At 53.1% G+C, this 139,459-nt stretch overlaps 4 protein-coding genes, 2 non-coding genes and 3 pseudogenes across 11 annotated transcripts; 6 read left to right on the top strand and 3 right to left on the bottom strand.

Moving 5' to 3' along the window:
- Positions 1–14,282: 14,282 nt before the first annotated feature.
- Positions 14,283–14,401, top strand: LOC118602612. The gene has a single exon (XR_004950736.1). It is a non-coding gene; the product is annotated as a 5S ribosomal RNA (ribosomal RNA).
- A 19,728-nt stretch (positions 14,402–34,129) lies between these two features.
- On the top strand, positions 34,130–34,537 carry LOC107509052 (annotated as a pseudogene).
- Positions 34,538–36,883: 2,346 nt separating this feature from the next.
- Positions 36,884–37,000, top strand: LOC118601937 (annotated as a pseudogene).
- A 752-nt stretch (positions 37,001–37,752) lies between these two features.
- Positions 37,753–43,067, top strand: XCR1 (X-C motif chemokine receptor 1). Of its 2 annotated transcripts, none has more exons than XM_016141353.2 (2): positions 37,753–37,779; positions 39,289–43,067. In XM_016141353.2, exons 1-2 carry the CDS (start codon positions 37,770–37,772, stop codon positions 40,317–40,319), a joined length of 1,041 nt encoding a protein of 346 aa, XP_015996839.1. In that variant the 5' UTR covers positions 37,753–37,769; the 3' UTR covers positions 40,320–43,067. The 2 variants fall into 2 exon arrangements, with proteins under 2 accessions (XP_015996839.1, XP_015996838.1); XM_016141352.2 differs by having other exon boundaries at positions 37,754–37,791.
- A 4,179-nt stretch (positions 43,068–47,246) lies between these two features.
- On the top strand, positions 47,247–116,453 carry FYCO1 (FYVE and coiled-coil domain autophagy adaptor 1). Of its 2 annotated transcripts, none has more exons than XM_016141346.2 (18): positions 47,247–47,385; positions 58,184–58,316; positions 59,956–60,062; positions 61,581–61,706; positions 65,032–65,138; positions 66,551–66,694; positions 69,260–69,350; positions 69,725–72,097; positions 73,085–73,177; positions 73,858–73,976; positions 75,585–75,752; positions 78,359–78,508; positions 79,026–79,237; positions 81,861–82,005; positions 103,273–103,368; positions 105,537–105,747; positions 110,746–110,855; positions 112,787–116,453. In XM_016141346.2, the coding sequence occupies exons 2-18, from the start codon at positions 58,262–58,264 to the stop codon at positions 112,860–112,862; spliced, it is 4,383 nt and encodes a 1,460-aa protein (XP_015996832.2). In that variant the 5' UTR covers positions 47,247–47,385; positions 58,184–58,261; the 3' UTR covers positions 112,863–116,453. The 2 variants fall into 2 exon arrangements, with proteins under 2 accessions (XP_015996832.2, XP_015996833.2); XM_016141347.2 differs by lacking the exon at positions 47,247–47,385 and adding an exon at positions 57,566–57,662.
- Positions 86,385–98,500, bottom strand: CXCR6 (C-X-C motif chemokine receptor 6). 2 transcript variants are annotated; one of them, XM_016141351.2, is made up of 2 exons: positions 98,361–98,500; positions 86,385–88,507 (listed from the first exon to the last, which is right to left on the bottom strand). In XM_016141351.2, exon 2 carries the CDS (start codon positions 88,484–88,486, stop codon positions 87,458–87,460), a length of 1,029 nt encoding a protein of 342 aa, XP_015996837.2. In that variant the 5' UTR covers positions 88,487–88,507; positions 98,361–98,500; the 3' UTR covers positions 86,385–87,457. The 2 variants fall into 2 exon arrangements, with proteins under 2 accessions (XP_015996837.2, XP_015996835.2); XM_016141349.2 differs by lacking the exon at positions 98,361–98,500 and adding an exon at positions 91,453–91,895.
- On the bottom strand, positions 90,814–90,932 carry LOC118602113 (annotated as a pseudogene).
- Positions 116,454–125,312: 8,859 nt separating the features above from the next.
- Positions 125,313–125,431, top strand: LOC118602247. Its single transcript, XR_004950640.1, has one exon. It is a non-coding gene; the product is annotated as a 5S ribosomal RNA (ribosomal RNA).
- Positions 125,432–125,448: 17 nt separating this feature from the next.
- Positions 125,449–138,687, bottom strand: CCR9 (C-C motif chemokine receptor 9). 3 transcript variants are annotated; one of them, XM_016141344.2, is made up of 3 exons: positions 137,820–138,687; positions 132,053–132,097; positions 125,449–127,060 (listed from the first exon to the last, which is right to left on the bottom strand). In XM_016141344.2, the coding sequence occupies exons 2-3, from the start codon at positions 132,071–132,073 to the stop codon at positions 125,972–125,974; spliced, it is 1,110 nt and encodes a 369-aa protein (XP_015996830.1). In that variant the 5' UTR covers positions 132,074–132,097; positions 137,820–138,687; the 3' UTR covers positions 125,449–125,971. The 3 variants fall into 3 exon arrangements, with proteins under 3 accessions (XP_015996830.1, XP_015996829.1, XP_015996828.1); XM_016141343.2 differs by having other exon boundaries at positions 137,980–138,687; XM_016141342.2 differs by lacking the exon at positions 137,820–138,687 and having other exon boundaries at positions 132,053–132,173.
- Between the last annotated feature and the right edge of the window lie 772 nt (positions 138,688–139,459).

Raw genomic sequence — 139,459 nt, 5'->3', positions numbered from 1 at the left:
TTATAACGTGAATCACACCCCCTTGCTACCTGCTGGCTCAGCTCTCTGAGCGGGGTAGGTAGGAAGATAAACCAGCTCTGGGGAAGGGACTTGCCAAAGCGAGGGCCCCATGGTCCTGCTCACTTGGGGCCGGGACTTCGGGACCCAGAGCTGGCCCCGGGAGAGGAGACAGAGAAAGGAAACAGTGTGGAGAGGACTTAGGGGTTCGGAAGCATGAAGCACGGCGTGCTGGGGAATGACCCACGAGGCTGTGCTGTTAGTACCGGGTCACGGTCAGCCTTTGCAGCCAGAGACAAAGCCAGTGCTCCTGGATGTTGGGGGCAGTGAAAAATGCTGCCAACCCAGAGAATCTTCCCCCACCATAGGTAGAAAAGAAAGAAAACAGTTTTGTGATCGAAGAAGCATTAAAGCAAATTACGACATGCGTCACGGGCAGTCTGATAACGAGATTACAAAGGCGTAAAGAAAGTCCTCCATGTCCATGCTGTCAAGCAGACACCAGCCACCATGAACATATGCCTAAGACTAAGGGAAACTTGTCTTCCCACAGAAGGACCTGGCAGCATCATTTGCTATAAACTCTCCCAGAGTCCACCCAAGTTCACCTGCCAACTGAGAGAGCCAGCCGAGCTAGCTAATCACCTCTAACCTAATTGCCTTTGCCTCTAACGAGAAGCAGGCCAGTTTCGGTTTGGAGCGCAGTGCCCAGGCTGACTTCCCATGGTGACAGGCAGATAGAGGTGCCATCTTGCTTGACGTTTACATTTCAAAGAGGTATAAAGAACACTAAACCCTTAAAAATACTCCTGGGTTTTAACGCTGGCAAGAGATCTACGTAGCCTTTACAAACGTTTACCTACACATCGAAGGGCAGAGGAAAACACCTGGTTTCTACGAAGAGGATGGGGAGGGTCCTTTTCCCTTCTGGCTGCCAGGAAAGTTCAGTGTTTTAATTTAGCCTTACGCAGGTGAGGCACGGGCCTCCTTTCCCCTGTTCTGTGGGAGATCCCACAGCCAGGTACCTTGCAAATTTCCAGAAGGAAGCGGCTGGGGAGCAGGTAGTGACCAATGGCTGACGCCAGGGCAATTTCTTCAAGACCCAAGAGATGGCAGCCACTTTTCTGCTGGAGTGGCAGGTGCCTCTGGTTTGCTTAGAGAGGATGTTGTATCCAGGAACTCACCAGATACAGTGGGTGTCTTCTCTGAGAACAAAGCCTGAAGTTCTCCGCGGCGTCGAGTTTCTGAGGTGATCTTGGGGGACCTCGGAGCACAGGAAGTGCTTGACCAGGTATGAAACTGACTCTCATCGCAGGTCTAACCTTTAAAGGGCCACCGCCTGGGCCCCTGAGGAATCTCTCATTGTGGGTTCAGATTCCTCGTGGCGGGGCCTCTTTTTGACACCTAAGCCATTTCACCCCTGAGTGGGGTACAGTCATTTCCAGCAATAGAAAATTGCAGACGTCCCCAAAGTTGCTTCTGCAAACCACAGATGTCGCCCACGGTACCCCATCCCCCGACTTCGAAACATAGGTGTCATGGAGACAGCTGTGACCTCAGCAGAGGAAACATCCTCGAAGACCAAGGGAGCCCCCAAGGTGATTGTGGAAATTACTCTATTGCACCCCCTTCCCCAAGAGCGGTGATGCAGGCTCAGCAGCTCAGAGACTCAAAGAAAGTTTCTGGGAGGAGATTATGATTCTGAGACTCTAGGAAGGAAGACGTGTTCAGAAGCTACAGAAAACCGTCCTGACGTCCTGGGTCTTTTTCCTTGTTGATTTGGCACTGTTTCAAGGCCCAGTTCGAACACCCCTTTCGTAAAGTCTTCCGCTTTCCTTTCATCCCGACTGCCTCTGCCCTTGCCCAACCCCGCCCCCCATTCCCCAGCCCACAGCCCACATGGGAGGCTTCTGTCTTCCATGGCATCCTCGCATCGGCTGAGTAACCGAATGGCAGCAATCCTTGAAATCTTTTCCGACTCCAAAAGTAAGAAATTGTCATGATAGAGTGCCCGTAAATGCACAAAGAAGGAAATTAAAATCGTAAGTGATCCCCCTACCTGGAGTGTTTTTCCATTCTTTGTCCTACGCATTTTGTATATATTTCAAAAAAAAAAAAAGAGAGAGAGAGAGAGAATGAACCACACTGAATGTGTTGCTTTGTTAGTCGCTTTGGCCCTTTAATCTTAGTGTGCGCATGTTCCTGCACGCTTCTAGAACATCCTTTTGGTGCGCGTGGACGCTGGCTTAGGCAGCAGAGCACGGTGACCGGATGTGGGGGCTCTGGAGAAGGAGTGAGTCAAAATCCTGGCTCAGCGACCTTGAACGTCACCGAGCCTCAGTTTTCCCAAGTTCCTTTTCGTATACAATGGGGATTTTCCTCGCTGGCTTGTCGTGAATGTAAATACATTTAAAGTATTGGAAACAGTGTCTGGCACATGGAAGCGCTAATAAACATCTGCTGTTGTTCTTGATTTGTTCACAGGCCCCTAATGTCGAGCGTTTAAGGGTCAAGGTTACTACTCTAAGCATCAGTGTGGTGACTCATTCTTGATTTATTTTTTAGGATAACTGAAATTCTGGATTATAGTATTTGCACATTGTAAGGTTTTTATATGTAAGCTGATGGCTTTCTATCAACATGGAGCCAGTTTAAAAATCACGTGTGTGTGTGTGCATGTGTGTGTGTATGCGTGCGTGCGTATGAGAGAGACAGTGCCTGTTGATACAGAGTGATGGATCATCCTGAGGTAGAGGAAGACTCGCTAGGCCAACTTATCAGGTCATACCGTAGTCAAGAGAAAGACAGTTAGTGTCCTGCTCATCCATCTATTACTCCTCTAGGTAGTATTTGACTCTGACTCAAACCAAGCCGCCGTTCAAGCTAATACATTTGCGTAAAGGGCTATTAAAAACAAACAGAACCAAACGACGCCAAAACAAATAGGGTTTTCTTTTTTTCCCCCATCGAAAGTGGGAAATCGATGGGAGTTATTATCTGTGAGTTTCAATATTAATGATATGAGGTGGCAGGAAAAGACGTGGACGCGGAAACAGATCTCATACTCTCACACAGCCCGCAAACCTAATGAACACCAAAGTTTCAGTTTTTTTTTTTTTTTTAATAGGCAAAAATACTCCAGCACCTCTCAAACCAGCAAAGGAACAAATGTCACAATATATGCTACTTGCAAAGTGCTGTCGAAAGCAGAACTAGAAAGTTCTAACATCATGACTTCCCCCAGAAGCAACAGGAGGGGGAGGGGAGGGGGTATCTGGAAGCCGAGTGAACGGATTCTGAAACGCGTGCCTCAGATCCCCAGTTTTAAGAAAACAGATGGGGAAGGGCAGTTACTAGAGTGGAAGCCTTTTCTACCGACATACCAAGGATGAAGGCAAACTCACCTCAAGCACAAAGAATCGCTGATAGCATGAATTAATATAAATATACGTTTCACATCATCAAAATCATGTGATTCGTACAATTTTATGCTCTTTTTTCACTGAGTAGCCCATCGTAAAAATGATTCCACATCATTAAAAGTTGTCCACAAACATCACTTTTAAGAACTGTAGAGTATCTGTAGATGAGAGCATAATTTACACATTTTCTTATTGCTAGATATTTTCCCCCAGTTTTTCGGTATTATAAATAATACATCAATAAACCAGTGTGTATCCAGAGGTGATAACCGGCAGATTTTGAAAAAGAGTAAACATGTTGTCACGTGAGTAGAGAGCTGGTAAAATGCATTACATTCTAGTATATTATTATTAGAATATAATTTTACTCATGCACTTAGAAAGCTTGAGGATATTTGGATTATTTGATTACTTCCCAAATTATCTACAATGAATAGGTATATATATATATATATATAGCTTTGTAACCCAGAAAATACACTTCATTTAGAAAACAATTGCTTTCTTTGAAATAATAGTTAACTCACAGTTCAAGATGACAACCCATCCCGTTTATCAACCCTCCCTGTAGTCATTTGCTGAAAGAATGATAAAGACCCAGACGAATAAACCCTTAAAAGCGCCGTATACAGGGAAGACGGTGTATTAAAAAGAAGCTGTTGGGAGCACGAAAAATGACGCTGCCTTTCGTACGGATAGAAAGGGGGCGGAACACTGCCTGCCGAGCCCGAACTTCGAGGCCAAGGCTCAGAGCGCTTCGGGGGCCGCAGGGGAAGCGGAAGTTACTGGTTAGGGCAGCATGGCAGAGACGATGAGCAGGATGGGAACGAAAGGAGGTGACCGGGAGGGGGGCGGGTGACCGTGTCTAAACTCCTATGGGAACTGGCCACCCCGCCCTCATTAACCCCAACCCTGGGGCTAGGAAGTGGCAGCTTTTAACCCCAAAGGTAAATCTGGAAAAATAATTATCCAGGGCTTACAGCAAGGGGTTATCATTCCAGAGTAGGGCGGGGAGGTGAGGAGCCTGCTTATAGTGGAAGCTACCAGGCAACGCCCTCCCTTCCACAGAGAGCTTGCAGTCGGCCTTCTCACTCGGAGAAGACGAAGCTCTTCTCAGTTACCTCAATTAAATCACCCAGCCTGGCATATATAGAGAGGAATGGAGTGCCCCAAATCACCATTCACACAGGGAAATAAAAGAGAAGAACCAAGATAAACGCACAGAAAAAATGACCCTCGAGGAGGTAGAGCTAAGTAAAGAGAAGAGAACTAAATAAAAACCCTAGGCCGTATTTATACACTCATCAAAACAAAAATGTCGTGTATTAAAAAGAAGCTGTTGGAAACTAAGAGTTTGTTCTAAATCACTTTTGAAATGTATTTACTTTTTATTATAATAAATATGTACACGATAACAAAACAGAATTCAAACAATAAAAAGACTACACTCCAAAGTTAAGAAGATCTTGCAGAATAGAGTAATATAACAAAAAGTGGATAATTTGAGAAAAAAAAACCAAAGGGTCAATTCCGGTGGGCCAACACTTATGAAACAGGATTTTCAGCAAAAGAGAAGAGTGAAGATGGAGAGAAGAAAACTATCAAAGAAATAATCGAAGAAAATTTCCCAGAGCTGAAGAAAGACAAAAGTTGTAGGTTTGAAAGATCCCAAGTACCCAGCACACTGACCAAAGAATGATCAGAAGCACACTCATGGAAATTCAGAGTATCGATAATAAAAAGAGACCCTAACTACACTCAGAGACACAAGAAGCAGATAGCCATCAAGAGTAAGGAGACTGACGTCATTCTCATCAGCAACAACCTGCGAAGTCCGAAGGAGAAACTTTGTACCTAGACTCTGATATCTTGCCAAACTATCCATCCAGGGTGGAGAGAAATAAAGGCTTGTCCAGACATATAGGAACTCAGAGTCTCAAGCATTTTTTGGAAATAAAATTACAAGCAAGAAGATATGAGAGCTCAAAACAATTAAACCAACCTAGAAATGCAATTAAGAGACTCTCCAGCATAGATGTGCAGTTGGCCCAGTCAAAAGTCTGTATATTTCGGAGCACTCAATAAATGACATATTTAAGAGTTGGAAGGTGTTTGTAATATTGTAAAGAGAGCATGTGATTCTTTGTCAATCAACTAAAGATTCCAGAAAACGATAAGTTATGGGGAAAAAATTGGATAGATGCACACACACACGCATACACACACGCACGCACGCACGTACACATCATGGCCCAAATATTAACACCAACTGAAAAGTATCATGATTTGGTGCAGCTGATAGAGTCTAAGAAAAGAAGACCCACTTGGCCTTGACATTGGAACATTCCCCTCTACATATCTTAATAAAATGCCTGCTTCTGCAGAGAATAACACTTACATCATCTTTGCACCTTAAATAAAGTTCATTCGGTGGCTTACGATGATCAGAATTAACTGACTGGCAGACCAGGGTCGGGGGTAGCAGAGAGAGAAGACGTGGAGGGAAGTGAAGGGGCATTAATTTTCTGTCTTACATGGAGGGGAATCAAGAATCACTACCTACAATTAATGGGTCAACAAACAGAGATTGAATATGATGGAAAATCAAAAGGCTAACAACCATCAGAAAAAATGAAAATGCACAACTATCAATGATTTGGAGGCAAGAGAAGGTCAATAAGTAAATAAGTTATCCACCTGCGACAGCTAAAAGTCTATCAATAATACTTAAAGCCGATTAATGAAGACATAGGAATGATGTGCTATTTAGCAATGTCAGTCAAGGTAAATACCAGAAGAAATAGAAACAGAAACAATCGAATGAAGATACCTATTAGGAGGAAAACTAAGACAGGAGTAAAGAAGAAGACTTACTTTTTATGATTTTTCTATATTATTTGAATTTTTATTTCCAGGCAACTATATTTTAATAATGTAATAGGTAGGCATCAGGTCAAAAAGAGACAGAGTGGGTAATTTTTTCCCTCTGTTTTCTAATTATACTGTACATAAGGTGGTTTTTGTTATTTCCACACTGGAAAAATTCATAAAGAAAAGAGGAAAATCATTAATACATTACTTTTATCACACCATGGTTAGAAGCTGTAGGAAATGGGAATGGCTAGGTAGGCAAATTCATCTAAAGTATGTGTGGGGTGATTTCTGGAATGATCATAAAGGCCAGGCTGGCTGTGTGACCTTAGGTAAGTCACTTAACCACTCTGGACTTCAGTCATCACTCCTAAAGAATAGAGGAGTTGGCTTTAGAAATTCTCAGGCCAATTCAGCTCCGAGAGCTTATGAATCTTGGCATGTCCGGCAACGGTGGGCATTGCCACTGAGATCATGTGACCCAGGCCATCTCAACGACATAATGGCTGAGTTGCTCTTCTGTTATTGAGGAGCCGAGCAAGACTTCCCCGAAATCTGAAGCCATGCTGCGAACCTCATGTTCCCCTAACAGAATTATGATCATTCACCCCAACAGTGTCACCATAGAAAAAGGCCGAGGGCCTCAAACGTCGTACCCCAGGCTCTGCTCGAGCCCTCGAAAAAAAAAAACTGTAATCATCTATCTGAGCTGTGGTCGTCAAGAGAGGGGTGAGCTATCTCTGTTTTGCAAGAAAGGCAGGAAGTGTGTCGAAAAAAAATAACCACAACAAAAACCAACAAAAACTGGAAGTTACTCTCTAAACATGGGGAAATTGTGCAACACCAGGAATCCAGATAGGACCAAATCCTGCTGCCGGTGGGTTAAACATCTCCACATGTCCCGGCCGTGATAGGGGCGTTTTATCCAAAATGAAGTTCTACGTCCAGTACGTTGTTAACCAGAACCAAAAACAGAAACCTTATGGAGAGATCATGTAACAAACAGCAATTCATTTGCTCTTTGTAGTATTGTGTCTAAAATTGTGGGGTCGAATTTTGAACCTCGAGGGGCAGTAACGAAGGCATATCCACAAGTCATTAGTAGAGCATCTACAATCTGGCCAGAGGCGGTGTGGTCCCCAGAGCATCCCCCCCAAAACTTTCACAATCACAGAAGCTTAGCCCTCTAGCCAGACCTGCAGAATTGGGCCCTGTCTTTTACCAGCATCTCCAGGTGACACGTTGGGGCAATAAAGGTTAAGAGGCACTAATAAAAAACCTGTGATGTCCACGCAGTTACCCACACTAAAAACTGAGGATTTAACTATGCACGAGGTCAAGTACTTGAGCCCACAACAACCCTCCAAGAAAGATGTTTTCTTGTTATTCTTCCTACAAACTCAGGTTAACTTTGGCAAAACCGGGCTTTATTAAAAGGCCACTGAGCACTCGAGGAAAAGGCCGAGAAAGTGAGAAAGTTGTCCAGGGTCCAAAGGTAGTTAAGGAAAGAACTGGGGTTTGAAATAAGATCTCTTTGAATTCAGTGGCCTTGCTAGAGTTGAAGGTTTTCAAATGATTCGTTTGAACCACTGAATCCAGTAGGGAGAGTGTCAAGAACCATTTTCCGAAATGTCGTCCTTACAAGGCATCCCTGGGAGCTTCTTTCTCACCCCTCCCTCAACCATCTGGGTGGATAGAGACGTGCTGTGAGGGACCCTTCCTGGAGCATGATATCAGAGAGTATGACTCTTTTAGGCAATCAGGTATGAGTCACAGAGGCGCTGAGCCCCAGAAACGAAGCTTAGAAACGCCTGTGTTTAAAAACAGAAGGCCAAGGCTTCCGGAAGGATGATCTATTTTATAATGCCTAAGGTTTCAAAATGACTGTGGGGGCCCCTCACCTACCTCTTCTGAGCTAAATGTCATCATCTACCCTCTGACACCCTTGGGTCTGGAGACAGAAGGGTGGGGGTGCGGCGGAGGCAGTTGCAGCTGACAGGAACTTTTTAAGAACCTCAGTCCCAAGACAACCCTGGTGCAGGCTTCCCAAACCCCTCATGACATGATTCGGGCGAACAAGGCTTTTCTAGAAAGTCATGCATGCTTTTCCTGGATGCAGGGAAAGGAGAAATGGGAGGACCTGCCAGTGAGCTTCTCGGCAGTCCATTCTTCGGCCCCATTTTCTTGATGGCCTCGCATGGGCTTCATCTGCTCTAGCCACGAGAATTAGATTCAGCTGCAAACAACAGAAAAACAACAGCGACAGTAATAGTGGCTTAAACCAATGTGCCCGTGACTGGCCTGTGGGTCTCATTCAGAGTGCGGATTCAGATTCAGAAGGTCTGGGGTGGGCTCTGAAGTTGAGCATTTCTACCAAGCTCTCGGGGATGCCATCGTTGCTGGCCGGCGAAGCGCACTGAGTAGTGACAGCTTCAGCAAGACCGAAGGTCGCTCCTCTCTTAGGTACGGGACACCTGGAGGCTGGCCCTCTGGGCTCTGTGGCATCCAGGGCAGCATCGGAGGCTCTGACTCTGACCTCTGCTCCTCCGTCTTTAGCATGTGGCTTCTATCCTAAAGATCACCTTGAGATCCGAGGAGGATCTAGAGATCCAGCCCGCCCATTCATGCTCCCAGCCAGCAGCGAGAGGGAAAAATCGCCCTTCAACCAGCCCAGCCAGCTCCTCCGGAAGATTTCCTTGTAGGCCCCTACCTCTGTGTCATCACTTGGGCTACCCTTACGCTGCAGAGAGGCTAAAACTTGGGTTTCTTTTCCTAAGAAAGAAGGCGAGAATGGGCGGCTGGTGGGCAATCAGGATGTCTGCTCATCTCTCCATCCGACTTATCTCCCCACCCTGCTTGTCAGCATATTGAAACCTTAAGGTCGGGGAGTGTACTGTTGTTAACCCCTCCTTTCCAGCAATTGCTCTGGGGAGGAAGGAGCAGGGCTCCACTGCGCACTGTCTCGGTGACCCGGCGAGCCATGGTTAGGAGCCCAAGTGAGAGTAAATGAAAAAATGCTGACAGTGGGACAAGAGGGGTGAGGAATCCAGCAGAGGGGTCTGGAATCTTCTGCTAGAACCAGGCACAAAAGTGGAAAGACTACGGACTGACTATGTGCCCCACTTTTGAAAAACTGAGATATATGATATACCTTGTACCTTGCACACCAAAGGGTGGGCCTTTGCCCCTGGGCCTTACAGCCTCTTTTGGTCCCCCCAGAATAGAAGGTCTCTCTGCCATGCTCTAGCTGGACTCTTCCTATCCTCCCTTCATACTCGGAGATGGGGCACTGCCTTGCATGCTCTAGCAGAAGCCTGAAGCCTTGCTCCTGGCCAATGTCACTGGCACCTTGTCTCACCCACTCCCAGGTCCTTTCTCTTGCTTTGGATAGAAACCCCCCCACCCCCACCCCCTGTGCTAACACCTGCCAGAATCGCTAGAAGTGGCTACTGCCAATTCCTTGATACTTTTCTTTAATGCCCAATGTCCTCTTCGGCTGAAACTGGCTGGCCTAGAGCCTCCCAACCCACCTACCCACCTAGAGAAAGCAATTCTACGATAACTTTGGGGCAGGTGTAACCACCGAGGGACCAGGAGTGGATATAAGCCAAACTGCCACTGGCTTATGACCTGGCCTGATGTGAAAGGACCTGACGAAACCAAGGTGGCAGCTTTAGCTAAGCCAGTCAGAGTCCCGCGCCATTAAGCCTGGAGGTACGGGACAGAAAGAGGCAGACAGGTGGCCGCCACCGAGTCGGATTAAGGATGCCACAAATTCCCGCCGCTGATGTCCCCAGCTCCCAGCACCACTGGGCCTACATTTCCGAATATCCACCCTGCTTGTGTCACTGAGGCACTCCACAGATTTCCGGACAGGCACAATTGTCACACTTTTCTATTCATCCAGCGAAAACGGACTTGTGATTGGTAACATGCTGTGCAAGTTTCCTGTTTCGACGCCCGCCGGGTGTACCATCCACCCCTTCCTGGCTGCAACTGCGTGCTTCCCACATCCCTCCACCCAGGGAAGTGGTGACAGACTACTTTCTGTGCAGAAGTGCTCTCTGACTGGGTCACAGCTGCGCATCGACCGAGGGAGCCCTACCATCATCAGCTGTCCAGCCGAGGCGTCTGGCTCGAGGGCAATGATTTTTCCATAACGGTGGCTCAGCTGCCATCATCAGACCCCAATGACATGCTTTACGACAAGTCTATGTTTACTTTTTTTTCTCTCATGGAAGTCTAAGTGCGCACGGCAGCTCTATTCCGCAAAGCTGCCGGGGGCCCCATCTATTTTCATCTAGCTGTTCTGCCAACTATTCAGTGCCATCTTCATCTGCACTGTCCAAGGTGGCTCACCGCATAGCCACATCCCAGCAAGTGGGTCAGGAGAAAGGATGCCAGAGGACACGCCCCTTCCCTTTAAAGCACAAACTTGCACTCATATCCCATTGGCCAAAATGGGATCCAACGGCCACGCCCAGGTGCAAGGAAGGCTGGGAAATGTTGGGCCTAGTCCAGGTAGGAAACGCTTAGCTCAAATCCAGAGTTCTATTATTCTGAGACAGAATGAATAGTAGGGGGGCATCTCCAGTCTCCGCTGGTCAGACCAGCTTCCTCTGGAAGCCTGGGGCTGGAGAAATCAGAAATGATTGCCTTCCTGACACACAGGAAGAATCACAGCCTTGAGGACATAGGACAAAAGTCAAGGGCATGGGTAGGCCCCAAACTGCCTGTGACACCAAGTACCACTCCCGCTCCTGCTCTCACAGGGGGGTGTCCTCTAAGGAAGTCCCCATCTCTTCAGGGGACCGAGGCACTCAGAAGTCTTTGCCTCACAGCCAGGACATTTAGTCATGTGGGAGGCGAGGTTTCGAGCAATGTTTTGATAGTGGTCCCATGCTACAGATGGGAAAACTGAACCCTACATGCTCATCATCTGTCCCCAGTCGAGAAGAAAAAATGCATGAAAATCTATTGCATTCAGCCGCTCGATCAGTGGTGTGGAAGTAAACCTCGATACGTGATGCTATCTGACTTCCTCTGTGTGAAAAGTGCAGCTAGAGTTTGAGAGGGTCCCGTTTGCTGAGACCACAAGGTCAGGATGAGTCAGCTGTATAAATACAATCATAGATGAGATGTGGGACTGGTATGTTTAAATGGGCACAGGGCACCGACATGCAGGCCTCACTGAGGTTCCATACGTAGGAGGCCCCTCTTGGACACCACAGTCCAGTTAGCCACAGTGTATATAGTGGGGCCTGGGGACCGGAAGGGGAGGAGTGTGGGGTCAGCACCTGGGGCCTGGCTAGCACTGAGAGGACAGTATCAGGTCCTCGAGGAAGAAGTCCTTCCCAAAAAGCAAAAATGAAGAGGATGGCCAGAGTGATACCCTGCCTGGCAATATGACTTTTGGAAATAAGAAACAAAAATCGCTCAACGGGCCTTAATTGGTCTGCAATATTGCATGAGCCGGTGGTGGGCAAGCCCAGAGGTGTGGACGGCCTGCAGCCCCAAGAGTGGGAATCGGCCAGACGTGCTGGCCACAAGCCAACTGCACTGCAATCCTGAGGTCTCCTTTTCAGTCTAGATGGTCCTCAGGGTAAGCTTCGGTCATGCCAGGCAGCATCAGGAAGACAGAGTGTGTGATCGTGATGTGTGGCAGCAAGACCCAGGGGCCCCAGCAGCACAGGGCTCCAGCAGGGAAGGAAAGTTTGGTCCTATGGAATAACTACTGGCTGTCGATGGTAGACGAATTAACTAGAAACTTAATTTAAACCAGTTTGAGCAAAAAAAAAAAAAGGGCGGGGGGAAGGGGAGGGAATCTGCACAACCAAACTGCGCAGAATACAATGGTACAGCTGGACCCAGGGAGGACGAGATTTAGAGATGCGGCTGTTACCAGGACTTCCTCCCCAGCTGGGCTGCCATAACAAAACACCACAGACTGGATGGTCTGAACAGCAGGCACCGACTTCTGCCAGCTCCGGGGGCCGGGAGGTCCAAGACCGAGGCCCTGGCACGGTCGGTTCTTGCTGAAGGCCCACTCCCTGGCCTGCAGACAGCCACCCTCTCGCTGTGTCTTCCCGTGATCCCTTCTTCGCAGGAGCGCGCACGGAGAGAGAGAGCGAGCTCTCTCTTCCTCTTTCTACAGGTGCACTAACCCCTTCACAGGGGCCTCACCATCGTGACCTCATCCCAGCCTAATTACCAAAGGCCCTATCCCCTAATAGCGTCACATTGGGAGTTAGGATTTCAACATGTGAATTCCGCAGGTGGGACACAACATCCTTCCATAACGACCTATGTCTCTGATTCTCTCTGCACATTGGATTCATCCTTACAATTCAGCTTTCCCCACGAGGCCAAAGCCACACCTTCAGGCAGCTCGGGGGTGAATATCAGCGAGGAGAGAGAGCGTCTTCACCAATTGTGGGGTGCAAAACATCTCCAGGAAGTCTCCTGATTGGCCTTGCAGGCCACTCGCTCATTTCTGAACAATCGCTTTGGCCAAAAGGGCGAGGCTACTCTGATTGGCCCAGGAAGGTCACATGCTCATCTCCATGACCACACTGATGGTTGGAAGAAACAGCTTGCCCCTAAAATGGAGAGTGCCATTAAAGAAAGGCCTGCCAAACAACAAATGCCCATTGCAGAGGGATAGAGTGGGGGCTGTGCTGAGCTACCAGCAGTAGAACTGTTGGTGAATCTGTGTGAGTCACCTGAGGGTGCCTAGAAATCATTCAGGGGACTTACTATGCAAGAGGATCAAAGCATGGAGTAACAACCTCTAAGCTAAAGATATGACCACGACTCCAGGGGTGGCCATCAGAGCTTAAGCAGAAGGCCGTAGCCCAGAGGGGCTCCCACCCGAGTCAGCTACCTTTATCTCTGATCAGGATCAGTGTCTTTTAATTAGCATCATATAGGGAAAGATGGGTTTCCACTGGTGAAGCATCAAGGAACTCCCCACTAATGGGGTCTAGAATCTAGTGAGGCTTTTAGGAACGCTGCCCACCTCCTGTGTGGCCAGCTGCTGATTGCAGGGGATGTGGACTAACCCGAGCCTGACTAGATAGTGCGACCTTTGTCACATTTGCCTCGAGTGAAACTTTCTTTCATGCACAGTCTCGTCAGAGTGTTCTAAAGAACAAAGAGTTTGGACATTACCGAACTTGCAGAAGGTGATGTGGCTGATTTGTGTCTACTTGCTGATAAATGTCTGTTGGGGGGAAGAATTCAGTCTCGGACTTGCTTTTATGGTGACCTAGAGTGGAGCTGCAAGGGTGAGCTGGCCCTTGACTCTTGTAACTAATGGTGGCTGCCGATAGTAACCAAAAGGTGCCCCACTGCTGTATGTGACCAAACTGGGAAGTGATAAGTGCCTTGCAAGCCCAGAAGCTCCTCAGAAAGGTCATCCATCAGGTTTCGGGGTTCCAACCGGAGCAGGAATCCAACTCCCAAGCATAGGGGAAAGCGTGTTGGGTGCAAGGCAGGGCTCATTCAGAGTAAGATGGGGGGGGGGGTAATGAGCAGGTGCCCATGAGGGACAGAGGAGGAGACCCACGAAAGGAGGCCAAGGCCTGGCGGCCAGCGCTGAAGCATGAGCTTGGAGCCAGAGCACCCAGGGGGCCGCCATGGTGGTGAGCCTCAGGGTCCGGTGCAGCCTCCTTAGAGACCGGCCGGCAGGGAGCCCAAGGGCGATGGTGGTGTCGGCTGCAGAGACTCTAACCGGGCAGAGGCCCGCAGCCCTCCGGCCCTCCCAGAGTTACCACAGAACCACCACAAGGAAATGCAAAGACATCAGAACTCCTGATGCCTCGGTCTGTCGATAACCCTGAGTCTTCGCCCTTTCTTGTCACTGGCCAGCATTTTAAAGGTAATTATGAAAACCATGGAGAAGCATCTTTGTCGCTGCTGGCACGAAAATGTCTTTGAGCAGAGAACGTCTTTGAGAGGTTCACTTTTCAGAGGGTAGAAACGGAGTTTCCAGTCTATGGCCATACTGCCCTGAACAAGCCCGATCCCGTCCGATCTCGGAAGCCAAGCGGGGTCAGACCTGGTTAGTACCTGGATGGGAGACCACTTAGGAAGACCAGGTGCTGTAGGTGTAAAAAAATTTTACAAAGAAGGGATTGTAAGCAGATAAGTTCCTTACAATCTGTGAGGTCAACCAAGGGTTGCCTCACTTAAAAAAAAAAAAAGAAAAGAAAAAAGAAAGGGAGTTTCCAGCCTGGACTCTGGTGGGTTCCTCCCATGTTTAATGCAGAAGGAAGAGGCTTTTCTAGAACACAAAGGAGGAAGGAGGAGAAGGAGGGATGGGTACTGAGGGCAAAAACCCAAGGAAGAAGACGCCACCACCGCCCAGAGGAAGGTTTCGAGGGGCTCGCCGGACACACACGTACCTCTGAGGTTGACTTTCCCTGGCTCCCCTGCTGAAACCTTCAGCAAATCCTCCACTGTCCGTTGATGCATATGCGCCTCGTACACCAATTTGGTTGTGTACAACCAGCAGCTCCTTTTGGTGAATGCCAACGGCTGCCATTAGAAAGTCACCTACACCCCCTTAATCTCACGCTCGGGGGGGGGGGTCTTTGGGGGCCGTGAAGAGGCGGCGAGGATGAAAACACAGACCTTAAGCGAAGATGAACGAGATCTTGGCGAGAACAGGCATAAATGGATTGTCTGTATATTTCATTATGCGCACCTCGTACCTCATTCAAAACGATTGGCCTCGCTCTCCAACCAGCAGGGGAGACGTAGGATACAGCGTGCGCAGCATCCAAAGGAGCCTCGTGCAGCGTAAAACAAAAAACATGGGTGATTCTTTGTCCCGTGAAGGCGCAGACGTCGCAGGCGCAAATACGGGATCTTTCACCTCCCACGCCGACCGTTTCCCCCCAAGTTGTCCACAGGGTAGGTACGAGGAGACGCCATTGCGAAGATACAAAGGGAATCGTGGGCTGGGAGGGCCGCACCTGTCCAGCCGCAGGTGCAGGAAGGAAGTTGAGTCCAGCAGGCAGGACCGGTGTCTGGCGGGCGCACGGTACAGTGACAGACCAAAACCGGGTGAGCGTCCGGCACTGAGGTCCAGGCGGCCGTGCAGCAGAAGGGGCAGAACTCCGAATCTGACCAAGAGGACCCTGAGCGCAGGGGGCCTCACAAATCCGGGGAGCGAGCGGAAGGGGGAAGGGCGCCTGGGACGGCAGTGTGTTAGAGGGCTGTAGCCGCCCGACTGAAATTTTAGACGAGGAGAGGAATGGAGCCCAGAGCAGGAGCTGAGGATGACAGGCGTAACGAGAGTGGGTTCTGGAAGGACCGAGCCCCTGTCAGGCAGAGATCGGGTGCAGAGTGAGAGAAATCCCAGTCATCAGACACCACACTGAGGTCAGGGCACACGGGCCATCCCTGAAGCTTAGCCCTGGAGTGTGGAGCCGGATCTCCTTAAATGCCCTTTCTTAAGGTCAAGGTTAATCCCAGAAATAGAAGAAGCATTCAGCTACCAGTAACCAGAAACTGAACTTCAAATGGCTTAAACCATCAGGAGAACATCGAGTCACGAAACGGGACGGTCCGCAGAGCGAGCTGCAGCCGACCCAATCTAACTCTCTGCCTCACGGAGGTCTGCGGCTTCGTCTGCGGGCTGGAAGCAAAATGACTCCTGCCACGCTGGCCGTGGGTGTGGACAGAGCGGCCCTTCGGGGCAGATAAGCCACGTGGGCAGGCCAGGCACCTGGACAGAATCACCCTTCTGCTAGGAAGAAGGAAGGGGGGTGAGGCCAGCAAGGCCAGGGCCAGAGTTCACGGCGGATGGGTGCAGGCGAGCAGCAGGCTGGGGCGCCCAGGGCCGCCGCACCTCTGACCGGCTGCGTGAGCTGGGGGCAAAGCCACTTCAGCTCTCGAACACTAATATGTTTTCATCTTATGATAACATGATTAAACTAGAGACTCTCTGAGGTTCTATCCAGCTCTCAGTCGTCTTGGACTCTACAAAATGATATTTTCATGGTACCTCAATGCAAGCCTTCGAGTATGAGACACGATTCTAGTCCCTTGAAACGACACTTTCAAAGATGGGTCAGACGCCCACCGACAGTGCTATCAGGAAATGGGGTCTACTAATTCTCATCCCCTTGAATCTATGCTGGCCTAATGACTCGCTCGTACCCAGTGGGCCATCGTAGCTTATAACTAATAAATTATGGGAGAAGTGATACCGACGGCCTTTCCAAAAGGTCATGCACATTCTAGCCGGTTCCCTCAGGACACCAGCTGTGGGCGAGTCCAACGCCGCGTAAGAAACCCAACCACTCTGCGACTGCTGTGCCCGGGAGGCCATGTGTTCTCGTGGGCAGCTCGGCTGAGCCGCCGGCCCACAGCCAGCATCAGCTGCCTGCTGTGAGCGTGCGCCGTCTTGGACATCCAGCCCCAGCTGACCCTTCAGGTGACGGAAACCTCAGCTGACAGCATCCTGCAACCCCATGAGAAATCCCACAGGTGAACGGTCCAGCCGCGCCTTTCCAGAATCCCTAACCCAGAGAATCATGAGCGAGGTAAAAGGGTTGCTGTTCCACACGCCTGTGTGTCGGAGGGTTTGGGATTGAGCAGCGGTAACCAGCATCTCCTTAGACAGGAGAGGGCATCAATCAACCGGGAAAGAATTCAGTCAACCTTGAGACGTTGTTTCTGATAGCTGCAAAACACCGAAAACTATTTAAATTCCTTTTTGTGGCTGCTTAAGGAACCAGGTGGAGAGGTTCCTCGAGGGATGACCTGGGCCAGTCTTGCCAGGACAAACAGTGGACTGTCACGCTTATGCAGCCCTTTGGAGTTCGTGGAGGGCAAACGAACTCTCTTGAAAGCCAGAACTAAGGAAGGCACCACGCGAACTCCATCTTTGTTGAGCCCCGCTCCCAGAATTCCTGAGCCTGCGACCCACCTGCTTTTCTCAGAGAGAACATTAACAGATGAGCAAAACCTCCCTCAGTGGGCACCCCTTTGCAATGGGCACACCGCCAGCCAAGTTCCTAATTGTCTCCACATCGTACTTTCATATGGGGACAGCAAAGGTGACTGGAGGTCACTGAGCTCCCAAGTTTCCCAGCTGGCCCTCATAAACTTTGCTCTGATGGGGTCAGGGGTCAGCCCCATAGGCCTTTTTACAGCTATTTTTAGTAGCTGCCGCCTTGATCTTCAGCAGATGCATCCTCTGGTTAGTGGTTTTCCTTGAAGAAGTTATCCAAACGAACCCTCGCCGTGGCTCTGTGAGGCGGGCAGGGCGGATGTCACTCCCGCGATTGTGATGGCCAGCCTCGGGGATGGCTCCCGACAGTTTGTACCTGCTGATGTTCACACCCTTAGCCGGGTGACTTGTGTAACAAATAGGATAGTGGGACAATGGCGGAGCTTAACTTTCGGAGGCTGTTATGCAAGTTAATGAGGCTTCTGTCTTACTCTCCTAGACTGCTCACTGCGGGAGAGGCCAACTGCCATGTCTGGGACACTTAAGCAGCCCCATGGAGAGACTCGAGTGCAGGGGACGGAGGACTCCTGCCAGCAGCCACCTAAGTGAGCCGTCTTGAGAGCAGATCCTCCAGCCCTGGTTAAACCTGCAGGTGGCTGCAGCCCCAGCAGACACCTTGACTTCATCCCATAAAAGACCACGAGCCACCGTGGAAGACAGAGTGGAGGTTCCTCAGAAAACTAAGAATTAAGGTACCATATGATGCAGCAATCCCTCTACTGGGGATTTACCCCAAAGGCTTGAAAACTCGTATCTCAAAAGATACTTGCACACTGATGTTTGTAGCAGCCTTATTCACAGCGGCCAGGACATGGAAGCGACTGAAATGTCCTATGATAGATAATTGAATAAAGAAGCTATGGTACATGTATACAATGGAATATTACTCCGCCATAAGAAGAGATGAAATACTGCCATTTGCGACAACATGGGTGGACCTCGGGGTAATCGCGCAAAGCGAAATAAGCCAGACGAAGCTGAAAACCACATGATATCTCTTATATGTGGATGTAAACCTAAAAGCAACAAACAAACAGAGACTCACAGACATGGACTATAGACTCGTGGTTGCCAGTGGGTAGGGCGGAGGGAGGAGGTAGATAGGAGGAAAAGGGGTCAAATATGAGGTGACAGGAAGAAATCTAACTACGGGAGGTGAACGCGCAGCGTGACTATGCCTTACTGTTACAGTGTACAGCTGAAGCTTACTGGATTTCACTAACCAATGTCACCATAAAAAATTTTAATTAATTCATTAAATAAAAAAAGAAAGAAAGACCATGAGCCAAAACCACCCGGCTGAGTTGCCCGCAAATTCCTGAGCCATGGAAACTACGGGAATTGATAAGTGTTTCTCCTTTAGGCTTCCGACTTGAAGGAATTTTTTAAAGTGATAGATAATCGATCCGTGCATTCTACGAGTGAGAAACCGAGCCCCAGAGAGGTTCAGCCCCAAGGTGCACAGCGAGAGCGGTGGCTGGGACGGGAGCCCACATCCTGTGACTGTGACCCGCACCCCGCGGCTTCTCTGGCAGCCCCACGTTTCAGCGGTCCTGCGATCCGGCCCCAGAAGTCAGAGAGATGAGGCTGCAGGCCCTGGAGGCAGGGGCTGCCCGAAAGACCGACCGACCGCAGCCGCCCTGGGGGCCCAGACGTGGCTCCTCCACCAGGAACCCGGGGAGGGAGGGGCGCCGAGACCCTGTGCTCCCGCTTGCACGGGGCCTCCCCGGTGAGGAGAAACGAGCCGGCATCGGGGCCTTCCTCTCGGCGGGGCCTGCGCGCACAGCCTCACGCGCATGTTCTGACCGTGACCCCAGCACGTCGGCAGCCACCGTTGAGCCCCGCGCTGCGGCGAGGCGGGCGCGTGACTGGCGCTTGTGCTGACCGTCCACGGCCGCAACTCGGGGTCTGGCCTGGCCCCACCGCGTCCCCACTGCTGATTCATGCGTCAGCTTTGGAGAAGTCGCCCCACCGAGGGGCGCTTTCGGTTCCTGTGTGAATCACTGGCCATGTGGTCGCCCATCACCCCGCCGCAGGCAGGGCCTGCTGGCCACGTGAACTCTGCCAAAGGACAGCATATGGCAAGGCCAGCCGTTTATTTCCGTATCCTTCCCCGCTGGACCGGGGGGATTTAATCCAGCTAGAGCCACGACGGCCCCCTGGGCAGGGCCGGGGTTGGGCACGTCAAGACGACAGGGCGAAGAGGCTTAAGTCGTGCCCGCGGGTCCTCAGGGTCTGTAGTCGGGCTGACGGCGCCGCGGAGCGAGCGCCCGGCGAGGCGGGGACTCAGCAAGCAGAAGTGGAAAGATGCTCATGGGGGTAGGGAGAGGATGCAGCAGAGAGCAGCCCCCGGCCTCGCAGGCCTGTGGAAGGGAGCAAGGGAGAGACCTGAGATGGTGACATTTCTTGATAAAAGACCTTAACAGCCCCCCAAAGGGTTCTGCGACTATGACCTCATGTGACATTCAAGGACTTCCAGAATAAGGGAGAGGGGGGAGGAATAGGGTTTAGGACGCCTGGGTTCTCAGCTAAACTCAAGATTCCATCACTTGGATGCCCTTGGAAAAGTTGTCGGCCGATCTGGGCCTCAGTGTCTTCATGAGTAAAATCAAGTAGATGGTGTGCAAACTGGGTTCCCTGACACCCCAGGGTTCTGCGGATCTCTCTCAGAGTTTGCCATTGGGCGGGGAGGGGCTCTAAGCCAGCGCTGTCCAGTAGAAATAGAAAATTAGTCACGAATGCAATTTAAATTCTTTTAGCAGTCACATTTTTTGCAAATATAAAAGTAAATAGGTAAAATTAATTTTAATAGTCTTTTATTTAGTTTAATCTGTCTAAAAATTATCATTTCAACATGCTATCAATTTATTACATTTATTAATAAGATAGTTTACATTCTAATTTTTGTACTAAATCTTCAATATCTGCTGTGTAATTTCTACCTGAGCACATCTCACTTGGGACCAGCCACCTTCCAGCATTCATTCAATAGAGTTTACCTACCTGTGAAAAGGGCTTTAAGAGGAGAAGACCTCCCCCTGGTGGACAAAACAGGAAAGTACATGTGAGACTGAGCATTGAAATTGAGCAAAACGCTGGAAAGCACCCAGAAGCCCGACGCGTTTGAGGGTGCAGGTGGCTCGGTCCCCCAGAGCATGACGGTAGGGGACAGGGCATGAGGGAAAAGATCATGAATAATGTCGTGTGTGTGTGCGTGCATGTGTGTGTACATACAGTGAGGGCATTTGGGGACGACACCCACAAATCAGAGAAGCAAGTCACCAAAGCCAGATTTCTCAGGGGTTCGGGAGTCAAAACTGACGGCCGAGTCCCTGCTGGGAGGAAGACGAATGAGGACGGTTCTTTCAGGGCATGCGCGGGATGAGGCGCAGACGCGGAGGGGGGGGGGGCGGTTCAAGTCAGGAAAAACTATTCCGGCAACAACACAGGCCACAGACCAATCGCCACGATCAGATCGAAGGGATCAGAGACATTCAAAAGGCAGAATGGCAGAGCTGGTTAGGAATAGACTGGAGCCGGCTTCGCTGCTTCCGGCCGTGTGACTTTTTTGGGCAAGTTACTTCCTTCCTTGAGCCTCGGTTCCCACATCCATAGGATGGAGATGATCATGGTCCTTTGCCGCCTGTGTTTGCGGTGCCACGAGTTTGTTTGCACTGACGATAGAGTCTCTTTTTTCCTAATAACACGTGTCAAATGCTTAGAATAGCGACAAGAAAGCGCCATGAATTAGCTGTTATAATTATGGACATTTCTCTAGAGGGACGATATTTTCCGTGAGGGCTCACACAGCCTTTCCCCGGCGAGTTGAAATTCAAGTGCAATTATATGGCAAGTCTGACTATTCTCTACTCTAAAATGACAGTATTATTTCAGTAGAGGGCAGTGGCCGACAGCATATTTCTCTAGCATCTTCAAACTGAAATGTCCAAGAAGGCCAGCTTCCCAACTGGCTGGGGATATTCAGGACTATGGAGGTTCAGCCCCTCGTTTTCCCAATATATAAGCTTCCCGGGGGAAAAAATGTGAACTTATCGGGATTCACAATTTTATCTTTTAACTTCAACGTTGTTGTATTCAACGATCTTTCTGTTCTCCCCCAAAATAATGGCTACGGTTTGTTGAGAGCCATTGCCTACAGTCAGTTTGCGTTCACTGACCGACATCCCATCATTCATTGCAGCAAGACGAGTGTCTTCCCCATTGTACAGCTAAAGAAGCTGAGGCTCGAGTGTCATCTAAATTTGCCTAAATTATAGAATTACCTGGAACAATCCTATCGACAGAAAATCTGAGCCCCAGGGCAGTGGTCCAATCTTAGCTGTACCTGGAATTATTTGGGCGGGAAGGAGATGGGGGTGGGGTGACAATTTTTAAATCCCGGCAGTCCAGGCTGGTGCTCCAGGTCAATCACGTTGACATTTCTTGGCTGTGAGACCCAGACTTCAGCGCTTTCGAACTCCGCAAATGTTGCCGTGTGTCGCCCGGACTGAAAACCACCCATTCCGAAGCCATTAGTCTGGTCCCCAGACCTGGCGCATCCTGACGGTCGCTCCTGGAACATTCTCGCAAGCTGCGTAGGTGCATAGAATTGAATCGAGCGTTCTTGCCATGGCGTGCTGCGATCGTCGACCCACGTCAAGTCCTTCTTTCTCTTTATTTTATTTTTCTCCTTCATGACTCGTTCCCAGCCCATTCCCTTCCACATTCTTAGGCACTTCTCCCTGTGTGAACATATATTCTGGTCCACTTTCCACATGGGGTATATATTCACATTCTTGAAAACTCTCGTGTGCATGTGTTTACATAAATGACACTGTGCCATTAATATCATTCGGAATGCTTTTTTAAAATTATTATTCAACATAATGTTTTTGAGCTACAGCTGTGGAGCTGTAGTAAATGTATTTCCGATTGCTGCTTTTTCTGATGACGTGTGCATGTATGTATCCATTCCCTAGTGACAGGTGCCTAGGTTGTCTGCAGTCTTTGCCATCAAAAACAACGCTGCCGCGAGCATCTTCTCACCTGTCTCCTTATGGCCCGTGTGCCAAGGGTGGGGATGCTGAACCAGAGGGCATGTACACCCTCAGCATCCTCCGGCTGGTCCTCCAGATGCTACACCAGCTCGCACTCCCACAGCCTGGCCTCACGGGGTCTCACTTACCCCGTCCTTGTCAGCCCTTGATCTTATCTGACTTTCTAATTCTTGCCAAACTCTTGGGTTAAAAAAAAAAAAAAATGACACCTGATCACTTTAATCTGCGCATAGCTGATTGCTACTGAAATCTCCTCATGCTCACAGAGCCATTCCAGAATTGAAGTCAAAGGGCCAAGCAAAGAAAAGTGTCCATCCAAGAACCGGCAAGAATCCCCGACGGATACATAGCTCTTCACCGCGTGATTTCCCGTTTCCCCATGTGATTTCATGAACTTCAGCTGACTCGTTGCTCCCCACAGCCCTGAGAAGTACTCACAAGCACAGGAGCAAAGGGAGACTGTGAGAATTTGATGCCTGACTCTTGAGTTGTCCGGCCAGTTTTTCCTGGAACCGGTGTCCCAACCCCTTGTCAAGGCTGGTCCTACTCGGTTGTGGTGTACCTCCAGAAGAAATGGGCTTTCCTCCTCTGCACAGGGTTCAGGTGTTCGTGAGAGAGCTGGGGATTTCTTTTTGCCTTTTCGTTTCTTTAATCAGTTTTACCGAGGTAGAATGCACATACAACAAAACGGGCATTTCTCTGAGTATCACTGATATAACCATCACCGATCAAGATATGAAACATTTTTGATACCTCAAAAGTTCCCTCGCCAGGTAGTCACCCACTCAGGCAACCACTGACTCGCTTTCTGTTAGTATAAATGAGACTGGCCTTTTCAGAGTTCCTATCTCTATAGATTAGATTCGTTTTTCTCAGGTTCTTTTAAGTGTTGTTCAGATTTGTATTCTTTTTGCATTGCTCAGCATGATGCCTGTGAGATTCTTCCACAGGGTTGTTGCTGTTGTGGTATCAGTAGTTTCTTCCTTTTCATTGCTGGTTAGCATTTAGTTGGGCGTCTACACCTTCCTTTGTTGACCCATTTACTAGCTGATGGACAGTTACAGTTGTTTCCAGCCTGGGGGTGTTATGAACAATTGCCCTCAGGGGTCTTTGTGCGGATATTGAGCAGGTGCTAAATTTAAGGAGACACTCACTCTCAGGTTCAGGAAAGTGCCGACTCTGCACTTCGACCAGCCGCTGGTGACTCCTCCTTAAAAAGCACTGCCCCCCCCACCCCCCACCCCCCGTCACCACCACCACCACCTGGCCCTCCACTTGCCTTACTCTCCTCTGGAACTGAGGGGGAGCCATTTTTTGTGGTTGAACTGGCTGTAACTGTAAACGCAGCAGAGGTGGAGAGCAGAGGCAGTCTGAGTTACTGCATCGGAATTTGGGAGGTGGAACGTAGATCAGTCCATTTAATCCAACGCCAGCCATCCTTAAATACACTAAAGTTGTAAAACTCATGCTTCGAGCGATGGAGACTCATCCAGGCTGTTTGAGCTGAACAACAGCAGCATAGCTTTCTGTTTGCCTGTTTGTTTAACTTTGAAATAATCGTAGATTCCCAGGAAGTCGTAAAAATAGCATAGAGAAATCCCACCTCACCGTTATCCATTTTCCTTTAACAGTTTGTGTCTTTTATTAACTACAGCACAATACCGGAACCAGGGAATTTGACATTGGTAGAGTGTGTGCGCACGACGGTGTGTGTAGTTGTGTTATTTTATCAAGGGCGTCGATTCCGGGAACTGCCACCTCAATCGAGGTACAGAACTATTCCATCGCTTGCAAAGATCTTTCTCCCACTAACCCTGTATAGTCAGTCGATCGCACCTGCCCCCACTGTCCCTAACCCTATCAACCACTGATCTGCTTTCCACCTCTACGATTGTGTCATCTCGAGAATGTTTTGTCAATGGAATTGCACCGCATGTGACCTTTTGAAACTGCATTTTTTACTAATCGTAAAACCCCTGATCGGTAGTGGCCCACTGTATGGAATTTAGCCATTCGCTCATTTAAGGGACATTTGGGTCGTTTCCAGGTTGGAACTATTAAGATTAAATCTTCTATAAGCACCATGTGCAGATTTTTGTGAGAACATAAGCTTTCGCTTCTTTGTCAAAAACGCCCAACGCGTAATTGCCGGATCACGCACTGTGTGTTCGGTCATTTAAGGACTGCCCTACGCTTTTCCGAAGTGGCTACACCATTTTATGAATGAGAGATCTCGTTTCTCCACATCTTTCCCAGAACTCAGTATTGCTGCTATTTTTAATTTTAGCCGTTATACTAGGTATGTGGTGGTACCTACTGTGGTCTCAAATTGCATTTCCCCCATGGCTAGTGATGTTGGGTATTTTGCCACGTGTCTATTTGCCATCCATACATCCTCTTCAGCGAAGTGTTATTCCGGGCCTTTGCCCGTTTTTAATTGACACGTGGTTTGCAAACATTTCCTCCCGGTCTGTAGCTTGCTTACCTTAACAGGGTGCTTCAAAGAACAAAATTTTCTGTTCGCCGAAGTCTAATTTATCTATCTTTTACGTATTACACTGTCAGTGTTATGTCTAAGAACTCTTCACGAAGCTTTAGGTCCCAAAATGTTCTTCCCTGTTTTCTTCTAAAAGTTTTACAGTTTCACATGTACATTTATATGTAGGATGCGTCTTGAGATAATTTTTGTGTACGGCCCAAGATTTATGTTAGAGGGTTTTTTGTTTGTTTGTTTTGATTTGCTTTGTTTTTTGCTGATGAACACTCAATTGCTCCAGTAGCATTTGTTAAAAAGACTTTTCTTCCATTGAATCATTTTGCACCGTTGTCAAAAATCAGTCGGCCATATATGCATAGGACTAATCAAATTATTTATTCCATGTTGGGTAAGTTGTGATAGTCTGTAATGTCTGAGGAATTCGTCTACTTTATCTAAGTTGTAGAGTTGTTTGTAGGGATTTGATTATTTTCCTTTGATGGCTGTGGGTCTGTAGTGATATCTTTTATTTTGTTCCTGATGTCAGTAATTTGTGTCTTTGTGTGTTTTTTTTTGTCAGTCTTTCTAGATGTGTATCACTTTCATTGAGCGTTTCAAAGATCAAACTTTTTTGTTTCATTTCTCTGTTGCTTTTGTTTTCAATTTTGTTCATTCTGCTCTTATCTTTATTATTTCCTTTTTTTTCTACTGACTTTGGGTTTATTTTGCTTTGCTTTTCTTAAGTTCTTAAGATAGGTGCTTAGATACTTATGCGAGACATTGTCTCTCTTCTGACATAAGCACTTAGCGCCATAAATTTCTCTCGGCGCTGCTTTAACTGCTTCCCACAAAGCTTTATCTGTTGTATTTTCATTTTTATTCCACTCGATGTATTTTTATTTCCCCTGATACTTCCTTGATTCTCGGATTATTAAAAGTATGCTATTTATTTTCCAATAACTCACTTAGTGAAGATTGTCAGACACAGTAAGTTGGTTTACTACTTTATTATATAATTTCTTCTGTTGTTCATTTCATGGTGAGGATTGCTAGAAGGTGAACAAACATCTTTTGCTATCGAAGGAGCCTGGAGCTTCGTGAGCTAACTTTGTTCACATGGAAACATGTATGAAACCACAGACACACACATACGTGCATGCGTGCATACACACACACACACACACACACACACACACATTTATACATATACCCATACCTAGCCAGCAGAGCTCAGACTCTCATATTCGAAAACGAGGCTGATGACAGACACCATGGTAAACAAGAAACAGGAAAAGGAAGGAAAGGAGCATCAGGCCAGCACCGCATCTCTAAAGTAATTAGGCCAAACCAGAAACCTCCAGCGGAAATATCAGAGACATGTCAGAGCCTGGGCTGACAGTATGCGAGCTGTATTTCTTGTATGTAGGCAACACCTGCCCCCAAGTCTGTGTGCTCCCCACACCCCGCTACCACTGCCCCCATCGTAGCAAGATCGAGCCAACTCATTCTGCTTTGAAAAAAAAAGTGGAAAGAATAAAACACACCTCATTTAATAATGCCGCGGTGGAACGGAAATTCCGGAACTAAAGATGTATCAGAAAGAAAGAAAGGTACGTCCTGCAAAGCAATCCAGCATCTGACAAGATACTAACGCCCTTCTCAAACGGCACGTGCTGAGGATCACATGTTGTCTTCGCGTTTCTATGCAATATATACATATACCTGAGAGTATGTTGATCAAGCCTTTTCCTATCCATCTGATAGCTATTCCTGTCATCCAGATGTTCTGGTCTCATTTCTTCCATTTAAACCACATGGTTGCATCTTTACGACACATTCACGCATCTGGCGGCATGTCGGGTCTCTCGGCAGCTGAGCCACGCTACGGGACCTCTGGGCTCCGAGCTCCACATGCACAGTGACGAAGGCAACTTCACCTCCCCCGTCCAAGCTAAGGGCACTCGATCACTTTGGACCGGGGCTTCTCGACCTTGACCCTGCTGCCATTTTGGTCATTTTCTCTCCTGGGAGTTTGTCCTATTTGGCCACCTCCTCGGCCCCTACTGGCTAGATGTGTTTAGCTCCCCCTCTCCCCACCTCCCCTCCTCCCTGCTTGGAAGACCCCAAACTTCCACCGGCCTTTGCAAAGTCGCCCTCAGGAAGAGCCACTTCTTTAGACATCTGCCTCTTTATTTCCTGCTCTGGATGCTGTAAAAGCCACGATGCTCGGAGCCATAACAGCCACTTTGCGATCGTGAGGAACCATACCACAGAGGTGCTGAGGCTGGTGCAGGAGCTAGAAAGGGCCTTGGTCTTCGTGACATCACCACGTGGCCGCACCTGCCGCAGCACTCGCTCCCTGAGGGAGACGAACAGCCTCCCGCTCCTTAAGCCATTTTAGCCATGTGCCCCGGCACTGTGGCCAAGAGTGTCCTAGCGAATGTCCGTGCTCACTCTGTTCCTTAAAACCCTTCTCTCGTTCTCCATTCAGGATGAAGTGCAGATCCTTAGCTGGGCACCCGAGGGCCTTTGCTCCTCTCTGCTGCCCCATCTCTCACCGCCCCCATCCATCATTAGAGTCCTTCGAACCGGCCCTGATTTTTTCCATTTGCTGGTCCCCTCTGTACCACATCCTTCTGCCTCTTCTCGTCCTGTTCACTCCTACTCAGCTCTCGAGGCTCAGCACATGTCATCTTCCCCCTGGAAGTTTTCCCTGAACCTCCGTGCAGTGGTTTTGAAACATGGACCCCAAATTATTGAACACGCCTTCGACCGATAGGACTGTGTGTTTCTTCAGGTGGGGATTTGGGCCTCTGTGGCTCCTCCCACTCTGAGCACCCAAGGCACAGTGCTGACTGGCTAATCCGGGGGCGGGCGGGGGCGGTTTATTCGATAGCACACAAGGTGGCTTCCGTGGTAAGGACGTGCAGTACGTGAGCTGAGCCAGCCAGAACTGGAGGCCTCGGGCAACCCAACTCACCTCGAGCAGCCGATGCCGCTCATCTTTCCAGCTTCGGACCCCGACGGTCCTGCCTCTTATGCTACGCACCTCGCCGGCTCCGAATCGCTGGACAGCTCAGAATGTGCGCTGCGGCATGAGGATTCCCCGACACCCAGCACTTGGCCCCCTTTCCCTGCATAACTCCTACTCATCCTCCAGAACTTGCTTGGTCATCACCTCCTCTAGGAAGCCTTCCTCGCCTCTCCAAAGCTCGTGTGCCCAGAGCCGGCCGCTCACATCGCCCTCACCACACCACGTCCTCGTCGGCCGCTTCCACGTCTGTGAGCCTCGCGCATCCTAACGGCGGGACTATCGCTGGTTCCTTTTCGGAGCCCCCGGCACCTAGAACAACACCAGGCCCAACATAACATGGCTGCGGTTCACATTAGCAGAACTCGGGGGCCAAATTTACATGGGCACTGAGTCCTGGAGTCCGGGTTTGAACCCCTGCAACCTAATTCCAGAGCCCAGGACGTTAAACTGTACGCGGCCCGGCCTCCTTCTCCTGAGCCGCAAATGCAGAAGCCCAGGCCTCACTGGAAGAGTGTATTTCCATAGGTCTGCGTAGGACCTGGCAAACCTTGTTTGTCATGAACCCCACAGGTGCAATGTCTGCACCAACTCCCCACGAAGAAATGATGGCTGCCCCCCAAGAGCATAAGGAGCCCCCAGAGCTCTAAGAGGTCCAGCCCTGAAGCGCCTGCCTCGCTGAATCATACACATCCTGCACTTACTCTTCTCCCTCCGTTACCACCCCCGAACCCCACCCCCGAACCCCACCCACCCAAGGGTGCCCGACCAGCAGTGAAGGAAGTGCACAGATGAGCTGGCAAGTGTTCCATGCCTTGGGGGTATCCCCGTGAAGGCCCCTCCAGAGGTCCTGGAGCTGGCTAAGGAGCCTCAAGCTTCTCAGATACATCTCTTTAGTCGTTAGTGCTACAGAAACGTCCAAAAGGCTCCATCCGGAATCCTTCAGGCTGTCAAAGCTCACCTCACTGCAAACCAAAGCCGCACTCTGAAGCCCCTCACAGACAAGTCCCAGTGCTGTGCTCTGTCTGGGGCACGTGCGACCTGGGAGCAAGCTGGTGGTAGGATCGGGGGCAGCCCTGGCCAGCCACCTGCATTTCCCAGCTCCTCGCGAGAAAACCCTCTCACCAGACCCATGTGAGAGACACCGAGCTCGCTGCCACATGAAGATCTGGCAGACAGCGGTGTGGGCAGGCCAGCACTTGGGGGATTTACTGACAAAGGGAAGCTGAAGGGAGAAGGCACCCCTCTTAGAGCCTCGCCAAAGTTAGGTTTCTGGAGAGCTAGCCCGAGAGCGTGGGATGGGCGCAGGCAGGATGGAAGAACCTGGGGATTTCCCCGGGAGCGACGGTACGTGCTCTGAGTATCTGCTTGATAAAGCACCCAAATAGAGAGCCTTACGAGAAAAACCGCTTTATTATACCTCAGGGCTCGCTCAGCGGGGCGATTCTTTCACGTGTGGAATCCACAGATGTCCTCGGTGCCACCGAGCTGGCTGCTCCAAGGTAGCTTCCTTCACGTGTCTGGCCCTCAGCAGAGGAGGCCGGAGAGCTGGGCCCAGCTGACACCACCAGATGCTCCGCACCTGCGTGGTCTCCCCAGCAGGGCGGCCTCCTGTGAGTGGGCTTTGTAAGTGGCGGTTAAGGGCTCCCAACGAGAGAATGTCCCCAGGGGTCCAGCTGAAGGCTGTGGGGCTCCTTACGACCTAGAAGTCCCAGAATGTCACTTGAACTGAATTCTATTGATCAAGCAAACCATTAAAATCAGCCCACATTCAAGGAATTAGACTCCACCTCTCAATGGAAAGAGCAGTAAAAATTCGCAGCCATATTTCTCCTCCCGCCCTACAAGAGAGCTGAGAAACACTTGCTAGGCTCCTTGGGGTGGGGTAGGGGGGTCTCTCCACCCCTGTCCGTCGAGCTTCTAGTGTGTGCCAGGAACTGGAGACAGAGAGGGTGATGAATAAGACAGAACCTGGTCCCTGTCCTCACGGGGACTGCAGTGTAGACAGCATTCTAACAAATAGTGACGCGGAGCCTAGCATGCGGTGAGTGCTCAGGTGACGTTGGCCGCTGGCCTTACGATCGCTAAACCAATTATTGGATAGAATGTTTGCCGTAGGCGAAGCGATGCTTTGAGGAATGACAAGGTGCAAAAGAACACAATGGACGAGGAGCCCGACGTGCTCAGGGGGATAAAGCTGGCGCTAAGGAGGAGGAGTCACGAGCTAGGGGAGTCGGGGAGCAGGAGAGCTTTCGGGCAGAGCGGACCAGCGTGTGTGGCGAAGTTCAGCGGCCAAGGGAAGCGCGCACCGAATGGGGCTGGACCCCCCACGGCTGGGCACTGGCCCCGCCTCCTCCATCCTGCCCTGATCTCACCCGTGTGGGCTGCACCAACCTCGCCTCCTTCGCTTCCTCGCTGGTGCCAGCGGAAGGAGCCAGCAGGAGTCTGAGCAGAGTCGGGTGGAGAGGAGAAAGAGTCAGGAGCGCGCATCCCTCTGGGGTCCTCCCCACTGGGCTGGGGGTGGAAGCAGCGAGCTTCTCTGCCGAAGGCCAGTCCCACGTCAGACGGCCCTCGAATCGAATCGCGCTCCGGGCCTCGCCGGCTTCTTCAGCGGCTCTTGCTGCTGGGCCACCGGGCCTCAGACTCAGAGAGGCCACCACTGGAGCTAGGTGAGGGACAGTTCGCCTGCCTGCGCCTCTGCAAAAGTCCCTTCCGTAAATGGTCCTCGATCACCCTTTTTTGAGGGCCATCTGTCTCTTCCTGGAACCCCGAATGATAGTGCTATCCCAGCTAGGGTGGGAACTTGAGACTTTATCCCAGGAGTGATTTTAAGAAAACGATAACCTTCCATTCACGGGCGTGATGGTAAAATTTAACGGCCAGCTCTCCAGAGGGAAAAGCCCTGATTTGTGGCATTTGCCAGATTCTGAGGTATGAATATTTCCACTGTGGCTGATTTGAAGCTACCGACGTGTCAGGAAACAGCTTGCAAAATTCCTAAAAATAGATTGCAAGCTGGTACGAGCCAGCTCCAGCATACCTCTGCCCAGATCAAATACTAGCTCTGGTCTCTTTCACTGCTTGAGCTGGCCCAGTGGGGGGCAGGCTGGGCGTTCCGTTCAACCAGAGAGGTGAGCGGGCCTCCTGGCTGCTGGCAGCCTCCTCCATCCTGTTCCTTTGCCCAAGGCCCTGTTCCCCCTGGAAAAAGGGTTGGCCTCACGCCAAACTTGAGACTCCCACGTGGCCCTTGGGCTCCTGTTCTTTTTGAACTTCAAAGGCAAACACCAAGTGAGAATGAGATGTACAAGAGGGCTTTTTTTTTTTTTTTTTTTTTTTTTTGCGGGGGGTGGTGGTGCCTAAAAGGATGAAGGGAGAGGAAGCAGGAGTCAGCGGGGAGAACCCTTAGACCAGGATGCAGGTCTGACACTTGTAAAAGGAAACGGGGAAGGAAGAATCCAACTAGAAGAGCCTCAGACCACAGCGTTGTTCTGAGAAAATCTTGGCCAGGCCAGGGGGTGGAGTCCCGGAGCAAAGGCTGCCCTTAGAGGAATTCTGGTTCAGGCAGGAATGAAAGGGCTCAAATAACCTGCCAAACTCAGTCACTGGCTAAAAGAAGCAGGGGCCCTGGGGGAAAGTGGCACGTGGCCTCGGTGTGCACCGTGCAGGCAGCCGGAACCTTCAGTCAACCATGCGCCCGGCAGGCGTCTCCTGAAGGAGATCCGGGCAAGCACTTCCTTGGCTGGCACAGGAACTTATACCCACTGGCCTTGCTGCCCGGAGGCCTGCATCCCCTCTAGGAAGTGCAGGCTCTCACGCTTTCTGGCTTTAGGAAGTTTGGAGCGATCTACCCGCTCCTGAACCCTAACCTCGCACTGATTAGGCCCAAGAGTCCCAGACGTGTCCGGGGCCCAGTCCTGCTGCCTCATCGGCTTCTGTGTGCAGTGGGCACTGCCGATGTCAGTCTTGGGCTCGTTAAGCCCCCCAGAGCTTTATGCCACTCCCTCCTCAGTTCATGGCCCCCAAAAGCCCTGCCCTTGAGGGCTCCAGGAATGGACCATCCCAGAGGAGGCGACTTCTATGCCAGATTCTCCGAATCCAGCTTTACGCTGTCCTCCCACGCTAGGCCCGACTGGGCCTCTGAACTCACATCCCCGATCCAACCCTCAGATTCACCCGCCATGCTCAGGAGTCCAGGAAACCAGGCAAAGAGGCCCGGGCCCTGCGTGCCCATGACCCCTTCCGGCATCGACCACGTGACCCCCATCTGCATCTCTCACTCACCACAATCCTTCCCCCAGCAGAAGCCCAGGCTCCAACCTCCACAGGCTAAGACTGTGCCTTCCGGTTCTAAGAGGCCTACCCCAGGGGCCTTTGGAGCCCACGAAAGCGAGCATGAGAGTAGCCCTTATAGGTCAAAGCAGATACAAGACACAATGCTTCAGCCCAAAGGTTCTCAGTAAAGCTGTCGAACGACATATCGTAAGAGAGTAGGAAAGGCAGGGGAATGTTCCATCTGAATGTTCACCAATGGGTGACCTCGGCAGAGGAGGGTCTTAATAATCAAGTGCACGAGACGATCCCGTGTGAGGACACCAGTCGGCCTCTTTCTCTGACACTCTTCTCATTGCCCGATGGGCTCCCGAACAAAGTGGCCACGGCGGTAGGGACGGAGGCTGTGCGCGGGCTTGGCAACGCCGACTTCCGCTCACCAAGGCTGGTCTTGTTGCAACCACCACTGAGTGCCAGCAGCAGAGACCAATGCTGAGTCCCCCATAGGGACAACTCCCCAGAGTGACCAGCCAGCTTATATCCTGGATTGCTTCTGTCATGGAAGGAGCAGTGTTTTGTTCTTACTGGAATAAACGCTTACTCCGGATACGGATTCGCTTTCCTGGCACACTGCGTTTCTGCAAAAACTACCCTCCGTGGTTTAGAGAATGCCTTATTCACTGTCACGGCGTTCCGTACAGCATCGCTTCTCAGCATAAGAAGTGCAGCAATGGGCTCGTGTTCATAGACGTCACCGGTTTTACCGTATTCCTCATCATCCTAAGGCAGCTGACAATAAAACGATGGAAAGGCCTTTTTTATGACTCGGTTGTAGGGGCAGCCGGGTGGCAATAGCTCGTGGAGCTGGGGCGACATCTTCTGGGAGGCCGCATGTGCTGTAAATTAACATCCAGTATATGGAGCTACTTCTCTCATGGTCAGGAGCCGCCGGTCCAGCAGTCAAGGGGTAGAAGCGAGAGTAGCTCCACTCACCGTTACCCCTAGCGATTCGTTAGTAAAAATTCTACTTACTAGCCCCATAACTTATGCTCTGCTGGTCTCTAGGTTTTGGTTCCTAAGGGAAGAATGCTTCCGGCAGCAGACACAACGATGACTCCGCCGAATGAGCAGCTGCGACTGCCACCTGGCCACTTGGGGTTCCCCTCGTCTCTGAATCAACAGGCAGAGAAGGGCGTGATCGTACTGGCTGTAGTGACCGACAGTAACTACCAAAGGGAAATTGATCTGCCACTGCCCAATGGAAATAGGAAAGAATATGTCTGGAATGCAGGAGATTCCTTAAGGGCGTCTTTTAGTAGTGCCTGCAGAAATGCTATTGGTCCAGGTGTTAGGGATGAAGGTTTGGATCGCCCATCAGTCAAAAAACCATGACCAGCGAAGGCACTTACTAAGGGCAACAGGAATATGGAATGGGCAGCAGAAGAAGGTGGCTATAAATACCAGCTCTGCCCACGTGACCAGATGTAGACGCGAAGAGTGTAACTGTAACAAGTATCTCTTCCTTATTTTGTTATGAATATGTCTGTATACACATGCACGGAGAAAACAATTTTTCTTTCCTCTTTTATTTTCTAACATATGGTGTAGTCATGATAATCAACTTTACATTATGTATTCAAGTTACTGGGTATCCAGGTAAACAATGAATATCACTCTGGAGAAAGGGTCAGCTCATTTTCAGTTGTAGGCAAGATAGTTTATCATGTTAAGTAGATGTATAACTTCGTTATTGTAAATGTGTATATAAATGTTACTATAAATATATATGTATCTTATAGATGTATATATATTTATAATTCATATTAGATACAAATATAATTTTATCTTATATATAAATGCACAATTTATAAATACATGTTTATAACTATATCTAAAGATTATATACATATATGTATATATTTATATATCTCCATCCTACTGCTTCTGTTTTTCTGATAGAACTCTAATACCTCGACAACAACAATGACAAATCTTGGAGGCTACGGTGGTCACGGGTATTTGGACCTCGGTAAAGTAAAAGTGGAAAGTGACCAGGCAGACAACCATGCCGTTGCGGCATTGGCAGTGCGGACATCCCTCGGTGCGTGGGGCGTGAGGGCCATGCAAGCCCAAAGCTTCAGCTCCGACGGGTCAGCAGATCTCGACTCCAGCACAGGCTCAGTCCGGGAGGCCAGTGGGGCCTTCGTGAAAAGAGAGCAGGCTGGAGAGGAATGGTACTTCCGAGCACAAACTCGAGAATGACTGGCAGCCTGGGAGAAACCCCATGAAGAAGAGATCAGTCGTCACGTTCAGGAGATGGAGCGGCTGCAGGAAGAAATCAAACGGCACAAGCGGACTATCAAGAAACTAAAAGGGCATGGTGATGATTAAGTACACACAGTTCCCCATCGGAGGGCTGCATATCATTGCCCATTTCTATGGAGACATCGTTCCGGTCTAATATCTATCTGCTGCCAACAGACTATAATAAATTATCATCAGTGGAAAAAAAAAAAGTGACCAGGCATCCTTTCCCCTTTTTTGCTAGAAATGGGAAATGTAAGGTGCACGGTACACAGAAGTAAAAGTGAGAGTCCTTTACCTCTCCGATCCTGAAACTGGGAATCAGGGAACTAGGATTTTCCTTCTGAGATCAACTAGCAAATTTGATGTGTACGGGCTGAGATCTGCGAGACGGAACCCGGAGGCTGTCCAGAAAACGCTCATCTGAGAACTGAGGTTCCTACTTCCCTTTCTGGGCGACGTGACAACCAGGGGCCATGCTCAAAGCTCTGCCCCTTGGGAGAATTCCCCTGCACTGCTGTCCGTCAAGATGTCCCAGAAAGAAGCTGCAGCGTTTCTAACAGCTGACCACTTTCGGGTGGTGTCTGCCTGTCTGGCAAAATCATCTATAAACCAGACATGAGGTTTTTTCCTTCTTCATTCAGCTGGTCATAAGGAATTCCTTGCGAAACCATAAGTCCGTGGGCCGGGAGAGAAAAGGCGGTGTAGCCATGGGCATTCAGGCCCCTGCTCGTGGAACTTACTTGTGCTTTCAGGTCCTGCTTGGTCCATTATATGCCACTTCCATTCGATGATGGCTTGGTGGGTCAGACAAAAGTGGAAAGGCTACTTCTATTGGCAATTTAAGGGTTCTCTCTATATCCCCAGCTTCCTTGTGATCTTCCCATATGTCCCCATTCCAATGATCAGGATCCCATTTCTTCCCTGTCGGATGCAGAATACAAGACTGTGGAGAGCACATTGTAAGCTGACAAGGTCCTTGCAATCTGTGAGGCCAGCCAAGGGTAGCCTCGCCTCAACGAACCCTCCTAAGAATCAGGAGGTACGAACAACACCGTGTTTCTCCGAGACAGGGAAGGACATTTATAGCTGCGACCAGAGAGAACATCAAAAGTTCACCATAGAATGTGGGTTAGGTGATTGTGCCAAAGATGATCTGAGCCTAGCTTGCAACTGTACGCTCTTGCATGAAAGCGGCTTGCAAAAATAAAACTGCCACTGCTCCATCATCAGCGGAGAGTGGTCCTCCTGATCCCACCACGGTCTGTCCCTCTCTTTTCGGCAGCTCCCACTGTTCCCACTCAGGCATCAAGCCGGCTACGCTGGACATGACACAAGATCAATCTATAAAAATCAGCTGTATCTTTATACGATATCAATGAACAATCTAAAAATGAAAGTGAAGAAACAATTTTGTTTCCGGGGGCATAAAATTAAAATACTTAGGAATAAATTAAAGCAAGAGTGCGTGGAATCTATATGCCACAAAACACCACCAAAAAAATTAAAGAAGGCCTAAGCACATGGAATCTGAAGTTCACGGATTGAAAACTCAATATTGTTAAGATGCCAATAATCCCCAATTGATCTACAGGTCCAGTACAAAGCCTATCAAAATTCCTTTTTCATTTCTCAGTAGTGTCCTTTGACACACAAGTTTTATAGTATTAGCTCTTACAGTTGGGACTTAATCCATTTTAAGTTAAGTTTTATATCTCGCATGAGGCAGGAAGTCGAAATTTATTCTTTTGTATGTAGATATCTAGTCATCCCAGAACCATTTGCCGAGAAGGCTGCTCTTTATCCACTGAGTGGTCTTGGTGTCCTTGTGGAAAGCATTCTCAATCATATTCCATTTATCTACATTTACAGTCTTAAATAGAAGAAAGAATAAAGTTGGAGGATGCATGCTTCCTGATTTCAAAACTTATTATGAAGTTATGGTAATCAAAACGGTGTGGGGGAGGGGCCTAAGAATAGACCTAGAGAATCATCTAATGTAATTTAGAGTTCAGAGCTAAAATCAAAAATCTCTAGGAAGGAGACATAGGTACGAATCTTTGTAACCTTGAGTTGGACAATGGTTTCCTAAATATGACACGAAGATCAAAAGAAACAAAAAAAAAAGTCTTAATAAATTCATCTTTATCAAAATTAAAAACTTCTGCATGCAAAGAACATTACCAAGAAATTCAAAAGGAACCCACAGAACGGGAGAAGTTATTTGTAAATCGCATGTCTGATAAGAGTCTAGTATTCAGAATATATAAATAACTCTTACTATTTAATACTAAAAAGCCACATAATCCAAATTTTAAGAAGCCAAGGGTTCTGAATAGGTAGGTTCTTCTCCAAAAAAATAATACCCAAAATACCAAAAGCACATATAAAGATGCTCAACATTATGATTCATTAAAAAAAAGTGTCAATCTTGTCTACGGCCATGCCACCCTGAACAAGCCCGATCCTGTCATCTCAGAAGCTAAGCAGGGTTGGGCCTGGTTAGTACTTGGATGGGAGACCACCTAGGAAGGCCAAGTGCTGTAGGTGTAAGATAATAGTAATACTAAGAAGAAAGAAAGAAATCATGCTAGGTAAAAGAAGCCTTTCGCAAAAGGTCACATATTGTATGATTCCACTTACATAAAATGTCCAGAATAGATAAAACCATAGAGGCAGAAAGTAAATTATTGATTGCCAGAGGATGGAGGGAAGTAAAAGCAGGACCGACTGCTGACAAGTATGGGATTTCTTTCAGGGGTGATGGAAATGTATGTTCTGAAACTGTCCAGTTTCAGTAATAATGACTGTACTCCATTGTGAAGACGCTAAAAACTTTAGAATCCTACCATTTAAAATAGTACATTTTTACGTCACATGAATTTTATCTCAATTTCAAATAATTGCAAATATAATTTTTGATCAAATAAAAAAAAACAGCTTAAAAAAATACATTATCCTTTAGACTCCTTCTGACTTTAAAATTACCTGAATCGACCCTTGGTGGAACCCAGGACTCAGAAGACCCCCAAGCTGTCGACCCGCCTGCCTGTGGAGACAGGCCGGGTACCCAGCTCTTCTCTGTGTGACCAGTGCTGTGGCCAGGTTATAACATGAGGTCTTGGGTGGGAGCAGGGGTTGGGGGTGCATCAAATCGAGGAGCCTGACAGTGGGAGGAGGAGGGAATAGTGACAGCGCCCTCCGAGAATCCACGCGATAGTCTTCCCCTACCTTCCTCCGGCCTTCTGGAAAGGGCAGGTGTTTCACTTTCCCTAAGCGAAATATGAAACTGAGAAGCACCATTTCTGCCTCGAGACACATGAAAACAGGTGCGGATATGGGTGAGTTCCTTTTAAGCTTATGTTCGCCTCTAATCGTGATAGCCTATACCATGAGTTTTTAGAATTTGGGAGGTGGGCATCAGAGCCACCTAAAGAGCCAGTAAATATGCAGATTCCTGAGGCTCTGATTCCTTAGGTCTGGGGATTCCCCCCAATCCACATTGCTAAAAAGCTGGTCAGTGGATGGACTTTGAATGACAGTCACTGTTCCTTATGCCAAAGAAAACAGAGGGGTTTATTTGGTTCCAAGTCTTTCACCTAAGACGTTGTTCTTATTGGTAGTTGGATAATTTAGAGTGGTTTCTTAATCCAAATTATATCATGGACCAGAAAGATAAACGCACTTTCTTAGAGTCCAGTGGGCCACAGAGATGGGGAGGGAGAGCGGGCAGGACAGGCTAAAGAAAAACAGACTAGAACGTGCATCTCAGAGTTAGTTTGGGGTTTGGCAACATTTTCCCTTGTATTCCCAAAGACTTCCAGGCCCAGACCTTGAGTCCCTCTGAAATTCTGAGTAAATGAATAAATAACCAACAGAGAAGTGGAATGGTTTTTCTAGATGCCCAATATCCTCTTTACCTCTCATTCGTTGTGAGTTTCTGTCATAAACAGGTGTCGAGTTCTGTCCAATGCTTTTCCACATTTATCAAAAAGGATCATGTAGTTTTGCCACTCTTCTGTTAATAAGATGGCTTAAACTGATCAATTTTTCGAACGTTAAATCAACCTCTTGTTTTTTTAAACACCACTTGGTTATGACGTATTATACTTTTTAAATATAACACATCTATTGGATTTGATTTACTAATATTTGGTTACGGGTTTTTGTTTCTGTGCTCATGAGGGATTATTATGGTCCGTAGTTTTCTTTTGTTGTAATGTTTCTGTCTGTTTTGAATATTGGAAAAAGTTGAAAACCACATGACATTACTTATAAGTGGGATATAAACCTAAAAGCAGCAAACGAACAGGACAAACAAACAGAGACTCGTGGACATGGATGATAGACTAGTGGTTACCAGAGGGGACGGGGGAGGTAGATGGGGAAAGGGGGCGAAATTTGTGGTGACATTAAAGAATTGAGAATAAACAAGTGAATTAAAAAATGATTTGTGGCGTGTTCCCTTCCACTCTGTAGTTCAGGTAGTTTGTATACGATTAGGGATTAGCGTTGTTTCTTCTGTAAATGTTTGGCAGAGTGCACCAGCAGGCTCATCCAGTTCTAGAGTTTTCTTTGTGGGAAAGCTTTTTTTAGAGTTAACTAAATTCCTGTCATTAACGCACTGCTTCCTTTATCAAGAAGATCTTGCTAGGAAGAAATGCTAACCAAGCTGGAGGGTATGCTTAACGGCTCCGTGTTCTGGTGAAAGATCTTAACCTCATCGTGGGTAATTCACTCACCGCTGGCTGGTCCATGGACCACACGTTTTCGTAACGTGAACTCCCCTGAACTCTAGCCTAACCGCGTGGATTCAAACCATGTCGCTATCGTTTCAGATGCTCTCGATGTCCAGATGGAGCCCTCCGGCATCCCAGAGTCCAGCACCCCATTCGATTATGATCCTCAGAGCTTTCTGTGTGAGAAGGAGACCTTCGGCTTTGCCACCTTCAGCACCACCATCCTGTACTGCCTGGTGTTCTTCCTCAGCCTGGTGGGCAACAGCCTGGTGCTGTGGGTCCTGGTGAAGTACGAGAGCCTGGAGTCGCTCACCAATGTCTTCATCCTCAACCTGTGCCTCTCGGACGTGGTGTTCACCTGCCTGTTGCCTCTGTGGACCTTGGAATACCACTGGGGCTGGCTGCTGGGAGACTTCCCCTGCAAGCTCCTCAGCGTACTCTTCTCCATCAGCCTCTGCAGCAGCATCTTATTCCTGACCATCATGACCATCCACCGCTACGTGTCTGTGGTGAGCCCCCTCTCCTCCCTGCGAGGCCACACCCTTCGGTGCCGAGTGCTGGCGACCACGGCTGTGTGGGCAACCAGCGTCCTGGCCTCCATCCCCGACGCCATCTTCCACAGAGTGTTTTATCATTCGGAACATTTACGTTGTGACTATGCGGAACTCAAGTGGTTCCTAGCCTCGGTCTACCAGCACAACGTCATCTTCCTGCTCTCCATGGGCATAATCCTGTTCTGCTACGTGGAGATTCTCAAGACCCTGTTCCGCGCGCGGTCCAGACGGCACCACCGGACTGTGCGGCTCATCCTCACCATCGTGCTGGCGCACTTCATCAGCTGGGCCCCCTACAACCTGACGCTGTTCCTGCAGACGCTGCTGAAACTGGGGGTCATCCAGAGCTGCAGGTTCAGCCAGCAGCTGGACTACGCCTTGCTCATCTGCCGCAATTTCGCCTTCTCCCACTGCTGCTTCAACCCGGTGCTCTACGTCTTTGTCGGGGTCAAGTTCCGCAGACACCTCAAAACTCTGCTCCGGCACTTCTGGCTCTGCCGGTCACAGGGGTCCGTCTCTTCCCCGTTACCTCACTCCCCAGGTGCCTTCCACTACGAGGGCGCCTCCTTCTATTGAGAGGGAGCTTGGTGCTGCGGGTCGAGATGGACAGAGAAGCCGCAGGGGGAGCCAAGAGGAGTGAGGCAGGGAAAGTGGATCCCCCCGCCTGGAATTTTACGTTGCCAGCGGGGAAAACACGTCTTGCAGTCTGAGTGTATCGTTCATTCCTTCATTTATTCATTCATTTGGACATGGGTTTCTTATCATTGCTTAGTTCGGAAGTGTCTAGACCATAAAAGGATTCCCAGAAAGGAGCATCCTTCAAGACCTGATGGTGTGTGATAATCACGCAGGTCGTCCCAGTCGATTTTGGAGGGCGTTGGTTCTGTATCCCTTAGTGACAACTGGATGAGTCTCTGCGGGACAAAAACCACCACATCCTCAAATACAGTCAGAGTGAAATCTGAATTCTAAAACCCACAACTGGATTGGAGATGTATTCTGCACCGTAATTCCAGTTTCTAGCTCATGAACTGGCGCTTGAGATTTCGTTTGTAAATCTTTCATTAGCAGAATGAATACAGTATGTGCTGCCTTCTGCAGGAAGCATTTATTTGGAGGCTATAAATATGGACAAGCTACCCTCCAGGGGCCAATCCAGCTCTGGAGGCCCAGATAAGTAAACACCGACCTTGGCGACGGGTCTCAATCTGTGAACCTGATTCAGCTCTGGGATGGGGCCTTTGGAAAGCTCCCCAGGTGATTCTGACGTGACCCCTAGTTGGAAACATTCGAATGCGACTCCTTGAGACTGAGAATTCCAAGGCCTTGCCCAGCTCAGTATATGCTTTGTTGAATAAAGTAGCTACTAACAGCTCTCAGATGGAGCCTAGAGAGTATATAAGGCATTTATACACTCCCCTTCAGTTCCAGCTACAATTTCAACGATCTATTTGCCATTGGGTGGCCAGTCTTGAAGGAGTTTGACCTGGCTGGGGAAGAGTGAGGGTCTAATTTTAAGAATTAGGTCAGTAACACCTGCTGGAGAGGGCTGGGCGGTGCTCTAGGGAAGGGATAAAGCTCTCTTGGACTAGCTAACCAATAGGTGGGGCCATCAATCACCACAAATGGAAGAAACAGCAAAAGGAAGGAGGCTAATTGTTGGGCTCCCCTTCAAACTGATAGTATAAAACCTTCATTCCACTTTTATTTAGACAGCACACTGAGGCCAGGAAGCAGAAGGGTAGAGGATTCCAGCTCACACACCCACTTGGTCACGCCAAAGTGCCGTGAGTTTTGAGCCCAGTCTTCTTAGAAGGCAGGTTTGGGGGTCTTGTATCGCCACAGAGCATGTCCTTGGAGGAGCTGGTTTCATTGTCTCCTCACCCCCTCTCGCTCCTCACATCCCAAGATGCTTATCCAAGTCTGTCTTTCAACACACACAGCCACATCCCTAGAAACATGTCAATGAATACAATCATGTGTTTCTCTTTACGTTCCTAGTGACGCCTTGGCACTCCCAATAGACCAGCTCCCAGGGTGATCGTTAATCAAGGGTCTTTCCTAATCCAGCCCCTTGGGAATCCAAGAGAAGAGGCACAAAGACGGGGGTGGGAGGTGGGGGTGGGTACAGTGGGGTACAAACCAGAAGATAGAGGGGCATCCCATCAGAGAGGGAGCACGGGAGAGGCCAGAGACCGCATGCTGCATCCTCCGGCCACACCCTTCCTGGGCCGCAAGCTCCTGCTTTCCCCTCCCTCCAGCCACTGAAACCACTGTTCAACCACAAGTGGACTCTTGTAGGCCTGTCCCGCCCCCTCCAGGTGGAAAATGGTGCCCTGGACACAGGGCTGCGGCCCCGCCACATCTGGAACATAAAAAATCTGCAGCAGTTCCCAGGGAAGATGCTCTGCACAATGCTCCACACGTCCTGAGACAAAATCAAGAAGAGAGGAACCTTGCTGACGCCTGAAAAGAAATGTGCCTCCAAGCCCAGGGAAGCCTCAGACCTCAGACGAACTCAGCCAGGGTAGAACTTCCTTGAGAGTACGACCCTCTTTGCGTGTCTAGAACTTTCCTTGATGCCCGGAAATAGTGGTAGTTGGTCGAGTAACCAGATAGGAGACCATATTTTTGGCTTATTTCTGCGTCTGTAGCCTCTTCTGACGCTTGCTTATATCACGTCTTCCGGTCACCTCCAGGCACCATCCACGGGCTCCCATGAATTGTTCTCTAGACTCCTCCGGCGCAGACATCACCTAGTTCGTTGAACTCCTCGCGGCTGTCATTTGTGACAGCTTCCTGCCATGGGACAGAGACTCGCAAGTATGGAAAACCCGGTAGAACAGATTTCCACAGTCAACTGGCTGAGAAGGCTCTTGGGATTTGAGCCCTGGACACAAACCTGAAATCTAAGCCCTTTTACTTACCCACTGTGACCTCGGGCCTCTCAGAGCCTCAGTGTCTCATCTATAACATTGTGTAAATGTCAACAACACAAAGACGGGCTCTACCCACATGATGGAGGTATGTGCCTGAAGTCCTGTGTGTAAAAGTACTTGCTTTGCAAATCGCTCGCCCCCTGACTAATATGAATTATTATCATAATCATCTCATAAAAACAGTAAGCACCTTTGTATTATATGCACAAATAAAAGATTGGCATGTATTGACTTACCTCTGTCTAATTATGTCTCTCTCATTTCTACCCAAGATCATTACATGAGATTCCTAAAAGTTCTCTGCTTATGGGGGAACTGGACTAGGATTTGGGGTGAAGGGAGAAAAAAGATTGGCGATAAAGTATGGAACAACTTTGTATGGACCAGGATAGGGGGAAATTGGCTCCATTTAGGCCTTAGGTAAAATTGTTCAAGGCCAAGTCTGTCTTGAGTGCCCTATGGCTCAGTTTTCTGTGTCTCCCTTGCCTCTGGCCTGTCACTCAAGTCTTCTGTCTCCAAGTCCGAGGCTTTTTTCTATCTTATGATCCATTTGTGTCTGAACAAGGACTTTCTAGAGAACAACCCTCCAATCAGAAGCAATGGTACGGCTTCTTGCTGGGAATTTCAGGCATCCCGAAAATTTGGTTGGAGATACTTTCTAGCAGCGGTCCCCAACCTTTTTGGCACCAGGCATCAGTGCTCCTATGAGAATCTAATGCCCGATGATCTGAGGTAGAGATTAGACGGTGATGCTAGTGCTGGGGAGCGGCTGCAAATACAGATGAAGCTGTGCTTGCTTGCCCACCGCTCACTTCCTGCTGTGTGACATGGTTCCTAACAGGCCACAGACCAGTACTGGTCCGTGGCCCAGGTGTTGGGGACTCCTGCTTTACACGTTTGGGGGGAAGTTTGGGAAGTGGAGGATGTGGTTATCTTAACTCCTCACCAAGTTATCGAGTACAGGGCTCCCCTCTCTACCTTGGAGCGAGCTCAGATTTTAGGTGTGAGGTTGTTGTAGTCCCCTCCCCCACAACCTCTCCCCCGTCCCCTCCACAAAAGAAAGTGTGGCCAAACGGACCAAACGAGGACGAAGGCAGCCCAATTCCTTGACTTCAACCATTTCAGAAAATCGGCCTTGAGAGTCACTAACAGTTAGGAGATATGGGCAACAGATGGGCATGGGAAATAGGATGGTCGTAGGGATTAGCGGCAGGGGAAGAGGATGAGAGGGGGTCATGGAGACACCCAGGAGGTCCCTGGCCTCATGCGCAGAGAGCCTGACCTGTGTGAAGGCGGTGTGAGGCCAGTGCAAAGCCCGCGTGGGGGGACGTGAGATGGCCAAGGTGAATGAGGCCCACGCTCGAGTTGGCCAGCCTCGAGTCATCCCCACTGGGGGAAAGGACTGATTACTCCAGTCCGAGGGAATTCCTCTGGATGAACCCTCTGGACTAAGAGAAAAGGACCTCGCACAATTGTCTGTACGCCTGGGGATGCACACCTCGCACATGAAGCTATTCCAAGGCGCTTTGCCATGGATTGTGGGAGTTTGGAAAAGGAAGAACCCACCTGTACCTGCTCCTCCCAGGTGGTTGAACAATCTACTCCAATACTAAGGTAAATATGAACCAAAAAAAAAAAAAAAAAAAAAAAAGACGATAACACTGAAGAGTGTTAATTCTTCAAAGTAGCTTCGGTTTATTGCAAAATTAGAGCTCCCACAAATATTGGCCTCATTAGGAAATCACACCCACTTTTCTGGCTGAGTCTTTAGCCACTACTTCTCCTTTGGAGTTTTTTTTTTTTTTTCAACTTAACTATAGAGGTTTGAACTCAGTGATCTCTAAGATCCCTTTCCATGATTAAAACACAAAGTTTATAGGCCTATATGTAATTTCGCAGGTTGCATTTCTATGAGATTCTTCAGTGGCCACAAATGGCCATTGCCTGTGGGAAAGAGGTTTTGAAGTTTCACTACTGCCCAGCCTCACTGCAGTCTAAGTCAATGTTGTGAGGCACCAGAGGTGTGACATCACTGTGCTCATCCGAAAACATCTCGGGAGGAAGGCTTTGACGAGCATTATGATCGGAACTTATCCCCAATAGCTCCCCTTGCTCAGGCCTCCGGAGCTACCTGATGAGAAAGTGACACTCCTGGAAAATGGCAGGCTCAGTTATTCTATAATAGTATTATTGAGAATTTCCTTCCCATTAGCCATTTACTCAAAGTTTATCCCTTGGTAGCAAAGATAAGAGTTTTCCTCAGGAGCCCTTTTCAATCTCTTCCCGTGTCTATGTGTAGTTGATTTCCTTTATTCTGAGTGTCAGGAGTCCATTGCGGGTGGAGGGATGGGGAGAGGAGAATTTTATTTTTCTAATTAGAAAAAAGAAAATGTTCTTGCACAGTCTTAGGCAATGAAATACTTAAAGCCTCTTCAGGTTTGCCTTGAGAATTTGGAGCCATAAGTAGTGGAAAAGGCACTGATTTAAGAGTGTGAAGACCAAAATTTATTCCCAGTTGTGTTGCTAGCTGGTTGGGTATGGTTCTGCAAATAGCGACAATGATGATGATGATCGTAATGGTGATGACGGTGATAGTGACTGTGGTGATGATGCTGATGATGGCAAGAGGGATGGCAGCGATGATGATGGTGATGGTAATGATGGTGGTGATGATAATGAGAATGGTGACGATGGTGGTGGTGATGATTGTGGCAATGATAATGATTACGATGGCAAAAGTGGCGATTTTGGTAATGGTCATGATGACAAAGTAGCCAGAAATTGTTCAGTACTAACTTTAGATCAGGTACCATGCTAAAGAACTTGTTTTGTCCTAGCTCATTTAAGAGTCATAAATGTTTTTCGAAATTGCTGTTACCGCCCCCTTTATACATGAAGAAAGTGAATCATAAAGGAGTTAAGCAATTTACCGGAAGTCACACAGTGAGGATTCAAACTTAAGTCTGTATTGTACCTCCTTCTACAAACCTATTAACATTTCTAGGCTTTTGTTTCTTCATCTATAATACAATGAATTAGATCAGAAGTTTTTGACTAGGAACATCTGACAGAATCACCTAGGAAGATATGCTCACTCTCGTTGGAGGTTGTGTTTTAATAGGTCTGGATGGGATCCAGGCCTCTGGATCTTGAAGTACCTTCTCAGGAGATTCTGATGGGCCCAGGTGAGAACCAGTGAACCAATATACCCTCAGAAGGCTCTTCCATCTCCTCTGGTTCCATCTGCATGTGCTAGAGTGTGCTTCCTGGAACACTAAATCCTTGACATGCCTCATGACCAGAGGTTCCCAGGGTAAGTCAGTTGGGGAAATGCTGCTGCTCTATCTCCATCTCAGAGACTCCTGATGCTGCCCTGGACTGCCTTGGCCCGAGGCTACTTTCCTCTGGTAGGAGGCATAGACTCCTGCTTTTGGTAACCTGCACTTTGAACTCTTTACCTTCGGTGAAGAGGAAAATCTGGCAAAAACTAAACTCGCTATTTGGCGGCTTTGCTTATTACATCCTGGTTTGAGTTAATAGAATTATACTATAACAATCATTGTTATTGTTATCATCAAGTGCATACAACGTGCCAGGAATTTGGGAAGTGTTTCACGCACATATTTCATTCAGTCCTGAGAAAACTCTTCTTCATTTTCTTGATGAGGAAGCAGACACCGAGAGGAAAAGTAATCTTGCTAGAATTACACTGCTTGGGGGTGGTCAAATGGAACCCCCACTCTGCCTACCTGATGGCAAAGACAGCCGGCTAACCACACACAAGCAGGCCGTACTGTGCTATGCAGCATACACAGGGACTCGAGTCTTTGCATCAAGAAAATAAAGTGATGATTTTGTCATTACCCTCCCTACGTGTGCACTGTAGCAGATATTATTGCATATAGAAATTAATAATAAATGCATTTTGTTCTATTAAGTCCAGCCTCAAAGTGTTTTGCAACTGATAAAAAGAAAATATAATTTATAAATAGGAATTGGGCTGAGAGTGGGGCAGCAGTTAGGGGTGGTAGTTCATGCATTAAGTTTTTGAGCACTCATTTTAAGTAGATCCCTGTTAAGAAGAGAGGAAGAGCAAAAGATGGGCCATTAAGCCCAGCAATATAAAACGTTTCTTAGTTAGCTCAACATATCAAAAATATTATTTCAACATGTAATCAAAATAAAAATATTAATGAGCTTATTTTTTATTTTTTTTGTACTAAGTCTTTGAAATTCAGGTGTATTTTGCACTTACAACACATGCACAATTCAACTGGCCATATTTCAAGTTCTCAAAAATCAGACATGGACAGCGTGATTTTCAAGACCCCAGACCCATTGTTTGCAAGCACACTTGCCGACGGGATTGCAAGGGTTAACCTCCGTCCCACCGCCGGAGAGGACCAGTAGGAGTTGCAAAACTCAGCTCTGCGGAGCATGCCGGGAGTTGTAGTCTGCGCCCATCCCCCACAGGTCTGACGGGTGTAGTGGGCCTCGGCCCCGGGGAGCATGCCGGGAGTTGTAGTCTGCGTCCATCCGCCCGCAGGTCTAATGGGCGTCGCGGGCCTCGGCATGCCGGGAATTGTAGTCCGCGCCCGCCTGTGGCGGGGTCTGCGTATCATGGCCGTCCACTCCGTGCTCCCGCACTGTTCCGCTTGGCCCCAGAAAGTTTCAGTTCTGCCCAGCGGTGGACCCACAAGCGCGTAAGTGCCACCGGGAAACCGGCTGGACTCTGGGGACGCACAGGCTGCTCTTGGCCCCGAGCGGAGAACTTCCCTCCGGACGCAGTTTATCACCTGTTGCCCTTTTCGTCCCCGCCCATCGCGGGTCTCCCACAGATCCCGGCCGAGCTTTCCCCTTTTCCCAGCGCGCGTGGGGAACACCTCGGGCCGGTGAAACGGACCCTGGAACCCAAGCTGCCTCTGGTGATCAGTTAGACCCCCAAACACCAGTTTTAAGACCCCTGACTGCCGTGGGGCAGCAAAGGAACCCACCCGTGGGGGTCTCAGCAAGGCTGGCATGTTTTAGGCACAAGAGGACAGGTCCCCAGTTTATGTTTGCCTTGTCCAATAGGCCGCTGACCTAAGAAGCGTAGTTCCTGGCTCAGCTGTGCCAGGACAGCCAGACCTTCACTTTGCGAGACTCCATTGATGTCCTGGGCTCTCCGCACCTCCGGGAAAGGGACGGTTGGTTCGTCCTGGAACGTTGTCAGGTCACGGCCCATGCTCTTTACCCACTGCCTTTGTGCCCAGGTGCCTGGTCTCGAGATCGCCCCCAAGTGATCTTTCCGGAAACCCCTGTGGGTTTGTGGATTCTCTGGTGTGGCTGCTCCGGACTTGGGCTGGAGTCAGTGCTACCTGAGAACCTAGGCTGGGGGAATGTTCAGGGAGGGCTGAATTTTATTATTTTCTTAAGAGCATGTGTGGTTGACACATTAACCACGTGGCTCTCTGTTAATGCACACGTACCCTTCGATGCCCCTTATCACCCTTCACAGTTCCTAGTGGCTGCCCCCTCCGGAAAAAAAAAAATAGAGCACTTAGTGAAACTGCTTAGGTTGGCCACAGCCTCTCTGCCCCTCTGCTTGTCTTACCACAGCAGTTTCCTTTGACGGCAGAAATGGGTCAGGGGCTCTGAGTGCAGAGGATCAGTCCTTAATCAGCTCACTGCCGTCCTGCCATCTCCAGCCTGTGGTCTGTGTAGCAAGCTTAACTTCCCGCGCCATCTGCCTAATGCGCTGCTGGGTGTTGCAGGGGGAAGAGCCGTCCGCTTTCAGTGGCCCCCACCTTCCGAAGTGGGCCCGACCCCCCGTTCTGTGATAAGCCTTGTTTCTAAATTATTGAACGCTCTGTTCCAGTTGTGGGCCATTATTATTATCACCCTGGAAAGCAGAAGTAGTTGTCTCAGTGAAGGGCCGTCACCTTTTTTGATTAAAAGGATCTGAAGAGGCTCTTGCTTTAGGAAATGGGTTTTCTGTTTCGTTTAGTTTTTAAGTTGTTTTGAGTCTTTTATTAGGAAAATAGTTAAACATACAGGATCATGGAAAGAATTGTATAGCGAACATACACCCACCTGTCAGATTCTAGTTACTACTTTACTCTGATGATTTTTGTAGTTGCCTTAGAGTCGATCCTCTAGCCGCTCCTTGGATGAGCTGTGCTACTTGTGGCTCGTTCTGGGGCACCAGCACGGGTTCAGGAGCCACGCTTTTAGCCTGGTCCTTTTGGGGCAGGATGACTCCTGCAGATGTCTGTAGTGAGAGGAACCATTTAAAACATGTCAGGGAGGAAAAATTATCCTCTACCCTTCAAGGTTCTTCTGGCTGGACTGATAATCAAATTAACATGAGACCGATTAGCAGGAGAAAAACAAAGTTCAATAGTATTTATGTATACCTCCTGTATACACAGGAGAGACCCGGGAATACTGAGTCACTCACCAAAATGGTGGAAGCCATCACCTTAGGTATGGCCTTCAGCTAAAGCAAAAAGATGTTGGGGCAAAGGGCGAGTCTTGGGAAGTGACCAGGAAAAGCACAGTAAACAAGAGCAAAGTTGTTATGCAGATTAAGTCCCAGCCTTCTCCATTGAATGTAAAGGCAGGCCTGGTTCCAAGAGGGAGAAACTCTCTTGCAAATGGAGATTTCCCTTACAAATGTAAATGTCCCTTTACTGACAGCGACTTCTAGGTTTTCAAAACTTTCCCCACCTCTGCTGTTTTTTTTAAAATTTAGTAGCCTAAAGTAATCAGTATCCCGAAGAGGCGTATTTTGGAGTGAAAACTCGGCTTCCTTTTAAGAGCAAGACCAGAGCAGCTAGTGACTTTGATCCATGTTGGTCACCAAGGTCGCGGGGTCGCTGCCTCCAGAGCACACAGTCCTCCCTAACAGGGACAGGTTTGGCTGATGGGTAAACTGTTTTCTAGTGAGTCCAAGGATAACTTTGGTGACTCAAGACTAGAATGCCTTTACACTTGAGGCAGAGGAAGCGTGTGTTGTTTAGCTGTGGTCTCAAGGTGAAAATCACTGGTAGGAACTGAGTTTGGAGCCACATTCACTGGAGCAGCCCCAGGCAGCAGAGCAGGTAAGGTTCATTAACTGGTAACTGGCCAGAAGCCACCCACAACAAGAGGTGACTGGCGTCTGGCCTTGTCAACACCCGCTCACTGAGTGGCTGGATGCCATTGTCTTGCTCAAAAGATAAACAGCATTTTCTGCTTGTAAGCTCAGTGCCAGTTTTGGGTTTTAAAGGTCTCGGGGTTAAGAGCCCTTGTTTAAACAACTAAGTAAACCTGTAGGGCGGGTATTGAAATGTTGCCACGGGTCTGTGTTTATTGCCGTTTTTAGATGTGTCACTGTACTGTCCCTGTATTAAGAGCTTCGGCTTCGGAGCACGTGGGCCCCGCAGCTTTTAGAAGGAGAAGATGGCAGAGCTGTGCTTAGTTGTGCAGGATGGTGTTAGTGACCAGCATTGGTTTTTTAAGTTCATGCCGGTCTCTGTAGCATTTGAAAGACATCAAGTGCCTGTTTCTAGTTGGGCCAGATCCTGTTTTCAGGGACGAGGATGTGTACATCAGTGTGGTTCTCAGGACAGATTTAAGGAGAACTCGTGGTCTGGTTATGATGCTGTGGTGCGGGCCCCGTGGCCGATTCAGGGGCCCAGGGCCAGGTCTGGCCAACCACCTCAGGAGCCCAGGGTACTGCACCCCCGGCCTGGGGCAGAAAACTATTAGAGAAACCCTTGCAATTTAGAAGAAAAGCCTGAAGTGGAAAAAAGTTCCAAGCCAGTCACTGGCATGCAGGTGGCTAGGCCCAGAGAATCCCTGTACGAGGTCCAGGGTGGGCTCAGCCGCAGCGAAGGTGGTGGTGTAACGTGGAGCTGGGAGGGGACACTTTTCCCAGCTTCGGTCAGGAGCTGGGACGGGACACTTCAGAGCCTCAGCCAAAGTTAGCCACTGAGTAGTCAGTTCTTCTCTTTCCCCACCTCCTCCATGAAGGGAGGTAAAGGGCAACCTCCCTACGTTGCGCCAAAACAAAAACAAACAGCAGAAACCCACACGAGGTAGGAAGAGGGCAAATAACGTCCCCGCGCCAGAGTTGGTAACACTGCCTGAAAACAGTGTGGTGAGCCGAACACGCCAGGGTTCTCACCCAGTCCTGGCGTGAGCTTTCTTGCATTATTCACTGCATAGGTCACGCAGTAGGTAATGTAAGTTTCCCATGACTAGTCTGATTCCAAATCTGAATAGGGTCCAGATCTGCAGTACTCGGCTACGGTTGACAAAAGAGAAGACCATTTTCTTGCCTCTCGCCACAATTCCTACTTCAGAGCCATCCTGGGCCTCGCTTGCCCCTCCTGAATGCCGACAGAGCCCCACCCCCCCGCCCGTCACACCCCAGCCGCTGTTTCTGTCCCCCAAGGAGCACAGCAGAAATCAAATCCAGCGATGCCCCCCCAACCTTTGCATTGTTCCTGTTTGATGGTTCTAGATCCAGACTCCCAGGAATGAAGGAAGGAAAGGGCCTTGGGGAGGCCCACGTGAGACGGGGGGTTGGTGGTAGTGGCTGTGGTCATCCTTGTCCTGGGGTAAAGGAGGCTTCTGGGAAAGGCCGCCTTGGGGTCAGAGCTGTGGCGCACACTCCTGTAGACACACTTAATGCTTCCAGTCCCTAAATTACACTATTCCATTCCTTCTTGGAGTAAGAGCTGTAATCTTTCTACAATAATGATGATATAATGTCTGCAATTACAACTTGATTTTTAAAATGCATTATTTTAGTTGACATAAAAGTAACTTATGCTCAATAAAGGAAAATTGAGAAATCAGAGAAATAGAATTTTTTCAACGTTTACACGTTTCCCATCATTGAAGGATAATTATTATTATTTACACGTTGGTACATTTCTAGAACATTTCTGTGCCTAAAGTTTAATTTGATTTGTGGAGCAGTAGTGTGTTTGGTTTTGTCTCGTTCGTTCGCTCATTCATTCATTCAACAAGTAATTTATTGAGAGCCCTCCATATGTCAGAACTGTGCTAGGTGCCAGGAAATAATGAATAAATAACGAATAGCAGTGGAGCTTAAAGACAAGTCAAAAGACAGATTAAACAAGAAATTACCACATGGGCGAATGGCCACAAAAGATAGGAGAGCCTCCTGCAGTGGGGGCTTCGAGTCTTGGGCAGAGTACAGTTTGGCACCTCGAGTTTTCATCAAAGTGCTTGTCAGGCCTCAAGTGATCCCTTATTTCTCTAGAAGCTCGTTGGGGTGTATGCCGCCTGCTTCTCCCCGCTGGCTGTGGGTCCCTCGGAAGCCGGGGCTCTGCCGCCCCTGTCTGCAGCGGTAGCCCCAGCTCCTGGGTCGGGCCTGCGTCTTGATAGGGGTGCCCAACAAGTAAACCCCTCTTGCTGGCAAGCGGTTTGTGAACACGTGCAGAGTACACGTTCCTTCGCGAGGCTGCGTTCGGTGGTGCCGCACAGTCTGTCAGATTCAGCTCGTGATTCATCATTATCTGGAGGGAGCCCCGGAGCCGCGGGCTGTGAGCGCTGCCCGTCTCCCCACTTGTGTGGGGTTGGTTCTGTTCGGGGGGCGGGAGTGACGGATGCACCAGCTGAGTGCTCGCTTGTTTGCGCAGCTGCTGCGGAAGCTGCCCAGATTTTCACACGTGCCGCCGTCACCTCCTGGATGTGTTCTCAGGGCCTTGCAATGGCACTGCAGCAGCCCCCAGTACAGGTGTATAGCTCCTCCCAGAGTCAACTGCCCCCTTCCTTAAAACAAAACAGAAACAAAAACGAGCAACAGCTCCCCCAGGCCCAGAAGCAACAGCTCACCTTCGCAGGTCCCTCTTGGCCCTGCTCTCCTGGCTCAGTGGGCTTGGAGTGGAGCCGGTTTCGTGTGTGTTCCAGGGCGAGTGACTGAGAAACCCCAAATTTTTTGGTGAGAAGGAGGGGGCCAAGAAAAGATTCAAAGAAGTGATGTCAAAGGCTCAAGTCTTCATTGTCTTTAAGAAAGACGATTGCAAGCAAGCAGGAGTGTTTGGGACGGATGCCCCACGCACGCATTTGGTCAACATTTTAATGACAGGTCTGAGGGATTGGGTCACCTAACGAGCCTTTGCGCACGCGTGCCAACTCGTTTGCCTCTGAGCTGGCCTCTGACAGACTCCTGACCCTCTCCCGGGCACCCTCCTGAAGCTCTGCTGAGGGCAGCCCGCCTGCCCACCACCCATTCCGGCGCCGAGCCAGCAGGACCGCAGGCTTTCAGAGATGCGGGTACCAGCCTGGCGCCCCCTCCCACAACCCCCTTCTGTAGGTGGTAAGTAGATAGACGCCGTCCGGTGTGTTGAACCAGGCCAAGGCAGCGACCTCTTCTGCCATTGACCGATCAGAACTGTCCTTAACATCCTTTCTTGGTCTGGGTGAAATTTACAACTGGGATCCTCCGTCTGGTTTGAGAGCGGGCAGGGCCCAGCTGTCCAGTGCCCTCTCTGGTCTGTTCTTAGCTGCTGTGTCGGGAGTAGGTGTGACATTTTGTTGAAGGCAGGCAGGGTTGTTTTCCATACCCAAACCTCCTCCTCCCTTCTGACCTGTCCTTCCTTATGCAGCTTACTCAGAGGCTGTATTGCTCCTGCAGAGCCAGTTATATTAGTCATTTACACCATAGTGTAAATAAGCTTACATGCGTTGATCTTTGCGTCTCAATTTGGGACTAAACTTTTGTGTCTTGTTTAAGGTTTAAGGCATGTGGGGCTTCTGGGCAGGGATGGGAGGGATGTGGAGGTTGGGGGAGATTCTTTACCTCTAATGTAGTACCTAGGCCGCTCCTGGGTATTCAGGCGGTAGTCCCAGGAAAGTAATAAGAATTTTTTTAAAATGCATTTAGTTCCTGTTCCTCTTTCAGAAGATGGGATGTTTTCAGACATCCTGGATAAGTTTAAACATAATTTTAGCGTTCCCCCAAATTTTATAAAAAATTTGTGGTAATTGTAAGAGCTTGCTGGAGACCGTGATGATGGTTTTTACTCGTTATGCAACAGGGACCCTGGGTTCATGGCGGTAACTTGTGCTTCGGGGGCCTTGGGAGGTGCGGGTGACCTGCAGTCCTTCACCCCATGCTGCAGCCGCCATGGCGGGGTGGACAGAAGCTCCCTGAGTACCTCCCGAGTTGGGAGACCCGTTGGCTGATGGGGCAGAGGTCAGCTTAGGGTGGTCCACGCTAGCAGTCGGTGATCCCTGTAGGACAGCAGGAAATACTTTTGGTCCTTGTCCCTGGTTGCTGGCACGGAGCTAAAACCCTTGGAATTTCCCGATAGGAGCGTCTTTTGTCATTCCTCACAAACCCCTTTGAACCAGACCAGAGTTTATGCTAATGAGTGACTCTCGGCAGAGGTCCCCTGAATACCTTCAAGGTGGGGGCTGGTTGCCAGAGGAACCAGCTGGAGATTAGAGAGTAGGAACTTGAAAAGGCCACACCCCCAGACCTCCCGGGAGTGGGGAGGGCGGGGATGGGGCAGAGGTACAGTTAATCTTCTTGGCCAGTGATGTCATCAGCCATGCCTGTGAACTGAGACCTCCTGAAGCCCTTAAACTAGGGGGGGTCGGAGGAACTTCTGGTTTGGTGAACACATTGGGGTGCTGGGCGGTGGGGAACCCCAAGGGCTCGGCAGCTTTATTCACCTCCCAACTGGCTTCTCACTCTTTCATTTGACTGTTCCTGAATGGTATCCTTTAAAATAAACAATAATAAAAATCTAAAACAAACCAAACCATTAATGGCATAATATTTCCTAAGTTTTGTGAGGCATTCTAGCAAATTATCAGATGTAAGGAGGGGCTCATGGCAACCCCAGGTTTATAGCCAGTTGGTCAAAGTGCAGGCAGCAGCCCGGGTCTTGCCACTAGTGTCTGAAGCCCGGCAGTCTGTGGACTGAGCCCTTAACCAGTGGCATCTGCATTAACCCCAGGAGGTGAGTGTCAGAACTGAATCGAACAGTAGGACACCCAGTCGGTGTCAGAACTAGTTACTGGTGTGGGAAAAAGCCACACATTTGGTTCAGAAGTGTTTAAAATATATATATTTTTTTGCCCCTCAACCAGAGGGCAAGGTCATTTGAAGACACAAGAAGTTGACCACGGCGTGGCAAGAGACAGCGCCCCCATCTGTGTCTTTATTTGGTTAGTACTGACTTTAGACGAGGGGAACGGGAAGGCACGATGCTAGGAGTCACCCTTTCCTAGTCCGTGAGCGCGGCATCCCTGTGGCGACCATGCGCTTCCAAGGAAGCCGATTCGCTTCCTGCAACCCCGCGAGGTGGCGACCACAGCCGTGGTGGGAAGCCCGGTGTGACCCACAGGCCCCGTGGCCAGTTTCCTTGGGCTCATTCCCTTGGTGGTGACGCAGGCTCTCTGGAAAAGCAACTCATGCAGTCAGCAGCTGGCACAGCTCACCCCGTGACCCGGGAACTTGGCGTCGGCTGCGCGCACTCCCGGGGTCAGGTGGAGAAGGCCTCGTGGGCTCAGGCCGACGCGGGGCAGCTTCACCCAAGTGCCAGGAGGCTCGAGGGGCGAGCTTCTGCGTGCGTGCAGGCTCGTCATGCCGAGGTGCTGGTTTGGCCTGCAAATGTTGTTTCTCCCATGCCAGGCTCCAAAGAGCGCTGGTTTCTAGGAAATCCAGCTGGTTGTATATTTTCATGCATTGTCCTGGCCAGAGCCTGGATAACTTAACTCAGAGTCTGCTGTCTTCACTTCCAAGCTCCGCCCCCTCCCACGTGTGCAAGTCTCACCTAGTGCGGGCAAACACGCAGACCCAGTAGGCCTCCCTGGAGGACTCATGGGGTATGAGTCTTCTTCCTCTAAGATCAGTGCTCTCAGAAGCTACAACCCTCAATAAACTCTGGTCTGGTTCAAAGGGGTTTGTTAGGAATGACAAAAGACGTTCCTGTCAGGAAATTCCAGAGGTTGAGGATATTCAGAAAAGAGGAACACAAGAAACTGGCCTTGCCAGCCTGCGCCCACGCCCTTCCTCCTCGGGCCTCGGAAGACCTGTTCGGATTCAGGCTGTTGCCATCACAGAGTGTCTGCCACCCTGTCCCTTCCCCGGGCAGAATTAATTTTCCCTCCCCCAGAGTTCATCACAGTACTGCTGTTTTTGTTGAGATATAATTTATAGGATGTGAGTTTTGACAAATATACGTTCATCAGATATATACAGTCGTGTAACCACCACCACAATCAAGACAGAAAAGAATTGCCCCCCCTCAAATTTCTGCATACTCTTTTGTATTCAAAGCCTCCCTTCACCCCGGTCCCTGACAACCGCTGATCTGATTTCTCCTTAGTGCTTTGCCTTTGCAAGAATATGAGGTGGAATCATAAAGTATGTAGCCTCTTCAGTCTGGCTTCGTTCACGCAACATGAAGCGCTTGGGCGTATCTGTGGTTCATGCCTTTTCATTGCTGAGTACCCAGAACTTTTGATCCGCATCTCTGCGTGGGTCTCATCCACCGTCTCCTGGTATCTGGATACTTCTCTGTCTTTCTCCTTGGTGCACAGCCGAGCTCCTCCAGGACTCTGCATCCCCCCCAGTCCACACACAGTAGGCACTTGACAGAGTGTGGGGCCAGGGCAGCTGCGCACTGACGGTGCCGATCCGTGACCCTCTGCCTCTCCAAGAGGCAGCAGGGCCCCTGCAGAAGTCCGCCACGCCTGGGCCCCAGCTCTCTAGGGCCCTGGCTGGTCCCGGCCCAGGCTCCGTGTTCAGCAGGCGACCTGGAGACATGCCCAAGGCTGGGCAGGCTGGCTGGTAAACCACTTCCACCCTCAGTGTGGTGTCTGTGATGAGCAGGGTACCAGCCCTTGCTGGGGGGCTTTGGAGGGGTCTCTGTGGACCCCGACTCTCTGGGGCTCTGTGCCATGGATTACGGAGAGCGGGTACAGGTATGCACCCGTCTCATTCCTCGTAGGCCAGAGAAGCCCTCTTTGGGCCTTGTTTTCACTGAGTCACAGCTGCCCTGGCTCGTTAGTTAAAAATAGGCCTGGGCACACCCGCCCCGCAGCAGGCCCTCCTCACGTGACTCAGGCTGACGCTGGGATGCTTGTGCAAGTATCTGGAGGAGCGCGAGGTCGGGGGCGGTTCTCGTCCATGGGCTTCTTGCCTCGACGCCTGGAGCAGTAGGGAGAAGATCGGGGTGGGAGCATGAGGGCCAGCCGCGTCAGAAACAGGGTGGCGGCCCGTTGCGCGGGAGACGCTGGAATTCCGGGGTGCTTCCTCGAAGCCAGGGGAAGTGGGTGGTCATTTGCTGTGGTGACAGTAACTCAGTCGTAAATCCACAGTTTGAAATCAGGCTGACCAGGGCACAGTTCACGATTCTACTCCTTGCTGGCCCATGGCCTTAGACAAGTTACGTGACTTCTCTGGATGCCAGTTCCTGCTCTGTACGTTACCTATCCCAGTAGGGCCGTTGTGAAGTGTAGACAGTCATGGTAAAGCGCCTACCAGGGGCACACAGTAGGCCCTCCGTCAGTGGTGGCTGCTGCCACGGCCTGCTCTCGACCTGCCAGTCGCTTTGCCAGCAAGCACTACGACCAGTGGACATCTAAGGAAAGAATCAGAGCTTCCGAAAGGGGGACACAGCAGTGTCCAAGCGCCTGCCCAGGCCTCTCCCGTGCTGCTCGTATCTCCCCATCCGAGTTGGTTTTCGGTCACTACGCTGTCCTTAAATCACTTCAGCAGCCACCCAAGTGAGGCTGGTAACTCAGGACTCACCAGCCACAAGAGGACAGTAACCGAGCTTAAAATAGATGTGTCCCCTGACTGGTTCCAAGGGCTGCGCAGGCCCCCGATGGCGGGCCTGGTGTGTCCCCTCCCCCACACACCCAGGCAGAGCCGGACTCTGGGCAGCGGGAGCCGCAGACCTCCGCCAGAGGGGAGCCGGGTCCCCACGAGGCGAGCCAGGCTTTCCTTGGCCCGGGAGCCCTGAGGGTACGTGTCTTTAGCCTCTCGCCCACCGCTCCCGGCCAGAGGTCACCGACCAGCTGCCCGAGAAAGCAGGCCCGGGGAGGCTGTGTGGCCGGGCGCGGGGTGGTGGGGCTGGTGCGAGTGGGCACCTGAGGCCGAGCTGAGCAGGCCAGGGGCGCGGCTGGACTGGATCTGGCCTCAGGGTGTGTGGCGTCCCCGGGAGGCGTTTTCAGCGGTGGAAAGTGAGGCAGTGCTGTCTGCGAGGGCGAGTAGGAGGGGACCCACGGAGGCAGGCCATGCCGTTTGGCTGGCCTCATTTCTTTTTGAGGCCCGAACCAAGTCATCGTGTCTGAAGAGAAGCGTGTCAGAAGCCAGCCAGGGAATGCCCACAGAGCAAGGCCCACACAGAAGGGTCAAGCCCTGCCCGTCGCAGGAAATGGCCCAGACAGGGCGACTTTCTGCCCAGAGCAGCGTTCCCCTCCTGTCTTCAGTCTACGTCTGTGACGGTGACCGCTCCCTCCATTGCTGCCTCCTCCCCCGTGCAGGTGCCACCATGGACTCTGACTTCTGACCGGCCCCAGGCAGGAGGCGCACATCAGGACCCCAGCCCGCAGCCCGTCGCCATGGCTGCCACCAGCGGGGAGGGCCAGCTCCAGAGGATCATCCGTGATTTGCAAGGTACGAGGGAGCTGGGACCGTGCTCTTGCCGTTGCCGGTTGAATTGAGCCCGTTCATCCGTGTTCACCCCTGGAGTAATCGGAGCCGTCAGGACGCATCGTATTGAAATATTTGGGGCTCAGATATCTATCCTCAGAGCACTGTAAAGCCGCCTTGTAAACAGATTCAAATAGTCCTTTCCAAGTCTGCATCTGCTCCGTGTGTGTGTGTGTGTGTGTGTGTGTGTGTGTGTGTGTGTGTGTGTGTGTGTATGCATGCGCGCGCATCTGAATCACGAGCCTCTGCTCTGATGGAGTTGGGACAGTCAGGGAGCACTGTTTGCTTTCCCTCTGACCCGGAAGACCAGACACTCATCTTTCTTGTTTCACTATCTCACCTGGGGGCGATGGGCATACAGCCTGCTGCCTCCAGGCCTTCCCAGAGCTCAGCCTGGCAGTGAGAGAGGCCGCCCTATAGTCCCCTCCCTGGAGAGAGGCGAGGTGGGGACAGGGCGTGTGAAGAGGGGCAGAGGCGGGGAAGGAGGGATTTCTCCAGGGCTCAGAGGCCCAGGACCTGGAGTTCTGCTTTTCAGGTGATGGCCCCAAGGTCAGAACTTTGGCGGTCCCCGTCCCCTGCAGGCCCCCGGGCTGGCCCGGTGAGCCTGTTTGGAGCTTCAGCACATTTGCAACAACATGGTCTGAAGCTCACCACTTCCTCCATTCTCAGAGACCACAGCGACACCGTCCTGACAGACCGAAGGCCCAGGTTCTGAAACGTTCAGACACAGTGATGACTTGCAGTTGTCTTTCCTATCAGGGCCATCGGGCACGTGGGGGCCGCAATACAGTCCTTTATTCAGAAGGTCACGGTCAATGAGATAATCACTTTCTCAGGCTTCTCTCCTATTTATAAAGCACTTTGGGCCTCTAACTGCTAATAATTACATGACATTTCATATGTGCCAGGCACTGTCCTACACAGCTTACGGGTAATAACTTGCCGAGTCCTCACATTTGGTTCTGTGAGGTAGGAACCATCTCCGTTCCCATTTTGTAGATGTGGAAACAGGCACCGAGAGGTTCAGTGACTTGCCTATGGTCGCACATCCTGTCGGGCAGAGCCTGGGTGTGCACACAGAGCTGGTGCTGCAGTCTGTGTTCATAACCGCACCAGTGTGTGTTCAGCTAAAATGTTAGATGCTACACACACACACCCACCCCTTAAAATGACAAGCCCTGCAAATCCGAGTTCGCCGTTGGCCTTGGGCGGCATCTCCACAACTCAGGCGGTCTTCTCTGTGCTGCAGTCTCTGGTTCTCCAGCGTGACTGTGGGACCCAGAGGTCCTTACTGGTGGCAGAGAGGGGCCCCGGCAGAGCCGCGAACTGGGGAGGAGGACAGGCGTTCGCGTTCGTGCCGATGCCCTTTTCCACCCCATGCACGGGCTGCGTCAGGTCATCCCTGACATCCCAAGGCCACCTCAATGTCCTGGACACGTTTCACAGAGCACTTCGGTGGGAATTCGTAAAAGGCACCCCATTCTCAATACCCTTTCTTTCCGTCTGCTGGTCGACCACTCACTCCTCATGCTTCCCAAAGTTCTTCTTCTCTCTCCGAGGTCGGTGTCCCTTTGGTTACACTTCCCTGTTTGTTGTCTTAAAGATGCTGTGACGGAACTAAGCAAAGAATTTAAGGAAGCAGGGGAGCCCATCACGGATGACAGCACCAGCTTGCATAAGTTCTCTTACAAACTCGAGTATCTCCTGCAAGTGAGTGACTCCTGGAACGTGTCGATTTCCACCCTGCTGTCTCGTTTCCCTGTGGAGCGACTCATCAGCATTCAGGGTGTGGTCCCCGAAGCTTAGTAGAGCCATGAAGCTGTCCCAGTTAGACCGAAGGTCAGAGCAGTCCCCAGCGAGAGCTCGGACCTCCAAGTGCCGTCCTCTGGGAAATCGGAGTGTTACCCCTTAGACGACTTGGGAATCCAGAACGTTCTGTAGAGGTTCAGGTCCTCTTGAGGCAGGTCACGAGGTCACTACATGGCAGGGATCTTAACTTTAGGGCAGTCACATTCCCCCTTGAGAGTCCGGTGAGCACTGTGGAGTCGCTCCTTGAACGAACGTGCCCGTGCGTGTGTGCAGCCAGGCACACACTTCCCAGGAGCATGTGGGCGGCCCGAAGGTCACCCACAGGCCCCTGTTTTAGAGCCTCGCTGCTCGAAGTGTGGCCCACGGTCCAGCATCAGCGTCACCTGGGAGCATGCCGGGAACGTATTGCTGGGTCCTCCCCCTCCGGACTCCCCACTACCAGATCAGGAAGTTTTATTTTAACCTGCCCACAGCATAGTGCTTGTGTCTGCTTGGTCCAAGAAGCACAGATCTAGAGAACTCTGCAGATGTGGAAAAACACAGGCAAAATACTACCGCAGGAAGGCAAGGGACCAAATTGTTCACAGAAGTCATCTTTGGGTGGTCGTGTTAGATGTTATAATTTTTTCTTTGTTTTATCTGGGTTGCCTAACAGTATATGTGTATCTTCTATAATCAGAAAAATGCTATAAAATGTTATAGCACGATATGCATTTTGAACACCAATAGTTTGCAAAGCCACATTCCCCCATAGACTATAGGCTGGAGCCCACTGGAGGAGACGCCCCCGGAGTGCTGAGGGGCTCACCCTTCGCCTGCCTTTTCAACTGGTTCTCTGTTTCACGTTGTGAAAATATTTATGGACCCATTTTTTTTTCTTTTAGTTCATTTTGGTTTTGGATTTGAAATGACTCATAGCTGACATTTGAATTAATTGTATGAATATCGAAACATTATTGGCCCTTGAATAACTGGTAGAAAATGCCACTAACTCATGTCCTTAAGTCGAGACATGGTTAACACTCTTCACACTGCCCTCAGGAACTTTTCACTGGTATTTCTTTATCATAAGTCGTTATGTATCTATCAGAGTTGTCGATAGCAACTTTGGTGGTCTTCCGCTGAGCTCTGCACAGAGCTCCCTTTAAGGGATAAATCTTTGCAGAGAGGGGGCTATTATTCCTGAATCTTAGAGCTGTCTGACCTTGAGGTAGTTACTTAACCTCTCCTAGCCCCAGTTTCCTCATCTATAAATTGGGGATTAGAACACCTTCATTCACTAGTAAATAAAAATAATGCCAATGAGAGCCTTGCCCAGTGCCAGGCAACTAAGAAGCTGTTGTTACTCTTTATCACTTAAATGGTGGGAAGAACAGCAGTGGGTTTTGACCTCTTCTCTCTGTCCTTTTCCCTGCTCAGTTCGATCAGAAAGAAAAGGCCACCCTCTTGGGCAACAAGAAGGACTACTGGGATTACTTCTGTGCCTGCTTGGCCAAGGTCAAAGGAGCCAATGATGGGATCCGATTCGTCAAGTCTATTTCGGAGGTGAGCAGAATGGCCAAGGGCCTCAAGTCCTCCCCTCGCCTGCTTTAAGCATCGCTCGCAGAGACCTTTGCCGCGGACAGCTGAGTGGGGTTCGCAAGTGGTGAAGAAGTGAAGTGATCTAGTGCGGGCGCACTCAGTGCCCAGGGTTAGCTCCGGGAAGCCACTCGCATGAGCGCTAACCCGGCCGAGCAAAGGCTGAGCCCTGGCTCTGTCACTAGACCACATGCGCACATTACCTGCAGGGTGGGCCCTTCGCTCTGTGGTCTGCTCATGGCGCCCCCAGGACGGGTGCAGCACTGGACACCTCCACCGTAGTAACTCAGGATAGGATTCTTAAAGTTTTTCAAGCTGTTTTCCGTACAGTTTTCCCAGAAAACTTGCATTTGAAATGAAAAGAGTGATGTGGGATCTTGAGAGTCATTTCTTAAAATGCTGGTATGCTAAGCAGCCTCCCTCGTTGGGTTCTGAGCCCCTCGAGAGCAGAATGCCATGGCTTTGCTGTTGTGGAAAACTCCAGAACAAAACAAACACACATTCATTTATTCAATCTCTCTCCGCCTCTCCTCTCCTCTCTCTCTCTTTCTCTCCCTCCCTCCCTCCTTTCCTTCCCCCTCCCGCCATAAGCCTAGTCCATCTGAGAGTAAAGAACTTTGTACATCAGGGAGCAAGTCACCCCCTAGATTTAGGGCAGGAGGCCTAAAGCGTTCGTACATTTCACCTTTCTTTTCAGTGTCTCGTCAGTAAGATTGGAATCACTAAGTCAGTAGTCGTGCTCCGGGGCTGGCCTCCCACAGGGCCACAGAGTCAGGTGCTCTGGGAATAACTCCTGCCCGGCCATGCCAGCGGGAGCCGGGTGGGTTGCCTCTCACAGAGAACGACAGCTAAACCAACACTGAGGGCTGAGCATTTCCCCCCGGCTGCACCCGCTGACCTCTGAGGCAATGACGGACCCTGGCATGGAGACCGTTCACGTCCACGTAGCACACGCAGGTCTCGTGCGATCTCGCCTCCCGGAACTGTCAGGATCGGGACGTGGAGCAGCGCTTTAACGTGTCGTCACCGGAGAGGGTTCCCGTTGTCGCGTCCGCTCCACAAACCTAGGAGGTGTTCTCGTTGTCACGCCTTTCTTCCGTCCTTCAGAGCAGCTAAAGCCTTTGACTCTGTGACTTCGAAGAGCTGAAGTCTCAAAGTAAATTTAGTTTACTCCTCATGGCCCAGGGTTGTAAAATGCTCACATCTACTTTTTAGCTCGTTTCCTCTTCTTTTCTCATAACGTAGTCAAACCTTTAGTCACTCCAAGGCCAGGGAAACTTGACTTCTAGAAGCAAAAGCACTTCCCGCTTGCACAAACGTCGTTGGGTTTTGGGCAGCCGGCATGGGCTCTGCTTCCCGCGGGGTCCAGTTATCTCATCCCCGTTGAAGACCGCTCTGTGGGGCACCACTGAGTGGAATGGCTTGGGATGCCACTAGGCAGGATGGGCTGCTGGCTACTTGGGGTAACTTCAGTCAGCAATCAAGTGCCATCCAGGCCAACAAGCCAGAAGGTAAAAGTTAACGAGTAGGAAGCATTGCTGGGCCCCTCCGGTCCCTTTAGGGTGAGGTAGCCACTTGGGCTGAATATCCAAGGCTCTAGCCAGCCACCTCCAAAGGTTCAGAGTGGCCTCTCCCCGGACCGCGCGCACTTCCGCACTGTGGGCGGCGTGGGGACCAGGGTGCAGCCGGGCACCCCGCACAGCGGCCGGGCTGGAAGCAGAGTCGGCTCTCGCGTCCCCTGCGGATTTCCTGGCCTTCCCGGCATAGTGCATGTGAGAGTTCCGATTCAATGCTAAAATGTTTAAGGAATTAGGTAATGAAAGTGGAACCATGATCTCAAAAAATAAAAAATAAAGAGGTTGTGCAGTACTTTCCCTGGCAGTGCAAAGGAACTGTCGTTCTCTTCCACAGAGAGGTTCAAAAAGACCTCTTAAAATAAATAGCTCCTTTTACATATATATTAATGAATTCACTTAAAAATATAGACTCACATGTTTTCCATTAAAAAATGTAATGTTCTAAATGCTGTTATGATGGCCATTTCGCTAAGAAGAACTAGCCCTCCCTTGGGAGCTTCGGGACAGGGAGGCCGCCTGGCTGGGTTTGTGTGGCCGACACTCTTCGCTTCCCAGTGCCTGGCTCAGCTGTCCTCGGCCACCCGAGTTCCCTAGTTATCAGCACTGAACACTTGGTTCTCACCTCACTCATCAGGGGCAAAGGTATTTGGACACGGGGCTGTCGTCCAGATTGTCCCTTGGCCATCCATCACAGTCGACTGCAGGCCCGCCACAGTGGGCTTGATAAAGCCAGAGGCCAGGCTGCCACTCACCTTCATTTCCAGGCACCCCGATTTTGCCTCATACCCGCAAAACTCGGAGGGAACAATGTCCCACACCCCTGAAGTTCATGAGGTTTCACACCTTTATATTTTTTAAAACTTCTCTGTGTTGTGGTATCATTTCCTTGAGTCAGCCATCGCTCTGGGCTCGGAGGCCCCGTGCGCCAGGATGTTTACACCACGGCTAAGGCGCAGTGCTTGAGTGCGCGGTGTCTTCCTGTCCCGGTCCAGTGCCACAGTGGTTTGTCAGTACTGTGGCGGGTTGCGATGCTCGCGGCCAGACCTGCCGCCCCCTTCTTCCCTCCCCCAGCAGGTGGGACATCCACCTCTGAAGGCTGAGGAGGGTGTGGGTCTTTCTTTTCTGGCCCCAGTGAGGGCCAGAGCCCGACGAAACGGGCGTGAGTGGTTAGTGGAGAGGTTTTGAATCCTCCCCCCTTCCACAAGCCCTGGAGGCCTCTTCCCTCGCACCTCTCCTCCCAGCACCTCAGAAACAAGCCCAGACGTCAGCCAAACAGAGCTTGTCTTGCTCAGGTTCATTTCTGGGGTGAGAAGCCCCTTATTTACCTCCAGGTTTTATTGCAGATCTTCCAAATTCAGTCACACAGTTTTGACTCCAAACCCTGAGATTCTGATGGCGCAGAGGAGGGAGAATGACGCTGTAGTGGGACCCGCACGTGCTGGAGAGTCTCGAGAGTCTCTTGTGAGCACGCTGTTCTTGACCTGTTTGCTGGAGTCTGCAGGTTCTTCGTGCGTGGAGGCCTGCAGGAAGTCCGCCCACTGCAGGCCGCGCTCTCTGGGATGACCTGATCGAACGTTTTCTGTCCTTCAAGGGACATGAGTGAAGCCACTATGTAGGGTAGAATTGGGTGACATTTTATGCAAGCCATCTTTGAGGCCAGGTCTCTGAGAGTTAGGCCAGCAGCCCTTCATTTCTGTGTAATTTACCTTTTCCAGCTCCGAACTTCGCTGGGGAAAGGAAGAGCATTTATTCGCTACTCCTTGGTGCACCAGAGGTTGGCCGACACCTTACAGCAGTGCTTCATGAATACTAAAGTGACCAGGTAAATACATGAAGTGCAGGGTGGCCCTCCATTCCATTCAAAGGGGAAGTGAAGCTCCCTCTTTAATAACAACGACTGCAGCTGCATCGCCTGTTTGTGTCACAGCGTGGCACACGCAAAGCCCCTCCACACCTGGCAGCCCCTCCCGCCTCTCCCTGCCGCGGTCCTTGATGTGTGTGGGGCAGGGAGCGCGGAGTGATTACAGGTGAGGAAGGTGAAGCTCAGAGCGGCCAAACGCCTTTCTCTGGGCCCCAGCGGTGCTGAGTCGTAAAGCAGGAGCTTGGGGCCGGGTCTCATCTTAGTTTTCCCTGGTGGGTGGCATGGCCTTCCTTGGCGCTGACGCTGATGAACGGACACACCCCACTTGTCGCTCTGGACCAGTGGGCTACAGCCTTAGTCTCTGAGCAGAGTCACCCGTGGGGTTTTTAACGCCAGGGGACCTGGGGCCTCGCCCCAGACACAGAGTCGGGACCTGCTGGGAGTGTGTGGGCTCCCTGGGGATGCTGGTGGGGGCCGTTTGGGAGCCTTGGCGCTGCTGGCGGTGAGGAGGGTGGGGGCGGGGAGGGGGAGAGGCGGGATGGAGCGCAAAGCTGGGGGAGGACACCAGGCGAGGGGCTGCAGGTCGGTACCCATCAGGTGGACTCCGGGTCGCCCGGCACCCCTTTTCCAGCGCTGCCTCCCCTCTCCCTCGGGAGCATTCTTCCAGTGACTCAGATCACGTCTGAAGTTTTTTAAAAAACTCTTGGGGGAAAATATTTCATTTTGGTCAGGTCAGCGTGGCACTGCCTCCCCCACTTCTAACTCGGGTTACACAAGTCACACAGACACAGGCAACCGCCTGGCCCCAGTGTGATTCTCACCGTAAGAACAAGTGACTCAAGTAAGCATGCTCTTGAGGGAAATCGCTAGAGTGAACTAGGTATTTATTCATTTATTATTTCTACCATATCCGTTCCCCAAAAGGATATGAGGAACCTTAAATCAATTACTTGCCAAGAGAAGGTAGCCGCAGGGCAAAGAACACTTCCTTTTCTGAAAGAAAACCTCACCTTCTGTTCATTCTGAAAACTCAGTACAGGACATTGAACTCACTCACGGCTAGTTTCTGTAGTGGCATTAATGTTAACGCCGGGGCACAAAAGCCCGTCCCTGTGGGGTGCTGGCCGTTTCCCTTCCCAGGAAGTAGCAAGAATTTAAAAGGACGACACCGACCAGTTTAAAGAGCTGTCTGGCTGTTGTCCATGAACAGAGACATTGGAAGACACGCCGTTCATGACGGTTTTCACCGAACATCTAGAACAAAATAACCTTCGAATCACGTGTGCCGAGGTGCTTGACTCACGTGAATCCACAAAGCCTGGCTTGCCTCGCCTGTATCAGTTCTGTGATCGGTGTCCTGTGTCTCCCTGCAGTGACTGGTACTATGCGAGGAGCCCCTTTCTGAAGCCCAGACTGAGCTCTGACATCGTGGGCCAGCTCTACGAGCTGACCGACGTTCAGTTCGACCTGGCGTCGAGAGGCTATGACCTGGATGCTGCGTGGCCGACGTTTGCCAGGTATTTTGAAGAATCGCTTGGTTGAAAAGACGGGAAAGGGATGTTTGAAGTTTTGAAGGTTGCCTCCAGTCTACTCAAAGCATCTTTGTTTGCTCAGTAAATTACACAAAGTTTTGCGACTCTCATGCCTGCTAAATTTACAGACACAAGAACATTCAGGCTCCAGCCTTAAGCTGACCTGATTGGCCAGGTGGTATGAGTCATGGAGATGCTTGTGCTGAACCCAAGGCTTTTTAATGTGTTAATGACAGGGGAGAGGAGCACCTTAGGAAGTTAGGGTGTAATGGAGGCCTTGCAGGCAGTGAGAGAGGGGCTGAAAGCTACAGCCCATCCGTGTAGGGATGGCTGGTTTTCATTTCTTACACCCGTGTGGCGCTCGCCACACCATGCAAGTGAATCCTCACCACCACCCCAGGAGGGCGGTGCTAAGGAGACAGGCCGGTGTGAAGGGGTGAGCCCCACGTCACAGTGGGGGGCAGCAGACTTAAGTCGAACTCAAGTCCATAGTCTTTGTTTTATTTTTACATTTTGTTAATAAGGGTTTTACATTTTTAATTTTCATATTCTGTGTTACAAAACATTTTCTGTGTCGAGAATAGTATTGTGTATAATGATATCCATCTGCCGACCACCAAGATTTAATGGCCAGCATTTGCCATGTTCGTTTTTACTTCATATTGTCCTTTTTAAGACTTTAGTTTTGAAGTTATTTTAGAATTACCGAAAAGCTACAGAACTAGGGCAGAGTACTTATTTATCTTTCATCTCTATTCTCGTTATCCATGTATTACCACAAGTATTTTATCATTCTTTACACGTACGTGTTGGTTTATTTCCTAAGCCATCGGAGAGTGAGTCACAGACTTAATTCCCTTTCCTCCAATACACTTCATTGTGTGTTTCCTAAAATCAAGGATGTCCTCTTCTGGAACCTCAGGACAGTTATTACAATCAAGAAACTAATTTTGATACAGTACGACTATCTAACTCGCAGACCCTATTAAGAATTAATATTAAGAATTATCTCAACGTCATAACTAAGAGCACACGTTGCAGTTAACTGTCGTGTGGCTGTTTGGGAAGAGCCCTCCTTCATTTGGAACAGTTTCTCAGTCTTTGTTTTTCATGGCAGAGACATTTTTGAAAAGCACGGGTTGGTTATTTTGTAAAATATTCCTTTCGGGAGTTTGTCTAGTGTTTCCTCATTATTAGATTCAAGTCAAGCATTTTTGGCAGAAATACCTCAGACACACCACGTTGATTTGTTTCATCATGAGCTCGGTTAACCGTGATAATTTGGCTAAGGTAGTGTCCGGCAGATTTCTACTAAAGTGACTAGTTTTCTCATTGTAACTAATACGTATCTATCTTATAGTAAGGTACTTCGAGATTAGGTCATTGTCCTTTTTCTTTTAATAAATCTCTCACCTGTTAGTTTTGGCATCCATTGATAATTCAGGCAAGATTTTACTACGTGTGTATCCATGAATAGCTTAAATGTATAGTTTTATTTTGCATACGTTGCATCAGGAGATAGCTATCCGTTTGCAGCTTGCTTTGTTCCCTCCACATTGTTTTTGAGGTTTTTGTCTGTATTTGCGCATGGACTTGTAGAGGTGCGGAGCAGGGGTTGCAGCCACGGCGCCCAGGGCGGTTTGTGACGCCGCTTTGCCCATCTGTGGCCGCGTTCGTGCCGCAGTGGCGGAGTCGAGCTATTGTGACAGAGATCATAAGGCTCGCAAGCCCAAGGTACTTACATCTGGTCCTTTATAAGAAGAGGTTGCCCGCCCATGGTGTGGGGCGTTTCGTTGTGCGAAGGAACCGCAGTTTAACTGTTTGCCTAGCGATACAGAGTTAGGCGGGCTCCACTTCTGTCACCGGGCCGCCAGGAGCGTGCCCCCGGGTCTCCGTGTGTGCACACACGCGACAGTCTTCAGCGTGGATTCCCGGGTTGTGGAGACCAACAGGTTTTAAAATGGAGAAGGCTTCTGGTGAAATAAAAAATACTTAGTTGGCAACGTTCCCCCTAAATGGGCATTATCACACAAGTGTGTGTGTTTCAGGGCTGTCAAATAGACCTTTCTGCAGTGAGAAGAATGTTCCGTATCTGCACTGCCCAGCGCAGTTACCGGAGCCAGAAGCAGGTCTTTAGCCACGTTACATGTGTGTCGTTGCACAGCGGTGACCACGAGCCCCTAATCCCGGCGTGACCTTTCTTTACCAGATCGACTGCCACTCGTTCCCCACTAGCGGACAGACTGTAGCAAGCACCAAAAGTTAAGGAAAATTTAAACCCCGAGTGGGGAGGTGTCACGTTCACTTAGTTCTTTTTCGGCACTAGGAGGAGAGCCATCATGCTTAACTTCAGCAGCGGAGTCCCTTTGCTGCAGACCAACGTAAATGTGTTCTTCGGTGGGAACTGTGGGGTTTTCCTTCTCATCCTCTGTCTGGGGGGGCATTGGCCCCCACTACCACCCGCCTGCCTGGTGACGGCCGAGGCCTTGGTGTGCGCGCGTGTCCTGCTCTGACGCAGGTATCAGGTGTGTCCGTTTTGTGGCCTCACAGGAGGACGCTGGCCACCGGCTCTCCTGCTTACCTGTGGAAACCCCCCAGCCGAAGCTCCAGCATGAGCAGCTTGGTGAGCAGCTACCTGCAGGTAATGCCAGAAGGGCTGGGCATCTCTTCACCACGGTGCCGACCAGGGCGCGTCCCTGCCCCGCGCAGCTCAGGGTGATGTCCTCAGACACCTGTTGTTCTAGTCAGCAATAGTAACCCTCTGTTACACCCGCTATTTCCTAGAGTCCAGGTTTTATAACCAAATAAAACTTAGGCCTTTTAAAAATGAAGTTATTTTATAAGCTGTTGAACAGTGTTTTAAAAGCAGCCGTCAAATCCTGACTAGCTCGAGAAACTCACCTGGGGTCATGTAATTGCTGAGTTTTCACTTCTCTTCTCATTAAACTGTAAGCTTTTCCAAATGGCCATGCAGCTTAATTCCAAAGGCACTTGTTTTTTGTTTTTCCTTCCCAGACTCAGGACATGGGCTCCAGCTTTGACCTGAGCGGCCCCTTAAACAACGAGGCACTGGAGGGCTTCGACGAGATGCGGGTGGAGCTGGACCAGCTGGAGGTGCGGGAGAAGCAGCTGCAGGAGCGAATGCAGCAGCTGGACAGAGAGAACCAGGAGCTGAGGGCAGCTGTCAGCTCGCAGGGAGAGCAGCTGCAGATGGAGAAGGACAGGGGCCGCGCCGCAGCCGAGGACAACGCCCGCCTCACGCGCATGGTGGCCGAGCTCCAGAAGCAGTGGGAGGTCACCCAGGCCACGCAGAACACCGTGAAGGAGCTGCAGAAGTGCCTGCAGACCCTGGAGCTGGGCGCTGCGGAGAAGGAGGACGATTACCGCTCGGCCCTGCGGCAGCTGGAGGCCATGCTGCAGCCCCTGGCGCAGGAGCTCGAGGCCACACGGGACTCACTGGTTAGGCAGAACCAGCTCGTAGCTAATGTGCCAGGTCCACTGGGCACAGCTGAGCAGAAGGCAGATGCAGCGCTGAACACGAAAGGGCAGCAAGAGCTCATCCGCAGTGACTCGTCCCTGGACGTCCAGGAGCTTAGTAGGCAGCAGAGCGCCCAGCTGGAGCAGCTGGCCAGGGAGCTGCAGCTGAAGGAGGAGGCCCGGGCCGGCCTGGAGCGCCTGCTCGGGGAGATAGTCCCGCTCCAGGAGCAGCTGCTCGGGAAGGGGCAGGAAGTAGCCCAGCTCCGGCGACGGCTGCAGGAGTCACTGGCCCATTTGAGCTCCCTAGAGGAAGAGCTAGCGGAGTCCAGGCAGGGGGAGCGGCAGCAGCGTGAGGAGAAGTTGCTGCTAGAGCAGGAGGCCAGGTCCCTGGCGCGGCAGCTGCATCTCCTGGAGACCCAGCTGGTACAGGTGAGCCAGCACGTGAGCGACCTGGAGGAGGAGAAGAAGCAGCTCATCCAGGACAAAGACCACCTCAGCCAGAAGCTGGGGAGGCTGGAGCGGCTGGCAGGGCAGCCAGGCCCAGATGGGCCGGCGGCGGGTGAGAAGAGCGGGGCTCCGGCCCCCGTGGACGCTGCCCTGCCGCGGGCCTCCGAGAAGCCAGAGGAGCAGAGAGGCCTGCAGGAGGGGCCCGGGGGCGATACCGCGGTGCAGAGGAGCGCCCAGGAGGAGGAGCTGCAGCAGGCCAACAGGGAGCTGGAGGCAGAGCTGCAGAGCATGGCCGCGCGCAACCAGCTGCTGGAGAGCAAGCTGCAGGCCCTGCAGGCTGACTACCAGGCATTGCAGCAGCGGGAGGCAGCCATCCAGGGCTCCCTGGCTTCCCTGGAGTCCCAGCAGGCCAGCATCCGGCACATGGGCGAGCAGATGGAGGCAAGCCTCCTGGCTGTGAAGAAGGCCAAGGAGACCATGAGGGCTCACGTGGCGGAGAAGGAGGCCGCCCTGCAGAGCAAGGAGGCCGAGTGCCAGCAGCTGCGGGAGCAGGCGGAACAGGGCCGGCAGCTGGCAGAGGCCCGGGAAGGGGAGCTCAGGGCTCTGGAGAGCCAGTGCCGCCAGCAGGCGCAGCTGATCGAGACCCTCACAGCAGAAAAAGGCCAGCAGGGGCTCTGCCCACCTCACGAGAATGAGTCCCATGAGCTCGCTGCCCAGCTGGCCTTGTCTCAGGCACAGCTGGAGGTCCATCACGGGGAGGCTCAGCGACTGCAGGATGAGGTGGTGGACCTCCGGGCCAAGCTGCAGGCAGCCCTGGGTGACCAGGAGAAGGTGCAAAGCCAGCTGAACGTGGCCGAGGCAGCTCTTCAGGAGCACAAGGCCCTTGTGCAGCAGCTGAAGGAACAGAGCGAAGCCCTCAACAGGGCCCACGTCCAGGAGCTGCTGCAGTGCTCGGAGCGGGAAGGGGCGCTGCGGGAGGAGAGGGCCGATGAGGCCCATCTGAGGATGGAGGAGCTCCAGGCCCTGCGGGAGGAGCTGTCCCAGGCCAAATGCAGCTCCCAGGAAGCCCGGCTGGAACACGCCGAGCTGCAGGAGCAGCTGCACCGGGCCAACACGGACACGGCCGAGCTCGGCATCCAGGTCTGCGCACTGACCGCGGAGAAGGAGCGGATGGAGGGGGCGCTGGCCTGCACCGTCCGGGAGCTCCAGGATGCGAAAGAGGCGGCCTCGAGGGAGCGAGAGGGCCTGGAATGCCAGGTGACGGGGCTGCAGCGAGAGAGGGACAGCTTGCAGGAGAAGCTGAAGGCGGCCGAGGAGGCAGCCAGCTCCCTGCCTGGCTTGCAGGCCCAGCTGGTCCAGGCCGAGCAGCAGGCCCAGAGCCTCCAGGAGTCTGCACAGCAGGAGCTCGACACCCTCAAGTTCCAGCTGAGCGCCGAGATCATGGACTACCAGAGCAAGCTTAAGGTAGTGCTGGGCCTGGACTACGGGGCTGCAGCTGTCCCCTGCGGCAGGGCCTGATGGGTTCGGGAGAAGACGGGATGCACTTTCACCCGTATGGCACATGGGGGCCTGGTCCCGTTCTGCTGTCACAGCTCACAGCATCCTCTTCCCCGCAGGAACACGTTAGGGACACAACTTTGGTCCACACAGAATTTTTTAAATTAGTAGGCAACATTTAAAGAGCGGGATGTTTACAAATTCAACGAGGGGGCTTCTTTTGAAATCTTGGGGGATCTTCAAGCCTGTGCCCCATTCCCACATGGCAGGAGTCAGCAGGAGCTCGGTGGGGGCTGCCCACTTTAAAGGAGGCGCTCGTTCTCTGGTGTTTTCCTTGCTCTGTCTTTGTACTTGCCCAGCTCTTGAGTTTGAGACCCCTGCCGTAGCCTCTAGCTCCCCCTGCAGAACGCCAGCAGTCCCTGGCTGCCTCGAGTCCTGTCCCCGGATTCTCTGTCCCTTCAGGCACCAGCCCGACACCAAGTGCAGGTGTAGGGAACTGACTCGATGGGTTTTCACAAGGCCTTTGGGACGCGCGAGCTCACGAGAGCAGCGGTTATGCGTGTCTCTGATGCCGCCCGAAGGAGAGGGCTACGCGCCGGGACGCGGGCGGGCGGCGCGGGGCTTCGCTCTCCAGGGCCGTCGCCCGTGCGTCCGCGTCCAGGCCTGCGCACTCTCAGACCGCGGCCGGCCCTCGGCGCCTCGGCAGCCGCCGGGCTCGTTCCCACAGATGTGCCCCCGGCCCGGCAGCCCATCCCGTGCCGCTCCCCGTGCTCACGGGCCGCTTTTCCCTTGCAGAAGTGAAACTCAGAGTTCGGGGGCCAAGCTAAGCTTCTTAGGAAGCTCGAAATGATGTTGTTAGCAACGAACCATGGAGCATATCGGGCTTGGGGGATTCGGCTGCTGAGTCTCAGAACAGGGACCTCGCTTCTATGATCCCTTTCTCGTCCTCTGCAGACGGCCACTGAAGAGTGCCGGAGCCTGAGGGGCCAGCTTGAGGAGCGAGGCCAGCGGCTGCAGGCCGCCCAGGAGGCTGTGGGGAAGCTGGAGGTAGGCCCGGGCCGGGGGCGTGCTGGAAGCCTTGATCAGCGGTTGGCCCCCCTGGTCATGTCCGGTCCCAGTGTGTGGGCCTGTCAGGGAGAGGCGGTCTGCTTTGGTTTTCACTGTGCCATTGAGGGGCTCCCTACAGGCCTTCCGGTTCCCAAGCCGAGGCTGTCATCAGTTCACTTCTATGGACACCCCGAGTTTGTATCACAGTCCCATTCTACCCCCCGGACCCCTGGGCCGAAGCTGCCATGTGTGTTTTTCACCCAGCCCTGTGGAAAGGAAACACGCCGTCCCTAGTCACCTCTGCCGGGGTCCGATAAGCGACTCGGGACTGAGCGGGAGCAGGGGTGTCACTGAAACCCGTCTTCACGGCAGTGACTGTTCTAAGTGAGCCCTGCTCTCTGCCACCCCAACTCTGTCCCCACCCTGGAGGTTCTCATACCTGCTACCCCCCCAACCACTACAGCCGGTCGCAATTAGTGCTCGAGGAACACGATTACAAATAGGACTGTCACACTCCACAACGATAGAACAAAGGTTCTTGCCTCTTGCATTTAAAAACAAACGGCCCCCCGGTTAGCAGCAACCCGGCCAGCCCAGGCGGAGAGTGTTCAGGTGACTCCGCGGCACCTGGCACACCCTTCTGCAGCCGAGTGTCTCCCCACCCCCCGGTGTCCTGGCAGGCTGCGCAGGCGGACGTGGGAGAGAAGCTGAGCCGCACCAGCAGCCGCCTCGCAGAGTGCCAGGCCGCCATGCTGAGGAAGGACGAGGAGAAGGCCGCCCTGCGCGAACGCTTGGACAGGTGAGCCACACGGTCCCCCCGCAGCCCGCGTCCAGTGTTCACATGTGCACATCTTCCCTGGGAAATGACAGGCGCAGGCTAGGCGCAGGGTTCTCGCGGGCTCACCCTGCGCGAGCGGCCGGGACCGCGCCTGCTCCCGCAGCCCTCGTGGCTCTGCGCCCTCTCGAGAGCGCATGGTGCTGTCGCCCTCTTGCCGTCAGCCGAGCTGCCTCTCTTCAGGCTCGGGGACCCCCTGGAGCTGCGAGCTTGAGCCCATCGTCTAGCGAGGGGGCCAAGCTGGTCCTCCGAAGCCCGACGAAGACAGGGTGAGCAGGAGGAGGGCGTGCCGGGGTGGAATCTCGCGTATGCCCCCCGCAAAGGCAGCACAGCAAGTCGTGCCACGGCTTTCACCTTTCTCCCTCCCCCCCCCTCCCCGCCTGTCCCCCTGCACCCTCCTTTGAGGCCTGGGCCCAGGCTCCATGGGAAATCCAGGACATGCCAGATATTCGTTCGGTGAACTGGATGCGCATTTCTTTTCATCTGACTCTTCCAGAGTTCGAATCCTATAGGGGCTCTGGGTGCGTTTAGCCAGATCACGCTCACGTGACAGTTTAAATAGAATTTTCTAAGTGGGTTTGTTTTTTGTTAAATGCTGTAGCAGTGGTTATTTGTGAGACCTCTCAGAGCCTTTGTTTTAGCTGCTCAAAGTTGCATACTCCACCTGCCTCGGATTTGATTGTGTTAATTCACTGTGTGACTAAGCTGTGTCTGTGTGTTTGTGCGTACATCCACAAGATCGTTTTGGTGGACAGTGTCTAGTAACCAACCTCCTGACAGCATTATACTGGATGTGAAAAGGCTGCATTAAATACAAATTAATTCGTCTTTTCAGAGCCCTCTGTTCACTGGAGCTTTTATGAACATCTTGCTGGCCTTGGGAGTTTCTAGGGCATCCTTGGAGAACCCCTGCCTTGTAGGATAGCCAAGCTGAGAGTGGGGTGGGCAAGAGCGCGGGCCGGCCAGCCGCCTGTGCTGTAGACCGAGACCCCGCGGCGCCCCACACAACTCCCTAGGCCTCGGGGTGTCAGCGGGAGCACCTGGCAGTGCAGGTCGAGGGCCTGCTGTGGGCTCAGCTCCGTGCCCCATGCGTAGAGTCCCAGAGACCCGTGGACGGCTGGTCCTCCATGTGGTCGCCTCCAGGAAGCTATGCTTCTGTTCTTTCTGTCCTGACTCCTTTTTATCTCTTGCTAATTCCCTCACCCCCCTCGTGGCTCACAGGCCTCGCCCATCCATCTCCTCTCATAACCCCAATCCTGGCCCAGGAACCAGTGGGACAGAGTTCACTCACCCTGGGTGCCCCTGGTGACCTGAGGTCAGCCTGCTGTCCCAGAATGCCCCTTGTACTTGGTGCATGTGCGGGGTGAGGGTGGAGAGTTGGGCTCGTGAGGGAGTCGACATGGTTAGGGGAGCACACTGTGTGTGAGCAGGTACTGCCGAGGGGCTCCTTCCCTGTGAAGGGGGCCAGGCTGGAGGGCAGTGGGACCCCTTATTAGAGGCTTGGGATAGCCTGGGGCACAGGGGAAGCTGGAAGTCGTGAGTCAGCAGGAAAGCTTACCACTCCTCCTCCAGGACCCAGAGAGAGCTTGAAAAAGCTACGACCAAAACCCAGGAGTATTACAGTAAGCTCTGCCAGGAGGTGACAGACCGGGAGAAGAATGACCAGAAGATGCTTGCCGACCTGGATGACCTGAATAGAACCAAGAAGTACCTGGAGGAACGGCTGATAGAGCTGCTCAGGTGAATGTCGGGACACCCAGGTGGCTGGGGTTTCCCCCCGAGCTTGGTTTTTCTTTAAAGAAGTGCGGCTGTTCTTAGAAGTGGGAGCGCTGCCTCCCCGGCGCTGTCTGGGTGCGGTCTGTCTGTGTGGAGCGCCTCCGCACCCCTGCGGCGTCTGCGCGGCCCGTGGCGGCCTCGCGAGGCTGGCGCTGGCTGCCGGCGCTCATCCGGTTTGCCCTCACGTCGCTTCGTGATTATCTTCAGTCTCTGTGCTTAGTCACAAGAGTGACCATAAGTGATGCTCAGGATCTTACAGAATGTCCCCCTGCCCTTGCTCCTCTGTCGTGAGCCCTTTTCTCCTTCTCTTCGCCACTGGCCCCGGGACCAGGGTGCCCAGACTCTGGTGCAGGGAGCGACAGCTATTGTGAGTGTGTGCGCCGGGCCAGGGGGCCACGGCATGCTCCTGCCTCCTGCCAGGTGGTGCCGCACGCCCTGAGCCGAGAGTTGCCGGGCCACCGTATTTCTTAAGAGAAGGTGGAAATCTAAATTTTTATGCGAAATTGTCATGACTTTTAAACATTGGCAAGTCATTCAAAAATTTTTAAACTTTTCCTTATGGAAATGGTCAGATAAACAGAAAACCAAATAGCGATGCCTCCCTCTGGCGTGTTCCCAGCTTCGGCATTACTCAGTTCGTGGGTGATCTCATTCCATCCGGAGCCCCACCCACCTCCCCCACCTCCCAGATTCCTCCGAAGCAGGTAAGTCCCACGTGGCAGATCGTCCCCAAATGTTCCAGGCTGTATCTCTCCGAGACAAGCACTGTCCGTTTTAAACAGCCACAGCGTCGTTACCACACTTAAAAGGTGACTGTATTCCTGACGTTGTCAAGCATCTAGCTAGTCGCCTTATCGTTTCTTCTCATCAGGATCTAAGAGAGATCGGTGCACCGCGTAGAAGCACGTTCCTCAGATCTCTCTAAGCCTGTGGGTTTCCCCACCGCCTCTCTCTCTCGTCCCCTTTGCCGCTGACTTGTGGAGAGGCCGGGCCTTCCGCCCGGGGGTTTCCGGGGCCCGCGGAGTCATCTCCTGTGTCCTTGCAGTTTGCGTGTTCCCTACAAATCGATAGCAGGAACCAGAGCCGAGTTCTCAACCCTGACCGCACGTCGGAATCGCTGAGGCCTCAGTTAAAAACATCTCCAGGCCCCCGCCCCCCACCCCAGACAACCAAATTAGAATTTCGGGGAGCAGGTCCAGACATCAGGGAGCCGGAGCTGAAACCCCAGCTCCGCTAGAGCCTTGCCCAGGCTCGGGTCCGAGCTTCCGGCCAGAACGCGTCATGGACTCGGCTTCTAGTTCCAGGTCTTTCCTTCAGGAGCCACTTAAAACCCGACCAGCCCTCCCTTTGCATGTTAGCGGCCGTGGATAAGCCGTGCCTAGATCTGTGCATGTATTTGGGGTTGCAAAGTGGTGATATTAAATTATAACTTAATTGGAAGCTTAAAAACTTTGCCCATGTGTCATCGATTTGCACACTTGTAACTCAGGGCCTTCGTGACCTCTGAGTGCAGTCATTGCCCCAAGGTGTATGATGAAAAGCCCCAGGTGCCGACAGTATCCCACATTCCCAGGGTGTGGGCGCCTGGCCTACTGGGACAAAAAGGACAAGCTGGACCGGCCGTGAGACGTGCCGGTCTGGAGAATGAATCTTCGTGCTTTCCGACAAGTTCAGGTGTCCTTAAAAAGCCAGTCAGTTCCACGTCTGGCTTTGGTTTTAGGGGAAGTCGTCTGGGGTCGATGTGGGAGCCTGGCTGGCGATGGAGCTGGTCTCTCTCAGGGCTCGAGTGGCTCTGCTGTTGGTCATCGGGGCACAGGTGCTGCTGGGCCACATTAACCCTCAGGACAGTGGCCGGGGTCCCGTCCAGGAGAGAGTCAGACCTCCCCACGTCAGGAGGCACAAGCCTGGAAAATGACCGTCAGCAGCAGTAAGGAAGTCTCTGCACGCACCCCGGTGAGACGGCCGTGGTCGGCGTCGCCAGACTAGGAAGCCTCCCGCTTCCTGGAGCGACCGCCCCATCCCTCGGGGGAGCAGGGAAAGTTAACGTCCCGTCCGAGTCCAGGCTGGGAAATCTTTCTGCGATGATCGGTCGTTACTTGAACCATAAACCGTAAAACCGTAAGGGGTCCCGAGTGCACGTCGGGTTCGGGGGGGCGGTGCTGTCGTGGTCCTCGGGCGCACGGCACACAGACTCTCATGCAGTCGTCACGCCACGTCGTCGCTCGAACTCCCAGTGGCCCTGTGCACTGTCGTTTAGACGCCCGAGCAGCGTGCGACCCCTCGTCCATGCTGGCACCCTTGGCAGTCGCCAGAGCCTCTGCTGTACCTGCCGGACTGCCGCCTCCTCCACCGTGGCGTCAGTTAAGGGCCCGCATTTTCGGAGGGTCCTCTTGAGTCTGGGACCGATGTGGGTGACAGAGGAGCCCGAGGGCCGATGTGTTTCCAAGTTAAAAGTGGATTTTCCTTCTGTGTCTTGGCAGGTTTGAAGTCAGTCTTTTGAAATGAATTGGGGATAATTCCGCTGTTTTCATGGATTCTTTCTTTTCTCCTCGAATGTGGCTCTGTCACAGGGACAAGGACGCCCTCTGGCAGAAGTCAGACGCCCTGGAGTTCCAGCAGAGGCTCAGCGAGGAGGAGCGGGGTCCCGGCGACTCGGAGGCGAGCCACTGCCCCGACTGCAGGCGGGGGTTCGGCTGGACGGTGCGGCGGCACCACTGCAGGTCCACGGCGGCGCGGGGCTCCGGGGCCCCGGGGAGGGGGAGAGTGACGCGGGGCTGGGCTGGGGCTGAGGGGCCCGCAGGGCTGGGGCGCGCTCACAGACCAGCAGCCCCGGGCCCGCCGAGCCCGCAGGGACCGGAAGCGGTGTTACTGGAACCCGGGGGGGGGGCATGGGGGCCCAGGCGGCTCTGGGGGAACCCAGAGAGCAAGGACACTCCCTGGCCCAAAGGAGGGGAGGCGACGTCAATCTCGGACCGTGCCGGGGCAGAGGGAGCACCGTCCGCACGGGCCGAGGCGTGGAGTGCACACCCGTGTGCTGGGTCAGGGAGGGCGGGCGTGGCCACATGCCTCGTCCCCCTCAAACGCCCTCCCGCTGAGCTCTCAAGTGGGGGTGGGGCCAGGGCGGACGAGAGCCACGCGGTGTCCAGAGCCCAGCACAGAGCCCAGTTGCGGTGCCGGGCAGATGGCGTCCGGGCCAGAGTGCGCCGTGCTCACAGCCTGTGCTCGTCCGGTCCCCAGGGTGTGCGGCCGCGTGTTCTGCTACTACTGCTGCAACAGCCACGTCGCGGCAAAGCCCGGCGGCCGGAAGGAGCGCTGCTGCCGGGCCTGCCTCCAGAAGCTCGGCGAGGGCCCCGGCTCCCCCGCCAGCTCCAGCTCGGCCGCCAGCCCGGGGGAGCCCAGCCCCGCACCGTCGCCGGCCCACGCTGGGCCCCCGGCCGCCGGAGGCCAAGGTCAGGGTCCCGCTGCCGCCCTCGGTGTTCTCGGGCGCCACCCCCACCTCGCGCCCCCATCGTGGCTCGTTCGCCATAACAAGAGTGGCTCAGCGTTTCCCAAACCTGGGCTTTACTTTACAGAAGTGCTAAAAATATCATGCCACCAACCTGAGACTTTCTTTTTGATGTAATTAGGCTTGAAAGAGAATTGAAAAGGGAATAACTCTCTCCCGACACGATTTAGTGTTGTTTAGCAGGAGCTCTGTGTAGCTCTCAGCTCACACACTGCCCATGGAGCGTCTCCCACAGCCCGGCCCGACATCCCCCCTCTTTCCCAGCAGGCCAGGGGACAGCCACCGCCTTCCCGCTCCTCCCGTGGCTCACGTTCCCCCTCAGTGCCCGGGGGGATGTGTTCGCCTTTGTGCCCTTTCACCTAGCTCAGTAAAAAGAAGTGGGATTTGGCTCCTGCTGCTTCTGCTCCAGGCTCAGCCTCGCAGACCGGTCCAGCGTGCCCTCTGGGCCAGGACTGTGGGTGTCGGGGAGGGAGAGCTGGGACGGCAGGGGCAGAGGCGCGTCCCATCTTCACGCAGGTTCACGGCCTCCTGCGGCTGGTCCGTGTGGACTCTTCCTCGGCCTCTGCCCGGATCCCGGGCAGCCGGCCTTCACAAGTGCTGCTTGCTCCCCTTTTAACTCATCAGGGTCGGCAGACCCCACCACTTACACTGGCTGCAAAGAGCCGCCCGGCTGGGGACACATACGTCACACAGTTTCAGTATATCTTAAAATCTTCTCATTAAAACCTTTTTTAATTATTGAATTTTGGGGCTCTTCATGTATTCTAGGTACAAATTACTTACTTACAGATATGCATTTTACAGATATTTCCCCCCAGTCTATAGCCTCTCTTCATTTTCTTTCAAAGAGCAGAAATGGTGTTCGTAGAGCAGATATTAATAATTCTGATGAAGTCCAACCTATCAGTTTTTATTCCTTGTGGATCAGATTTTTTCTTTTCTTTTAGTGTCATATATGTTTAACCCAAGGACTCAGAGATCTTCCTTTTCTCTACAAATTTTATAGGTTTAGGCTGCATGTTTAGGTCTCTGAACCATTTTGAGTCTGTTTTTGTGTGTGGCGTGAGCTCTTTGTAGAGAGAGTCACCTTTGTTTTTTGCGTGTGGTTGTCTCATTGTTTTAATACCGTTAGCTTAAGAGTATTAACTTTCCTAGAGAATCGTCTTTGCGTCTTTGTCGAAAGTCAGTCACCCTCACGTACTTGGGTCCGTATCTGGGCTCCGTCTTCCGTTCTGTTTATGCGTGTGCGCCGCCTTCTACCAATAATGCCGCAGGTAGGGTTATCAGAGCTTTATGATGAGTTTTAAAATGGGGTAGAGTTTTGTTCTTTATCAAGGCCCTTTGCTTTTTCACATAAATTTTAGAATCATTTTGTCAGTTTCTACTCAACATTCTGGTGAAATTTTGATGGGGATCGCGCTGACTCTGTAGATCGGTGTGAGGAGAATTGACATCTTAACATAGTTGAGTCTTCCAGGCCATGAACATAGCACAGCTCTCCATTTACTCAGGTCTTTTTGGATTTCTCTCGGTGGACAGCGTTTTGAGCCCCTTGTGCTCCTTTTCCCTGCCCTCTTTCTCTTCCCTTTCCTCTGCCGGTCTCGGAAGGCAAGTTCAGGAGTGTGGCCTGGTCTATGGAAAGAAACCAATCCTGGTCCCCTTTTCCAGCCTATGCCTCAAGCCCCGCCTTATGCAGACCAGATATGAGGAAGAACATTCATTCTAAAGCACGGCCTGTCCCAGGAGCCATGTGGCAGGACAGGGCCAGCTAGGAACTGGTAGCCCATGTGGACCCGTCGTCTTGCTAAACAGCCCGGGGATCTTCCCCTTGTCCCGGCTCGCTGACGGGTGTTCCAGCAGTGGCACGGAGTGGCACCGTGCCGGCGTGCCGAGTTCACTTGTTTTGATTTTTGACATTTCCTGTCTCTCTATCTGTTTGCCTTCTTTCCTCCCTCCCTCCCTCTCATCTGCCTTTTCCTCTTGCTTTCTTCCTCTCTTTCACCTCAGACCTGCAATCACATTTTCTGTGCCACGTGCAAGAGAGTGCTTTTGGGTGGGTGACTGGCACGGGGGCCTGCGAAGGCGGACGCCAGCCCCCCCTAGTTAGAGCACAGTGGTGGCTGTCGCTCCTTGAGCAGGGCCAGGGGCTTTCCCACCCCCGCGCCTCGCCGGGCCAGGACGGCGGGGCAGGTCCGACAGGTGCTTTCTGAGTGGGTAGGGGGGTGTCCATGTCTACGGCTCAGGGATTCAGCAGCACAGAAGTGCGTTTCCTGTTCTGTTGGGTTCTATTCTGGTGAGGTTCTGATAAAGTTATCCCCGCCCCCCCAAATAAGGCTCCTCGGAGACTATGTAAGAACTCGGAACCCCTCTCAGCCCTCGCTGAGGGGCTTAAGAGAAGTCGCTTAAGGTGTACAGTCCGCTTCACCGCTAGTCCCTCCTTGGCTCTTCGGGAACGTGCCAGCGGATACTCCTCTCCCGCGTGGACCTCAGGGGTGCCGTGCGAGCGAGCCAGACTGGGCATAACCGTGCGTGTTTCTCTTCTCTCCCGACCCGCCTCCACGGTCCAGGCGCGAACGCGGACTGCAGGCCACCGGACGACATCGTGTTCGACATCATCACGGATGAGGAGTTGTGCCAGATACAGGAGGCCGGCTCCTCCTCGCCCGAAACACCCACCGAAACGGATTCTTTCGACCCAAACATGGCTGACCAGTGAGTAGATGTCACCTCCGTGTGCTGAGTGCTCATTAAATGCCTGGCCCCCACGCTTTGGCATCAAGGGACCAGGGGCGCTGGAAGCAGGAGGGGCTGTCTTTGCTTAGGGAAGGTGCCTCAGAGCAGTGCTCGGCGTGGGCTCGGGGCGTGGTCAGTGTTGAGCCTTTTCACGGAGTTGGCGGGAATGTCCGCGATCCCCGGTTTCAGCATCTCCCTCAGGCCTCTCTTGGCTTGAGCAGCTACATCGATCTGCCCAGGCCACCATAACAAAATACCCCCCACCCAGTGGCGTAAACCAGTTTGTTTTCTCACAGTTCTGGAGGCTGGAGGTCCCAGGTCGGCAGTTCGGTTTCGTCCGAGGCCTCTCTCCTCGGCTTGTGGACCGCCACTCTCCTGCCGCCTCTTCACATGGCCACCCCTTGGTGCACGTGCACCCTGGTGTCCCTGTGTCCCTGTGTCCTCCTGTAAGGACACCGCTCAGCTGGGGTAGGGCCCGCCCTAAGGGTCTCATTGCAAGGAAGTCGCTTCTCTAGAGGTCTCATCTCCACACACAGCCAGTTCCAGGCCCCTGGGGGTTGGGACACAGCGCAGGAGCGTGGCGGGGACGCCATCGGGTGGGAACGCCGTCCGCTGTCGGAGCCGCCCCTGCCGCCGCCCTTGGCCGCGCCGGGGACCCCGCTCACCCTTGGGAGGCGCTGGTCGGGCCCAGTGACGACGCCCCGGGAAGGGAAGCTCGGATTTCGTCGCCCTTGTCTTGGGGAGACGTGGCCTCAAAAGTCCTTTTACCTCCCGAGAAGCCACCCCGGGGCCCCACAATTGGAAGAGCGGTAAACGCACCAGCAGGTCTGTTACCGCGCGCTCTGCGGGACTCGGGAACTGTCTGCTCGCCCGCCCTGTGCCGTGCCTGTTGCCGGCTCTTATGCTGCTCTTGGTCGGGGACCCGCCGAACCCCCCGGCGCTGCGTGCGGCAGCCGGCGGTGCCACGGGGCGTCCCTTAGTGCCGCCACGCCGCGGGCCTCTGTCCTCGGGGCTGGTTTTCAGAAAGATGAGCGAGGAGAGTGTTTCCAGTGTCTGGTTATATACAGCAGCTGCACGAAGTGCCAGCAGCGTCACCGTCAAGTTTATGCCGTGGGACACGGAGGAGGAGGCCGGGTTCCCCTCCACGGCAGGCTTGCCGGCCCTTGCTCAGCCCCCGGGGTCTGGCCAACACCCGGTTTCTGCAGCAGAGCGCTGGCTGCTCAGAAGCTGCCGAAGGAATTGACATGGCTCCCGGGTCCAGACGTTCCTTGACGCGCGCGCGCTTCATTCCGTTAGGGGGTTTCGTTTGCTCTTGCCGACTCACATCGAAATCTCTGTTCTGCTCTTCCGGCCCAGAATTGAGAGGAGGGCTGGGATTGGCCTGCGCGGGGGACATGCGTTTACTCTTCCTGGGGTCCTCAGCACAGAGACATGCAGCTTAAGTGAACCTGCGTATCCTATGTTCTCTTACCGTGTTGTGGCCTCGTGGGTAAAGCCAGCCCGATCACCCCACCCGAGGAAGCCCCTGCTCATCGTCTGTGCCGTGACTTCGGGCCTTTTCTTTTCCTTCTGGAAACCCCCAGTCGGAAGCCTTCCCTGACGGCGCGAGCCTGCAGTGCGGCCCGCAGCCCCCATGGCCCGCGGGTCTCCTGGGCACGCTCTGTTCCGTTAGCCCTGAGTCACTCTGCCGTCCTCACCTGCCCACCCTTTACTGACTGCGCCCCGAATCCCAGCCAGGTGGGTAGGTGGTCAGGGGAGCAGGGCCAAGCCTCGGGGTCTGGGAGGACAGCCTGCGGCTGCAGCCTGCAAGAGAAAGTGGCCCCCCGCCCCCCGCCCGCTGCCGTCCCCTCGGCTTCCGCTTTCCCAGCAGGAACAAGAACAGGTGTTCTGACCGCGGACAGAGGGCCGTGGTTTTGGTCACGGGAAACAGGAAGTGACAGAGGCAGGGAGCCTCCTGCAGCCCCTGCACGCGGTCTGCCCGGGCGAAGGGCCGGCCCTGCCGTCAGTGAAGGCCTCGTCGCACGCCTGTGCCTTCGCTTTTTCTTGTGGTCTTTTTCTTCGTAAGTTTAAGACCGGTCAAAAGCACCAGGAGTGTGAAAGTGTGGGAGGTGTAGTCCTGGAAGTGTGCGAGCATCCCGGGCAGAAACTTGGAGAAGGAAATCACGTCCAGAGTCAGACACGGTCCAGGAGGGAGTAGAAGCTGTGCAAGTCCAGACACCCGGGGAAGAAGGCCGCTTGGGGCCGGTGTTACCGAAGGCCGCCCCGTCGAGCATCGTCCCTGTGCCAGCAGCTTTTGCACGTGGCCTCACTCGGTCCCTGACCAGCCTTTCAAGGACTAGGGGTTACGGTCCCCATTTTACTTCAGGTAAAGGCACCCAGCCTCAGGAGGCCACGTAATTTGCTCCAGGTCACATGGCTTTGAGCCCAGAGCGCGTCTCTCCAGCCTTTAGCTTGCGATTCACTTCGAAGAGGACACTGTCTTCGCCAGGCCCCCACTGCCCACCCGCGCGGCAGAGACCTGGCTGCCGTCCCTGCCCCGACGTCTGCTCCCCTGGCGCATGTGCCTTCTCAGGGCTGCCAGAGTCGTCCGCCCGGCCCCCTGGCGGTGATGGGACAGGAGGAGCTTGCCAAGTCCAGGCTTTCAGAGAGACGCAGCAGGACGCCGCAGACACCCCGAGTACCTCCCAGGGGTCCCCGGGTCGCCCGCCCCCCTTTCTCGAACACGGCTCAGGGCTAGAGTCAGAGTTGGGGGGTGTGTGTGTGAAGCAGGAACACAGTCGGGGCGCTTCAAGTGTCTCTCCCAGAATGCTAACAGGTCACCTGGGCTTCTCCCAGGCAGCCTCGGGACCCAGGGTCACCCTGTGTTCACGTCCAACACCGCGGCTGCCCATGGTCTCTAACCAATCCCTCACCCCCACCCCTGCCCCAGGAGTTGGGAACAGGGTCCGGGAGGAGCACGACTTCACCCCTGGGCCTTCACCCCTGGGCCGCACTCAGGGCAGGCCGACTGCAGGGTCCACACCCAGCCTGGCCCCTCCCCCAGACCTCCCTGCACCGCAGGCCTCGCCCGTCATGCGCTGGTGTGCGTGAGCCGGAGGGGGGAGCAGGTCCAAGGTTGGGAACTTGTCCTCCGGGGGCTGCTGTGTGGACAGAATGAAGTCGAGAAGCAGAAGCGCTCTGTGGCCGACAGGGGCCGGGCCAGTGTCTGTTGCCAGTGATGGCGCGTGCCCAGGGAGGGGCTGGAAAATCACGCTGCTCCCAGGTGTCGCAGGTGAGGGCCCGAGTGACTGAGGAGGCAGAGGAGGCGAGGGGAGGCGCAGCCGTGCAGGCAGCCTTCCCTAACCCGAAGGGCCAGTGCGGAGCCTTTCCGCAGGGAGCCTGGGGAGAGGGCGTGGTGAACAGGCCGGGGCTGGGGCACAGCCTGGCGGGCGCTGGTTCGGCTCAGCCAGGCAGGTACCTAGTCGGGGAGAAGCCGGCGGTCCCTGCAGAGGCCCCTCTGTTGCCACTGCCAGGCAGCCTGCAGCCTGGCCCTCAGGGTGCACGGTCCTTGCCTCGTGAGCACCCCTGGGGTGCACAGAGGGGGATGACAGAAACTCCCCGTTTGAAGCCAATTTAGAGAAGACGAAAGTCATCCTCGTCACCAGGAGCAGGGCGGAGGGTTTGTGGCCGTACTCGGTGGTCCTCGTGGCCTGGAACCGGGGACTGACTCCTCGTGGTTGCGTTTAGGCCTGTTTATGGTGCACGCGGCGTGCCAGGCGCTCTGGAAGGCGCAAAGCGGGCCCCGTCGCATCCATCTCGTGTTGCTCGTTACTAGGAGAAGGCACGATAACCTTTGCCAGTCTCCAGCCCCCGTGCCCATGAATGCAGACTGTGCCGAGTGTGTGTGTGTGCGCATTGCCTCGGGCCCGCCCCGCACCAGCCCTGAGCGGTGGGCACCGTCACGGTCCGCGTTTCCCCAGGCGAAAGCCCTCCTCCCCACGAGTGAGGGGCAGAGTCAGCTCTGGTCTCCCCAAACCCGGGAAGCGCCGGTTCGGCCAGCTCTGGCCGCCTCCCGTGCACTCCCTTCGGCTTTCGTCAACCGGTTCTCCACGTTTTGGTGGGTGGTTGGTGACAAGGGAGCCAGAAAAGCACCACGAAGCCCGCTGAGCAGGTCGTTCGGAGCCGGTAAGCACGCACGGGCATCTGGCGCTTAAAACTCCCGCAGCCGCACCGCGGAGGCCGAACGAAGGCGGCGCGCCTCGCGCAGCGCCCCGAAGTTTCCGATTTTAACTTATCCCTTGGGTTCTGGACCCAGAGATCCTGACTTTTGATGTATTTCAGGCATACCACATAAAGGATAAGGATAAAAGTAGTTTAAAGACTTTTAAAAAGTTTTATTTCTTGGCTATTTGATGTGTGTGAATTATAGACACACGTGTAGGTGTAGGGTCTGTGTGTGTGTGTGAGAGGCATAGGTCATTCAGTTTTTAGATGAGCAAACGCACCGGAGAATCGGGTTCAGAAAAACCTTAGATTCGTGTAGTCGTAAACTCTGCTGCGCACACTTCTCGAGCATTCTGTGGACCAGTGGGATTCTCAGGCGACTCCGTTTTGGCTCGTTCACATTCCCTGGTGCTCAGTCCTTCCCGGATTAATCAGAGAGAACGTTAGCATCTACCTGTATAAAAGTCAAGCCCAAAGTGAGGCAGAACCTGATGCCATTTGTCACGTGCCGGGGGATCGAGGTCTGCGCCGTGTGGGCCAGCCGCCGTACGCATGGCTGTTCCCATCTCCGCTGCCTCCCAGGAGCCAGAAGAATCTTCTGAACTTGGGAGCCCGGAGTGTCACCCGCCATCGGCAGCTGGGTTGGCCATCCCCCCCTCGTCAGCCTTCGGTCCCAGCCCGGCCTCAGGGAGGGAGGACCCGCGGTCTGTAGAGTCAAGGCCGTTCCTTTGGTGTCAGAATTCTTGGGTGCGGAGGGGGGAAAGCCCTGACGTTCTTAACCGTCACCAAGGCAGGGTGTAGGTCGCCAAGCCCCTCGGTCTCTGGCCTGTCCTGCTGCTGCCCCTCCCGCCTCTTCTCGAAGCACATGGGCCACCCTCGAAGCGCACACCCCACCTGGCTGCATTCAGCGACCTCAAACTGCCCAGGTGTTTGGAAACGACCTAAATACTGAACTTTAATTGGTCTTGTCACTCGCGACGTCGTGCATAGAGTCGTCTCGCTTTATTAAAATGTCCTTTTGAAAACTGAAAGGAAAAAGCTTTAGGTGTGGGCGTTCGAGGCGGGAGCAGATGTGTTCGGGTGGAGAAGCACGTTCCGCGCCAGCTGCAGCGTTTGGTTACTTCCGCGTGAGAGTGCACAAGCTATAAACAAAGCCTTCCTCGTCGCATCCGGAGGACACAGCCATAGTCCCGTGAATTCCCAAGCCGCTTCTCCGTGTGCCCAGGGCCTACAGCTGGGACATGTTGGTGGCCTCCACGTTGTGGGAGGCAGAACACGTCTTGGATGTGTCCTCTGAAGACTTCCACTGACCGGAGACCTTCAGGTGAGGGAGGCAGCCAATGTCTTTCGCAAGTTTCCAGAAGTTTTTGCGAAACTTCAGGCCGACAAAGCCGTAGAGCACGGGATTCAGGCAGGCCCGCAGGTAGGCGATGGCCTCGGTGATGGTGATGGCGTAGTGGAAGCTGGTCCTGGTGTGGTACTCCCAGTGTGTGCTGCGGATGAGCTTCACCAGGTTGAAGGGCGTCTGGGTCAGCAGGAACATGGCCACCACCAGGAAGATGATCTTGAGGGACTTGTGCTTCTGGAAGCCTCGGGCACGAAGCAGCGTCTTGATTATGATGGAGTAGCAGACAATCATGGTGATCAGTGGCAGGAAGAACCCCAGGGTCATCTGGGTGGCGAGAACCACAGTGGAAATCTCGTCGTCGTGGTAGCCGCAGATGGACTTGTCGAAGCGGCGCACACTGCCGTAGATGATCTGCGGCAGAGAAACCAGCAGGGAGACCACCCAGGTGGACAGGCAGATGGCCTTCCCCCAGCTCTTGCGCTTGGCCTGCTGGTTGTAGGCCTTGGTGGCCCGAACCACTGCCGTGAAGCGGTCCACGGTGATGCAGGTGAGGGTGAGCATGGACGTGTAGAAGTTCAGAGTATAGACGCCCAGCAGGGTTTTGCACATGACCTTGCCGAAGACCCATTCGTGGACGCCTGCGTAGGCCCAGAAGGGCAGAGTGCAGACAAACACCAGGTCGGCCAGAGGCAGGTTTATCAGGAACACGTCGGTCAGGCTCTTCAGCTTCTGGTAGAAGATGTATATGACCAGCACCAGGGAGTTCCCCAGCAGGCCGAAGACGAACACCGCCACGTACATGCAGGGCAGGAACAGCTTCTTGAACTGCAGGAAGCGTTCGTGCGCCTGGTTCCCGTCGTCGTCGGTGTCGAAGAACCCAGGGTCCACGTACTCATCGGCGGCGTCCATGGCATCTGTCCTGATGAGCACCTGCGAGTCAAAACACAGCAGTGTGTTCGGGGCCGAGGGGTCACGCCTCCAACCTTCCCACTGTCCCGTTGCCCACGGTCAGGCGGCAAATAATCACCTCCTAGGCCCCGCCGCTGGTCTCTGTCCCCGCACAGTCAGGTGTACAGGTGACAGCCAGTTCTGTGGGGAAGTTGCTCAGACAGGACAAGGGAGTCCCAGGATCCCACCCACGTGGGAGACGGCGCGTAACTGACCCCACGCACAGTCCGTAAGCTCCTGCGCTGACCGAGCAGAGGGCGCCGTGGCGAGGTGGGGACAGCACCCTTTCGGAAGAGTGGCACCTGCCCATGCCTCGCAGCAGCTGCCCACCCGCCCGGTGCCCCGTTCTGTTAAGCTGCACCCCTACACCACCCTCTGGGGAAGCCGAGGCGTGTGCTCCCCTTCCAGGACGTTCCTGGCGACCAGGTGTCCGGGGCGCAGGCAGGACTCCCGCTCACGGGGGAGGTGCACCCCGCCTCTCCTTGCCCTCAGCCGCTTAGGGACAGCTGATGGGAAGCATGGCGTGGGAAAGACGTGGCTGCCCGCAGCTTGGCGTAGCGGGCTTCCGGGCCGGGGGACCGGAGTTCTCACTCCCTGACCTCAGCTCTCCCCTTCGTCACCTGCCACGTTAAGACATTGCATCGAGAGAGCCTCGTTCCCTGAAGGCTTTTTGACCTTCGAGAATCTCTTAAGAGATAGATGTCCCGACTAGGGGACATTGTTTTAGCTTTTATGACGAGAAGTTTAGAAAGAGTTTGGATAGAGGGGTCCCCCCTACCGGAGGGAAGAGCTGCTCAGAGCGGGATGCCCGCCGGATGGGCTGCCGCAGCGAGGCCAGCGGCCAGCCTGGCGCTGAGGCAGAGCCCAAAGAGCTCGGGGCTCCCGGCCCTTCAAGGCCTCCGTTCCCTTTGACCCTTCTCCCTGCCCTGCAACCCTGCTGGGGACCACAGCCAGGACGTGAAGGTGCCGTGACCCACGGCATGGGAGCAGAGGCAGCCGAGTGGCACCGAGGGGCCTTGGAGGGGCAGCCCCCGCCCTGCAGAGCCGCGGCACGCAGCGGCTCACCTCCAGCGACCCGGCGTCATGCCCTGCTGGCGGCTCAAGAAGATGCTTTAAGAGGAGCAGGCGTTTGGTTCAGCACATTGGGAAAGTCAGCCGGCCAGACGAGGGCACGGGAAAGGAGACATCATCTTCCCAATCCAGTCAGACTTAATTTCCTGACGAAACTGTCAGCCCTGCTGCTGCCACCTCGGTCCTTCCTGGGGAACAAAGCGCCCCTTATCTCCAAGGAAGGACCTTGCCTTTGGGATAAGACTACTTCAGAAAAGGTGCCTGCCCCTGGACCCCAAACCGTTAGCTCCCTAGGAGGGGCAGGCCAGCAAGTGGGCGTCGTGCCCCTCCAGCGCTCCGGGCTGCTCGGCTAAGTGGGTCAGGCGGCGGAATGCATGCGTCATCGCTGCGCACCGGGACAGGAACTTGTCGAGTCGTCATTTAGAATGTGAAATAGACGTCTCTGCTTTCCTTACGAGTAACCTCAGGTCTCCATTGTTGCTTGACTGACTTGCCTATTTTTAAAAAAACCCTATTATGGCTTCCACTGACATGACATGTTTCTTCCGTGGCCCCGTGCAAATTCTTTTGTGGTAATCGGTGAACTTTGATAGTATGTTAACAGATTGGAACTGCATAGTTCTGTGCAGATAGTATAAAAAATTTTCCCTCTACAGATGTTAAAACCATTCGTTTATTGTCTACAACCAAAGTTTCATGTAGATGTCTGAAATTTTTTAGAAAGTAACATACTACTTTGAAGTAGTGTAAATGTCTGATAATACATAAATAAGCAAATTATAATTCAGACATAAGTAGAATACAACTAATGTTTAGGAAGTGCTTTTAATATTTGAAAAATGAAGTGTATTTAAATTGCTCAGAAGAATGTAAACACAAATATGCAAAGTTAGTGTTGGCTGTAACTGTTACAGTAAGTGACAGAAAGAATGTAAAATTAATCATGATTCTTAGCCTTGATCGTAACCCTTTTGAGAATTTTGTAAAAGCCACAGACTTTTCTCAGAAATATGTACGCACACACCTGCAATTCTGGGGTTTCAGGAACCCTTTTGACTCCATCTGCCGCATGTTCTATGAACTCTTGTTTAAAAATTCATGATAAGCTATAGAATTTTGACTGTATTTTTTTTTTTTTTTAGGCGAGGCAACCCTTGGTTGACCTCACAAATAGCACGGACCTTGTCAGCTTACGATCCCTTATTTTTTACTTTTTACGCCTACAGCACCTGGTCTTCCTAGGTGGTCTCTCATCCAAGTACTAACCAGGCCCGACCCTGCATAGCTTCCGAGATCAGATGGAATCGGGCTCGTTCAGGGTGGCATGGCCATAGACTGACTGTATTTTTTTAACAGAAAAATGATCAGCTTTTATCAGCAGTTTACTTCTGGCTGGTGGAATCAAGGATGACTTATTTCCCTCCCTCCTTTATATATTTTTATATTTTCCAAAATTTCTATAGTAGTATGTTTACTCTTTTTTTTTTTTTTTTTAAGAAAGGAAACCATAATCTGAGACAGCAGCCTGTCTTATAAAATGCAAAAGAAACAAAAACAGATTATTCAGTGTAAAATAAAGACAGTGACCAGAATCTCCTTGTCTCCCTGGGAGGGTCTGATCGCTCATTCCTACCGGTACCATTAGCTTTCAAGCACCGTGTGCCCAGGACCTTGGTAAATTATGTTCACAATCCTCTTAACCCTCAGCAAGCCAGCAGAGGCGGAGGTAGAACCAAGAGCAGTTGAGCTGTAAAGCCTGGGCGTTTTACTCCAGACCGCTGCAGGCAAGAGGCCAAGAGAGCCCCAGCCCCCTGGAGTTAGTCTCTTACCTATTGAGAGAAAGACAAATGACTCACCGGTGGAGATGCTTTGTCAGTCTGCTCCAGAGATTAGCCTCGGCGCAGCTGCGTGGTCTGCCTCTACCCCTCTGTGATGTGGTCTGTATTTCCGCTGAATAGTTTTTAAGAGCTCCCAGTGTTCTTAACAGACCCAGCCCATCTCGCAGATCAGCACCCACATGACCAGCTTTCATCCATGTAATTTGGAGGTCAACGGTAGGAAGAGCCGGCTCCGGTAGTGCGTACCTCCTTGCAGCCTAGCTGGAGATTTAGTCTTCTGCCAGGACCTGAGAGGGTTTTTATTGGGAAACCGAAGGAGAGCAGTAAGTAGGCCCGGCTCTGGCAGTCCACTGAAGGTGGCAACCGTACCTTCAAGTTATTTCATTCGCTAGTCATACGTCTCTTTGGAACAGTTGGGTCACGCTGTGGCCCGGGTTCCGTGTGCGCACGCAGCCCCAGCGTATGTGACAGCTGCTGATCCTCACAGCGGCGCTGCGGAGTCGGCGTCCCCGTTGGACAGATGAGAGCCCTGAGGCCCGTGGTCCAAATAACAGCCCCCGTGCCCGGCGATTCCAGGACCCAACCCCAGGTCTCTGTCGTTGTGGTGCTGATGGGCTGGGTGTCTTCCAGGTGACGAGTCCGCCTGAGGGCCTGACGCAGCCCCGCCTCCTAAACCCACACCACTGGGCCCTGCAGGCTTATCCTGGCTGGAATCACGGTGCCTGAGGCTCCCCTCCCCATTGCTGGAACTCACCAGATACCGAACTTCTCGATCACAGTCCAGTTTTAGTTGTTGGTTTCCATGATCCCAAAGTGCTAGCACTGGAAGGCAGGGGTAGAGGAACGGCTCCCCTCTGCCTCGCGCCCCGTTTCTGCTTTCCCCAAAGCAGCTACCCTCGTGCTGAGGCACCAGGCCTCTCCCGCCTGATCCCCATCAGCCTGCTCCCCACAAGGCCAGCGCTCTGCCCCACCTGCTGGGCAGCCCGTCTCCTGTGGTCCTTCCTAAGGGCCGGATGTCAGGCATTGGGAGCAGGGGCCAGAGGCAGCTCCAGGGTCTGGAGTCTAATAACAGTCCTGTTGGGATTTGGGCCCTGGCCTGGGTGTACATTTGTCTGATCCTGGTCACTTTGAGACGAATAAGCAGATTAGAGAGGATGGCTCATTTGCCAAGAGCACATGTGTCCCCAGGACTCACCCAGGACCTGACTGACTGGTCCTTGTACTACCGTTTCTGAATATGGAGCTACCCCAGGGGGGCTGCTGAAAATCTGAAGACGTCTATTAGATTTTCAAGTCTTTTTCGAATGAACTAGTTCAAACGATCCTTTCCACCAAGCGGGTACAGACGAATGAGATGTCCCCCGAGGACTGGAGCCGGGAGGCTGTGGAGCATGGGACCCTTTAGGCTGACGAATGGATGGCCGAGTGGGTGGGTCGACGGGGGACTCGACGGACGAAGGAGCACGTGACGAGGCCAGACCAAATGCTGGAGGGGAGGGGAGCCAAAGCACCCACCCTTCTGAGAGAGGCCTTTCGGGGTACGACATCCCTGTAGAGGGAGCCAGGCTGACATTCTAGGGTCTTCGAGCTTTGAGAGATGAGCTTTTCCCAGGGACAAGGCAACCGTGCCGTTTGGGACCAGTTCCTGGGGCAGAGTGAGAGCAGACAGCCCGAGCCTCGTCGGACGTCCTCGGCCGTGCCCCCCTCTCTTCGCTGTCACTCGTGCTCCGCGGGGACACCCAGGCCTTGGCCTGGTGCTCTGCACAGCGGTGTGCCCGCGTGTGTGTGCTGGGGTCGGGGGGTGGGGGCGCGTATTTGAGGGAGCAGGATCGTGAACCTCGTGAGAATTTCTCCAGTGACAGATCTGCAGGAACAGATTGGAGAAATGGGAGCCACTCACAATGTGTGGGCCAGAATTTTATTTCAGCTGCTTCACAAGGTGCCTTTTGTTATCTGCCAATTTGTAGTGTTCGTTGTTCTAAGCATTACTTTTTCTTTGAAACTGAACTCTGAATTTCTTTAAGGGCAAGGAAGTACCCAGTCCTGTGGCTTTCCCCTCGCATACTTGAACGTTTTCTCAATAGAATCGAGGAAAGAATAAAAGGAAAAGGGCAGCCGTGCGTGCTGCAGGTTTATCTTGGAAGTCAGACTGTGTTGGCCTCACTTTTCCCGAACACCTGACATTCTTGAGCCAAGACCCGAGTCGGGGTGTCAGGACCCAATCGAGGCAGTTACTGCTGCGGGCAGAAGAGACTTAACCGCAAGGCGCTGGTGGCTGAGGGGCTGTGGAGGATGCGTTAATAGGTCCTAGAACGCTGGCCTAGCAGAAGGCAGCGCGGTAGGTGTGACTTGCTCAGCGGTGCTCCCGGGCCTTGGTTGCAAAAATGAGCCTGCAGGATTTTCCTGTTTTTGTCACCCTAGTTACCAGGTAATCAGAAATCGGATTACCGGAAGTGTTCTTTGCTTGGGTTTTAGGCAGAAAGGACGCCAATGACTAAAAGAAGAACTGGGAATTTAATAGTAAAATAAAAAGATGCCTCCGATCCCACAGGGAATGGGCCACAGCGTGACCCAGCCCAGCCTTCCAAACCTCTGTGGGTAGTGCCGTCCCAACCGCGGACACTGGCCCGTGTGGCTCGTGCAGCCAAGGAGACAGGTTTTTCGTATTTTAAATTTTTGATGAATTTGAGTTTCAGTAGCCAAAAGAGGCCAGCAGTTGCTGCATCGGGCAGTGCAGTTGTAAACCAAAGACCTGCAGTTCAGACTGTCCACAGAGGCTGAGCCGGCGTCTCAAAAAACAGACCCCACGTGGTCGGGCAGAGCTCCGCTGTGGGGCTTGGCGAGGCAGAGGAGTAGACGGAGCCCTCTGTGGGAGGCTGTCAGCAAGACACGAGCCACAGCGTCGGACTTCTGGCCGCCTGCTCTGGCCAGTCCGAGTCTGCAGGATTGACGTGAAAAAGGCGAAGGCGTTTCGATTTGCGAGAAGAAAGTACCATAGGTTCTAACTGCGGAACCCGAGCTGGAGGGACCTGGCCCGTGATCCCTCATCCAGGCAGGCGTGGACCCGTGGACGGCGTTGCCGAGGACTCATGTCTGCCTCGTCTGTGGTCACTTCTTTATTCTTACTTGTTTTGAAAGTGGAGCCCAGGTCATGTCCTTTGTTGGGGGCATGAGACAGGTAGCCACCTCAGCCTGAGGCATGTAGTCCAGTCATTACTAATCACAGGCTGTGTGCAGGGCAGGTCACCGGGAGGCCAAGATGACCACCCCCGCGGGGTGGAGCAAGTCGATGCATGTGCATGCCTCCGGACAGGTTCGGCTGGACTGGCCATGGGCTTCGGGACCGAAACTCAGCAGTAAAAGGTGACGTGCCCTCAGCCGGACGAGGCCATTAAGCGCGTAAGCTCCCGTTGCCGGAGCACGGGGAGGAGAAAGGCCTCTTGTAGGCAGGGAGTTTGTCTCACGGCTTTTCTAAGAAACAACTCTCCGTGGCAACGAAAGGCAATGGCTCTGGCAGGAGATAGGCTGCCCCCTGGTGGCCTCGCCTTTCCCTTTCCTTCTCAGACTCCCGTCCTTTGGCATCGGCTGCTCGGGCGTTTTCCGCACCCCGCAGCGAGACGTGCGTTTCGTGTGCGTGTGGAGGCTCGAGGTCGCAACCCGGGCCGCGTGGCGCAGTGTCGTCCTCACGGCGTGCGGCACGCTGTCGCGTCGACAGTTTCTGTGCCTTTTTTTTTTAATGTCAACCGTAAATTAATAAATGGATTCACAGTCCACTAAATGGGTCACGACCCACAGTTTGAAAATCCACCGAAAAGAAAACCCTGCCCCTCCCTCATTGCCTGCGAGACCGCGCCGCCCCCCCATGCCCGCTCGGCTCCCTCATGCAGGGCCTCAGCCGGGGCTGGCAGGGGTCCGGGGGGCCCACTCTGGGCACCACCTGCCTGCAGGTAACTGGGTTGTCGAGGTGGTCGGAGGGGGAGGAGATGCAGGAAGCGAGAGGGTAATAGATTAGGACGTCTTTCAGCCTAAACGTAGGAGGGTCGAGAGAACCAGCTGCAGTTTTCGGAGTTCGTTTTAGCGTTATGTATTACTCATTTTTCTCATTTATGGTGTTTTCACTTTGGACGAGGATAAAAGCAAATGAAATAAGGTGGGCCTAGTGGCCTCGGGCCCGTCTCCTTCCCCTGGACCACGCCTCCCTGGCTTGTCACGTGGTGGGGGTCAGACTAGTTGGTCTCTTGAGCCGCTGCTCGCATTGACGTTCTAGGATGCTGTTGGTCCCAGGGTGAGGGGTTGGGGGTCTGGAAGCCAGTGATTGGAAGAGCAGCAGGAGGAGGTCAGAGGTTGGGGCGGGAAAGGAAGGACGAGCGCCAGGCGAGGCTCACCCTCGGCCGCGGCGGCCCCTTCAGGACGTGTTCTTGCCGCGTGTTCCCCGGGAAGAGGGGAGAAGGCCAGCGGCAGGGAGCTGGCAACCGAGCAAGCCCACCTCGTGCCCAGCCAGCGGGCTCCCTGAGATGCCTTCTCCGAGCCCTTTGAAAATGGGAGCCTTCTCAAGCCGGCAGAACCTGCATTCCATCTGCTCCCATGTCCTCCAATGCGGAGAAAAACAAGCCTCGCAGGAGGAAAGGGCTCATCCAGAGTCATCACACAATTAGCCATAAAGCCAGCCTGGAACCCCCTTGCCGCAAGTCACTCCCATTCCCCAGGAGCTGTACTGCCTTTCTGCCCTCTGGCCACAGTGAGCTGGCAGGAGCCCCACTGCTCAGGGCTTGGGGTGCTCAGCCCCCGAAGGGCAGGGTGTGAAGACGGGCTGCCCCACGTGTCACGGGCTGTACGCAGACAGCCCCGGCTAGGCACCTGGCTGGTGCTGGTGGGTGTCTGATTATCTAGGCAGCCCTGGAGGCCCCCAGTGCCAGCCCCCGCCACCACCACCCCGCAGCGGCACCCCAAGAGCATGCTCCACACCCGGCGGCCTGGGTACTCCGGCAGGAGACAGGAGCGAGGCTGAGAAGCGGGAGCTGTGTGGCGGGGAGGGCAGCCCCGGGCCCGGTGGGCAGCAGGTGTGACGTCCAGGCCGTTCGAAGGAAGCCACGTCTTGAGAGTGGAGATTTCTCGAGTGGACAGAGGCCTCTGCCCGTGCTGTCCTCCAACACAGGGCGCCTCGTGAGCTGGCAGCAGATAGTCAGCGTCTGTGTCTGTGAAAAGCCTGTTCGAGGCGAAGGAGGCTGGGTGTGGACCTGCCAACCCAGCATCTGCCACTTCGTGTGTGACTCAGGGTCTTCCTCTTTCAAGGATCTGCCCTCGATTCTTTTCTTGAGTTCGTCAACATTTCCTCCGCCCTTTCTTCCTGAATCGACACTAATGATTTATGCTCCCATGTGCGTTTCTTAGCCAGTGGCCCCAGATCTCTGTGGTTCCTGCAGATGGCAGTGGCCGATGGCCGTGTCCCCTCCAGTATGGCAGGGCAAGAGCACCTACAGCCGCCGCTTTCCAGGGGGAGGGCGCACCCAGCAGCAGATAAGCAAGGCCCCGCGTGACTAGCGCAGTGCCAGGATGGCCGGCGGGAGGAGTGCGGGGCGGAGGAGCACAGAGAGGGGGAGCAGGCGGCAAGCGCCCCCCGTCACCTCCCCCAGACTCGGATCGGCGGGGCGCTTTTGAGGCCGCTGTGCTACAGGTCTCACAGATGTTCCCGCCCCCACAGTTGAGTGACAGCCAGAACAGGCTCAGACAAGACTCACTGAATTTTGCCAACTCTGAGCCACCCCTTTCTGCATGCACATGGACAGGGCCTGGGTACCTCGGGCGGAGCCTCCCAGGCCTCGGACGGACGCCGGAGGTAGACTGCAGCAGACCGTCCGCTGCCTCTCCCTGCGGGCGGTGACGGTGCCAGCGCCCCTCCCTGTGGAGGGCTGAGCGGGTGCCCCCGCCGCCGCGGGCATGGCGGACGCTCTCCCAGCGGGGACGTGAGCAGCAGCGCGGTGAGCTGGTGAGCGCCACCTCCAGGCAGAAGCGCCCGGCACCAGGCTGGGCAGCTGGGCTTCGTCCTGCTTCCGTGGGGTGCGGGCCCGCCCCACTCAGGGAGGGGCTTCGGCTGTGAGTGCCCTCCCAGATGTGGGTCCCCGCACCAAGGTGGGGTTACGGTGGGACATTGTTCCTTGTACAGCTGTAAATTCGGCGTGGGGGTGGACAGGTGAGTTCCGTCGCCATCTGGAACCAGAACCCCCTCTTTTGTATTTCTGCTACCCCAGAGGTTATAGCAGGACCTGAGTCCTGGGGTTCAGGGTCTGTTAGTTGGCGGGGGGCCCGCGGAGCCCTTCCCCGGCACACCGGGGCGGCACGCCAGGCCACAGCCCGGAAGGTGCCCTCAGCCAAGCTCGCCAGTTTCCCAGCAGTCGTGGCTGTGCTCCGGGTGGGCCTGGGACCGGGTGCCCACGTGGGCGTGGGCATGGGCGTGGGCATGGTGAGATCGCAGGGTCTGGATGCTCGCCGTCAGCTGGCTGACCTTGCGTGTGCCGCTGTGTCTGCTGAGACCACCTTCCAGTGTGAAAATGAAGGACGCCTCCTTCCTTTTTCCCTTTTTGTGTATCAAAAGGAGGGCGATGCCCTTGGGGCCCTCACCCAGAAACGTGGGGACCATTATAGCCAGCTAGACCCACTGGCACAAGGGTACCTCCCGGGCCTCAGCCGCTCCTGTCACTGCCCTTTTGGCGAAGGCCCCTGGAGAAGTAGCCACAGAGTCCCCTCTGGCCACCTTTGTACCCCAAGCAGTGGGAGCCCTCCGAGACTCCTGTCACTTACCACCCTTGGGCCAGTCACCCCCTCCTCTCGGTGATGAAACCCGTTACCCGCTCCTCACATCCCTCTTTGTCACTGTAAGAACCTCAGCCGGCCACGCTTCTGCCCGCTCCACGGACGGTCCTCCTCACCTCGTGACTGACAGACCACCTCCTGACCCGCCGTGGCGACTGAGAAACTCCTGTGGAAAGGCTGACTTCCCATCGTGCTCTGAGGGTTCTCACGTAGAGGGCAGAGCGGTAAACATCGTGCTGGGCGTGTGGCGGGAGCCCCTCGGCCTTGGGCCACCTCGGCCCACCCAGCTAGCTGAGCCACACATTCTTTCTCAGGCCTGCATTTTAGCCAAGGACAAGGCCAAATATTTACACGGCTGGTCGTTACGCCCTTGGAGTCACACTGACTGGAATGCTGTAGACACAGCGAGACTTCCTCAGCTCCAGCGAGGATAAATTAATAATTGCTCTTCTGTCCAGAAGTTATTAGATGCTACGTGCTTGCCTTCCAGACTTACTCTCTGAAGGCTCACGGAAACCCCCTCCCTGATACTTCTGCCAAAAACCAAACCTTATCTTGATCCAAAGGGATGTTTTTCTAAATTGTGATCTAGAAAAGCTGTGTAGAGATGTCCAACAATTGGCCCCGTGAAAGGAAAGATAAAATTGGGCATCTGATAACTATTGCTTTGATAAAAAGAGAACTCTGGCTTGGGCCAAATAACAATCCAGTCCAGCCAAAGAATCTAAGACTCCCATTGTTGTGGTACAGGTGTTGAATCATTGGTCTGCTGATAAAATGATAACCTTTATGGATTAGTAAGGTCACGCAAAGTGCCTACTTCCCTTGCACACCTGCTCAAAATACAGTCCAAGAAAACCTGTTCACACCGCCCACATATGCTTTAAATTATCCAATAGACCAAGATTTGAGGAATGCATTTCGTGCAGCTACCCCCATCTCGAGAGAAATGTGTTTTAGTCGTGATTTCTATGTCTTCTCACTGGGTCAGAGCTTTCCCTTGTAGGCAGACTGCTGCCTCTTCTGTGGCCAAATTCTGGGGACCCCCCCCACCCTTGAACTTGATAGTGATCAGAGAACTCACTTCACCAGTCAGGTGGTTCAGCAGGTCAGTGCTACTCGGCGGGTTGAACAACACCGACTGTTTTGACCAGACCTAACCCTCAGCCGAACACACAGACGGACTTATTAATTGGCAAAATGTGTAGAATCCCTTCAGATACCCTGCACCGCCATTAATCCTCCTAAATCTCGGGCCTGCCCTTTGGGAACTCGTGAGCGCTCACCCTTTGGAACGGTCAGAGGTTGCCCGCTGCTCCTAGCTCCTGCCTCTGGATCCACGCCTTTAACAGGGAGCTAGTAGCATCATTGTTCTTTCTGCTGAAAGTGACCACGCTTCAGCAGAACGGCGTGTCCACAGCACGCTCCCAGGAGCTGGAGGCCTCCGGCAGCGCTCCCTATGACCCAGAGAGTCTGGCTGTTGGAAGAGGTATCCCCAAAAATACTGCCTTCAGCCTCATTGGAAAGGTGCCTGTGAGGTTCTGCCAAGTGACCTCCGTGCTGCCAAACCCCTGGGAACAGACTCTTGGATTCCGTGTCACGTCTCAGGAAAGCACCAAACCCTCCCTGGCCCCACACACCAGCCAATGGCCTGAAAATAAAGATCGTCAGGGGTCGGAGCGGATGCCAGCCGCAGGAGGCAGCTTCCCGAAGACGAGCAGGCCAGGCCCGCGCCCCGTCTCTCCCTTACTCCCTCTCACTTCTCCTTTGTTCTCTCTCTCTTGGAAAGACACTGCCCTTATCTGCCTTTCTCAGCCCCTTAAAATAGGGGGGAACCTTTTTGACTGTCACCCGAAGTTTTTATCCGTTCACAATGTTGGAGACTCCTTGGTCTTACCTGTAACCAGTTTCTCTCTGGTCCCAGATGCCGTTGTAGACTGTGCCCGCAAGCCTATGGACATCACCTGCCGGGTTGGGCTGGGTGGGTGTTTCTGGGACCAGGTGTTCCCATCCCTGTTCCAGCCTCTCCCAGGGCAACCGCGTGAGCTCAGTTAAACCCTCTGGTTGGACAGTCTTTGCTCCCCCATGTTCTTTTCCTTGTCTAAGTGTGATGTGTCTCCCTGAGAGATCACCCAAGGGAGTTTGCATCACCCAAGGATTTGGGAACAGGTTTACACCTTGTCGCAAGGTTTTTTAAAAAGACCCCTTTAGGAAGGGATGGCCTGTCCAAGAATGTCCTGTTAATCTCTCTAACCCACGGCTTGAAAGGGTCGGTCAGGAAATCCCAGCTGATGAATCTATCGATAACCAGACCTTAGCTGGAGTCCTCGGTGCTCACCCCGGTTTCATTTTTGTTTGCCGTGGACGGCATTTCCCATGGGCATTGAGTGCTTTAGGGAGCTGGCGGCGCGGAGGTCAGTGTTTATTGGGACATTTGCCTGTTCCTGTTAACATCCATAAAAAAATCAGAGGCCCCCATTGGTCCCCTCCCTCCCTTAGCCTCTGTAGCCGTCTTAAACGCGGACTTCCAGGGGATGTACGTGACTCCTGGTTTTCTCCAGTGAGTCAGAGTAAGTGCCAGTGAGCACATGATCAGTGAACTTCCTGACCCTGGGGAAACTGGCCGAAGCCACAGTCAGAGCGATAGCATCTCCACGGCGGTCACTTGATCCTGACTCAGGTAGGTTTAGGTAGTCGCGTGGGCCTCGACGCAGCTGCTTGCCGGGCGAGGAGGCGTTTGTGTGGTGGCAGACACCACCTGTCGCACACAGACGTTAGTCGAGATCGGGGCCGAGCACACGGGTGGTGACAAATTCCCCTTGACACTCCGTGGTCTCTCGATCCATTGAGCGGGCCGCCTTCAGGTTCGGGCTCGTGATTTAGAACCGTCATCCAAACCAGACTTGTCATAATGCTTTGTGTAAACTCTGCTTTTCATAGTTGTTTTTTAAGTTCTAGCTATACCTGTTGCCTGTCAAACCTTCGTAGAAACAATATACCAAATAGGGTGATGACCAGCGCTTCTAGACGATCTCCGACGCTTATGACTTTGACAGCTGGGACTTGCCTAAGGGTGCTCCCACCTCCCCCACCTTGCGACTCAGATGAGAGGCCCCATCACTGTACTTTCCCTCGGATGTGGGACATGGCGGCCTGGAGAGCCGCCTCCTGGCATCGAGGGACGAAACCACTAGGTGCAGGAAAACCTGACTCCTGATCAGTGATGCTTTCGAGGAACGATCTTGCTCAAAAGGGAGAAATGTGAAAATAAATAAAGGAAACCTCATTATAAATGGAGTCAGGCAGCCCTCATTGCAGCGTACATAACCAGAAGGAAGAAGGGAGACACGAATTATTTTGAGAAGGGAAGACACTTTTCACATAGGAATTTCATCTGCTTTTAAAAGAGAAAGGGCGGTCGCTCCCTGCCCCGCCGACTGCAGCCCGTGAGAAATTACCGTGACTCTGCTCTCCAGTGAACTTCTGTTCGAGCAGCCCTCCACAGTTTCCTCCTAAAACCTAGTAAAAACTAACCTTCCTTTTGTCTCTTCGGACTCTCCTCTGGTTCACTATAGCTTCCTTGTCTCAAGTTGTAATTCTCTGCTATTCTTGAATAAGCTCATTTTGCTGGCTGTAGAATAACTGGCTGTTTTACCTTTGAGGCGGGTACCAGCGAGGCCCCAGCTGTGTGCCGTGTCCTCGGATGGCAGGTGTGTGTGGGGCGAGGTCCGTGCCCGCCCCGTGTGTCCTGCGCAGTGTCTAAGCAGCGTGGGCCTGGCCTGGCTACTCGGGGCACAGTCAGGAGTAGGTGGGGTTGGGGTAGAGCAGAGCTGAGTTCCCACGAGGTCATGCAGGGCGTGGGGGCCAGGCTGGCGAGAGACCGGGGTGCCTGCGGGGGCAGTTTGGGGCTTATTGACCTCATCACCCCGCAGCCATTTGGGGAGAGCTCGCCGGGGCTGCTGAGAAGGGGGTTGTGGCCACATTTCCGGAAGAATCCCTCCGGGTGGGAGGGCATTTTCATTGATACCCGCCCACTGGGGAGAAGCATTTTTCTTTTCTGGACCTAGTTTCCTCTTTGGCAGAATTGGGGAGCAGAGCTGGTTGGGCTTGAGGTCCCCGAGATCAGATAAGCCGTTGGCCAAGCTGGCCGTGGGGCCCGGCAGGATGAGCACTGAGCTGGAATCAGGGTGTCCAATTCTGGCCCTGCCTCTCGGGAACTGCCTGGGCCTCTGCGTCCCCATCAGTGAAGTGGGGGACTTCAGCCTACCAGTACGTTCTGAGGATCAGCATTTCAGTAGGGGTTAAAACTGTCCCATGGTCCAGCGAATCTACGAACGCTGGACTTAAAGCTGAATAGATGTCTTCGCCGCGGGGCTTCTCAGAGCCGTGAGTTTCCTGCTTAAGTTCGCCGTGACTTTCTAGAAGAGCATCTGGCACTCCCTCCCCTGGCGCCGGTGTCCCACGGGGCACTCTCTGGGGACCGCAGAGTGCCCCTGCCGCCAGGCGGCGCTCACTGCCATTCTCTGTGCGGCCGGCAGTGGGTGGTGAGGAAACCAGGAGGCGGAGCTCCGCGCTGCCCCCTCTGCCCATGACTGTCCCACGGCCTCCCTCTGGGCTCACACCTGTTCCTGTTCCGTCTGCGCCGGGGGGCCCGTCCTCGTTCCCCAGAGATGGGCCGGGGTGGGTGCCTGGTCGCGGACGGGTGCTGAGAAGCGGGGTCTGTGGGTCTGCCACTTGCCCTGTGGCTGTAGCTCTGCCGGCGTGGACTGGTCGGGGCGTCTGTTTGCCGTCTGGCCCCCCTCCCTCACCCCCGGGGAAGACGTCAGGCAAGTCCCTGCGGCCCCATCGCCTTCTCTCTGCCCCTTGGCCCTCTATGCATGGCCTCCCGGGCCTTTGTCCTAGTCCCTCGGGGATCGAAGGGTCCCCTGTGTCCCAGGATTAGCCGCATGACTCCAAGACGGAGCCCCGGGATATAGGACCTTGTGTGCCGGTGGCTAAGTGGCTGTGTTCTCCTTCGTGACCTTCCAGGGACACCACGTCAAGCTCGCTCACCCCCGAGGACACCGAAGACATGCCCCTGGGGCAGGACGCCGAGATCTGCTTGCTGAAGTCGGGAGAGCTGATGTGAGTGCCACGTCCCTGAGCGGGACTTACGGGGCGTCGCGTCCAGGGCAGAGGAGCACCGCGGAGCCGGGCCAGCCCAGCCCAGGGCTGGACAGCACCCCGAGGCTCCGACTCGGCGCTGCTGGTGCTTTCAGATGGTGCTTTTTCTCTTAGGTATAACTTAGGTGCAGTAAAATTCCCCCTTGTTAGTGTACATGCCCGGACTTTGACAGACAGTACAGTGTAATCACCAGTCACCCTGCCGGGCCCCACGCCCAGCTCAGCCTACAGCTTCTGTGATCTCTGGGGCCTCGAAGCCTGGCCAGCTCTGCTCCCCAGTTCTGCCACAAAAGAAACCGGTGTCCAGGAAAGAAAAGTGATTCGCCCCCAGGGGACGACTCTCGATGAAGATGCAGACCAGTTCCACCCCCCCGAGCTCCCCGCACCTCTTTACAGCCACCCCTGTTCCACCCCTACGCCCTGAATTCCTTTGCGAAAATAACCTTTTCTTTTGTTTTGTTACCATAAAAAAAAAATACATTTTCATTATAGAAAATTAGGAAAGTAGAAATAAGCCAATCACATTGATACATAGCCTTCCAGTCTTTTTACACACATATACTTGATTTTTTTAACGTAAACACCTTATTTCGCAGTCTTTTTACACTTAATTTTGGGCGAGTGCTTTTCCGTGGCACCCTTTTCCCCCAGTGTTGTGCCCGGGGGCTGCGTAACTGCACGACAGTCAGTCACTCAGCACCTGCGACGTGCCAGGTGCGGTTCTGCGTCCTCCGAGTACATCGGTGAGCACCGCAGAAAAACATCCCTGTCCTCGCGTTCAGTTCACAGTCCAGCAGGGTCGACAGACAGTGAACATGAGTAAATGAGTGAGTCGTGCAGTGTATTAAAAGGCTACGGGAAAGGCGCGGAGCAGCATCAGGGGAGGGGAGGTTGCAGTGTTACACAGGGACGCTAAGAAGGTGAGACTCGCCGGAGGTTTCGTGCGGGTATGTGAGGGGAAGAGTCTGCGCAGAGGCCCTGGGGCAGGTGCCGGGCAGGTGCCAGGGCCGGGGCGGCTGAGGCAGGCAGCGCGAGGGAGACCTGGTCAGGGAGGGACGGGCGTCCACGTCACATCAGACCTTGCCGGCCGTTGTGAGGACTTTGGTTTTCAACCTGAGGGAAGTGGGAGCCCCAAAATGAGGTTTGGGACAGAAGAGTGACTTAATCTAATTTACGTCTGAAAAAGGATCACTCCGGTTGCCACGTGGAGAATGACTGTGGAGGGACAAGGGCAAAAGTAGGGACACCAGTAGCATTTACATCTACGGCGTGAGTCCTGTAGACCGGGGGTCCCCAGCCCCTGGGCCATGGACCGGTACCGGTCTATGGCCTGTGAGGAACCGGGCCGCACAGCAGGAGGTGAGTGGCGGGTGAGCCAGCGAAGCTCCACCTGTGTCTGCAGCCGCTCCCCAGCGCCAGCGTCACCGCCTCAGCTCCGCCTCAGGTCATCAGGCGTTAGATGCTCATAGGAGCACCGGTCTCTGGTGCCACAAAGGTTGGGGACCGCTGCAGTAGACAGCAGGCTTCTTTTACTTAAGATTATGACTGAGCAGAGATGGCAAGCCCTTGATTTGTTTTTATTAGCATTCCCTTTGGGGACACTGAGTATTGTCCTTTCACTGACGAGGTGGTGCCTAGAAAGGTTCATAAAGGCACAAGTCAAAAAACGATGCGAGGGGAGGGTTCTGGGGCGTGAAAGTGTGGAATGACCCGGCATGGCGGGGCTTTCTGCCGCAGGGAGTGACGTTTCATGGGACATCAGAGACCTCTTTTCCTCAGCGAACCCCTCCTCCTACTCTCCGATTCTTGAAAACTGTAAATATTGGACAAAGCCTGTATTACCATATTAGAAATGAAGCTTAACACAGAAAAATGTTACATGGAATGACATCCTCACGAAGCCGAGAGACTTAGATCAGAGCTGTTCTTCAGAGCCCTGGGGTTTTTTAATCATTGATCAGTCTTCTCATTAGCATGGCTTTGGGGTATTTCTGTCCATCCCCACCCAGGGCTCATCCTTCCAAGGGCCCCCGGGGTCTCTGGCCACCTCTGAGCCCCAGATGGCCTGACCGGCAGACCCAGACACTGGGCCCACTTTGATCAGATCCCTCTCTGCATTGGTTCTGTAGGATAAAATTGCCCCTCACAATAGAGGAGATCGCCAACTTCGGGGAAGGCAACAGGGAGCTGTTTGTGCGGTCCAGTACCTACAGCCTCATTCCCATCACTGTGACCGAGGCGGGCCTCACCATCAGCTGGGTCTTCTCTTCCGACCCCAAGAGCATCTCCTTCAGCGTGGTCTTCCGCGAGGCAGAGGACACACCACTGGATCAGTGCAAGGTAAGGCCGGCTCCCCGCCAGTGGGCTCTTGCTCACACATCAGGATGCCTGGGCAGGCCTTCCCCGGAATGTTCTGGGCCCTTGCTGTGAGAGAAACCAGGGTGGGAGAGCCTTCTGGGATGCATCGTGCAGAGCAGGCTGAGCACCTAGGCTTGTCCAGCTTGGGAAAGGAAAGGCCTAGACGCTCGGGAGAGCTGTCTTCAAATGTCTGAAAGTCACTCCTTAGTCAGACAGCTCCATTCTGACCTTGGGGTAGATCAGTAGGTGAAACTTAGAGACACAAAGAGTGTGACTCATTTTAAGGACAATTTTTTAACAGAGCCATGCAGAGCGAGAATGGGTCACCGTGGGGTGCGGGGGCGGGGGTGACTGAGATCTCTGCCTCTGGTCATTAGGGTGCTCAGAATCTCTCCTTGAAAATGTCAGTAGAGACACAGCCATTGTGTCACTTGGGCGGTTGGGCTTGAAATCTTGGTGGCAGATTTCAGTTCATAAACTAAGACCTTCTAAGCTTGGAATGTTGATGGTGGCCTAGACCATGGTTCTCAGCCCAGACCCAGGCTGCATAGTACAAACACACAGAGAGCTTTTTAAACCCACTCTGAGGCCACACCCCAGACCACTAAATCAGAATTCGGAGCCGGGGGGGTGGGGGGTGCTCAGGCATCCCTGAGCGGTGCCAGTGAGTGGCCAGGGTCAAGCCCCCCTGGGCCAGATGGAGGGGAGGAGGAAGTCGGAGTGGAGAAAGGCAGACTGCAGTCCAGAGCACAGGGAGGTGAATGAATGGGACCCGTGGTGGCTGATGGGGACCGGGTGGCTGATTGAGTGTGGGGGGGAAGCCGGGGAGGGTGGGAGCCTCGTGCTGGCTTCTGCAGGGATAGTGCAGGGGAAGGGAGGGGGAGCTGGCTTGGAGTGGTGAGGACAGCCAGACGTGCTGGAGGGAGCTCAGGGCTGTTGATCCGGTCACCAAAGTCTCCATTTTCCAGAAATGACAAGAATCACGGTAGTGATCAGTAGTTTGGAGTCATGTTAAGCAACACTTCTGTGATGTCTTTGTGATAATGTCCATTTGTTTCTTGCGCATGTGGCCCCCGGGGCAGGCGCCCTGGGCTCCGTGCGGGCGGGAAGGCCCGGGGCTGGAGGAGGGCCAGCTGCTACGCAGTGGCGTCCGCGGGGAGGAGGAGCCGTCCACGTGGGCCTGCTCTCCTGCCTCCCTGCCCGGTCAGGACCTGCTCACCGTGGGCCCCCTGAGCCGGCCTTGTGCATCGGAGTCTCATGTTCGTTTCTGTTTGAACACTGCTCTGCCTTCCCCTGCTTTGGGGGGCTGACAGCCATGACACCTCCCCAGCTTGGAGCCCTGCCTTCCCGAGAGGTTGTGACCCTCCAGCCAGGAGGTCCTGGGCGTGCGTGCGGTCTGAGAGTGCACTCAGGCTCACCTGGGCAGGTCTTCGTCCCCGTTTGATGCGCAGTGGCACTGACGAAGCCCCACTGCAGAGCTCACTCCGGCAGCTGCACCCCCCTCACGTTCCTGCTCCCAAGGCCCTCCAGGCACCCAGCACTGCGTCTGCCCAGATCGGACCCTGCTGGGTGCCCGTGGCAGGGAGCGAGGGAGGCGACTGAGTCAGGTGTCCAGGCCTTTGCTGTTCCACTGCCCACACGTGGCTGAGCCATGGGCCTCCCCCTGCTCAGTCACTCCCCTGCCAGGCCCTCGGGTGGTTCCCGCCAGGAGCTCAGGGCCCCCGCCCGGTCCTCATCTCTGGCTTCCACGTGGCCTTCAGGGGGTTATACTCCCAGTGTCTTTCCCACAGCGGACGCCAGGGGGCAGAGGTTGCCCGTCTGCAGGCTGAGCGAGCTGGGCGCTCCGACTCGCCTCTGCCTTCACAGGCCCGTTGCCAACAGGCAGCTGTGGGTGGCGGTTGTTATTTCTGCTGAGCCCCCCCCCCTCCCAAAAGACATCAGCCTGGCAAACCTGTTTCCAGGCACACATCCCCAGCATCTGTCCTGGGGGCTCCCCATGCGATCCCCTGACCGGCCGGGGCCTTATGAGAAATGGGGTGCTGTGCCAGTTTCAGCTCTGAAGTTTCGTGGTCGTGGAGGTCCAGGCACAGGGGGCTGCGCTGCGTGCTCGCACTGCGTTCACAGCATTCATTGGGCCCTTTGGGGATAGAGAGAAGGGGCGATGTGATCTGCTCTTGCCAAGGCCCAGTGTAATCGGAGAGAGACCCTCGTAAACGGACAGCTGTGATTCCAGGTGGCGTCCTGATCGGGGTGGGTGGGCTCTGTGGGGGTGCCGAAGAAGGGCGCCTAACCCGGCCTGGGGACCAGCGATCAGGGCAGGAGACCCCTGGGCCAAGCCAGGAGAAGCATCGAGCCGGGAGCAGCACGGCGGAAGGCCAGCCGCACCTCCAGTGGCACCTGAGCCACCCTCTCTCCAGAGCGGCTTCATCAGGGACATGGCTGGACACCAAGACCAGAGATGGTGAATTCGGGGAAGGCACTCGATAAAAGAAACAGGACATCAAAGACCTGAGGCTGCCCGTGTGCAGACCAGTGGCCCGATGCCTGGGGACAATCAGAGAACAGGACGTGGAGCCCGCCCTGCCTCCGGGCAGAGGACCCACATTTGGCTGAGAAGCTTAATGGCCTGCCCGGGGCCACAGAGGGAGTCGGGGAGGAACCAGGCCTCGGGAGCAAGGATCTTTGGCTTTTTATTTTTTAAGTAGCTTTTTTGAGATATAATCCACAGACCATATAAATCAGCTCTTTAAAACGTACAGTTCATTGGGGTTTTTTTAGATGTGCTACTATCACCACTATCTACCTTTGGATTACTTTCATCATCCCAAAAAAGACCTCTGGACCCATTAGCAGTCAATAGCCCCGCCTCCACCCCAGCGACCTCCAGCCTGCTTTCTGTCTACGGAATCACCCAATGTGCGGACTTTGTGACCGACTTTTTCCATTTAACCTAGAACCCCTGCTTTGTACCAGGGCCCCAAGCCGCTGTAGCCCCCAGGGAGGTCAGTAGAGCAGACTCGGGACTGTTTTGCAGACACATTGCATAAATTAGGGCATGGCCACTCCTGCCCCAGAGGCCGATGGGAGATGTCCCCAGAGCTCACACAGTAGAGACCTGTCTCTCAGAGGCCCCCAGCCACATGAGCTTTGACACCAGAGCCTTTGTTAATCTACTCTAGATGCATGCATGCGCCCACGCACGTGTGTGTATGTGTGTGTAGGTATGAAAAAGTAGCAATGGGAAAATTTTACAGATTTTGACCATGATTAAAAAAAAAAAAACAGCTAGAATGAACAAAAAAGTCTACAGAATAGGATGTTTTCGAGAAATGAAGAGTAACATTTCAAACCTCGCCTCTTCAGAGGCCCTGCCTTAACAGGCCCTTGGTTGTGGCTTTGTAATCAGGCCGTGACTGTGAAGGTGGGGGGCGTGGGGTGCACGCAGCAGCCTTCCCCTCGGGCGGCTCCCTCTTTCATGTGCGCTAGCTGGAGCGTCTCGGGCCAGGCTCCGAAGTTTTAGAAAGAGACCCATCCGCTCCGCCTCCCAGGATTCCCAGTCCCCAGGGGAATTAGAATACTGCGGACTGTTAATGGAACTCAATGAGGTAAGGTGCAGAAGTGGCTGTCACAGCCCACACGTGGCAGGTCCTCGTGCGTCTCTGTCCCCTCCAGACTTGTCTTAGGGCCCGTCCTGCTCCCAGCACCACACCTTGCAGCCAGAGCGAGGTGCCGTGCGGACTCCCTTTCATTTCTCTGACCCGTGTGCGATTTCGTTTCCAAATGTTTTGGGATTTTCCAGAGATCTGCTGTCTATTCCTAATTTTGCTCTGTCGTTAGAAAACACGCTGTGTGTAACTGGAATGCTTCTAAATGTGAGTGGTTTGTAACAGCCCAGGGTGTGGCCCGCCTGCCGGACGCTCCGAGTGCGCGTTGCGCCGTTGGGTCGGGGCGCTCCGTGATGCCGGTCAGACTCGGTCAACAGCGTTGCCCAAGTCTTCTCTTTCCTTGAGTTCCTGTCTGCTGATCCCCTCAGTTATCGAGGGAGACCGAGACGGCCAGCCGTAATTGTGAATTTGTTCTGTTTCTCCTTATAATTCTTCCCCTTTCCGTTTCATGTGTCTCGAAGCTCCGTTAATCAGGAGCATACATGTATAAGACTGTTATTTCTTCTTGATGAATTGACATCTTTGTCATTATGAAATTATCCCTGATCATATTCTTTGATAGAAAATCATATAGTCATTCCAGCTTCCTTTTGATTAGTGCAAGCATGGTGGGTATTTTAACATCCTCGTACTGTAACCTTATAGTGTATCTTAATATTTAAATTAACATTTTTCGTAGGCGTGATGGGGCTGAGTCTTGCTTTTATCCAACCTGATAATCTCTGCCTTTAAATTGGGATGCTGAGCCTTTGCATTTGGTGGGGTCGTTGATGAGGCTACGTCTGGGTACATCATCTTCCTCCTTGTTTTCCGTTAGTCCCATCTGGCGCCGGTTCCCTCCTCCCGTCAGAGCAGGAAGCTAGGACAGTCTACGGCTCACCTCGTTCTCTCTGGGATCAACTGTCCTTGGTTGCCTGATGGCCGGTATCTTGAAAACCATTGTTTTGTGTAAATCCGGGCCAATAGGGGACAGCCAGACAGATGGATTTCACCTGCGCTGGCCCCAGCTTCTCCAGATGGTGGGGTGCTCTGGCCCTGGCCATGGTCAGAGGTGGCCGGGGACCACTCCTTCAGGGCCTCGACCACCAGTTCATGACTCTGGATGAAACTCGTACCTACAGCCTGCCCCCCAACACACAAGTTATCAGCGAACCCACGGCATGTGGCAGGCGCCCCACCACTCCTGGGGGCCGATCCCAGCCCGCCTCAGCTTTGACCTCAGACCGGGCCTCCCTCCCCACAACAAAGGGTGTGCCCAGAGGACTCGGGCCTTTCAGCCTCGGTGATGGCTTCTCTCTTCTGCTCTTCCTCCCAGGTCCTCATTCCCACGACCCGATGCAATTCCCACAGGGAGAACATCCAGGGCCAGCTCAAGGCCCGCACGCCAGGCATCTACATGCTCATCTTTGACAACACCTTTTCCAGGTAGGGGCCACCTCGTTCGTCGGTGGCCAGGTCAGCCACCTGCCGCCTGGTCTCGAGAACAGAGACAGACGTTGCAAAGATTATTTAATGATCATTTAATTCATCAGTAAATAGTCCTTTGATCTTAGACCCCTGTGCCACGGCGTGTGATAACGCACAGGCCGGTGCAGAGTCTTAGCCCATGCTGGGTGTCCTCGCCCTCTGCTCTTAGCGACTCACTGGAGGCCCACAGCACCCTCACGCAGCAGGGACCATCTTTCTCCTCATGGTACCGCTAAGGCACTGAGGACCAGAGGGGTAGAGTGACACTCCCAAGTCACACAGCTCGTGATGGAGCTGTATTTGAACCTGGGCGGCCTGGCTCCAGACTCTAGACCGAACTGGCGTGCTCGTCGGCCTGTCTGTGATGCAGGCTCTCACTGCCGAGCCCAGAGAGGCCTCAGCAAGTTCAGCGGGAAGGTGGGATGGGGGTGGGGGATGGATGGATGGATGGATGGTGGGCGGAGGACGGGTGGGTGAACAGGTGGGTGAATGAGGCAGAAATAAGAGAAGGAAGGCTAAAGCTGGAGCTAAACATGATGAGGACTGTAAGGCGAGCCCCCGGGCCCTCTCGTCACGGGCTCGGGAACGCCATGCATCCGTGTCTGGGGAGCACTGTATCAGAGCGCCAGGGCCAGGCCCAGGAGCGTGGGGCTTGGGCCAGGAGGAAGGCAGCGCAGGGAGAGGAGGCCGGAGGGGTGGCCAAGGAAGGAAGTGGGAGGGGGGACCAGCGTCCGTAGAGCATCCGCCATAAGCCAGGGGAGCTTAAGGGTGCTGGCACCCGGCCCTCTGACGTCTTCTGGCTTGAGCACAAGCCCTTAAATGGGGCTGCCTCTTCTGCGAGACCCGCTGGTCAGCACCCAGCCACGTCCTCTCTGAGTGTGGCCCCAAACTAATGGCCACATCCCCCCAGGCGGGCAGCCTTCCCGGTTCACTTGGCTTTTAGCGGAATAAGCTAACACTCTAGGGAAAAGCTCTGCCATCCGCTCACCACGTTCAGGCCTTGAACTTTGAGGGCTGTGGCCAAGGGCATCCACCAAAGAAGAGGTTAGGAGGATGAACTCCCCACACACCCCCTGAACGTGAACTCTCCTTGAGTTAGCAGGACTCGCGGACACAGGCCCAGCGTGTCCAGGGAGCTGCCTTCAGAGACGGCTCAGCCGCCGAGTGGGTGGGGGTCGGCCGGGCGCAGGCGCCGCCCTTCCCTCTTGGGCCCGGGTTGGGCCCCAGTCCCTCTGCAGCAGCAACGAGCATTGCCACTACCTCCCTGAGCCCCACCGCGGGTTGACAGGCTGAGGAGAGATGCTGAGGGTAGGGCGTGGCCCCAGGCCGGCTCCCAGTTATCGCTAGAGGTGGCCGTGATGCTGTGACAGACTCTGGCCGCGGCCCACTGAGGCCGTCTCAGGGGCCTGTCGAGCTTCCCAAAGGTGGACGCAACACAGTGCGAGATGCCCGGTCAGAGGAGATCTGTACTCGCCACCAGCTGGGTCCCCTCACGGCCCGCTCCGCCCACTCCCCCCGTGCAGCACCGCCCGCCCAGGCGCCCGAGGCCCCCAGGGCTTTGCAGAGCAGCAGGGAAAGGGCCAGGTGGTTCGCAGCGTCGGACAAACAGCCGTTTCTGCGCCCGAGCCGCAGGAAACGCCACGGCGATGTCCTAAGAGCCCCTGAGTCTCTGCAGGGAGAGGAGGCTACTGGACAGACCGGAAATGGGGGCCAGGACCTGGGAGTGTCCACGTCCCCGTGAGGAGCCCAGACCTCCGAGCAGAGCGTTCCCCACCAGGCCCCCCACCCCCACCCCCCGCCAGCCACCGCGGAGGCCTGAGCAGCCGCCGCTGCCCTCCGCCTGCCGGCTCTCGGGGCGACACCCTCCTTTCCCGTTTCTGTCTCCCCAGGTTCGTCTCCAAGAAAGTGTTTTATCACTTGACAGTTGACCGGCCTGTGATCTACGACGGGAGTGATTTCCCGTAGCCCCGAGCACCCGAGTGTTAGAAGCTCCACTTTATCCACAGGAAACACTACCCCCTCCCCCACTCCTTACCCACATCACATCAAACACTAAAAAAACCAAAAAACAAAAAAATGCAGCCACTCCAAAGCGGATCGACTATGAAACTGGGCGACCGGCCCTCGGCTGCTCCAAGTGCTGTCACCCAGCACGGGGCACCGAGGGCTCCAGCAGCGTTCCCATTGGTTGGGCACCCGGCCGCCCTCACACCCACAGGGGTGCCCCGCCGAAGGGTTGAGCGCTCACAAGGCCACCGGCCTCTCCTGCAGACACAGTTGGTTCCAAGCCCCCTGTGAAGCATGTCCCAGGCCGGCGGTGGCAGCACCTTCTGCCCGTGGAGAGAGGCCCTGCTCTGCTCCGCTCCGCCCAGCCCAGGCCCGAGCATCCTGAGTGACTGCGAGCAGGAGGCCCCGGCCAGACCTTGGCGAGGCCTCCAGGTCCTCCCAGGTCTGCGTGAGGGTCAGGGCGCCCGGGCCCTCCCGGGGGCTCGGCCAGCCTCCTCCCGTCGTTCCTGTCCCTCCTGCCCCAGTCTGGGGCTGCTCCAGCCTCAGCCACTTCACAGGGGCCCCTGGGTGCACCTTCCCCCGGCCCTTCTCCCTGGGTGAGGTTCTGTCCTCAGCCAGGCCTCTCCGCTGCTTAGACGTCACGCTAAGAATCAGCATGGAGCATCATCCAGGAGGCAGGAGCCCCCTGTGCTGAGGTTCCAGGCGACTGGCCATGCCTGGGGGCTGAAGCCAGACGCTGGCTTACAGCAATGCCCTGGCCTTGGGGCGCCGCTCCCTGGCTGGGGGCCTATCTTCGCTCACGTGAGAGCTGCTGCCTCACCTGCAGACACCTTTACTCATGGTCAGAATGAGGGTGAGAACCACTTTCGAAAACGAGCCTTTCAACAAAAATCTTCAGTACCTCAAGTGTAAACGGGCGCCATTCATGAACCTGCTCTCCGTTCACCTTTTGGTCCCCTCCCCGCCTGCCAGGCTCCCCAGCACCCTGTTGCCCACTCCGTGCTGCTGCACCTGCACCCAGTGCCATCTCCCTTGGGGGAAGACGAGGCCTGTTTCTGGACAAGGAGATAATCTTGTTCTCTGTGGCCCCTTCCCCCACCACAGAGCTCACCTTCGATAGCCTCTTTGTCCCATGTTCACAGAGGCCAGCCACACATAGCCAGGGCTCTGGTCTTTCCACAGGTGAGCATGTGACGAAGGGGCCCGTTTTGGCCGGGAGCGAGGGAGAGCACGGGGCAGGGGTCCGCGGGTCTGGGTGCTTGGCTTGGGTGGTCCTGCAGCCAGCCTGGTGGCCCAGTCAGGTCCCACCACCTCAGGCTTCATGTTGTCATTGCAAGCCTGTTCTGACTGGTTTGGAGAGCTGGACAATGGGTCAGGGACCCCAGGCTAAGTCCAGCACAGCCCCTCACCCCCCACCCACCGTGCTCCAGCAGAGGACTCTCGGGGGGCAGGCAGAGGTGACATCTGCAGTAGACTCAGCTCACGTGTAAACCAGAGGCTTGGGTACTTCCAGGCCCAGGGATTGGTGAACAGAACCTTCCAGAGAGAAGCTGTATCTCGTGTTCCCTTTCCTCGGAATGGCGGCCTCTGGCAGAGCCCACCAGAGTCTCTAGCATCTCCCACCGGCCAAGGCTCTGGTGGTGCTCAGTACGAGAACCGAAAATGGCCAGGCCCCTAGAGACTCCCTAGCCACTGCTTGTCCCCACAGGCGTGCCACACAGCCTGAGGGTGGTTCCAGAGCAAATTATCCTGTCTTTGAATCCACCCACCCTCTAGGGAAGAATAATCAGAAGTAGCTGCTTCACCACGTGAAAGAAACTTAACAGAAGAGACCCCGGAGCGTCCGGGAGTCTCGTTTGGAGTGCTTAGCTTTCCCAGGATGCCGTGGAGGCCGGCGCAGCTGGTGGCCTGCTGGTGGCATCCCCGCCTTCTGCAGCTAGAGCCATCATCTAGTGAGTAGCTGGTATGTTTCCTGCAAAAGGCCTGGGACGTTTCATCCAAGACCCGATCTGAACCTCTGTCACTTGGCCTAGCAGGGGACCTACGGCAGCTTTTAAAGCCACTCCAGGAGAGCAGGGGACACTGGTGTGTGCCCCTTGCGTGCTGGCCGCAGTCGTGCGAACGGGCCTTCGCCACGCTCAGAGGACTGCCCCATGCCTGCAGTCCCGTCTTGCCTCTGGATGGACTCCTGTCCCTCGCTACTTTGCGGTGCGAGCTCGAGTTTGCGGTGAGCTCTGCAGCTAGAGGACATCTCGGCCTGCCGAAGTGTGGCTTGTAGAAGTAGCTTGATTATTTTACAGAGGCTCCCAGCTTTACTGAGATTTGGAGGTCGGGGTACTTAAAAAAAATGCAAATGACAATGAGGAACAGCTCTTAAAGGCAGTCGCCCAGCCAGCAGATAGAATCACAGTAGAAATCAACAAGAAGGAAACACCCTTGGGATCCCAGATCACTATTTAAAAAGCAAAAATCCAAAAAAAAAAAAAAAAAAAAAAACCCTAGCAGCGCCTTGATGGCCCAGCTCTCTGAATAACAGCCACTCAGTGCTGAGACCGGCCACCTCACTCAGCCCAGCGTCGGAAGCCACCAATCGGCCTCACTGAAAAGGCGGTCTCTGTCAGGCAGCCTCGTCCCCAACAAGGACAGGTGTTTTAAGGCAAAGTGTGGCCTCTGCAGAGCCACGGCCAGAGCCCCCTGGATTCCAAGAACTTCTCGAGCAGGAATCAAACCGAAAAACCCCACAGGGTGTAGAGAGTCCAATTGAAAAGCCCTGTGTTATAACTCAGAGATCAGGGGGGTGGTCCTTCCGAACTTCAGTCGTCACCCACCTGAAGTGATGAAGCCATTCCCGATCCCATGAAAGGAAATCCCTGTCTGGGGATGAAATCTTAGAGTCCGTGTCTTTTGACTCTTCTGCTTAGAAGTCCACTGAGAGAATTTTGTAGGAATTTCATTTGTAGAAGTCCATGTTGGCAATTGCATGTGAGGCCATTTGTGGTCCTTGGAACCAGGAGACTGTTGAGTCAGCCATTCGTGTTGACAAAACACCCAAAAGATGCTTTCTACTGGAACCTTGGGTGAGTTTTTCTCATTTTATCGTGATTCTTCCAAGGAAACAGGAAAGACAGAATAATTGCCTTTTTTTTTCTCTCAAGTACTTTTTCAAAATAATGAAGTAGGTCTTTCCACTTCGGGAGGCGTTTCTGATAAAAAGGCTTCCGTGGAACCCTGGGCTGGTGTTATCCAGAGACGCTGCTGCCCCTGGTGGCTGCGGAGCACACGCAGGCCCCAGCCAGGTGGCTTCCGATCGGGACTGCACTTTAATCGACTAATCCTCAATTCTCGCGGCCTTACGGGATAGTGGATCTGGGAACCCACCTCATTCTTATCTGCCAAAGAATTGCCCAGAAGCACATCGGATGCCAACACACCCGCCCGCTAGGCGGGGGTGGGAAACTATCCCAAAATGTATTTCTTTATGGCATCTGCTGCACCATTGGAAATGTTTTATTTTTAACCTCAGGATTTAAATAAACACTATGACATTGAGAGTGGTGTCATCTTTCATTTCCTTGGGACGTAAGGAAGGCACTGATAAGGTCATCCGGACTAGGTTCCGAGCTGAGCTCCCCTACTGGGAGATAGTTTGTTTCGAGGCTTTTTGGAAGGGCGGGAGCCAGGTGTTCTGGGGGTCGCCACACAGCTGACACCTGGGGACATCCGATCTACTCCGAGGCCACTGTTCAGACCTGCCTAAGCCAAGGCTTCCTGCAGCCCACCACCCTTCACCGGATGAGTGGTGGGGTGAGGCGAAGGTCACGGGTGGCTCAACCCCGATCAGTCAGTCAGTGCATCTGCAGCATGAAGCTGGGCGAGGCGGAGGGAGGAGGCCACGCCCCCGCGGCACCTGACGCGGCTCCTGCCGGGTCAGCGCTGGAGCCTGGTGCGGCATGGCCCCGTCACTCCCGGACACCACCGGTCAGGCCGAGCTCATGCTGGGGACTCACACCCCGCCCCCCTGCGTCTGACACCCCCGCCCAGGCCCGCCCCCCACCTCCCTCCCTCCAGCCCTCCCCGCCCCCTGGTCGGCTGCGTCCACGTCCACGGTCTCCCTCACGCGTGCGCACGGACCGGGCTTCGTTCATCCTCGCCCCCCTCCTTTCCCTCCTCTACGGCATCAGCGCCGCCAAAGAGTGACCAACAGTCACTGGGCCCGTAGGGACACTGGTCAGGCCCAATGCCCCGGTCGCCTGTACGCCATCGACAATTCCACTGGCAACTTGACAAGGGGCGGAAGCTCCTGGAACTCCCGTGGCAGAGAAGGGCCAAGGACAAGCCTAGGATGAGGTTCGGGGAGGGTGGAGGCGAGCTAAGTGACCCCCCGAACCTCCCCTCTGCACCCCCTCTTTATTGATGGCGTCCTCAAACCAGTCCTCATTCTGTCCAGTGACCAGCTCGAAGTAACGAACGACTGATTCATCCAAGTGTCCGAAACAGCACAGCAGAAGGATTTCTCTGTTAGCAGGGCGGTCGCTGCAGAGGCTCGGTGGCCTCTTGGACTGGGGCGGGAACAGGAACCTCCTGAGACACGTAGACGTGCCTGCCGCGTCCGGGGGTGGGACCTAGGAGGCGAAGGTCACGGGTGGCTCGGTGTCAGGACCCCCGTCGCCCCTCCCCCCCACGTGCTAACACTGAGCAGCCTTGGCGCCCAGTCGGCTTCCTGTCTTCCAAGCCGCAGACCCCGGGGTCCTGGCCTGACTCGGTGCTGCAGGCCCCCACCCCCTCCCCTCCCCCCTCCATCCCCACCCCTCCACCCCCTCCCACCGTCCCACCCCCGCCAGCGCGTGGAGGGACCACGCTTCTTCCGCCCACGTGGGCCCGGTGGTGCTGGAGGATGCGATCCCCCAGGTGACTCAGAGGGATACTCGGCAGGGTCACCCCTTTCGGTTTGAAGATGCGTGGGAAAAATCTGGCGAGAGCAGCTCACCGCCCACACACGTCTGAAAAGCAAATAGCTGGGGAAAACTCGCTGAGATGAGAAAACGGACTTTTTCTGAGAGAGCGGTGGAGGCCGAAGCCTTTAAAAACGGGGGCGGGGGTGGGGGGGGGGAGGGGGGGAGCATAGCTGTTACGAAAGCCCTTCGAAGTGGGTTAGGGGTGAAGTAAAGGTCAGCCTTTTACTTTTCCCACACCCGCTGCTTCTGAAGAAAGACGGTGTGCGGCTGAGCAGTCGTGTGATGGCCAGCCTCGGGCCTGTGATGCGCTCCTCTCCCTCGCCCGTCGCCGAGCCCCGCGGGAGCACAGAGACTGGTGTGGTTTCCTCACACCGTCTGGCCTGCAGGTACTGAGGTTAGCTCAGAGTCTGCAGCCCCATCTGAAGCCTGGAACGAACTAAGTCTTCTTAGCTAAAAAAGGGGAGCCAAGTGAGACAGGCCTCAGACAGGCCTCACCCCCTGAGATGCGTGGGTGTCCCTATCCGAAAGAAAGCCTCACTTCCTGACCGGGTTTGGCTTGGGGCCTGTGGCCCCGTGGAATTGTGAAAGAGAAAGTGATCTCAGGAGAGCACCCCCACACACACACACCCCCACCCCCAGCCCCAGCTCTCTGCTCCCCAGGAGGCTGACTGAGCAGGCAGGAGAAGGCCAGCAGTCCCGCACGGCCCACACTCGGCTGCCGGGTGGGTGGGGCAGGCGCTGTCCTCTCCCTGGCTGGGGGGGAAGTGGGTGGCGGAGGGTCGTGAGGACAGGAGAGCAGAGCGAAGCAGGGGTGAGCAAGGAGGGCGAGCGGGAAGGGCCTTTCCGGAGGCTTCGAAGAAGGCCGGGCCGGAGGCGAGGTGAGCAGAGGTCTCCTTTCTCATTGGAAGGAGGCAGCAGGGGAGAAATGGCTGCGTTGGTGTGCAGGCGCCTGGACCGTTTACCAAACACACCGCAGGCAGTGACCGCAGACGGAGAGCATAATCATTTGGTTCCTCTGACTCTGAAGCTGGCGGAAGGCCTTGGACGCTCTCACGGAAGGGGACGGAGTGGCAGCACCAGCGGTCCTCCCAAGGGGCCTTTGCACAGGGTCCACGAGTGGGACCAAAAGTCTTTGTGAAGGCACCCTTCTCCGCCAGCAAGGACCACTTCCCCCCACCCCCACCCCCAGGAATGGTTGGGTGTTCTCAGAAAGGGGACCCCACGTTCACACCCTGAGATGACCCAGCAGAAGGAGGGCAGGGGGCCGGTGTACGCCTTGGATCAGGCAGAGCCTCCTTGGTTACCGAGGGTTCAGACACCAGGCTATGGGGAAGAGCCCAAGACTGACCCAGGGCTCAGTTTTGATCCAGGGTCAAGCTGTTCATCAGTTTCAGTGACTAGAAAGCAAGTACCAAAGCGTTTCTTAGGAGAATGTTCTTATTTTGGCTCCCGGTGGCCTCTGAAGATGCAGATTTGTGGACACCACCCTGTCAGCTCCGAGCGATCAGATCTGGTTCGTTCGTTCTGCCCACTGATCCTGGCAGAGGGCGTCTGTGGACCGCACTGTGACGGTCCTCGACGATCGCGGTCACGCCACCACTTTGGTTAGAACTTGAGGAAAGGGGTAAATGAGCTACTGGACCTTTCTCCTAATTTAACATTACCAGCGACCCTTACATCAGGGAACTTGAACTTCTCCTTTGATCCATTGGCCCAACCACTGGGATACAGTGATGGAAATTTCATTCTCGGGGAGGAAGGCGTTTCTAAATGAACCCCCTGGTATGAAACTATTCTACAGGTAAAATCTTTTCACAACCACAGTTTCGTAAATGATTTGTATTTGTGTTCAAGGAAATGGAAATGGAAAAATACCTTCTTTCCCAAATCCAAAGTAGTTCCATTCATGTCCACAATTGAAGACTTAGAGGAAGAAGGATGAGTTGGGTACCAATGGATACAGGTGGGCGGAGATCGGGTTCAACACGGGTCCCTAAGCTGGTCCACACACAGAATTCAGGTCAGTGAACTTGGATGGGTGGGAAGTTGCATCTTTCCAATAACTTCTAACCAAAATTTAGGTCTTCCCTCAGTTATGAATATAGACGACCTGCCACATTCATATGTATTAGCAAGACCTGTGATTTTCTCACGAGTGGAAATGACAGATATTTTCATATTACATGACATCCGTTGCAGACTTAAAATATCATTTATGTTCATCTCCACTAGGAAATGAAAATTGTGATTAGACCTGCCGGTAGGTTTTACTTAATACATGAATAAAGAGGCTTGTGTATTACTACTTCATTAATTCGTTTTAATATTTAGAGAATTATATTTTAATATAATTGATTTCCTCTTTAACCCTATATTTTTTATTCATTTTAAAATATTCTGAGAAGGGGCTATAGGTTTCATCAGATTGCCAAGGGGGGTGCATGAGGAAAAAAAAAAAAAGGCCATTGGGAATGACAGGTCTTCATGGCAAGAAAGAAGACAAGAGAAAGATTAGCTCATTGCAGCGCTGTTCACTAATTTAACAGGCTCTCGACATAGTCATCCAGCTGTTGTAGACGTGGAAACCAAGGCTCAGGGAATGCTGAGTCCGAGTCATCTGGAGAACATGTTAGTCCTGCTGCGTCATGCTGTCTAAGCCATGGGCATGGTTTTCTCTAAACTGTTTTTATGTCACTGGAACGTAGATTATCCAGTGATCAAAAAACAAAAAAAAACAAAAAACAAAAAACTCTTCCACAAAGCAGGATCTGCAATGGCAGCCCTTGACCTTCAAACCCTTGCAATGTATGGGTCTTCGTTCAAAAGGCTGTGTCAGTTACCTATTGTCACAATAATGCTGCGTAACAAACAACTCCAAAACCAGTGACTTAATCCGCTAAGCATTTATTTAGCCCACAGAGCGGCAGGTTAGCTAGGGGGTTCTTCTGGACTTCCTCCTGCTGGGCTCACTCCTGTGTCTGCGGTCAGTCGGTTGGTCACGTGCGGCTGGCTAGACGACTGAGCTCTGCTCCGCATGGTCACCCATCCGCCAGGAGGATGGCCCGGGATCGTTCAGATGGCCGTTGGGTGGGTTTTCAAGAGAGCGAACAGAAGCGCACAAGCCTCCTGAGGCCTTGTCTCTGCACTGTCTCCCCATCGCTTTTACCGTATTCTCTGGGCCAAAGCAAGCCACAAGGCCAGCCCACACTCCGGGCGCGGGACAGGGGACTCCCGCGAATGGGGGAAACTGCCAGGGCACTTTGTAAAGGGCCTGGGGACAGCAAGGGACAGAGAATCAGGGCGATTTGACAATCGTTCTACAAAGTCAGATGCTCTCCCCTCCTTGTACTTCCCCTCGCACCCCAATTCTCATCCTCCTCCAGGCAAACACGGCTCCTCCGGATACACACATCCTCGGACTCAGGACACACACAGGGCTCTTCAAGGGCACACCGTCTTCGATAGCAAAAGCCAGGAAGGACGTGGTAACGGGGCAGGAAGGAGGAAGTCCGTAAGCGCCCAGCAGAGGGCCGTGCAGCCGAACACTGGTCGCACCCCGTTTCTGGACAGAGGTGCTGGAGGTCAACGCGGTGGCAGGTGTGGCGTCCTTCTCTATGTGTCCCTTTCTATACCGTAGAATTAGTTTTGTCACATGGCAGTTTAACTTTTAAGTTTCAAACTCATTTCTACAGAGAACAAATTCACATCAGTTTATGGCTATCTCGATTTCCCATAAACAGCCAAAAGCCCCATTCTTATAAGCCCAAGTCATACGTTGTTAATATGTCCCTACTGCGTTCGCCAGAGAGGTCAACCACTCGACAGGGAGCATGAGAGCATGAGGCCAGGAAGGGAGGGCCCGGGGCAAACCACAGCCTGGTCACGGCTCCCGCTCCCCTGGCCAGGGGCCGCCCATGCTGGGCCACCCACCCTCCTGACCCAGGGTCTACGCGAGAAGAGAGCCACGCCTAGGGTCCATGGCGTGACTTGACCACTGAAACAAAAGTGCTTGAACCCCAACTGGAGAGAAAAGGATGTGACAGAGCACCCAGGCGCTCAGATCATGGTCTCGGAAAGACGTGAAGTCAATTGCTGGTGCCACTGCCTACGAGCTATGGCTTGGGGCAAGTGACCGAGCCACTCTCTGCCTCAGTTTCTCCATCTGTTAATTGGGAGACATAACAGTGGAACCAAATAGTTGAGGTTGGGGGTGTTGATTCATTTAGCACACATTTATTAAATGTCTGTCACGTGTGAAGCACATCATAGGTCCTGGCAGAGGGGCACCACGTTCAATGGGGCACAGGGGGCCGGGGGGCAGGGAAGGCCTGGAGGAGACGGTGGTGTTTGAGCAAAGACCTAAGGAGCTGGGGAGGAGGCGCGTGGCTGCAGGAGATCCGGACGGAGAGCTGCCTGGAGCATCGCAGCGAGAACTGTCTGCCACCGTGTCTAGCCCTTTCGGGACAAGGGTGAGGTAAGACGGAAAGCCTCCCCCCGAGGTTTTCCCAGGCTTGGGTGGTGTGTCCTTGGACCTGCGCGTACACACACACCTGCATGTGTTTGGGGAGGAGCCCGGGAGAGGACGCAGGTAGGAACCTTCTCGACATGGCGAGGATGATCACATTGTCCCATGCTGGTACAGCCTCGTGGCCCGCTTTTGAGGAGGGGTCAGCGGGGCCTCAGCTGTCACATGTCATCGGTTCGTCTTCGTGCAGTGGCGTCTGAAGGAGTGCTGGCTGTGCCCGTCCATCTTTGCATTGCCTGGTACTCAGCCTGGTGCTTGGCAAATTGTTGCAGGACCCTCCCAAGCGATGGTTGGTTTGTCCGACCATGTCGGGCAAGGCAGGATGGCATCGTGGGCAAAAGCCAAGGCTCGAGGGCCAAACCCACCCCAGTTCATGTCTTTGCCTTTCCAATTACCAACTGCATGACCTTGGGTGAGTTACTTAACATCCCGAAGGCTCAGTTCCTTCATCTGTAAAATGGGGTTTTAGTTACAGTATCCACCTGGAACAGAGTAAACAGGCCAGGGAGAGTGGCTGCAGGGTCCTAAGGCAGACTGTGTGCACCGCACACCACGGGCCAGGCCTGCAGCTGCTGCTCGCGGAGACCTCTGCTGGTCGCATGAAGGCCAGGCAGGGCCTGAGCCCCCGGCCCCCCGAGATGAGTTCTGTCACTGACACCCTGCACTCTTTACCCATCGGGCCCTTGGAATTGGCAGCCCTGGCAAAAAGATGGTTGCAGGCTGACTCTCTCTAGGGGCAGATGCTGAGCTGGGGTTTGGGGCGCGAGGTGTTCATTAGGAATAAACAAACGCCCATGAAGGGAAGCGAGAGGAAGCAGGGTTGGGCAGCGGGGGAAATCGGACTGCGTTGGAAGCCCCACAAACCCCAGCCAGCCTGGCAGGAAGCTCTGGAGCAGACAGACGCTGCCCCTCAGAGACCCCCCTCCAGCTGGCATGCTCTGTCCTTGTCAGGCGCTGGGTGCAGGTGGCCTTGGGGGACACGACTCCGGCCAAGCCGGCTCTCTGCAGCAGAGGCAGACCCCGAAGGGACTAGCAGCTGGAGACGTGCGCCGGCAGCATTCCCTGCAGGTTATTTCTTAAAGGGAGATGTGTTGGTGCATCGCCAATGGACCACGGACAGTTTTCACTCAGCCCGTGGAACCAAAATCGAGTGTAACGAATAAGTACGTCAAGAGGGGAGAGGGACTCACACGGAGCCCCGTGTTGGAGAGAGACATTTGCATGTCTTCCGTAGGTTTTTATACGATAAAAATCAAAGGAAGGCATCGAGAGGGAAAACGATGCAGCTCCTGACATCTTTTCTCCAACTAACGTGCATTGGCCAAAGTCGCATTTACCTCTCAACTCCCACCGCTGTGTGACATCACAGTGCCATTGAAGTAACTCTAGGCCGAAAGTAGATTCAGCAAGCACAGTCACGGGGCGCCCTTCCTCGTTCCACCCCTCCCCCGTCTTCACCTCCACCGGTACCCCCACGACAGGCAGCACCAGGCCCACGGCATCGAGAGGGGACAGAATGGAAAAGCCAGACTCGGCTGTTCCTTCCCAACCAGCCGCGCGATGGCACTTCAGTTTGGCGCATGCGCGCTTGTTGCTTATCCGTCCAAGTTCCGCAAGCGCTATCTGGGATTTCTGCTGGAGCCAGTGGCCATACAGATGGCACTGTCCATAGCCTGGCCTCGGAGAGGTCACCCTTCCCTTGGCCGTAAGCGGTGCTCGTTATCCCGGGGCCCGAGTTCATGCGCTGGCTCCAGGCCAGTGCCGTTCGCCGCCAGCCGCCCACGCACGGGGCGGGTGGGCGAGGCCTTTGTATCACCGCCCCCCAACCCCGCTTTCCTCGTTGCCGGCCGTTTCCTGCTCGCTGTCTCGCTGGCACGTAGTTTAGAAGGAGCAGGAGAAGGATGTGGCAGAGGCCAGTGCTTTTCTGTCGCCTTCAGAAGGGATGGCCTGGGACCTGAACCCGCGGTGATTCCCAGCACTCTGGGGAAAGCGAGACGGGCCCCTGGAGCACGTGAAAAAGCCGGGGGGTCATGGCGCTGCCCCCAATCATTCTCCTTGCGAAGTCCATTGGGCTAACTGGGAAAACCCCGGGGAGTAAGCTTGACCAGAGGAGATAGAAACACTGGTCAGTCAAGACGGTTTCAAGGCATCTTGGAGATTTTATTTCCTTATCCAAATCTCTTACCCTTCACACGATGAATATGGCGATTTGATCTGTCATTACGTATTTAAAATACAGAGACAGGGTGAAGAAGAAAGTAACCAGTAATGGACATTTTAAATATACATTAAAAAAGCACTTTTCCAATAAGAAATGTTTTCAGATGTGATAAATTTGCCAAATAATGAAAAGAAAGACACAAAGCAAAAAAAAACAAAAAACAAAAAACAAAAAAACTGCATTACCTTTTTTTTTTTTTCAGCCTAATCTCTAAGTTGAAAGCTTTTAAACGTGTTGGCCCCGCACACAGTAAGAAAGGAGAAGCATAGAGGCAGAAATCCTTCCAGCAGCCTCGAAAACAAGAAAGGCCGACAGGAGCAACCCATTTTGTAGGGAGAAAAGTGGACCATCCAAAATACCACTCGGCGGCGTGAGCCCACAGCACAGCCAGGGCGGGTTCCGCCCACTCAGGTTCCTCGTCTCCCTGCAAGGCTAAGAGGGCCACTTCCGTGACACCAGTGAATCCTCGCCCCAGTCAACCCTGCGGCCAGGTGTGGGATCGCGGAAGCTCCCACAAGACACAGGAAAGAGCTGGAAGCCAAGAGAGTCTGGTACGGTCAGCAGCCCAGGGAATCACTGACCAGCCCTGCAGAGTTTCAAAATGGGAACAAGGACCCACCTTGGCCCAGAACAGATCAAGGAGACCTAAGGGGAATTAGATCTGTGGTTGTTTGGAAAGATTCTAGATCAAAAAACTATAAGACCTGGTCTATGGCCGTGCCACCCTGAACGCGCCTGATCTCATCTGATCTCGGAAGCTAAGCAGGGTCGGGCCTGGTTAGTACTTGGATGGGAGACTGCCTGGGAAGACCAGGTGCTGTAGGTGTAAAAAATTTCAAAAAAAAAAAAAAACCGAATCCATAAGACCTGGCATGGGTATCTGCCCCAAAACCAGGACAGAAATGTCCCAAAGATGGAAGTTTTCATGCAACCTTGTGACCTCGTGCTTTTGTGGATAATGGCATTGGCCAGTGCGTCTGTGTTTCCTTTCGGAAGGAGTGGCGTCAGAACTGAAACCACAGCAACCCACAGCACACTGAGACGCTCAGACGCCTCCTCCAGTGGTCAGCTGCATCGGTGCCGGGGCCCGTGGCACTGGGGTAGTCCTCCACGCTGTCCGTTAGTCCTTTGAAAACTCCAGGCATTGCAGCCAGGAGCCGGTCCACAGTCTCCTGACATGTCCAGTCAAATCTGAAAGCTCCGACTTGGCAAATTCTGACTCAAAATAATAATGTTCGAATCCATCCCTTTCTGAGTATTCCTTTCTCTTTCTCACTTCCTTTTATTTTGGTTTCCCTCTGGTTCCATCGGTATCTGTATGTCTTATCACTTCCAGAAGGACCACCCGCCTCGGAGGGAGGAGCTCTCAGAGGGAGAGAGGTCCCGAGGTTGTGTCCAGAAGCATAGATGACAGCTTCAAGCTACCCTCTCTCCTCGTGAAGGAGACCCACTGAGCCTGGCTGATGCAACCCAAGTTCTTCAGGGTTTTCACCAGATCCCGGCGGAATCTCTCCCCGACAAAAACGTAGAGAACGGGGTTCAGGCAACTGTGGAAAAAGGCAATGGTTTGAGTGACCTGGAAACAGATGTCGATGTTGGTGGAAATGGCACAGTTCGAGATGAACGTGGTGTAGGCGTCGATGGTCTGCACCAGCAGGATGCAGTTGTAGGGAAACTGAGATAAGACGAAGACAGTAAGGACGGTGATGGTCACCCGTAGGGCCTTGTGCTTGGGCGACTTCTTGGCTTGGATCAGAGTGTGGATGATGATGGTGTAGCAGCAAGCCATGACCACGAAGGGAAGGAAGAACCCCAGTATCACCTTCAGGGTCAAGACTGTCGACTTCAGCTTGGTACTCTCGTCATGAGGATAAACCATGGTGCAGACAGTGATGTTGGATTCCCTCTTGACCTGGCTGTATAGGAGTTCTGGGATGCAGAGCATGGCCGCCATCACCCAGACCGTAAAGCAAACCATTTTGCTGTACAGCAGCCTTTTCTGCCTCCAGGTCTGCGCTTTCGTGGCCTGAGCGATGGCGATGTACCGGTCCACGCTGATGCACATGATGAGCAGCACGCAGCTGTAGAAGTTCATCTTGTACGTGCTGTTGACCACTTTGCACATGAAGGTTTGGAATTTCCACTGGTCGGCAGCGGCGATGGCCCAGAAGGGAAGGGTGACGAGAAAGAGGAGGTCAGCGATCGCCAGATTGAGAAGGAACATGTCGGTCATGGTCTTCACTCGCGTGCAGTACCAGTAGACAAGGACGACCAGGCTGTTGCCCAGGGTGCCCACGACGAACACGAGCCAGTACAGCGGCGGGAGGAAGTAGCTCGCAAACTGCCTGACATTGTTTTTCTTACAGAAGAAGTCTATGAAGTTGAAGTTCATGTAGTCATCCATGGAAGATGTGGAGTCAGGGCCGTAGTCCTCAGACAGGTTAGGGGCAAGGCTCTGCAAGGAGACACGAGATGGCGTTAGGTCAAGGAGGTCCTGTCTGATGACAGAGGCATGAACCACTTGGTCCTTCTGGTCCCAAATGTCTACAATAATGAAGAAATATATGTGTAGAAAGTAGGAATTCAATCCATCTGCCTGGATCGTAACGGATTTATTTATCCAACAAATGTTTACCGAGCACCTACAACAAGATACAGTGCGAATAAGTCAGACACGGTTCCTGCTGTCATGGAATTACCTACCCGTGGAAGGAACATACAGGGTGTGAACAATTATACAACACATGGCAGGTGGGGTGGGACCCCTTCAGGACCACCAATGGGCGCAAACTTCCATCAGACTCTGTGAATGATTTGGATTGTCCTTTCTCCTCTCCCCTCCGAAAACGGTCCTCAGAGGCTTTAAACGCTTCTGGGTACAGATCTTGTGGTGTTTTCTGAAAGCTGTGGTTCCCCTGCTTCAGAAGCACCAACATACACACACACACACACAAACAGGTACGTGTGCACACACATATACATGCATGCGCACACATGCATACACGCTCACCTACGAGCACATGCACAAGCACCAGGACAGGCTACGTAATTTTCGGAATCCCTTGTTCAAAATTTGTTAAGAATTTCAAGACAGCGGAGCATTAAATCGTGCCAGTGGCACTTCTAAGTACAGGGGTGCGACTGTACACGTCGAACAGACACCCAGAAAGCTGGCCCTCACAAGCACACACACACAAATAAGAGCACATACGATTCGTGCATAGATTTGCATGCACACATACGTACAAACATGCCTACCCTCATGCTCACAATTGCGTACACACATATTCACTCATACACATACATGTACACTATTCAGACACACGCACACACGCTCTCACAATGCACACTCGCGCGCGCACATACACATACACACACACACACACACACCCCTCATTACGGTTTCTGTGGCTTCCTTGCCCAGAAGCCATCCTAGAACTCCTGCAAGAGGAAGAAGAAATAATAAGGGCTGGAGGTCAGAACCCTGAGACATGAGCCCTGGAGTTGAACCTGAGACGGGACGGAGGGAGGAGAGAGCCGCCATCGTGGAAGAGAAGGGCAGTCCCACATCGAGCTCCCGCTCACACACATCCTCAGATGCTCTCAGTTCTCATTACCTCTTCCCGCCCCCACCCCCGCCCCTCAGCCAGGCTCCCAAATCCCACCAGGGACCAGAGCTCGCACTCCCTGGCCCTGCCCAAGGCTCGGTCCTCCCCGAGGCTCATCAGCGCTGCCTTGATTTCTCCTCAGGCAAATGCAGCAGTTGTTCAATTCGTCTGGAAGCGTTTGGCCTAGAAGTAACCTCAAGTCCATGATAGGTTTTTATTTTGTTTTAAAGATTAAATATTTAAGTCTAAATATTTATTTTATGTATTTAATTAGTCATAGCGAAATAATAAAATGTCCTCTACCAGACTTCTTCTGTTTGCTGGGTTCTCCTGTCTATACACATTGAAATTTCCAGCGATTTCTAATGGCTTCGACCAACGTTTCCCAAACCACATTCGGGTGGAGCGCTAGTGGTTATTATGCTACATCGCCATCTTTGACATTCACAATACTCATGAGCATGTTAAAGGCTCTGAAAAGTCCTGCAGAACTTGTTTTATTTTAACCGCACGTTAGAACAGCGAAGGTTGTGCAAAGTCCTTCAAATCTGTCGAACTGTGTTCAACAACGCTTCCCGAACTTCTCTGAGTGTGGAACCCATCGTACGTGTTTGCCGAGTGCTTACTGAGACATCAGGACACCCCGAGCTGACTGGTGAAGGGCAGCAGACAGGAAGTCGCCGTCTGCTGAATTCTGAAGTTTACGCGAGAGCTAAGATTTGGGCCCTGGCTGGCAGAAAGAGCCAGGAGGACCTCAGAGAGAACACCCGAGGTCACTTGAACTAGAACCAGGAAAATCTGGAATCTATTCCTGACTCTACCTCTAGGGCGTGACCAAGAGAAAGTCCTATCGCAAAGAGAGTGACTCCGGGGGAAGGTAGCCGGAAGACGGCTGCTCAGGACACGGCACTAGAAAGACCCGCTACTGGGAAAAGCTAAGGAAAACTCGCTCTTCTTCATGAGCTTCGTCTCCGGGCCTGATTGAGTCATCCTCTGTTGACATTTATTGGTTTCTCTTCTAGCTTTGGCTATTGTCTGTCTGGGGAGGACAGACCTCATGGGTGACAGACACATACTTTAGCGATGTAGGGGAAGATGACATTTTGGAGGAAGGCGGGTAAAGGCATGCAGACAAGCAGGTATCAAGTGTGAATCCACACGATGAGCAAGCGTGAAACTGCTTTGCTGGAGGTTTTGGTATTTTACACTTTGGGGCCGAGTAGCTTTGACAGACTCTCGCATGAGCCTGAGCCCCATGCGGTGAGGTCGGGAGGCAAACACCATCCCAGCTCACAGATGCAGCCCAGAGGGCGTCGTAGGACAGACCCCGAGCAGTCTCAGTGTCCCAGGAGACCAGCTTCCTCCACTGTCCCGCGAGCGGGCACAAGATGAGCCCCGGAAGGAACGAGGAAGCACAAGGAGCGTGTTTTCTTGGGCGAGGTTTGGAGGGCCCAGGGCCTCAGCATAGAATGGTATTTAGTTATGGCGCCCCCCGGGCACATTTAAAAAGTGACTCGATTCACACATGAAAATGCTTATTTGCATAAATTTTGTCCTGAAGACCAAGGTAAGCCTATATGATCCTTACAGCCCTCCCTCTCCACTGAGAGGAGTCCTCAAGAGGCTGTGTCCTTCTCGCTGAAATCTACCCTAGACATTTATGTGACGCTTAAATACAAAGGAGACGGGAAGGGAGGCTTCCTATCTCCTGAAGAACACACGAGGGTTTTCATTCTCATGGACCACGTGAATATCACGGCTGATCAGGATTCCCTCTTTAATTGGGAATCTCGGCCAGACTTGTAGCCCAATTATAAGAAACAAAGAGGACCCTTTAGACGAGGACCGTCCGAGAGAAACCTAAGCGAACAACAGGTGAAGTTCGCCTTTTCTAGCAGCCGCATCAAAGAAGTAAAAACAGACAGGTAGAATTCCTGTAATAACGTATCTTATTTAAACCTGATATATCGAACGTGTTTTTATTTTATTCTGCAAGCAATATAAAATTTATTGAGATATTGCGCGTCCTGTGTTGGGGTACTGTTTATACTCACCGGACATCTCTGACGGGGCCCAAGGGCTCAGTAGCCCTACGCGGCTAGCGGCCACCTCACCAGAGGGCATCGCGTTAGGCTAAAAACCCAAGTTCTAACTCTTCATGGTCTTTTTTACCTACTCTGTCTACTTCCTCTGCCCTCGTTTTAATTTATGTGGGTTTTTTTTTTTTTCTTTCCTATTCTGTTGTACACATCCTTGTAAAGTGCCTCGAATCTGGTATGGAAATGAGGTGGGCGCAGATGGAGTTGGAAAAGCCACCGTTGTTGATAGAAAATGCCACAGCCCTGCTGACCAGTTCTCTTTCCTACCTGATTAGCATGTCTAGACATACCCTCACCAAGGGTTTCTCTTCCTATATTTCTTAGCAAACTATGTTGTTCTCGACCTCCTTGAAAAAAAAAAAAAAACATGAAGTATTTACCAACCTGTTGTCCCCATTAGCTGAAATTTGAGCTTGTTCTAGATTCTTCTTCTGCTATGAGGAGTGGTGATTCATGAGGGCGGGGAGAGGCCCAGACCTGGTCCCATTTTTGTGAAAACGGAACCATCTCGTGCCCTGCCCAGTTTGAGGAAGTGCCAGACGCCTTCCAGGCTTGACAAACATTAGCTCTTTGGGTCTCAATCATAGGCGATAAATAGAGTCATTTGTTCCCTCATTCAACAAATATTTCCTGCGCACAGCCTACATGCCAGGCGAGGCAACAGCTTCCAAAGCTGACGATGGAGACAGAAATGGGGTGAGACGTGAGAAAGGTCCACGGCTCCTCAGTCAGCCCCGAGAATGGCACGGGGTGAGGCGGGCGAGGACGTGTTTGGCCTGTCTGTGCTCAAGGCCCTAATTATAGCATCACAGCTCAGAGAGGTCCTTGCCCGGGGACATTATGGGATAGCTGTGTCGCTCGCAAGGGACTACTTAGTTTGGAGATTTATATCCTTTATTTGGGATGATTTTTAGCATTTGGATCCAGAGGGGGGGCGGGGGGGGGGAAGCACCTTCTAGTCATCCATCTGAGTAAATGAGAGAGCGTGTATGGCCGCATGTCCAGTGGCCGGCCCAGAGCTCAGCCGTGTGGCCTGCCTTCTCACGTAGGTTTCTGTTTCTACTCTGGAAATTGTTTTTTTTTTTTTTTTTTTTTGGAAATTCAAATGAATTTTAGAATGATTTTAAGATCTTAGAGACCACTGGGTCTGACCCTTTGTCTTAGAGAAGACGAGACAGATCTCAGGATTGGAATGTTCTCCTCTCAGCCCTCAGCCCTCAGCCCTCAGCCACCCGGCCGGAGACAGCCCCCACCCGCCTCAGGCCCAAGACGGGGTATTTCTAATCCCTTCTGACCCAAAGCCCTGCTCCCCACGTTCTGATATTGTCAAGCCCGCCACCGAGTCGCAGAGCCGGAGAGCCCAGCCGGGGCTCCCACTTCTACCTCCTCGATGGAGTGGTGAGGACCAGAGGTCACCCACCTCGTGGCTTCCTCGCCCCGAGAAGCTCATCCTGGTTAAAGATCATAGAAAGCCTCACCTACTAATAAAACCCAAACTAGAGTTTCCCTCTGTCTTCACGACGTGCCCCAAGGTGCTTCCGGCTCTTCATGTTCGCCAAGCCCTCTGCTGGGCACCCGCCGCCGTGTGGGGTGCTGCTCAGTCAGCAGAGCTCTCACCCTGGGAACCTCACGGCGAAAGCCTCCCCCATCCCCACGCAATGGGTTCTTTCCTACACCCCGCAGGAGGCAAGACGAGGGCGCATGCGCCCTGAGGAGCCCCAGGAGCGTGGCTGTACTCACTACGACTTCTGTGGGTGTCATGGTGGGTCCGATGCGCACTTGCTTCTGGAAAGAGACAGCAAGAGTCAGAATGAGGACTTGTACGTGAACAGCCGTAAACACGTTACAGATGGACATTACACGTTCGATCTGTTTGTTCTCGTGGGGGGCGGGGCAGGGGGAGGAGAGGGGGGCGCGGGGGAGCATCCCCGGCAGGAGTCGGAGTCTGCGTGATGCTGACGTCGAGTCCCATAGCTCCCCGCGATTCCCAAACTGCCCCGGTCGGTCACACAGGAGTGAGAGTGGCCTCTCCTCTGAGGACACTTTGGGGCTTCGGCATTTCCCAGCACGTCCTTTTTCCATGAGCTCATTTTCTCTGAACTCCACATCTCTGTCTGGGTCTGTTTTGCTGACTAATCTCCCCCTCCCCCACCCCCACCCTTTTTATCAGCCAAGGGGCTCTTAAGGATGACAAGGCCGCAGGCGACTTGTGAATGCTCCGGTCCGGACTCCGCAGAGGAGGGGCCTCTGGGTACCCAGGCGGCAGGAACACGGGGGTGCGTGGCACCTGCCAGCATCAGGGTCCCTGTCCTGGACACGCCCAGCGCCCTGGCAGCTGTCTGCATGCTCCCTTTACAAGCTCAGGGAAGGGTAATAACCGGCCCTACTTTCTCTGACCCTGACTCCAGCAGGAGAAGGAAGTCCGAGGTGAGTTTACCAAAGTAAAGGAAGTTCCAGGGCCTCGGGGCTGGCTGACCTCAATCTCGGCTGGCTGACTTCAATCTGGCTGACTTCAATCTCGGCTGTTGTCTTAACATGTTCTGAATCTCTGTAAACCCCCACCCCCAGAGGACCAAGGGGACAACAGCTCGACCCCCTTCAAGGAAGGGGTCTGCACCCGAGCCAGGCTTGCCTTTTACACCCCTGTGAGTGTGTATCGAAGAAGCGTGTCCAGTGCCACAGCCCAGGGTTCTAGAAGGAAACGTTCTCCTTGATAAACCCAAACCTGACCTGTTGGTTTCCTTTCCGCAGCACGACAGCCTGACTCACCCGGCTTTTCTGGAAGTCCAGTGGTTTTCAAACATATCGTGTGGTACAACCACTTTGGAAAACCAGTTTCTCAAAAAAAGTGAAGCATCTACTCAGTGTGTGATCTAACCAACCCAGACCTAAGAATTTACCTAAGAAAATGCAAGCACATGTCCACACAAAGACTGGTCTACGAATGCTCGCGGCAGCTTTATTTGTAATAGCTGCCTACTGGAAACAGGCCGGACGTTCACCGAGTATAATGAATGGAGAAGTAATATGCAAACTATCCACACAATGGAAGAGCGATGAACGACTGATCCCCGCAGCAACACGAATGGATTGCAAAATAATTATGCCAAGTGAAGAAGCCACATCAGAAAAAGTTTATACTGTGTGATTCCGCTCACGTAAACGTCTAGAAAATGCAAACTAATCTATGGTGACAGAAGGCAGGCGAGTGATTTCTTGGTGAGAGACAGAAGCAGGGGATCGGGCAGGGTGAAGGGCAGGAAGGGTGGGTGCCGAGGTGTCTGAGGAAGTCCCGTGGGCGATAAATATGTTCGCACCGTTGACTGTGTGATGGCTTCACAGGTGTACACGTGTCAAAGCTTACATTCTGCACTTTACATATTGGCAGTTGATTATAGCTGGACCACAACAAAGTGGTTAAAGCGAAGAAAGGAAAAAAAACAAGATCTGGTGAAAATTTGGGGGTTTTCTTCATTCCTCGGAGTCATATCGGGCCATTAACAGACAAGGGGAAAAGCAGCCTTCACTTCCTCCTGGCAGCCTTCCTGCCGGCAGCTGCTCAAAAGTGCCTGGTGTCGTCCTATGGGGACCGATGGCTCGGTACCAACTCATGTTTCCTTAAGATTAGACGAGATGTGAGATCCCTCGTGTGGATATGTATTTGAGTTTCACGTACATATTTCCTGGCTCGGTCTGCTGAGATGGACCTAAAGCGAGGACACACAGCAGAATGAGCATCTAGTGCCCAGATCTTGGTTTCTAATAATAGTTTTTCTGCACCAGAAAAGAACCAGGACTCCTTAGAGAAATGCCAGAGCCTGGGCAGGGAAGTTACGAAACGAAGCTGGAACTGCTTTTTGTAGCAAAAAGCAAGGAAGTGTCCAAAGGATCAAGAGGATTTGTCAGAAGGACGTAGGAACCAAACTTAATGAGGCTCCCATAGCTAAATCTGAGGCCATTAGAGCATCTAATTAAACAATGATAGCAGTCACTATAGCACATTTAATTACACGAGGATCCACAAATCCAGACTAATGAGAATAAATGAATAAATAAATTAATGAGGAGAAGAGAAAGGTATTCTTATGGTGCCAACTAATAAATCCAGAAGGAATAATGAAGTTAGGAAAGTACCAACGGGTGTCAAAACTAATGGGTGAATGTTTCATGAGGAATAAGTTATTTACCTCATCTCAAAGGATCTTGCCCCAAATTACATGTTGCTCATTGAGTTTATTATTCTCTCTATGCATTTTTTTCTGACTCATGCTCTAAAACAATAAAATCTTTTTTAAAACTGCCCAGTTACATTTGGAAGAGTCCCAACTCAGGTCATTTAATTTTGTTACAACTTGGGGAACAAGGGGATCGGTTTTGAGATATTCGTTAGGAAACACTTCATAAATTTCTAGCACCCATGGCTCACGTCACCCCCTTTTCCTGAAGAGACTGAGTATTAATCAGAAAACAAATCCCCAAAGAAAGGAGCCGCATAAAGAAGGAATGACTTTGAATATGGTTAGTTAGAGCTAATTTTCGGTTAAGAATAGGAATTAATGATGATGATGATGTTGGTAAGAGTTTGGGGAAAAGGCCTCCGCACTGCTGTGGCGGGGTGTAAATCTGTGTGATGATCTTTTAGGAGGGTTAAGCCATATCTGTCAAAATTTACGAAGCATAACAGCTCTGACTCAGCAGGTCGTCTGCTGGGAACAGACCTTACTCATATTCTCACAAAAGAACATAATGAAAATACGGCTGCAGAGATATAGGCAGTGGCAGCAGCTTCTTTTTTTTTTTTTTTTTTTGGCAGAACAAAAAACTAAAAACAGCCTTACTACCCAAGGATTGGTAATATTCTGACACCTGTTCAATAAACCACCTGTAGTTAGTGAACATAATAAAATAGACCTCACACACTGCCACAAGGATGTCACCGAGATTATTGGGTAAAAATGCAAGGTGTAGAAGTCTGTGTTGCATGATCTTTAAAAAAAAACACACACACACACACATAAAAGGTTATGCACTTCACTGCCAGTTAGTACTGAAGCATTTTCTGGAAGGCGATTGAACAATGAGGGCCAGTGGAAAGTGAGACTTTCATTTTTTGCTGGGTTTTGTAAGCTATTTCAATGCTTTACTTTGTGCAGAACACTTTATTTTAAGAGCTATCGTAAAAATAACTTATCGGCTTAAAAAAAAGGAAGAAGAAGAAGCCCAATGCTCTTCCGTTTCATACACCTGTTTGCAAAAACTCGTTCAGAGGAGGAACCCAGAGCCCACTCCGGCTTGGAGAGCAACTAGCAAAAAAGAGCAAGGCTACTCTGTGACTTAGCAATCCTACACTAGCTTTTGTGAAGATTTGATCTTCCTTCCATGGAAAAGGTGTTCGCAGCTCATGGAGAACGTCAAAAGAGCCGGAGAATAAGAGCCAACTACTTCTGTCCTCAGACTCGCCATCTAAAGACACTACCCACTGTCTGTCTGTTCCTCGCCATTCCTCGCCAGAATGCTCTGCGAAGACGTCATTCCACAAACTGCCAAGCCTCTGGGCTTGCTTTCATTTTCTTCTTGCCTCTGAGAAGGAGAGAAAAACGGGGGGAAAAAGCCTCCTATGGCAAAACTTACTGAAAGCGAGGAAGCCCACAAGGGCCTGTCGGGAGGTCACCGGCGTTAGCCTCAGCGCTGCCTCAAATCTCTCCCTCGCCCGCTCAGCGTGACCTCGTTATGGGCGCTGCGGCGGCATGATGGGGTCAGGTGGCGGGGAGAGGCCCGATGGGGCAGAAGCGAAGGCCCCCATCTGCCCCGTGGGCCGTCCCTTTCTGCCCGTGGGACCTTGGCAAGGAGCCCAGGTGTCCTTGTCTGTAAAATGGAGATGACGACCCCGCCTGCTCCGAGGGCCGGTTGGGAGGGTCAGGAGCACCGCGGTGTGTGAGCGAGCACTCTCTGCTCTCTGCGCAGGGCGGGTGCCCTGTGCGAAGGTCACGGGACCACCCTTCAGCCCACGGCCCTGCTGTTTAACGTGCCTTGACACCTGGTGCATTCGCTCAGCTTAAACAGGGTGCGAGACACGACCCGCGGCCTCGGAAGCTCACGTTCGAGTACAGTAGATAGGTCGCGGCTGCAAATCCCAGCAGCGGTAAACGTCGTGACATGCTTCGGGAACTGGCACGAAGGAAGTCACGCTCCCCAGCAGTGGGGAAAACCTGGGAGCATCGCATTGAGGAAGGGACGTGCTCACAGGCCCTCGAAGGCCGGAGAGCCCGGCATCGTGTGATGAAGAGAAATCACAACAGCCAGAAAGCGTGAGGTGCGTGCAGGGGCCCTGGAGGCAGAGGCAAGGCAGGGAGCTGCCGATTCTCCAAAAGCGCAAAGAGCGTATTAGAAAAGTTGGCTTGGGATCTGTTGCCTTCCAACCGTTATTTGTCTATCCTCTGTTGTTCTTAAGAAACCAACATGAAAATCAGCCGGGAGTCGCCATGGACACAGCAACTGCCCATGTCCACGGCCTCCGCAGCCCACAGTGGCCCAGGGAATTGTGGGTCCTCACTTTGATCTTTGTCAGGTTTGCCACAGGGTCAGGTGCCCGCCCAGCCTCTACCCCCATGGGCACTGCCCTGGGCCCCGGGGGCTCCCCGGGGGAGCCTGCGAGCGGGGTGCATGAGAGGGGGCTTCGGAGCAGATAGACAGACATTGGAACAAAGAATCCGTCAGACTCTGAAATGGCAGATTAGCTTTGGTTCACTCAGCAGAGACGTGGCGGGGAGACGGGCTCCCAGGCTGCACCGCATCCCAGCCCAGCACTCGACAGGCAAACCTGACCCCTGACGCACCCGCTGGCTGTGGGTCAACCGCTGAGAACTCAAGAGCATGGCGTGTTTGAAAGGACGAAACAGCTTCACTGATGAGCCATTTAAAAATAGAATAGCATGGCTCTTTTTTTTTTTTTCCTGATTATAAAGGAGTATTTTCACAATGTACAGAGAAAATCTCCCCAAAGCAGACATGTAGAATGAAGAAAATAGAAACTCATTAAACACCTCTTCCCTCATTTAGTCATTGTTAACCTCCTGAGATGCTTCTTTTTAGATTTTTCTCTGTAACACAATCACATACACAAACAGAGACACTTTTAACAGTAAGGAAATCAGACTACACAACGTTCCATCTTGCTTTCTAATTACCAGTCTCTCATGGACCACTTTTCATGTCAATTCCACGAGGAGCTATGTCATCTGATGGGATGGGTACTGATTATCCCATTGTCCGGATAAGTTACAGTTTATTTAACCCATCACGTCCTGGTGCAAAGCTTGCTTCCAAATTTCACTGCCATAAAGAATGCTGCCAATCTCTCAGACCCAAGGACCTCCTGGAGACTTCGCTTTCCCAGCCCCTGGCCAACTTCTTGTCACCTGTCCCCAGCACCTGCTTCTCCCTCCTTTAAGGTACAAATCCCAGGACAGCCTGCCCTGCGTGGCTGGGAGGGGACCTTATCACTCACCCCAGCAGCCTGAGCAAGGCACCGCCTGCTTCACCTCCGCCTCGCTGCTGGCTTCTAGCAAAGCGCCTGGTGCTCACGACCACTGAACAAGGGAGTGAAAGCACGGCTGAGGACACAGGGGACACTGGGACGGGGGAGGGGGAAGAAGGGTGCTACTCACAGTGGAGGGCAGCGTGAGAGGCTCCAGGGGGAGGCGACCCCACCAGCTCTGTGTCCGGGTGGAGGGGCAAGTCTTCTATGAGTTCTGTGCAAGCAGCAACCTGGTAAAACACACACACACACACACACACACACACACACACCAGAAAGGAAGCAAGGCCACCCCTGTGTGTCTGTGCTGTCACTGGTGGGGTGGCTCAGGGGGGTGGGGAGTAGGGAGTCACCAGCTGCAGCTTCCAGCAATCAGCAGAGTCAATGACTTGCGACCAGAAATGAAAACCCCAGAACTGCTGGGCTAAGGGAAAATCGTCTTCTTTGAAGATGCTCGTGCAGACTGATCGCCTTTTCCTAGACAGCACCGCTCCTCACAGGGAACGGGGGCGTGGGGAGTCCCGGCGAGAGAGGGCGGCCTCGTCAGGGCTGCTTCGGGTGGCGGGGTCCCAACGGGGCTGTGTGGGAATGTCACCCCAGCACTGTCCTTTCTGGCCTTGACAGATGTCCCTAACCCCGTAGAGCTGTGTCGCCCGGGGCAGCAACTGCTCGTTACATGTGACTTTTCACACTGAAATTGGTTCAGATGAAATCACACTCTCCACGATGCCGGTGGCTACCGCAGAGGTAGACGCCGCCTCCCATCCCTGGGCGTCCTACCGAAGGGCGCTGCTTCCAAAAGCCAACATCCGAGGCCTGCGTGGGAACGGGGAGCGCTGGAGGCCCACGAACGCCTTAAAATTGGGGCCAACTACGTCAGATACATTAACACTGACGATACGTTTCATTTGCTTAATTATAGGTGTTTAGATGAAATTTTGCAAAAGCCTAAATATACAAAATGTTATGTTTTTTTTTAATGAAGCTCATGGGCGACATCTTCCCGGCCAAGGCTCTGTGGGGGGCCTCGGGTCACGGCAATACTGGACCCACTTTGGGTGCAGAGAAAAGCCCCAAGCTGATTTCTTGTGGTGATTACGGCAGACCCCTCTTTTTATATATCTATATATTTGTTCTGGGGAAAACTCACAGCCACAGTGCATGGAGACCGAGTTCCTCTTTCCAGATCTTGCGCGTCCCGTGGACTCAGGCAGGGGTGCTCTCGGCTGAGCGAGCCTCCCCGGCCATGCGGCCCATCAATCGCCATTCGCCCAGGCGGAGCAGGGCAGAGTGAAGGAGTGTGTGAGATGCAGCTGGATTTATTACCTACATGGGGAAGGCCAGTGATTCGCCCTGAAGAAAGGCACAGACCGTGAGCAGTAAGAATGAAAGCGATGGGTGATTCAGCAGCTGGGCGGGAGCCGAGCTCCCTTCCCTCGTCCCACGTTCGCTGAGCCTCGTGTCCTGGCTGAGAACCAGTCAGAGGCCCTGGCCTGTCACTTCTCCCTCTGCGATCATTGACAGAAGGGAAGAGGACGCTCCCTTCACTCGTTCTCTGGCTGTTTTCCTGGCTGTCGTCGCTCAGGAGGGCGGCGGGTTTGCTTCTCCCC

The sequence above is a fragment of the Rousettus aegyptiacus genome, unplaced genomic scaffold, assembly GCF_014176215.1.
Source record: "Rousettus aegyptiacus isolate mRouAeg1 unplaced genomic scaffold, mRouAeg1.p scaffold_m13_p_4, whole genome shotgun sequence".
NCBI classification, from domain to species: Eukaryota; Metazoa; Chordata; class Mammalia; order Chiroptera; family Pteropodidae; genus Rousettus; species Rousettus aegyptiacus.
The sequence above is the reverse complement of the archived record's forward strand: the minus strand, read 5'-3'. Positions and strand labels throughout refer to the sequence as shown.

What these genes read in the sequence shown, in the direction of transcription:
- XCR1 (XM_016141352.2), top strand. Translation starts at nt 37,770, where the DNA reads ATGAAAACAGGTGCGGATATGG. An exon ending in GAAAACAGGTGCGGATATGG is followed by an intron (nt 37,792 to 39,288) that starts GTGAGTTCCTTT and finishes CTATCGTTTCAG; the next exon opens with ATGCTCTCGATGTCCAGATG.
- FYCO1 (XM_016141346.2), top strand. Translation starts at nt 58,262, where the DNA reads ATGGCTGCCACCAGCGGGGAGGGCCAGCTCCAGAGGATCATCCGTGAT. An exon ending in AGGCTGTGGGGAAGCTGGAG is followed by an intron (nt 73,178 to 73,857) that starts GTAGGCCCGGGC and finishes GTGTCCTGGCAG; the next exon opens with GCTGCGCAGGCGGACGTGGG. An exon ending in GACCCAAACATGGCTGACCA is followed by an intron (nt 82,006 to 103,272) that starts GTGAGTAGATGT and finishes GTGACCTTCCAG; the next exon opens with GGACACCACGTCAAGCTCGC.
- CXCR6 (XM_016141351.2), bottom strand. Translation starts at nt 88,486, where the DNA reads ATGGACGCCGCCGATGAGTACGTGGACCCTGGGTTCTTCGACACCGAC.
- CCR9 (XM_016141342.2), bottom strand. Translation starts at nt 132,169, where the DNA reads ATGTCCATCTGTAACGTGTTTACGGCTGTTCACGTACAAGTCCTCATT. An exon ending in TGACACCCACAGAAGTCGTA is followed by an intron (nt 127,061 to 132,052) that starts GTGAGTACAGCC and finishes GTCTCCTTGCAG; the next exon opens with AGCCTTGCCCCTAACCTGTC.